The sequence below is a fragment of the Micrasema longulum genome, unplaced genomic scaffold (genome assembly GCF_059751315.1).
Source record: "Micrasema longulum isolate JH-2025_06_02 unplaced genomic scaffold, ASM5975131v1 h1tg000592l, whole genome shotgun sequence".
NCBI lineage: Eukaryota > Metazoa > Arthropoda > Insecta > Trichoptera > Brachycentridae > Micrasema > Micrasema longulum.
Window position 1 is genome coordinate 106,878 of NW_028277788.1, and position 144,179 is coordinate 251,056.

At 34.4% G+C, this 144,179-nt stretch overlaps 3 protein-coding genes and 2 long non-coding RNA genes across 7 annotated transcripts in view; 1 reads left to right on the forward strand and 4 right to left on the reverse strand.

Annotated features, from left to right (window-relative positions):
- Positions 1 to 10,651: 10,651 nt before the first annotated feature.
- Positions 10,652 to 23,416, reverse strand: LOC148280339 (Na(+)/H(+) exchange regulatory cofactor NHE-RF2). The gene has a single exon (XM_088228533.1). It carries the CDS (start codon positions 23,279 to 23,281, stop codon positions 22,751 to 22,753), a length of 531 nt encoding a protein of 176 aa, XP_088084659.1. The 5' UTR covers positions 23,282 to 23,416; the 3' UTR covers positions 10,652 to 22,750.
- Positions 23,417 to 30,192: 6,776 nt separating this feature from the next.
- On the forward strand, positions 30,193 to 83,032 carry LOC148280340 (epidermal growth factor receptor kinase substrate 8-like). 2 transcript variants are annotated; one of them, XM_088228536.1, is made up of 18 exons: positions 30,193 to 30,293; positions 44,721 to 44,765; positions 46,292 to 46,481; positions 47,651 to 47,721; positions 48,308 to 48,501; positions 49,855 to 50,014; positions 51,642 to 51,772; positions 54,756 to 55,027; positions 55,962 to 56,127; positions 57,696 to 57,788; positions 58,529 to 58,710; positions 59,885 to 60,009; positions 61,462 to 61,605; positions 62,325 to 62,376; positions 76,604 to 76,717; positions 78,102 to 78,226; positions 79,291 to 79,482; positions 81,022 to 83,032. In XM_088228536.1, exons 3-18 carry the CDS (start codon positions 46,304 to 46,306, stop codon positions 81,088 to 81,090), a joined length of 2,268 nt encoding a protein of 755 aa, XP_088084662.1. In that variant the 5' UTR covers positions 30,193 to 30,293; positions 44,721 to 44,765; positions 46,292 to 46,303; the 3' UTR covers positions 81,091 to 83,032. The 2 variants fall into 2 exon arrangements, with proteins under 2 accessions (XP_088084662.1, XP_088084663.1); XM_088228537.1 differs by having other exon boundaries at positions 76,607 to 76,717.
- LOC148280341 (uncharacterized) lies at positions 64,660 to 65,021 on the reverse strand. The gene is made up of 2 exons (XR_015822638.1): positions 64,885 to 65,021; positions 64,660 to 64,851 (listed from the first exon to the last, which is right to left on the reverse strand). It is a non-coding gene; the product is annotated as an uncharacterized LOC148280341 (long non-coding RNA).
- A 1,691-nt stretch (positions 83,033 to 84,723) lies between the features above and the next one.
- LOC148280342 (uncharacterized) lies at positions 84,724 to 86,388 on the reverse strand. Of its 2 annotated transcripts, none has more exons than XR_015822636.1 (3): positions 86,211 to 86,388; positions 85,450 to 85,873; positions 84,724 to 84,801 (listed from the first exon to the last, which is right to left on the reverse strand). It is a non-coding gene; the product is annotated as an uncharacterized LOC148280342 (long non-coding RNA). The 2 variants fall into 2 exon arrangements; XR_015822637.1 differs by having other exon boundaries at positions 85,450 to 85,896; positions 86,211 to 86,379.
- Positions 86,389 to 109,897: 23,509 nt separating this feature from the next.
- LOC148280343 (uncharacterized) overlaps positions 109,898 to 144,179 on the reverse strand; it is a 116,449-nt gene continuing 82,167 nt past the window's right edge. The window contains 3 exon segments of the mRNA XM_088228534.1: positions 109,898 to 112,479; positions 117,083 to 117,202; positions 118,163 to 118,372. Of these exon segments, the coding sequence (XP_088084660.1) occupies positions 112,013 to 112,479; positions 117,083 to 117,202; positions 118,163 to 118,372 (797 nt within the window). The 3' untranslated portion in view covers positions 109,898 to 112,012.

The following is a 144,179-nucleotide window of genomic DNA, read 5'->3' on the forward strand; positions in this document are numbered from 1 at the left end:
AAAAACCATACCTCAATATAATCATCATTTTAATTATGTTTTTGTACTTTTTTTCTATTGATTTCAATGATAATGTTATTTTGTATATTTGATTATGTATGAATCTAGATTTGTATCATTTATATTTTCATATTTATATCTGATTATTTTTTTTGCATCGTCTTCTTTGGATTTTTTTATTTATTATTTATACCTTGTTTTTCTGGATTGTTATTCTATTGCATCACATGTCATTATAATTTAATTAATTTAATTTTACTATGTATTTTTTATTGTTCATTATTATGGCTCCATATGGGCACAGCCTAAAAAGTCTTGATAAGTTCATTAGTACCTATTAAAACGAGTGTAATTTTGAATGAATAAATAAATAAATAAGTAATTTACAAATATACAAGTACAATTTTATTTAAAATGAAAAAAAAAACAAACAAAATAATACTAGCAATTCAATTGTTATTTTTTAAATTTATGAATAATTCGTTCTAAAAATATATCAATTTTTTTTTTTATCTGTGTTTGTTTCCGAGAAAACAATATTTTAATAGCTACGGGGCTCTACTTTTAAATGGCAGCACAACTCACCAACGACTACTCATGACGTCACGGGCTGAGTAATTTTAAAATTACAAAACTTTAAAAAATCACAGCGATGCACGGTGGTCCCGCGTTCATAGAGGGGCGGTCATAGCCTTTTGCTGTTGTAATAAACATTCAAAGCATATGCTACTGTATTTAAAAAAATACTTTTTCATAAGAATGACTAATTTCAGAAATAAAACAACTCATTTTAATCGAAATATATAGTTTATTAGTTAAATAAAATAGGAAAAAAATGTAAAACAATGATGATTAGTATAAACATATCAAAATTTTATAATTGATTTATATCGGTTTATTTAATAGGTACACAAAAATTACATTTTGACACAAAAATACATTGTGAAAGAGTACAAATATAAAACTTAACGTTCAAAAAAATAACGGTTTATTAAAAATCTAGTGTAGGTGTTGTCATTTTAGATAAATAAAAATGTCAGCACTTAATATTTACAAAACTCTATATTTTCAAAGAAAAATATTAAAAACTATTAGTTGCAGTTTAAAAAAAAATTAAACACATAACCAACTCTTTTGACAAAATAGACTTCTTATTACGAGGCAAATTCCTAAGGCTTGAAATTAAGGGATCTGAAGTAAGAAGAAGGCTATGTAAGAGATCGGTATTAGATAAAGTTTGTGACATTTTTCATGTATTATCGCGCCTATAAAGCTTAATATTTTTGTTGCCTGATCCCGCATTTATTTGTATTTTATTGAGGAGGTTAGTATCTACTTTGTAGTTTAATATTTTATACAGAAATTTTATATCGAAAACAACGCGGCGTTTTATCAGAGAATTAAAATCAAAAAGAGTTAGAAGTTATTTTTTTTTTTTTTTATACCACTGACTATAAAACCAGTTTAATTAATGTGTTTTGAAGTTTGGTTGTTGACCGAACTCTAGGCATGGGTAGAATATATTATAACATGATTGTTGTCAAACTAGACTTAGAAGGATTTGAACTTTCGACCTCTATACATTGCAGCTTTTATCAAATGCGTAGACGAACTAACTACCCCATAGGTTCTTGACTCTTAAAAGACTGTGGTTAAAAAAATATTTGCACGCGGTGACGTAACAACGTGTTACCATAAGCAAAAGACGGAATATTCCAAAGTTCAGACGTTTGAAAAAATAACATGGAGATATACTGTTAAATAATTCCTCTTCTATGATTTATAAAAAAAAAACAAATGTTCAATATAGCCCAGTTATAGCAAAATAAATTTAAATTCTTAATACGCCGGTCATCTTACATGCGTGTGTCCCCCTTCACTGTCAATAACCGATTGATTTTTTTTTCAACTTCACTAAAATCAACACAATGAATTGAAGAAATATGCACGTTCAACTGCTCCACAAATGTACAGCTTACGTTATGTTTTTGTTTTTTCATTGTACGTTTCGTAATATAAATAATATAGATGTACATAAATTAATAATAAACATAAATACATAGTGTTTAAAACTGTCTGAACATTTTGTTATTTATCTCTGTGTATTATGTTGGTCTTTTTTGTTTATTCTCACATGTAAAAATATTTATAAAAAAAGTATATTGTTAAGTGTCCTCGGCACGGGTTACCCCCAGTGAGGTCACATTATTTTTATTATTAATCATAGTTTATAATGGAAAAAAATAAGATTAAATAAATACATAGGCAAAATGGTTAATGTTACACAGTGTGTAAAGTGGCCACTTAAAACATCCGATGACAGGTTATAAGTCCTGTAAATGCCTAGACTTTCATATTCCTTCTGAAATGTTCTCCATCCCTGTTGTCATTTGTTAATCGACTGATTCTGTTTCACACAAACGCCGGCCACAAAACCGCGTCTCTTTCTTCCTTTTTATGAGTTCTGTCTTCACGGTCTCTCTAATACAGGGTGTTCTTTAAACCCTGTCACATCCGAAACCACGATGATCAGTATGAGCAAGAAGATATATTGGCACATTTAAATAAATTTTTAGAACGAATAAAATTTTAAAAAATAAAACAAATGGTTGCTTACTTCTGCAGTAGAGCAACGAGGAGGGGGAAGGGGGGAGTCTGATACACCGCCAACGCGCGACTGCGCCCCCCCCCCCCGCTTCTCCCCTGGAGAAGTAAGCAACCATTTGCTTTTTTAATATTTTATTTTTAAAACTTTTCTTCGTTCTAAATATTTTTTTTAATATGCCAATATGTCTTCTTGCCCATACTGATCATCGTGTTTTCGGATGTGACAGGGTTTAAAGAACACCCTGTATAGATTTATTGCTGAATCGGGAAATACTACTTATTTAAAAACATTTTTGGAATAATAAAAGTCCAGTCCTGATCACAAAATAGGAACTTATGAAAAGCAGAAAAATAGACTTGAATGAATTACAAATGCAACTCCCATATAGAAAAAAAAAAATGTAAATATATATATATATTAGAGTTGAATAATGAGATTTTCTTCTTTTTCACGTGTCTTGTCAGATCCCTCTGACTTTGACGACCACTTGGGAGAGAGCATCCTTGTCCCGAGCAGTGCGATTTTTATAATTTTTTTAATATTTGGACCCCTGTATTTAATAGTCTTTGTGTCATGTAAAAGGCTAAGGTACTCGGAAAAAATCGTTTTTGTTTGTCTTGGAAATGGAATGTTCGATCACCGATTTTAGTTTATTACCTTATAAGTCCATGCAAAGTCCAAGAACAATTATTCTATCTTTCCTGCATTCTGCTTCAAGATTGTGGCGCTGTAAGCTAAAAAATGACACTGAAATAACAGATGTTCTATATTCTGTGAAGAAATATCATCGCATGGACAATAGTCATCATTCCTTAATTTAAACCTTTATAGGTAACTTCTCATAGCTCCGTGTCCGGTAAAAATTTGGGTCGTTTCGAAAGTACTTTGGTGATGACGACGGAAGTTTGCTGCATCAGCCGGCGTTGGGTTTAGGGATTTTACCTGTAGAAGAAGTGCGGTAATGATCCTCCCAACGCTGCTGCGTATTTTGTTTTATACAGCAAAATCAAGGGGAAATTCTGAAAAGAAAGGTGCCGTTTTTTTTACAAGTTGCGGCTTTTGCTCGTTCATCTGCTCTATCATTTCCTATGATACCAGCATGTCCAGCATATTTGAATAATCATCCCTCTGATTTTTAGATGCTTAATTTTATTCTACAATTAATGGATTTACCGACTGAGTATCAGTTATAGCTTGAACGCCCGAACGACAATCTGATAATATTTTTGCAATAACCCACCTCAGCAGTGCGAATCAGCTCCTCCACTATCCTAATCCTGGCCCATTTTGAAGACAGCAAAGCTGTTTTATTTTGACCCAGAGGTGTCGCTCGATTATCCCATTCATGACAAGGTGAAGTATGACATATTTGTACGTCTCAACATGCCAAAATATAAATAAATAATATTTAGTTGTTACAGTATGGAAATAGCACGTCGGTAAGGTGGCGTGTTTTTGTTATTTTGTTTGAACAGGTGTTTTTATTTTTTTTTATTCCAAGAAGATGTGTTTTAGCTTTGTTTTGCTTTGAATTTGATTAAATACAAGAATAGTGTCGTGTTGAGTTTCCGTGGTCGACTCGCATACTGATCAGTTGTCCGATGGTCGATCTCCACTCTACCATATTTTTACTGTGAAAAATGAGGGTCACTGCTATATAAGCTCCTGACGTCACTGCGACCTATGAGATCAATTGAACGTAGTTATTCAGAAAGCAGCCAGTCCTTAATTTTGAAAAATAGATATTGGTGTTATCAGATTTCCTCCCTGGGGAGTTATTCATATTTTAATTTATTTTAACTGAGAGGAAAAACATTTTTGAGAAGGGAATATGGAAGCCTAGGCATTTACAGGGCTTATGACCCGTCATTGGCCTGAGGCTTATGACTTGTCATTTCCTCTCTGTTGAAACAAATTTAAACATGAATAACTCCCTAGGGAGAATCCAGCCAGTCTACAAGCATTTGGACATATTCAAACATTGTTGAATCACTACCTGGTAAAAGAAGAAGTAAAAAAAAATTGAATTGTTTTCAGGCGTTGCCTAGTAGGTGATTTGGTTCAGTCGGATGAATCTCACCCACGTGATAAAGGTTTCAGCTCTTTTACTTCACAAAAGTCAACAGATGGAAGAGTTGAGGAATTGTGGATGTTGAAACATGGGCAGAATGGTGAATGTTACACAGTGTGTAACGTTTGCCACTTAAACTAGCCAATGACGGGTCATCAGCCCTGTAAATGCCTAGGCTTCCATATTCCCTTCTCAAAAATGTTTTCTTTCTCTGTTGAAAGAAATTTACCAGATTTAAAAAAACCTTTTTTTTCACATTAGAGTGAAAAATACAGCCATTTGCAAATGTCAATATTACTAACTAAGCCAGTCAATTAAAACCATAAAAAAACCCGTCTATTGATTAACAAAAATATGTTACGGGTACATAAACAAATAATTATCGAATTCCCTACCATCAAACATTAAACCTGCATTCTACACAACTAATAATAAAGGAACTTTGTTAAAAAATCACAAAGAAAAACTCCATAAATATAATAAATCTGGGATATACCAATTAAATTGTAATGATTGCGATTCAATCTACATTGGAAAAACTAAAAGAAACTTTAATATTAGAGTAAAAGAACACTTAAGATGCTTAAATAATAATAATTTTTCTGAGATCGCAAATGATCTGATAGAAAATAATCAAAACTTCAAAAAAGACACTGGATTAAAAGTACTTCATGTTGAAAATAAAATATAAAAATTAGACAACTTAAAAATCTTAGAAATTAAAAAAGCGATTCATAATAAGAAAAAAACAATTAATAACCAACTAAACAATATTTCTTTTAGTCCTCTCCTGTCTAGCTTCGAAAATATTGACATTAAATTACCACCTTTGTCAGGAAAAAAGACTTATTTTATTGGGTCCACGTGTAGTATTTAGTTGTAAATGATAAAAATAACATAGGAATTAATTCATTAGTTACGTAAACCTTGACGAAGACGCTTGTTTGCTTTGAAACCGGTTGGTGGAGAATAAAAATATATTTAAAAAATTAGTGGTTATACTAAGTTGTTTTATTTATTTTATTGAAATAAATTTCACTTGGCAGAATAACCCCTCGGTAGGCAGAATAACCCCGTTTGACGGTATCTAGATCAATTTTATGATTCACCATTTTGTTCCGCGATATAAGCGATTTTAATTATTTGTAAACGTGGCTTATCTCATTATTTCAACATACCAATATTTCAACGCACTAAATATGGCTTATCTCATTGTTCCTACAAAACGTTATTTCAGCACACTTTATCAGCAAGTTGATAATGCGTTTTGTGTGTACTTAGTTGCTTATGTGGCGTTTTGTAGTCCGTTATTGTTTACAAAGAAATGACAATGTTTCCTGTTATCTTGAAAATATAGAAACACTTAATTGCTGAAATTTAATGTATCGGCTACAAACTGAAAAAACATATTTTTTTCGTCTTCGGGTGCCTTGTCGGGTCTCGCCGACGTTGGCGATCACTACGGCGAAAGCATATTTATTTATTATTTTTTTAATTATTTATTTACAGACATTTGGTTTTTAGGGCCATAGAATTAAGAATAGTCCAGAAGGAGCGTAGAATCATATTTGAATACATCGGACTGTGTCCAATAATTCCTTTTTTATTAATATCCCTACAGAGATGAGGTAGATTTTTTTCAAATTCAGGATTGTGGATATTTGAGAAACCATTCACATCATCATCATCTCATTTAATAACATATATACAAAAATCAAAAAATGTTACCTGTGTCGATATTCGCTAATAAGCGGAATGGTGAATGTTGTAGTACGTAAAGTGGCCACTTAACCCAGCCAATGACAGGTCATAAGCCCTGTAAACGCTCGAATATCCACAATCCTGAATTTGAAAAAATTCTACCTCATCTCTGTAGGGATATTAATAAAAAATATATACCTACTCCCCCTTGGGAGAAATCCAGATTTGTGTATGTACAAAATACACGTACCAAAAATAATGTCCAATAATTCCCTTACTTAGACACACTTTCGCCGCGCGCATACTTGAAGTCACCGAGTAATATTGCCAGATTGCGAAGAATATAACCGTAACACAAATGTAAGGTAAAAAAAAACTATTTGGTAATTTTTCTAAAATTTTATTTTGCACTCGGGAACATTGATTGACACAACAAAGTAGATAAGTAAAGGGTCATTTAAGAGTAATTGAATTAATGAACTTTGAACTTAAATTATAAATCAAATTTTATTTGACATAAAACAAATATTTTTATATCATGTTAAATAATATTTTATGTTTTAAAGATAATGTCGGCCAAATGTCCACCACAGCGTTGTTTAATCATAAGGTCATAAGCCTTGTAGATGCCTAGACTTCTATATTACCTTTTCTTAAATGTTCTTCATCTCTGTTGTAATATGTTAAACTATTCAATGTTTGACTAGATCTATAATTTCTTATATCATATTTTAGGCATTGCTGGAAATATATTTCTCAAAGCTTCAAAAGTTCAGCTTCCTGAAATAATTGGATGGGGGGAAAAGTTGAATTTTTATGAAGTTTAATTTCAACAGTTAGTTTTTATACGGTTTCTAAAAGCTTTATATGATTATTAAAGGCTCCTCCCCGTACAATTATTCCATAAGAGAGAGAAGGCGGTACAAAAGCACGATGAACCATTTTGCTAGTGTTAGGATAAACATAACTGGTTAAACATTTGAAAACATAGGTCAAATATCTCAATTTGTTAGGATTTTTTTTTGTGAACCCTTATAAACATTCATACACATACACACATACATATATACACATATACACATATATATGCACATATACACACATATATATGAACACATACACATACACGCGTTAATAATGCGTCAACCTATAGAGAAGCCCTGTCTCTGTGTTTCATAGAACGCAAGCGATGTTGGTCAGCAACAAATAGGCGGCCATTTTGTTTTGTTTGACAACATGGGCATAACGGTTCTATTGGATGCTTTTGTCGCTGTGCTTGGCTTTGTTTGTAAATAACTTGGATATTTTCGTTATAATAAATTAAAATCGGCTATGGTGAATTGCAGTATGTTTGGTTGCCGTATTAGAAGCGTCAAAGGTGTTAAAGGAGTCTGTTTTCACAGGTAATTGATTTTGAATATTTTCCCACGATTTACATTGATTCTTGGCATTTATTGTCCTTACACGTGTATTATGTTGCTTAAAAACTTTCCTTATATCGACATGTTTACTTCAGTAACCCTTTTTTTTAAAACTAAGGGGATAAATTTGTGAATTTAAGTACCTTTTCTGTTGATAATGACAGTTGATTACGGGCAATATGCCGGGGCCGCACTAGGCATCCATATAAAGCTTAGTTCTTTATCGAGTAAAGGTCGATTAAAATTTTACTCAAAAATAGCAACGGTTAACCTTGAAATTGCATCTTAAATGACGTGTCCAAATTTTAGGCCACTACGACTTGCTGTTTCGGAGATGTGACGGACAAACAAACAAACTCAACACAGGACTTTGGTTCCATGGAGTTAGAATTTATGTCTCAATAAATGTAACATAAGTATATTAAATAAAATAAATAAAAAATAAACACACACATGTATTTCATCATCACTATCACTCCCTTTAACTTCTGTTCAATGTACTTCATAGTCCTAACGCTCCTATATACCTGCGTGAAAAATTTCAATGCTTATCAGTTCATGGTTTACCTCTACGTTCTAATTATCAAGGCACTCTCTCAACACACTTGACACCCACTCATCCACAATTCCTATTTCTTCTCCAACTCAAATAGTGTCCATGCGGCTCGACTGTGGAATCATCTCCCATTCACCATCAGAGATGTTACTACATTATCTCTGTTTAAATCACGTCTGAAGAAACATCTCCTTTCTCTTCCTTAATCTCTCCTCCTTCCCTCTTACCTCTTTTTTTCCTTTTTTTCCCATTGAGTAATAGTTTTTATTTTAGGTAATTTATAAACAAATACGCTTATTTCTATTTTTATATATCTTTAGCTTTTTAATATTTATCTTCTATTGAATATGTTATGTTACTTGAATTATAAAAATAAAACCATAATTTTATTGATTGGTTGGAAGAAATTGCCATTTGGCAATAAGCCCGCCAATGTACAAATAACATTATGTACTAAAAGTAAAATTGATAAATATTTTTAGTTTTATAAAATAAATATAGGCGAATTATAGAAAAATAAATTGGAATAACCCTGCAATAATAAAAACACAGGTACATATTTAAAAATATTTACAATGCAAATTAATATCCATTTAACAATTCTCGACCTTAGAACGGCCCATTGTTTTGCTGCGAACTGTAGATAACTTAATACCCAATAGTCATAGAATTGTTTTCCTACGTTTGGGCTTCTCTATAGCTTGGCGCATTATTACTCTGAGATTATGACACATAGAAGGGGCTGACAATTAAAAAGATATGAAGAATTTTTTAGCAATATAGGGAACATATATATTTTTGTATATATGTTCCTTATGTGTATATTTTAAAACATTTTTAAGGTGATACGAAATCATCGTCATTATCATTCTCTTTCCGCACCTAATGGTGCATAGGGCACTGCATTGGTACGTGAATTGCAGCGTATCTTGATCATTTTCGTTACATGAAGGTAAGATGATCAGTCTTACGCTTCAGGTACCAGTCCAGGGACTATAAAATATTCCGGAGTGAAATAATATCCAGTAAAAAAAATTGCTACTGCTTTTTTGCTCATCCTCATCATTCCCTTTCCGCACCTTTTGGTGCATAGGGCACTGCATTGGTACACCAATCGCAGCGTATCTTGATCATTATTGTTACGTGAAGGTAAGGTGATCAGTCTTGCGCTTCAGGCACCAGTCTAGGGACTATGTAATATTCTAGTGTAAAAACACCCTTTAAAATAATATTTCATATTAACCATGTCGGGAATCGAACCCGAGACCTCTTGCATGGTAGGCAAATGCGCTGACCATACCACCACGTGATCGTCTTTGCTAGTAGCAAAAATAATATTTTTGGATTTGTAAATTTTAATTCCCGCAAAAACGGTCATTGCATCGGCCACGCCCCTTACACGTCACGATTCATGTTCATTTTCAACTTTGTTCCAAACCATTCAAATTTTAATGTCACTGAATCAAATTCAATTATAAACACGTCTCTCCCGCTTGCACTCCCTTCCATGCCATTGTGTCTTACTACTTTCTTTTATAATAATTTTCTATGTATACATATCTGTACTTCAGAGGCAGACGGATGCAAATCCAAACGTCAAACGTTCAACAATACCCTAAAGAATCTATTTTCTCTAAGTGATTCCTAATAATTCATAACATTAATTAGTATTTTCAGTATCTTAGTACATTGGTTCTTTCATTATAAGACTTACATTTCTTTAAAATCAATGGACATGATCATAAACTGGATACGAAAATCGAAATTTAATTTCTGTCTGCCTCCGAGGTACAAATATTATGAAATCACGACGATCAGTATGAGCAAGAAGACATATTGTCACATTAAAATAAATTTTTAGAACAAATAAAATTTACAATAATCAAATATTTAAAAAAACAAATGGTTGCTAACATCTGCAGGGGAGAAACGAGGAGTGGGGAGGGGGGAGTTTGGAATACCGTCGACCGCGCGGCGGCGCCACCTCGCTTCTCCCCTGCAGAAGTACGCAACCATTTGTTTTTTTAAAAATATTTTTTTTTTAAATAATTCGTTCATTCTAATTTTTTTTTTCTATATGCTAATATGTCTTCTTGGCCATACTGATCATCGTGGTTTCGGATGTAACAGGGGTTAAAGAACACCCTGTATATATATATATATATATATAAATAAATAAATTTCGATTTTACTGTAATCGAAAGTAATTCTGTTAACTTCCCATCATAATCGGGGATTTTTTTAATGTTTTGTGATTAAAACGTACCAACTAACGAAATAAAAAAAACGAAATACACATTTTTAAACAATTTTATTTTAATTATACAATTAACAATATTGTAAAATGTAACAAGATGGACGTGTAATATTTATTAACCTGGAATAATCACACTTTAAACTATTTATTTAAATTTAAATTAATACTGTAAATACAAATTACTATACATAATAAAACATGATTCTACGTGATGTTTTTACAACCTTAAAACGTATTATAGAAATCGGCGTTAAATGATGACTCTCTAACATCAGCAAAATGTTAAAACTGATTAGCTTTTAAAATAATCATATTTAAAGTATGTCCAAATGTTTGTAAATAGGAGGCCGGGTTTCAACCCTTACGGTGTTATCCAGATTTTCAAAAGTCAACAGATGGAAATATGAGGATGTTCAATGCAAGGGGATTTTTTTTACACCCCTTCAAAATAAGAGCATTTAATTGTACGCGAAGTTTCCAGATAATGTATGAAAAAATCACAAAAATGGTTTTAATAAAAATGAACTACTTTTAAACGTCACAAGTTCATGTGAACATTAACCAATCAATTACAGCGTTATAATATTTTGAGTTTGTCCAAATATTTGTAACCCTTCTCTAAAATGTTTTCCGTCCCTGTAGCTCAATCACAAATACCTATCGACGTGCTAATAAGCGACGTGATAACAATTTCTCACCATGGTTATTTATCGTATTCGCAATCACAATGGAACATCCTAAGGACGTTTATACGTGGATTATTCCTGTTGCGCAATTACATGTTTGAATTTCACCGGTGTAAATATAAAAAATATTCTAAAACTGTTATTTTTGTTTATTTATTTATTATTTATCACGCTATTTATTGCATTAAGCCGGTGGTTGGCAAGCCAAATGCCAAGAAAAGCAGTCGCCATAGTAATTGTAATTTATTTTCACTTTTTTGTATTAGATACTCCTTACTATTTTGCAAACGCAATATATTGTATTATTTTTTATAGTAAACACCGATTTTTCGCCAGGGAACTGTGTTTATTAACGAGCAAAACAAACCGACACGAGCGTTGACTTAGAGATTACACACGCGTTGACTTATGACTGCGATAACTTAAGCATGTTCATTATTGTTCATTGTGATTGCTCAAATGCTTAGCATGTTTTTAAGCACGTCGATAGTTATTTGTGATTGAGCTACTGTTGTAATTTGTTTATTGTAGCGTTGTGATCGATTTCCGGTTTCCAACTAGCCATTTTTTCAACGTTTAGTGTATTTCAACAGCAAGGGGGTTCTATTTAAAATTTCAGCACAGCTCATCGACGACAACTCGTGACGTCACGGGTGGAGTAATTAAAATATTACAAAACTTTATAAAATCATAGGGCTGATAATACGGAACCAATTTTTTTTATTCTGTTTAAATTGGCTTCGTTTGATAGTTTATTAACATATAAATCAATAATTATAAAAAACACTGAATTTTTCCATTAATATTGTATAGATGTAGACATATTCCCCCGAAATCTTTCGTTTCTGTTGAGATAAATATGATTTAATCCATTCTTAGTCTATAAAAGTTTTGACATACTCAAATATTGTTTTTTTAAACTCAACTATAAGACTTAAAAGTAATATATACATAATATATGATTTACAATTACATTTTTTAATAATACGATAATACAATAATTTAATCATAAAATAATCTACAGATAAAAGGAAATTTAATGTAATTATACTAAGAACATTTATACGATAATGACTATTGTAAAAGACTAATAATTATGATTTAAATTGTATCAATTCTAATGCAAAAATAGATATGTTCAGCTCCTTATATAAGTATATAATATTAACATTTAACTTAAAATTATTTATTGTACACTTTTGTTAATATTTGTAAATTGATTATTGAAATTCAACTGGCACATATAGTAAAAGTATAAAGTCTCCCTCGTGATCTAAAGGTCAGCGCGTTTGCCTACCAAGCAAGGGGTCCGGGATTCAATTCCCGTGAAATAAAAACCACCCTTTATTGGCTGGTTTATGTTTGTCGACTTGTTATTGGTTATATTTTCGCGTAGAATCTCACCTTTATAAATAAACATTTCAGATCTTTCACCTAGGAAAAATGCTACTTCCATGTCAACACACGTATACAGTTATTATTTATTTATTTACTTATAAGTGTTTTATACGGCCTCGAGAGCGGTTCTGAATAGCACCACAGGGCTACATTCTAAGAGCATGCATATATATATAACACATCTGTGTTTATATATATAACACTATCTGATATATTTATGATGATGTAATAACTTATATTTCCATATAAGTTATTAATTTAAAAAATACTTGGTACACTTCCACTTATTTATTTTGACCAATTAGCGCTTTCACCCTCTCATGGGCATGTTAGAGGGTGAAAGTGAAAGGGTGAAAGAGTCTGAAGATGCCCATTAGAGGGTGAAAGCGCTAATTGGTCAAAATAAATAAGTGGAAGTGTACCAAGTATTTTTTAAATAAATAACTTATATGGAAATATAAGTTATTACATCATTACAATGGAATTCCATCAAGAATTGTCAATAACTAATTTGAATGAAATGATATATATATAACACTATCTGATAAAACACATATTTTTTTTAATCAATGATTTTAAAAAGTCATTATTCCGCACCTAATTAATAATCATAGGGCACTGCATATCCTGATAGAGGCGTATTAGTGATCCTTTAATATTTATTAATATACACGAAGGCTTTTGCTTCATCCACCATATTTATTTATTTATTTATTTATTTTATTTTATTTGGGAAATCAACAGTTCTACATACATATTTTTAGTAAACAAAAAGATATAGTGTATAAACTCAGAACTAATAACAGATTTCCACATAGTGTACAAAGTTAGTAAAGAAAATATATTACATATCAAATAAATACATACAATTTATACATATAAAAATGTTATTTTCATGTACTCAATAATCATATAAAATACTAGAGGGAAAAAACAGTAGACTAAAAAGTCGGTACGCGGTTATATACAAATACATTTAAACGCCGTTTTACATGTATTTTTTTTACATGGTTTCGTAATAACACGGTCTAAAAACTAAATTAAATAATAAAAAAAACATTAATTTAATAATACGTAATAGTAATAGGAGCAAAACCAAAGTAAAAACTGTGGCCCGTAATGAGCAACGAATGAATATAGCAATGTCAGGAGCAACTCTGAAAAACGCGAAAGAGTTTGTGTGCCTTGGAAGCAGGATCACCTGGGATGAGAGAACACAAAGAGAAGTCGACTGCCGCATACACCAAGCAAGGCTTGCGTTTAACAAAGAATCAAAGATTTTTGAGTCGAATAATATCAATCTAAAACTCCGCAAGCAACTTGCCAAGACATATGTATGGAGCATATTGATGTACGGTTGTGAGACATGGTGCTTTACCGAAAGAGATAAAAAAAGACAAGAGAAGAAGAATATTAGGAATTTGCTGGAGAGACCACATCACTAATGACGAGGTTCTCAACAGAATCGAAGAAGGTAGGCACCTAATCAAAACCATCTCAGAGGGGCGAGCCCGATGGATCGGCCACATTATGCGCCATGAGGGTCTCCTGCACTACATCATAGAGGGAATGACTGAGGGGACAAATTATAGAGGGCGCCCCCGACGGGAATGTTTGGAGCAAGTGTGCGAAGATTTAAGCTGCGCCTCATATGTCGAGCTGAAGAGGGCTGCAGAAAATAGAGACCAATGGAGGACGAGATGCAGGACTTTGCTGCAAACCAATCCCCAGGATTGAGACTGCGAAGTGGAATAAGTAATATAATTAAACTGTTCGTTATTGGAATACCTACATTAGGGTGAGCCTATTTTTTTCCCCTGAATTTTGAAATAAAGGGGGTCTAAAAAGTTGCCTTTTCGATTACTCGGAATGCCAAAAATATTTTTTTAAAAAATCGATACTACTTTTGAACCTAACTAGAACTTGAAGTTTTCGAAAAAGTCGATTTTTTGTGCTAAACCGGCTGTCGTTTCATATTTAAGTAAGAAAATCAGTCTAATAACATTTTACAATTTGCATTAAACCTTATTAAACAAGCATATAAGGACGTGAGTCGTACTTTGTTTTGTAATAAATGGCTAGCATTGTTTTCATGAGTCATTGTTTTCGTCATTATTTAATAATTTTATATATATTAATATTGGCTAATGCCAGGCGCTGAACGGAATCAGTTCCGTTGAGTGTAAACTTTTTGCATTTCGGTAGTTTTAAAACGTGTTTTTTACGTGTTAAAACGCATTTCATCAATATAGATAATTAACAAAATGTTCAGACAGTGATCAACTTTATACCTCGGTTGAGGGCCAAAAATAGTATGGAATATTTAAAAAAATAATTTTAACGTTCAATGTGATCCAAAATGCAACTTTTTAGACCCCTTTCACTTTGATGCCTAAAAAAATAAAATACTTCACACATCATAGGCCCACTCTAACCTACATCGCTCTTTTACTTAGCGTATAATATAATGATAGTTAATAATTTTATGTAACGATTTTCTAAAGGATTTTGATTGATATTTAAGAAAAAAAAATAGGTGCAATAAATAGTCAATATTTTTTTTTTTTTTAAATCTTGAGTTGATTTTCATCGGATATCCGATAACTATCCAGTATCCGGTCTAATTTTACTATCAGGCCGGATACCGGATAGTACCGCAATATCCGGCGGATACCTAATATTCAATTAGCTGTGATTTTTTTATGAAATCAATGCCACAACATTGATTTGACACACAACTACGACCGTATTAGTGAAAAGGGAAGTCACCCTCATTATTTAAAAATTCACTTTTTTAAATAAAAACGTTTAGTGTTCAGTATACACTCAAGAAAACTAATTTAACCGGCAAATAAAAAATGTTTTTTAATTTATTTTTTTTAATGATAGATATATTATGTGCTTGTAAAAAATAAAGTGCAAGGGTTGAAACAACCCAAAACCATTATAATGAGGAAATTCAGTGCAATAAGAAATTGGATTAAAAAAATGTTTTCCTACGCGCGGTTTACCGCTTTTAAATCAGAGCATTAAATTGTACGACAAAGTTTCTAGAAAATGTACGAAATTTAAAAAAAAAAATAAAAACGCACTACTTTCAACGACGTCACTAGTTCATATGAACCAACCAATGATATGAGAGCTGTAAAGGATATCCGGTTTGCTTACCGTAAACGAACAGATCGGGAGAACTGACAGAAACCTCTGACGTCACACGCGGAGTTATTTCAGAAATATAATACTTTAAAAAAATCATAGCGCTGATAATAAGATACATAAAAACAATAAAAAATTGGCTTAGTTTAATAGTCTATTAACAAATAATAATAAAAACAGTGAACTTCCTCAATAGTGTTTTGATACATTTCCGGTTACCGAGAAGCCGACCCACCAATCAGGAGAACTCACTGTAGATAACTTGAGACGTCCCAGGCGAAGTAATTTCAATTTCACAAAAATTTTAAAAATCGTAAATTTGAAACATTGACTGAATTTGATTGTATATTAACAAATAATAAAAAAAACACTCAACTTCCTCATTCAAAAACAATGGGCCGGCTATCCGGCTCAGGGGCTCGCCGAATATCCGGTATCCGGCCAAACCACTATCTGTTTCATCACTAATTTTTATGCAAGGGAACCTATTGAGCATTGTTCTTTTTTTACGTGGTACTGTGTGGAACGTATCTTCGTGCAAAAAGAGGTTCCAGTGTATTTACTGGCATTAATTTATTGTTATATCATACTTTCTTCACGCAACCTATTTCGTTAACTTTGACGGAAACGCAAAAATCGTTTACTTTTAACTTCTTTTTTATGCAACTGGCCCTGAATTGCGTTGGGAGAATCATAACCGCGCTTCTTCTTCAGGTAAAATCACTATAGTCCTTAAAATATAGCTTGATCAAAATGACAGCTGCCAAACTAATGTCAAGTGATGAGAAATTACTGATCACTGATCATGTACCGATCAAATCGATTTAATCAGTTTTTTCATGCCAACATGAAACTCTGTTTCCGAAAATAAATATAAAATCGCAAAAACAAGCCTATTATAGTGTGTTTAAGACAATCATTCACCAAAAGATAAGACATTCATACTTTTTTTATGAACAACATCAAATTAATAATTTTTTATTCGATCAATTTTCATTGATCAATTTGTCCCATCTCTAACGTTTTTCAAAATGATGTACCTTGTAAGAACGTCGTTAATAATTAGGTTTATTTTTGTTTTTTTTGTTTTAAATTTAATTTTATATATTTATGTTGATTTAAGTGTCAAGCATTCTATTAAAAAAATAAATTAACATGCCTGATACGAATTATTTTTCGTGTGTCAATATAAATCACTCCTTAGACGTTACTACAAAGTTATGTCGTCACTTTTGCTGACAACTGTCATTCTTGTCAAGCTTTATTTTAAGGACTATAAAATGTTTTTTCCAACGCAGCAAACTTCCACCGTCATCACCAAAGTACTTTTAAAACGACCCAAATCAACCAGACACAGAGCTATGAGAAGTTACCTATATAGGTTTAAATGAAGGAATGATGACTATTGTCAATGCGATGATATTTTTTTACAGAGTATCGAACATCTGTTATTTCAGTGCCCATTTTTCAGTTTACAACGAAGCAGAAAGGAGGAAAGATGGAATATCCACACCGTCGTTAAAAGTAGTTATCACGCGCCATTGTTCTTGGACTTTGCAACAATGGTGATTGGACTCATAAAGGTAATAAACTAAAATCGGTGATCGAACACCCCATTTCCACGACAAACAAAACGATTTTTTCCGAGTACCTTAGCCGTGTACATGACACGTAAGACTACTAAATACAGTGGTCCAAATATTAAAAAAATCGCACTGCTCGGGACAAGGATGCTCTCTCTCAAGTGGTCGTCAACGTCAGAGGGATCCGACATGACACGTGAAAAAGAATAACATTTAATTTTTCAACTCTAATATATATATATATATACAATGTATTTTTTTAATTTTTTCTAAATGGGAGTTGCATTTACAATTAATATAAATGGATTTTTCTACTTTTCATAAGTTCCTATTTTGGGATCAGGACTGGACTTTTATTGTCTATACTTGTCGTTAAAAGTAGTTATCACGCGGCATTGTTCTTGGACTTTGCAACAATGGTGATTGGACTCATAAAGGTAATATATCAAAATCAGTGATCGTACATCCCATTTCCAAGATAAACAATAACAATTTTTTCCGAGTACCTTAGCCTTGTACATGACACGTAAGGCTACTAAATACAGGGGTACAAAAAAAGAATTGTGTGAATCCTGTTAGTTTGTACTGAGTCGTGGTCTAGAGCGTCAGGTAATGGTTAGATGAGCTTACTAACCGTGCAAACACAACGGATTTCAAGGTTGCCTAAGTCCACAATATGACTAACTGAACGATGATTTCATAAAAAACAGCTAAATCCACTTTCAAATACGGAATATAATAATTCAACTTCAGCAAACTGATACCAAGGGTTATTTGAAATGAGTCATAAAGCTAAATTAATTACAGACTGACTCATGTGAGAGTAAAAATAGTGTAACTCCTAAAATATATCAATAATAATGTTCCTTAACATATTACAATAGAGATGAAGTACCTACATTTTAGAGATGAGATTATTATATAAGTCGCATTTATAGGGCTTACGACCTTATGCCTTATGGTCTATTGGTCTTTCTCAAAATTCGAAGTAATTTATCCAATTTACCTTGTTCGTGTTTTTTTTAATTTTTCTAGTAATCGAGATAGCAATTCTAATAATGGCTACGCAATGTTTAAGTACTATTTATTGGCCGTAATTATAATGTGACGGGAAATTGGATATAAAACTGTATTCTTACGCGCGGTAAAAAATAGAGAATTCAATCACAAGGTAAAGTTTCTTGAAAATGTATGAAAAAATCAATAAAAACGAACTACTTTGCATCAACTGATGATAAGAGAGTTGCGATAGGTTTCGGTTTACGGTAAGGCAACTGACGAATCAGCAGAACTTATTAACTCTTAAAAGACTGTGGTAAATAATCCCTTTGCGCACGGTGATGTAACATTGTGTTACCACTAGTAAAAGACGGAATATAGACATACTAATCTATCTTTCCTCTTCAAAATTTTAAACAATTTTATCGATAGTCCATATCTCTAGGAGCACATTTCAATCAATTGTCCCGTAAAGTCAACACAAGTTATTTTTTTAAATAATTTATTGCCCAAAAAAAATTATGTTCCAAACTCGTTTATTTTATTAAAGCTGCTCCAAATTTAATTTACTTTGTCCCCATTTAGATATTTTTAATACAAAATTTTGTGACTTCAAAAAAGACTTTTTGAAACACTGTAAAATAAAAGATTTGTCAGTGTGTAATAAGTTTATGTTCCTTTAATTATGTTTATTTTATTATAATATCATAAGTTCTCTCATTATATTTGTGAAAAACTTTAACTGGATGTATGTATATAACAACTGTTGTTTTTCCTTAAATAAAATTATAAATAAAATAAAATACAGTTTAATAATTCCTTTTCCATGATTTATGCGAATAAACATATAGTTCGGCCATGTTATAGCAAAATAAATTAATAATCACAAATACGCCGCTCACGTTACGCGCGTGCATCCCCAATCACTTTTATCAACCGACTGAAGACTGAATCTATTTTAGACAACACCCGCCGCAGAACAGCGTCTCTGCCTTCCTTGATATTAATTCTATATTTGTGCTCTCTCTCGTATAAGGTATCTGTATAGATGTGTTGCTGAATTAGCGGACATTCGTTCTTTGCGTAGCAAGGATAAATATTTTTGTATTAACATTAACATAGTTATACAAATTTTACTTTCCAAATCGGATGTGAAAATATCCATTTGAAGATTACAAAAAATACGAATTCATCATTTTAAAAAATTAGGGAGATATATCAAGGCTTGTGTCCTATGTCGACTAGTGTGACATCACAGCCACACAAGAGTTGAGACGTCGCGCGAAGTAATTTAAAAAATACAAAACTTTAAAAAATCATAGCGCTTTAATAACAAGAAATTGAACAAGAGTTTTTATTAATTTATGGTATCGCTAACGATTAGCTAATAGGCTTTTGCTCAGAACAGTATTATTTAACCCATTTAATGATATTTCTTAATCTGCAAGTACCGGTTATGTAAAGTTATATACATTTGCAGTCATATACAATTGAGGACAGAAGTCCCCGTCAACTTTGTGATATTATATCCGCATTTGGCGTAAAGCGTAAACATTAGCTACGTAATCCAAAATACGTATAATATTATAGAATGAGGATGTTGCATTATGTAAAGAAGCATAGGAGAGGTCTCAGCAAAATGTCCTTACGAGGTTTTCCCACAGCATGAATTATGTCATACCCAAAACCCGTACGTCTTTTGCTCAGAGACATCTCTCATTTATCGCACCGAGAGTGTTCAATATTTTGGAAGAGCGTATTAAGCTCTCAAGGACTGGATTTTCCATAGTGGGAGGGATTTGAGTATGAAACTCCTTGATGATTTTTCCTTGTTATGTATATGTATTTTTAAAAAAAATATGTTTCTGGTCGTATATTTGTGGTGATATACTCATGTGTCCGTGTCACCTAATTGCTAGTCCCATCTCAACACAGGACTTTTAGTCCCATGGAGTTGGGACTTATGTCTCAAATAATGTACAACTATGTTTGTAAATAAATAAATAAATAAGTACACTTGGCAGAATTCAGTATTTAACAGTATGAAGGCTGTCTGAAGATCGAATATTTACCCAGTGAAAACCAAATGGCGCTTACAAAATGCCTGCATAATTAGGACCCAAAACAATCACCATCAGAGCCAAGTTTAATGTTAAATAATCGTTATGTCAAAATGGACACTATGTTTTCAATGCATAAAGATGTATACCGCCAGAGACACAATACTTCAAAATCATTAATGAGTACAGAAGTGAGGGGTTTCACAAGAGCCCTTACAGGGCACAGCAGAATAAATAAACACCTTGCTTAAATAAAACTTCTAGATGTAGGTTCTGCAGTGCAGATGATGGAACACCTATACATATGGCGTGGCGCAGTTGGTTAGGCGACCAACTGTGAAACTGGCGTGCGGGTTCGATTCCCGTCAGTTGTGAGAAAAAATCCAAGAAACCTTTTTTTCTCAATTGGTCTGGGAGTTGTGGTATATTTTTCATTACTTCCGTCCATATCCCCTCTATCCCACCTGCTGACAAGCCTCTAAACAGTCTAAATAGAGGCTTCGCGGGTTATTTCTTTAAAAAAAACTAATTAAGTGTATGTGATGATTTATCTTATATTGGAAGAATCGCAGTATAAGCGTAAACACCAAAAAGAGACTGGTGAAGGCCTTGGTTTTCTCAGTGTTCATGTACGGTGTGGAGTGTTAGACACTGAGGGAATCTGAAAAGAAAAAAAATGAAGCTTTCGAAATATAGTGTTGGCGGCGAATGCTGCAGATTCCGTGAACGGCCAGACGTACGAACGCATCTATACTCCAGGAAATTGACATAGGAGAAAGACTAACATCCATGTGCGAGAAAAGAATCCTATTGTTCTTCGGGCATATTTCCTGGGGGAACTCTGATAGTTTGGAGAAAACTATTCTCCTGGGAAGTGTCGAAGGGGCAAGGTCGCGATGACGTCAACCGACAAGATGGAGCGGCACAGCCACTGAATTATCAGAATCATCACTGACGAATGCCTATAGAAGAGCACAAGGCCGTTCCAGATGGAGAGACTGTCCACAGACGAGCCATGCCTGGAGTCAGGCGTATTCACCACCCTCAGATATGAGGCGCGGATTGAAGAGAGGTGCTTTATATCACAAAAGAAGCCTCATCCTCAGAAGACCATCGGTTAAACCTGAGGATATTAAAGAACTCCTACTTCATACGAGACTTTGAGCCCGATAATTAACAAATCTGGGCTCGGAGGAGATTTAGCAATATGAGAACACTCACCTTCCACTCAGGAGCCAGACTCTTTAAAGACTTGGACCAGGAGGGCGAGTACTCATTTACGGGGACCTGTCATAATCTATTCAGGTCGCAGTGACGTCAGGAGCATATTACTATTACAATAATAAAATACAGAAGTGAAGAAAGAAATTTTGGGTACAAAATTCTTTGTGAATAATAATATTTATGTGCAAGATATCAAAACAATAATTGATATTGTTAGGATATTTTATTACGGAACAAATAATCGAGATACGTTGCGTTTGAAAAAAGAGTACAGTGCCATATGTACCACTAGGAGCGGATAAGTCGATGGACTGTAAGACCTTATTTTCTTTGTGTGTTTATTTAACGTTTTTTTAATATGAAACAATAAATTTTAAAACTTAAAAGCGCCTATAGTAATTAAATATAAATAGTTTCGCCTATTATGTAAAATTCAATTTTCCGTAATGACAGGTAAAAATATTCTCCCTGGGTAAAGTTTGAACAAATCTATTCTTGTTAGGTCAGTAATAAACGTATTTTTTTTTTTAAATTGCAAACTGAATTTCGTTTCTAAACATGAGAACCTCGCTCTTTTGGATAAGTAAAACCGAATGCGATCATTGTTGTAGTTTCATGATATTTAAAAACCTGCGAATGAATAAAAATACTCCGATATTCTTTACAAAGTAAAACTACCTTACATCTAACTAAAACTACATAACTGTGTTGAGTTAAAATGAAATAAAGTTAGATAAAAAATAGCGCATTGATAATGTACAAGATAATTGGCTGATTATTTTCTATCCGGGGCGACATTTCGCAGAACAAATTAATTACCGATTGATAATTGCGTCATAATGTACAAAATGGCGGCAATTTCAAAAGTTATTCAGGTGTTCAGCCGAACGGTCCGCAAATAGTCGCATTAGAATAATCCCAGGGAGGGGCAGACCATTGTTGGCAGGCGGGAGAAGCATCTCGAAGGTCGTCAGAAGACACGGTAACACTTTGCTAACACTACAACAGTTTCACAAGCACAATCACACCGCTACAACTTCTTCATTATCTCGAATTTGTGTTTTAGATCCATTTGCATCTTCTTCGGGTCGACCTTTTTCCGCGCAGCGAGCTGCGCTCTCATCTCAGCGGCTGTCATCCCGAGATTGAGTTTGTTGTTTTGCGGTCCTTTCGGCGTAAATATTTCATGCTGAGCTCCGTTTCCATTCTCGATTGTTTGTTTGCCGTCTTTGTTGTCTTTTTCTGCCGTTTTGTCGAGTCCCGGAACCTTTTCGCTCGTCGCTGGGGTCACCACCAGGAGCTTGGTCTCGTTCGCGTTGGCTTTGATCTTTTGCACGACCTGCTTGTGGACGTCGTCGGCTATGCTGAGCCCGTTGACTTCTAGAATCTTGTCTCCTTGCTTGAGTCCCGCGGCCTCCGCTGGCGAGCCCTCGTCCACCTTCCCGATGTACTGGCCCGGCTTGCCTTGCTCGGCGTGCAAATTGAACCCGTAGCCGTCGAAGGAGTCCACTTTTACTACGTGACAGAGTCGCGGGGTATTCTCCGCTCCATTCGTCGACATGTTTGAAGCGATTAACACACAGCGGCGGACGATCGACTACTGAATAACTGATCTGTACTGAATAAGAATAAAGTTTGAACGCGGAGGTGAGGAAGGACAAATATGCGGCGGAATGGTCGGCGCGGGGAGTATCGGAACCATACACCTGTGTGATTGCGGCCAGTCAGGTGTGCACCGAGTGCTGCCAGACGTGTACATAAAATAATTATTATTTTAAATATTATTTTGTACTAAATGACTAATGACCGAAATTGTCTCGAGGAAGCGAAACCGTGCACACATAATATAATATTTTATGAATTCATAAACCAAAACGTATTTAACAATCAATTAAGCGATGCTTTGGCTATTGTTTCCATTTGATGACTTTACTTTAAAATATTATGATTATTAATTAAAACGTAAACCGTTTTCAATAGTATGGTTTTCAAACAAAAGGGACCTAATTTCTGATATATAAAATTATTTACATGTACACTTTTGACAGCAAAAAAAAGCCCTTAGGGTCTCAGTTGATTGGACCATCGGGCCTCACATAAAATACCACATGTAGTTTTTTTCACCTCTTTGAAACATTTATTTATTTTTGTAGTAAATTTTGCAGTTAATATTTTAAAAAATACATATATATATAGCGCCGTTTTCTTGAGTGTTCAATAAAAGGGTGCTATACATTTTGATTAAAAATAAATAGAATCAAACTATGTAGGCTACCTAACTGGCGGCCTCCGTGGTGTAGTGGTCAAGACGCTTGACTCACGCACGGAAGGTTCCGGGTTCGATTCCCGGTGAGAACACAAAAATTAAAAATGTGATTTTTCTAAAAGCCTGGTTGTTCTATAATGTAATTCACTACTGTAATTAGGCCTCCTGGCCTGTTTTGGTGCAAAAAAAAAAAAAACGCTGAAAATGAAGAAGACCGAGAAAGACGAATTCAATAAATACTTGAAGATGCACAAGTCAAAAGTCGTTGGTATAATCGTCCATTGTGCATGAGAAGATATATAAATCTAGAGTAAGCAAGGTATGTATGCAAAGACAGTGATATGGCGTTCCTTCATCTGTGCCTACAACTGCGGGGACACGGCGTGATGGTTTGCTTATTTGTGTAAATGAATAAGTTTGTTAAAGTAATGAAAGATGATTATTATAAATCAAGTAGGATAAGAGTTTTCATTAGTATAATACTCAAAACATTTTACTGTCCTTTAAAATTTTATTTATTTATTCATATTTGTTTTTATTATAAACTATGATTAATAATAAAAATAATGTGACCTCACTGGAGTTATTCGTGCCGAGGACAATTAACAATATCCTTTTTTTAATAAATATTTTTACATTTGAGAATAAACAGAGAATACTTAATGTACAGAGATAATTAACAAAATGTTCAGACAGTTTTAAACACTACGTATTTATGTTTATAATTAATTTATGTACATCTTTATTATTTATATAACAAAACGCACAATGAAAGAACATAACACATAACATAGGCCATACATTTGTGGAGCAATTGATTCAATATTGGCTTGGGCGAATGAGACAATCCATTTTACTTCTACCTAGCTCCACTATCCTTTTTTTTATAGCCTTTTTGAACATTTTCTCAATACTAATTGTTTTTTTATTTTATTTATTTATTTAATTTTACAATACGCCCAAGGGGCATTTACAAAAAATATACAGGTAAGTGCAAACATAGTAAGTAATAATTTAAAAGATAAACAACGCTTTTTTGTACACATGTAGAAACAATAAAAAGCATACTGCTATGCAAAATAAAAAATGAAACTTTACATAGTAAAAAAGAAAAGAATAAAATCTGGATATAAGAAAAGTAATTGAATTAAAAAGCAAATTGTAAATAACTTGTTAAGAATTTAAACAAAAAAATATTTACATTTACATATACTTATACGTATAAAAAAATGGTATTAACAAATTATTGTTACAAAACAAATAATAAAAATTAGTTTACAGTAAGTATATATAAGATAATAACATAATATCTGGTACACAAAAATATTTGATACATTAATTTCAGAAAAAGATCATAATAAATAATAATACACATCAAAAACAGAGAAAAAATTGTATGAAAAAAAAAAGTTTTATTACGGCATATAAGTGCATTTAAGAACGGTTTAAAATGGATAATTGTCGTATTTAAAATGTCTATATCACAAGTGAATTTGTTGGCTAAGGTTGGTTTTAATAGTGAAAGCAGGTTTTAGATTTTAATTGAAGAATACTACACTTACGGAGAAATGGAGTCAATGTTAAAAATATCAAGTCTACAAAAACGTAGATATAACATTGACTCCAAATTTATGTTTAATTTGCTGAATGGCATAATTGATGTACCTTCGTTACTGGAACAAGTGGCATTCAATGTTCCGATCCATCGGTCACGAAATAATAATGTGCCGTTGCTTGATCAACACAGCACAAACTATGGCTTGCATGCACCAATGTCCCGACTGTGTCGTATTGTAAACTCGAGACAAGATCTGGACTTTTTGGTGTAAGTCTTTATAGTTTTAAAAATTCACTAAGATAGACCGGATCTTGTCTTGAGGTAGTAATTTTTATTTTTTTGTCCTAGCTTTAATTTGATTTATTTATTTTATTTATTATTTTTTTTATTATTAATAAAACACATAATACAAAAATTACATATTATAAAGTTATTAGAAACTCATTTGGGACCGTACATAAGAAAAATCATTTTTTTGACAATACATAATATCATACAAATTAATACATCCGAAATAAAAAGAAAACATTACTGTACAAGAAACATAAAACACCATCTTATATAAACTACATTAATAATTATCACTATCAAAAAGATTTAAGAAATTAAAATTAAATTAAATTAATTGTTATTTGTTTATAAATTTGTATAAACCACTTAATTTTTTTAATTACACTTCGACCGGTTTTGAGGTTACTACCTCATCGTCAGGAATTTAACTAACTTATAATTACACGCGTTGCTATTTATATAATAAAATATTGTATGAAAGAGATAGAAACGTGTGTAGAAATTTTGCATGTCAATAAAAATGGCTTTCGTTTAGATAATTTAAAACGATTAGAAATTAGTAAAGCCATTAATCAAAAACTTCAAATAATAAATAATCAATTAAATTTAACTTCGAGTCCTGTTTTAAAACTATTCCCGTTATGATTTATTTTATCTTCTTTCTCTCTCTTTCTTTCAGTTTTCTATCTCTTTCATACAATATTTTATTATATAAATAGCAACGCGTGTAATTATAAGTGAGTTAAATTCCTGACGATGAGGTAGTAACCTCGAAACCGGTCGAAGTGTAATTAAAAAAATTAAGTGGTTCATACAAATTTATAAACGAATAAGTGTAAAATGTCATACCACAAAGTGAAAAATGTTTTTGATAACAATAATATAAATTAATTGTATTTTGTTTTATTAGTGCATGTACTTATTATAAGAAATTGTATTTACCGTTGTTAGAATGGACTGCATAAGTCCGTCAAATAAATAAATAGTAAAATCCCTTTGTCCGAAAGTTGTATAAGTTTGAATTTGTGAAAGTTGTCTTTGTGTTGAGGATCTGGTGATTATATTATTTGTATGTGATGTATTGAAGGGGTTACGTGTTTCATAGTTTTGAATCCGTAAGTGAATATTGTATTAGCGTATAATTTCTTTGGTGTCATAAGTTCTGATTTGCGGAATATTCCTTCTTTGGTCTGTATCGGGACACTGAGTATTATTATATGATTAATTGTTTGTAAGAAATAGTCACACGACAAATATTATCCCTTAATATTTCAGACAAATAATAAAACAGGGATGACTAGTACACGCCAAAAACGTGTATAGAACAACGAAGATATTAAGGATGTGTAGAAGATATTATTATGTATAAAATATCCCATTTCTACAAAATCCCATGAGTATGAAATGACGGAGGGTTGTAATTTTGTTATGTGGGCCAAGGAATTCCATCTCAAGAAATATTTCAATATTATTAGATTAATTTAGTTTTCTATAATAAAATTTGTTATGTGGTTTTTGTAAAGGTTTTTTACTTCACTAAAATGATATAAGTAGGTATATTATTCATTCGTTTTTTTAATGTTTTTTCAAAAAGTACAGGAGAACTCCATTTATACGAACTCCAGCCATCCAGATTGTCAAACATCCAAATCGTTATTAATAAATAAAAAAAATATTTTTAATAAACATGTATCTTCCTTATTGTCAATTTTTATCATGTTACGTATGATAATTATATATATTTTGTATTTAAATTTATTGCAACAGACAGGGAAAACATTATTGAGAGGGGAATTTAGAAGTCTAGGCATTTACAGGGCTTATGACCTGTCATTGGCTGGTTTAAGTAGACACTTTACACGCTGTGTAACATTCACCATTTTGTCCATGTTTAAACATCCACATTTCCTCAGCTCTTCTATCTGTTGACTTTTGTGAAGTAAAAGGGCTGAAACCTTTATCACGTGGGTGAGATTCATCCGGCTGAACCAAATCACCTACTAGGCAACGCCTGAAAACAATTTTCCAATTTTTATACTTCTTCTTTTACCAGGTAGTTAATTCAACAATGTTTGAGTATTTCCAAATGCCAATGACAGGTCATAAGCCCTGTAAATGCCTAGACTTCCATATTTCCTCCTCAATAATGTTTTCCATCACTGTTGCAGTAAATTAAAAAATGAACAACTACCTAGGGAGGAAATCCAGCCAGTCTGCAAGCATTTGGACATACTCAAACATTGTTGATATATTCTGTAATTTACTTACATAAACGAATCAAAGAAAAATTATGGACTATTAGACAATCAAACTGAGCCAAAAAATAAAAAAATAAAAAATTATGTATCATCATCAGCGCTATGTTTTTTTCAAGGTTTTGTGATTTTGAAATTACTCCGCCTTTAAATTAAATTACTGATTTGCTCTTATTGGTGGGTTTTCTTTCCGGAAACTAGAAATGTATCACAACACTCTGTCATTGGTCGATTTCGGAGAACTAAAGACGTCGTTCAAAGTAGTTAATTTTCATAAATATCGTTTTCATAAATTTTTTCATTCATTTTCGAAAAAGTTTGCACTGCAAATGCTTTAATTTTTACCGCGCGTGTGAAAATATTTTTTATATTAAATTTTTCGTTACACTGAACTTCCTCATTGCTAAAATAAAAAATACCCAGTAGTTAAAGTTATTTATTTGATTTATTTAACAATTTATATTCATAATTAATTTATGTACTTACATATAAGGGCGGGCATATTGCCTCAAGGCAATTTCTTCCTACCTACCCAAATCGTTTAGTTTGAGAAAATTACAAGTACATGGACATGTTGAATCTTACAATTTCACCCAAAAATTCAAAACAAAGATTAACAAAATATAAAAAAAATAACACTATACTATGAAGAGAGGAAAGGGGATAGGAAGGAAAAAAGAAGGATAAAGGAACAATTTAAATATTTAGATAGTGACATTTCAGTCTTGACTAACATTTGTGGGTAGATTATTCCAAAATCAAGCAGCTACTATTGTGAAAGAGGACATATGAATCTTACGATTTTATACAAAATTAAAAACAAAGATTAACAAAATAAAAAATATGAAAAATCGACACCATACTACGAGGAGAGGAGAGGGGGTGGGAAAGAAATAATAAAGATAGAGGAACAACTTAAATATTTAGATAGTGACATTTCAATCTCGACTTAAATGTAAATAAAGAAGGGGCATCTCTAACATTAGTGGGTAGATTATTCCACAATCGAGCAGCTAGTACTGTGAAAGAGGAGGCCAGAAATTATTTTTTATATATTTTTTTAGACTTAAAGACATTTTACAGGAAAATAAGAGAATAAGAAATTGGAAATAAAATATATTTTTTTTATTTGACACTTTATATACATATACAATATATATACATATAAGGGCGGGCATATTGCCTTAAGGCAATTTCTTTCTATCTACCTTTGGGTTTGCCGTTCAGTTTGAGAAAATTACAAATACATGGACATATTGAATCTTACAATTTTATACAAAAATTAAAAACAATGATTAACAAAAATAAATATAGTTAAAAAAAAATTAACACTATACTATGAAGAGAGGAGAGGGGGTGGGAAGGAAAGAAGAAGGATAAAGGAACAATTTAAATATTTAGATAATGACATTTCAATCTTGACTTAAATTTAAATAAAGAAGGGGCGTCTCTGACATTAGTGGGTAGATTATTCCACAATCAAGCGGATACTACTGTGAAAGAGGAGGCAAGAAAGTTAGAGCGATGACAGGGCATTAAAAGGGTTCTCTCGTTACTAGAACGAAGAGATAGTCCGCGTTGTGATAGAGGTTGGAAGAGCTCTCTCAGATAAACAGGCGAAGTGGGATTATTTAAAATATTCTAAAGAAGTGATAGAATGTGAAATAGTTAAAGAAAACCATCTTCTCTGTAATTTCTTTCAGCAACATAAAAAATATCGCCGGCGTATATGTTAATAATATAATAGTAGGTGCGTCTTATAAACGCATTATAAAATAAATAAATAAAGGTGCATAAGCGATTCTTTATTAATTATGTTTGGATTTAAATCCATTACTGAATCAAAGCAAATTCATCGAAACTCTATTTTTTATTTCCAAGTAGGAACTTTTCCGGTCATTTTGCGCAGACTTACCTGACCGCACCTGACAACATTTCCTCAGCTGACAAGTGTTCAATGCGCTGATAAACTCTATTTTCGTCCCGCTCCCACTCGTGAAGCGAGCCTCGCGGGGGAAGAAGACAAAACCGTACACGTATGCATGTGGTTGTGTTAATTGGAACGCGCCAGGTAAGTTTGAAACTTCTCAGAAGTTTAGTTTGAGCTACAAAAATGGCTGCTGGCGCGTTTGGTGTTGTGTGTCCCCGGACTTAATATTTCAAGGAATTTAACCAGGAAACGCCAATTTTCCCAAGAAAACAGGTTAGTTTATAATGTTTTAGTTTCCGCTGTATTTTCGGCGTTGTTTTCTGGATTCTAAGCCGGAAAACTGTCTGTAAAAGTCCCGCAAACCCGCTTGTCAGATTATGGTATACGCGATATGAAAATATTTTGGGTGTGTAAGTTCTGTGGACATTTTTCACATACCTTTGAGGAATTTGCATTCCTTCTGTACAACTTTTTACTTTCCATCTGTTATTGCTGCCCGCGGCCACAAATGCCTTCAACGACGTTATTCGCCTATCGAACTATCGGAATTCGAAATCAATTTGATCAAAATATCTTCGACATGTTTCTTAGAAATTCGGCGATTGTCATATGTTTTTTTCGTCTGTAAACAGGGGATCTAGCTCGCTTTGCGAAATTCGACCTCTCTAAACAGGATTGTTGTCATTTTTGTTTGATTAAAACGGCGAAAAGTGAATTGAAACGCTAGAAAAGTTATAACTTACAGTTATTTTATATTATGGTGTTCGCATAAATTAGACGATTTCTTTCTATAGACGTGTGTAGCTTCCGATGAATCGTCAGACCCGATATGAGTTTCAAATTGATTTAATTATCTAGTCAATCACGTTGTCTTAATTAATTTCTGATTATAATAAAATAATATCAAGTTTTTCATGCGCGAATATGTATGTTATAATTTATATGAATAATTAAAACACCTTGAATTTTAATTCATAATTAGATTTTTAATAATAACGTGTAATATTTATATTATACACGATTAAATTATTATATTTTAGCAATTATTTGGCCTTTAGACATAGAATTAAGAATAGTCCAAAAGGAGCGTAGAATCATATTTGAATACATCGGACTGTGTCCAAAAATCCCCCCACTTAGCCCCACTTTTGACGTGCGCATTCGTGAAGTCACCGCGTAATGTTGCCAGATGGGATAAAATATAATCATAACAATATTATTTAATCGTGAGTATCGGATAAAAAAAGCAATTTGTTAATTTTTCAAAAAAAAATATTATGCACGCGGAAACATTGACACAACAGAGAGATAAGTAAAGGGTCATTTAATAAGAGTAATTGAATTAATGAACTTTGAACTTAATACATAAAATAAATTTTATTTTACATAAAACGGATATTTTTATATCATGTCAAATAATATTTGATGTTTGAAAGATAATGTCGGTCAAATGTCAACTACAGAGTTATTTAATCCGAGGTCCAATTTTCATTAGTTCTCTCATTAGATGAACAAAGTAGGGTAAAAAAATGTACTATCCTGGCAACACTAACGAAACATTCATTTTGTTTTCTTCGACAATCTGACAGATTGAAAAATATTTTAAAAATTATTTTTAAGTAATGTATTTGCTACTTACACATTCATTTTTTGATTACTCATGAAATGTGATCCCACCCTGTTTCTTTAAAATCCCAACAGTATTTCTACACTTTAAAACGACACAACACGGCAGAGTTGAATTCAAATCGGGAGTTGCGTACTGAGCGACGTCTACAAAGTAACTAATGGGTCAAAAGGTAAAACTACTCTTTTAAGAGTAGTTTAGTCGCCTTCTGTTTGATGCGCGTATGCGGCTTCTGGGCTATTCTGAATTCTATGCTTTAAGCATTAACTTACATTGGCATATTAATACATTGACGTTCCCATAGAATTATAATAGTCTAGAAACCGCGTACTGAATTTTGAGGCTAGGTGTCTTGTGTTTTTATATTTGTAAATTGTTTGTAACCTCTCTATATGTAATCTAAATTGCTACATTCATCAGTATGAAGGTTGTCGGGAGATCAAACATTTGCTTAGTGAAAACCAAAAGCCGCCTATATAACGCCTGCATAACACCTATTCTCCTCTACGGATGCGAAACGTGGCACCTCACTAGGACCAAAAACAGCAAAATTCTGAGTTTTAAGAATAGGTGTCTCAGAAGAATCTTGGGTGTGCGGTGGTTTAACTTTGTGAGGAATGAAGTAATAAGAGAACGGACGCAGCAAAATCCGGTGACAACTGTCATCAAGCGGAGGTGATACGGTTGGCTGGGCCATATGCTGCGGATGCCTCCTGTGAGCCTTAACCACGCTTGCCTACTTTACAAGGCATCAGGATCTCGACGTCCTGAACGTCCCCTGCTGACTGTTCGTCGGCAGTTCGTGTCAGAACTACGGGACGCGAACCTGACTTGGGAGGATGCACAGGAGCTGGCAGCCGACAGAGATGCTTGGAAGATCTTTGTGAAGACTATATGCTTCAACTGGGGAGCGGACTTGAAATAATGAAATTAAAATGAGAAACCGTGTACGCGCGCACATCAAACTGAAGCCGTCAAAACTACTTATAAACGAGTAGTTTTTCGTTTTGGCCATTAGTTACCCTGTAGACGTCGCTTAGTACCTAACTGCCGATTTAGATTCAATTACGCCGTGTTGTGTCCTTTTTAAGTGTCAAAATACTGCTGAGATTAAAAGGGAATAGGATGTGATCACATTACATGTGTAAGTAGCGAATTCACAAAAAAACATTTAAGAATACGACAATTTTACCGTCTGTCAGATTGTTAAATAAAACAAGACGGACATTTTGTTAGTATTGTCAAGGTAGTCGAATTTTTTACCCAGCTTTCTATTAATAATCATTAGTTCAATATTCATCATTCCCTTTCCTCACCTAATGGTGCATAGGGCACTGCGTTGGTACACCATTCGCAATGTATCTTGATCATTTTTGCTACACGAAGGTAAGATTATCTGTCTTACGCTTCAGGTACCAGTCCAGGGACTATGAAATACTCTTGTATAAAAACACCTTTTTCGTCAACCATGTCGGGAATCGAACCTGAGACCTCTTGCATGATAGGGAAACGCACTGATCACTACACCACGATGCCGACAATAATACCAATAAACTGTATTAATTTGACTTTATTACTAAATGATTATTTAATGTTTTTTTTTTTACGTTTGTCTAATAAAAGTACCTGTTTTTTATAAAAAAAATATTTTTTATGGTAAAACGTTACATAATATAAAACAAAATTATCTTATTTATATTTGTGTTACGATGATAATATATTATTAGCGGTTTGGCAACATTACGCGGCCACTGCACGCATGCGCGCAGGTGGGATGTCGTGCAGTGCAGGGGGAAAGGCATTTGGCAATTTTTGGACACATTGCGATGTATGCAAACTTGATTCTACGCGCCTTCTGGTAAACGGAAATATCACATACTATGAATACCGATAAAAAGATATGAAATGGATTAAGAATAATTCGTTCTATTTTTGAAATCAATATGGATATTGTGGAGAAATGTTTTCATGCATAAATGTAAAAAAGATATTAAATAAAAATACGTTTCTAGAAAAACGCAACATGTTTGGCTTTGATTGTTGTGAGGTCAAGATTCGTGACAATGTTCTAAACAAATTTGAATGGGCAGGAACAAAAAAACATGAATTGTGACGTACTAGGGGCGTGTCTAATGGAATGATAGTTTTTGCGGTAATTCAAAATTAAAAATTAAAAAAAAATATATGCTTCAAATGATTTGCAAAAATATTTTTTTTACTGGACAGTATTTCATAGACCTTTATTACTTTAAAAATGTTTTTAAAAAAACCTAATTTTTCCCTATTCTATTGACGTGCTCTATAAAGATTTTAAACGAAAACGTACCCACAGTTACCGAGTACCAGGGCTGCATTTAGCAAGAATGTATATAATCCCTCATTTTACAGGATACTCATTTTATGAAAATAAAAATCTGTAACTAAAAAGAGCTTCGCAATTGCGCCGCTAGGCGTAGTTTGACGTTTACAAAAAATAATATTAGTATTTGATTAATCATTTACTAAATATTATTAAATATTTATATACAGGGTGTTCTTTAAACCCTGTCACATCTGAAACCACGATGATCAGTATGGGCGAGACGACATATTAGCATATTAAAAAAATATTTAGAACAAAGAAAATTTAAAAAAATAAAACATTTATAAAACGAATGGCTGCTTACTTCTGCAGGGGAGAAGTGAGGGGAGCGCGGCGCAGTATAAGACTCTCCCCATCCCCCTCCTCGTTTCTCGCCTGCAGAAGTAAGCAACCATTTGCTTTTTTGATATTTAATTTTTCAAAATTTTATTCGTTCTAACAAATTATTTTAATGTGTCGATATGTCTTCTTGCTCATACTGATCATCGTGGTTTTGGATGTGACAGGGTTTAGTGAACACCCTATATAACCACTTACCGACTTTTCTATGTCTACCGGTTTCGAGACGTACCCGCCTCTTCGTAAGGACACCAATTAAACCAACATGCAAAACCCACTATACACCTTCATTATAGTTGTTGCACAAAAATAAAAAACCAACATGACATGCACTTTAACAAGCACATGCATTGATTAGTACAAACATGCACTGATTAGATTATGAAAGTATTTTATGTTTTTTGAAAAATAGTTGAAAAAAATGGGGAGGGGATGGAGGGAGGGGCTTGAGTTTAATAGGTTTAGGGTGACCATTACAATGGAACATCGTTTAAAGGGCTATATTGAAAGGTTATTTGATTATTGATCAAAGGAACATTTTTTTTAAAGCTTTCCTAATGTGAAATATGGTAAGTCTACTTCAGGTGAACTAATTTAACACATGTGTGGCATCGACTATGGACTATGGACCCCACAAATATTATAATCCCCTCTCGCATGTGCAGGGAGTACAATAAGATCCTTAAGTCAATTTAAAAATAATCAATTAGCTTCATCTTCTTGCGGTGCCTTATCACGTGCCCCCGACTTTGGCGATCACCACAGCGAAAGCATCTCGGTCCTGCGCTACGGCCAGGACAACTGCTTGTTAGATGTACTCGCCATAGTGATTCGTGGCAAAAGATGACCAGAGTGGTTTCTCGTTGCCGTCTCTGGTGGATTCTATCGGAGTTACCTTCCCTTAGCTGGTTGGTTTTGGTTTGGAGGCGCCGGAAACTCGCCTTTCACCCTCTCGTTATCTGCTGTGATCACACCGTTATGCAACTGGACATTCGCAGCATTTAATAAAATCTCACCCTCCAAGAAAATGTGACTCACTGTGACCCTACCGACGGTTCAAACTCCTAGGCTATTATTAAGTTATTTTTACAAGAAACCATAGTGTAATTTTTTCTAGGCTTTATGTATTTATTTTATCAATTTTACCTAGTGTTTTATGAAAAGTCTTTTATTATAAATTTTAATAAAACTTTTTTTATTTTTCAAACTGTTTTTTAAATGTTTTTAATTTTATTTTCTTTAAAACAAGTCTCTTTAGCTTCTATTGATTGCTTTTATTGATTGCATGCTGTGAACAAATATAAAGGATGACGGGTCTAGTAATATTGATTTATTTATTTATTAACTGACATTCTCCATGTATACAATTTATAAGGTTTAAATATTACAATAAAAGAATAGTTTAAAACATTTAAAAAAAGAAAAGTAGCATTGACAAACATAAGGGACATCGAGACAAGATCTGGACTATTTTTTTAGTGCTCGTTTAAATCGTTGTAATCTTAAACCAAAAAAGTCCAGATCTTGTCTTGAGTTAACAATACGACAAAGACGGGTCATTGGAGAATTAAGGCCATAGTTTGTTCTATGCTGATCGATGAACAGTACTTCATTGTTTCTCAATCTACAAGTCGGAATATTGAATTTTACTTGTCCCAGTAATGATGGAACATCGATTATACCATTTAGTATGCCGAACATATATATGGAGTCAATATTAGTTCTACGTTTTTGTAGACTAGAAATATTTAACATTGACTCTATTTCAGCATAAGAATAATTATCTCTCTCTAGTCCAAGCATCCACGCTATTTTTCGAAGCAAGCGATGTTGGACTGATTCAATGTGATTTATGCGATTGACATAGAATGGAGACCAGACCACGGAGGCATATTCTAGAAGAGGGTAATATCATAAGTCTTGTACATTAGCTATGTATACAAGTCCAGTTATCTGTTATTGTTCCCTGATAAAGTAAATACATAAATAGGAATAAAATGTCAGGTAAACGCAACACATTCCTTTGAAATTTCATTAAATGAAATCGCACAAAATAAACTTGGCAAATAAAAAATGGCTTTATCTTTTTGTAAGAGATCTGTAAACCAGATTATTGAAGGAATTTACAGATTATCAACCAATTCACCTAAGTCTATTATCTTTATTATGATAGATAAAATAAATATTATTATATTATTACTGATAACATTTTGTGTGTCTTTGTCAATATGGCTTATAGTGTTTGCTAGAGTTAAATAAAATACATTATCATTTTTTATATTTTACAATACCAATATGGGAGATTCATCTGATTGAATTATATCACCTACATACTAGGAGACGCCTAAAATTTTTATTTCAAAATTTTTATACTTCTTCATGGACCATGTGAATTTATCAACAATATTTTGAGTTTGTCCAAATAACAGCCTGTTGTATTGCTGTAAACCATAGCTATCTTCGTAATTGATACTTATAGAATGGTTTTGTTTATATTATTACTCAAGACTAGAAATAACTTATAGGTACTATTTGCACCACTCAATAAATGACACAAATGAGACTTCTTATATTACTGAGACCATCTTGTTATTTATTTTAAAGAAACAAGCAGTGGACAATGATATAATAACACTTAAAAAAAATACAGTTTAAAGACAGACATTAAATTGTGTTACAACAAAAGGATGTGTTTATGTGTATTTCTATGAGAGTAAGTGTAGATGTGTGTTTATGTGTATTTGTGTGGGAGTACGTGTTCAGGTGTGTGTAAGTGTGAGCATCATTAAATAATAAGTGGGATCGTATCGCAGCCAGAAATAATGAGTCATGTAAAATATATCAAAAGATGAAAAAAAAGCATTATAGTTGGAGCAAGAACGATAGAGGAAAGAGTGTTGTGCATAGTTAGTGCTACAGACTGGCGGATGGAATAAATACTTATTTCTTGTCACGCGAAAGGGGACATTAAGATTAATTTTGGAGAGTAGGTTTAACGAGTCTACTTTATTATTTAATAATTTATGTAAATAACATAATTCAGATTCAGTGCGTCTATTTTCAAGGGTAAAAAATCCATTTTGTTTGACAGATTGGCTGTAAGTACAAAGCGTTTAATTGTTTTTATAATCTAGGTTTTATATTTGCGCCACTGAAAATATGACACAAATGCGCATACTTATCTTATTAAATCTAGAGTTTAATAGGCACAAAGTTGTTTATTCATGTTTCAAGTCGTCTGTATGAATCTTACTTTTACAGGATCACCCAAAAAAGAAGATATACATTGATGACAAAGTTCGTGTTGTACCCTCTAGAGAGCATTCAGAATCTGGTCTCAAAATTTCGATACTAGCATCTCGAGATTCTCAATGTGAATCTGAAAACGTCTCGAGACTCGAATGGAAGCCTTTGTTAATTAAAAATGAACGTCAAATGGATTTCAAAGTATGAAATATTAAAAATGTAAATATTTTTAATGACATGGATTTTTGTATTGTTTAATTTGTATTCTCAGTACTACGAACCTTGAATTGATTTCTAGATCCCTAAGTCACTCATGCCTCAAATATTTCTCTGTTTCACCTCCCTATCAGGGATTAGTGTTTCGATAAATATTTATCATGAAAAACATCAATGACATCATTTTCTAATGATGTTATAATTACATTCCATTATACAAATGTTTAGAGCTATTAAACTATTTTGTTGTTTTTAATTAATATTTGCATTCCTATGATTTACTCCCAATATTTTGATATTGTACTAGCAGGTTACATGGTAGGGAATTCGGCCCATCGGGCCTCATTTGAATTATTAGAATCTTGGGCACTGTGAAATTTTACCCTTTTGAGCCTCACTATTTATTTTTTGCTACTCGAAGCTATCTAAATATGATAATGAACCGGGGGTGTAGTGCCGTGGCTAGCGTTGCAGACCCAGGGATCAGAGGTCCGAGCATTGCACCACGCTATACCATTTTGCTCACTCATTTTATAATAAATAAAATAAATAGTTGGGTAAATCATAAAAACACAAATATTTATTCAAAAAAATAATAATCTCTCACTCAGAATTACGCTTCAAAAACCACACAGTTATAATATATTAAATATCCCTATCTTGACTTACGCATGGAAGGTTCCTGGTTTGATTCTTGGTGAGAACACAAAAATTAAATGTGATTAAAGCTAATTTTTCTGCCTGTTTTATTTTTTTAAATTACACCACAAACCAAATGTCTTATTTAGATATAATTTAAAAACAAAATAAAAATATTAAAATAACTGCTTTTAATAATGCCATCTAGCGTCCAATCTGTAAAACGTTATAAATACATAAGCTAAGATTTTTATTATTATTATTTTTAAATTTTTTTATTAATTAAAAAAAAAAACAGTTTTAACAGAACCTATATAAATATTTTATCTGCCATTTAAAACATTAAATTATTTTTTTACACGAGTGTGGGATTCGATCGTTTGGCGTTTCATGTATACAATATTTTTGTCACCCTCGTCACTGGAAGTGTGGCGTCTTATGTAATCCAGTTACTCGGTGGTCGGTTGAGGTGGTAGGGTGGGGTGGTGGATGGTCGGGGGTCTGCGGCTGTTTGCCCACGTTGAGCGGACGTCCAGCGTCCCGTACAGAGAGAGGACAGACGCAATCAATAATTTCTAGAGTAATAATATATAAGATTCATTCTATTTAGGTGTTGTTCTATAACTCCTGTTATACACCTAAATAGAATAAAAATAATATGATACTTTTCTGAAATATGGACGAGGATATTGAAAGGAGGGTTAGTGCCGATAACAGAGTTAATGGTGCCTTAAAGTCTGTCGTAGCAAATAAGTGTCTATCGCAAGAGGCTAAATTAGCAGTTCATAATGGAGTTCTGGTACCAACCCTAATGTATGGAAGCGAAGCATGGAGTTGGAAAAAAAGGGACGAAAGTAGACTGAATGCTGTTGAAATGCGATCCCTCAGGCGAATGTGCGGAAAAACAATGTATGATAGGTGCCCTAATGTCGAAATTAGAGCAGAATGCAAGGCTGAGTTAAGCATTATCGACAAAATTAAGAAAGGTCGTTTGCGATGGTTCGGTCATGTGGAGCGAATGAATGATGAAAGAACGGCTAAAAAGATTTATGATGCGAATGTGTCTGGTTGTAGAAGTCGAGGAAGGCCGAGAAAGACATGGCATGATCAAGTACAACAAATTCTTGAAAGTGGTCATGTGAAAAGTCGGAATAATCGACGTGCGTGCATGAGAAGATGTATGAATGTGAAGGAAGCAAAGGAAGTGTGCCAGGACAGAGTGGTGTGGCGTTCTATCCTCTCTGCCTACCCCTCTGGGGAAATGGCGTGATGGTTAGTTAGTTAGTTAGTTAGTTACTTTTCTGATATTATCGTATTGTGTCCATGTTTACCACGATTTTTTTCAAGTTTTAGTTATTCATCTACAATTATATCAGTGGCTAATTTATGGATAAATTTTAAGGATTCTAGATTAAAGAGTTCAGTTATATTTAATTGCTTAGTTTGTTCAAAGAGCTCTTTAGTTGCTGTTAGATAGGGGAGGTCATATACTAACTTTAATATTTTATTTTGCTGTCTTCGTAGTCTGTTTATGTCATTTTGATTATTATTTTTTATATGATCCATTAATCTCTTATTAATGTATTTTTCAAATATTTTGTTTAATACTATTAAATTTGCAATTGGTCTGTAATTACTTTAAACTATTTTATCACCTTTATATATTGGAGTGATTCTTGCTATTTTTAACTCATCTGGATGGGTACCTTCTTTTATATGCAGATTAAGCAGACTTGTTATTATTGGACTAAGCATGTCTTTATTTAATTTTATCATATCCTGGAGAAGCATTTTTTTCAAAGTTTTTTGCAAATATCTCAGCAACTCCTTGAATGGAGATTTCCAAGTTCGCTTCTTCTGCCCTCATATATATGAATAAATAAAATTGAAAACATATTCATACAATAAAACATAGCTTCTGCCATTTAAATGCGTCATTAATAGTAATGAACATATTACAACAGAGATGAAGAACATTTTAAAGCAGGCAATATAGAAGTCTAGGCATCTACAGGGCTTATGACCTGTCCTTGGCTGGTTTAAGTGGCCACTTAACACACTGAGTAACATTCACCATTCTGCCCATATTTGAACATCTATATTACTTCAATTCTTTCATCTGTTGATGTTTGTGAAGTTAATGATTGAAATGTCACTATCTAAATATTTAAATTGTTCTTTTATCCTTCTTCTTTCCTTCCCATCCCCTCTCCTCTCTTCGTAGTATAGTGTTAATTTTTTAAAAAAATATATTTATTTTTGTTAATCTTTGCTTTTAATTTTTGTAGAAAATTGTAAGATTCAATATATACATGTATTTATAATTTTCTCTAACTGAACGGTTTGGGTAGGTAGGAAGAAATTGCCTTAAGGCAATATGCCCGCCCTTATATGTATATATATTGTATATGTTTATAAAGTGTCAAATAAATAAAGAGCTAAAACCTTTATTTATGCGAGTGAGATTCATCTAATTGAATTATTTCACCCACATACTAGGCATTCAGTCCTTGTCTACAGAAATTTGGACAAACTCAAAATATTGTTGATTAATAGTGATATTCAGCAATCCAGGAGTGCTCTGGTCCGATATCTGCCGAATTACAGAGAGACCACAGACTGTAGTTAGTTTTTATTAATTTTTCATGCATTTTTGAAAAATTTCACTATAAAATTAAAAAACAACAATAAAAATTTATTTTTCATCCAATTTCCCGTAGCTCTGAACTTCCTCATTGCCCCTTCGTTGTTCTCACACCATATTCCTTATTTACCTTTGGTGTACGGTTATACTCCCGAGTGTGCCGTCATATCGAAGTAAATTAGTAATTGAATATCTCGGCTTAACGTGGGTGATAAATAGCATTGGTAAATGACAATTACTGTACAATATATCCACCTACTTTGACTCTTGCGAAATACACTCAACTTATAGAAACACCATTTGGGAATTTGTTGAGAAATACTGCAGGTGTGAGTCACAGCATATTTACTTACGAGTTACTAGTTAACATAACATAAAAGATTTGAGTTTGCAAGTGAAAAGACTCTGTGGAAGTTCATTGTAATCTATTATGGAAATAAAAGATGAGTAATACACCACCACAAATTGGGAATAACCAGTGATAGATTTCATCGCTTTCGCGACATCTTCGTGACTGATATTTTTACTAACATATTACAAGAGAGACGAAGAACATTTAAGAGAAGGTAATATAGACTAATAGTAATATCTTTAACTTCACAAACATCAACAGATGAAAGAATTGAAGGAATATAGATGTTCAAATATGGGCAGAATGGTGAATGTTACACAGTGTGTAAAGTAGCCACTTAAACCAGCCATTGACAGGTCATAAGCCCTGTAGATTCCTGGACTTCTATTTTACCTTCTCTTAAATGTTCTTCATCTCTGTTGTAATATGTTAATATAAACAGCTCCCCAGGGAGTTGAATCCAGTCCTTGTCTACAAAAATTTGGACAAACTCAAAATATTGTTGATAAATTACCTGGTCCATGAAGAAGTATAAAAATTGAAAAAATTATATTTTCAGGTGTTGCCTAGTATATAGGTGAAATAATTCAATTAGATGAATCTCACCCGCATAAATAAAGGTTTTAGCTCTTTAACTTCACAAACATCAACAGATGAAAGAATTGAAGGAATATAGATGTTCAAATATAGGCAGAATGGTGAATGTTACACAGTGTGTAAAGTGGCCACTTAAACCAGCCATTGACAGGTCATAAGTCCTGTAGATGCCTGGACTTCTATATTACCTTCTCTTAAATGTTCTTCATCTCTGTTGTAAAATGTTAATATAAACAGCTCCCCAGGGAGTTGAATCCAGTCCTTGTCTACGAAAATTTGGACAAACTCAAAATATTGTTGATATTTTTATTCTAAAATTCAATGTATTTTTGATGTTTGAAGCACTTGCTTTGTGGAACATTATTATTTAATATATTAAAATAAAATAAAATCACTTTAGGTTGTAAATAAAAACTTAAATATTATTAATAATCAAATAAATCTTAGTAATAGTCCCATTTTAAATATGTTCCCTCTCCCTAAACCCACGCCCACTCTACCCTCACTGTGAAAAATTTATATATGTTATGTTAGTTTGTAATTAACCCCGAAGAAGGCAAATTATAAAAAATATAAGTCGTACATAAAAACAAAGTGATTTTATTTTATTTCAATGTATTTATTCAAAAACAGTAAGGATAGAGAATCAAAAATTATATATATATATTATATTAAGTAGTAATTGAATTGAATTATTTATGTCTGAAAGACTTTTTAAGTGTTACAGGGTAAAAACAAGAGTTTACGTAATGTTATTTTAATGAGTATATATTTATAAATGGTGGTCAAGCGGTCTGATGACTAGGTATTTGAATACAGTTTTTCTGTCACTCTCTCGCAGATGCCTCCCCGAATACTGTGCAAAAAAGAGAACTGCTCATCGGACTGATTATGCCCCTTTTTTAAAAAAAATTTATCAAAAATATATTTTCTGTGATGGCACGTATGTGAAAAAATACTTGTGATATTTGTGTACCGTTTGTTCGAAACGGCTCATAAAATTAAGCGATTTTAAGGGTTTTTGGATGGTCCTACCTTCTATAAAAGATAATTTATTAAATAAAAACAAATTATATAGGCACGCGAATGGTGGGTGTCCATAGTGTGTGTAAAAATCATAGCTCTGGTTCCATAATCCAGGGAATAAATATTTTTGTATGAAGGAATCTTAGATTAGTTAGTTGCACATCCTCTTAAATACATATATTTGAAATAGATCTAAAGCCCTGGATAGTTTTCGACGTTGATATTTGAGTGATATTTTAGAAACTGTTTGTATTTTTTATTTACTATAGATCTGTACACCACCAATATGACATTTTACTGTCTCTTTTACCATCCTTTTCGCATAATGAATTCTCAAAAAAAAACATGGTGGCCTCTGTGGCGTAGTGGTCAAGACATTTAACGTAGGTTCCGGGTTTGATTTCCAGTGAGAACACAAAACTTTAATGTGAGTTTTCTCAATCCGGGTATTCTGTGTTGTAATTCATCACTGTAATTGGGCCTCCTGGCCTGTTGTAGTGCAAAAAAATGTCTATTCTGGCATACATTTCTAGCTTCCTCCCTCATGCATACATCTTGTCACACCTGCCCTTCGGTTCTGCCTGCTTTTGACATGACTAGACTTAAGACTTTGGTTTATCTGATCCTGCCACGTCTTCCTTGGTCGTCCTCGTCCCATATCACCGTTCATCCTCTCCATATATATAAACATAAAAAATTAAAATAAAACAAAACAAACAAAATATATGAATATTGGGAAAAAAATAATACCCCAGGGTTACATATCAATATTGATAATTTGAATAAAAATTAAGTGGACGAAATAAAGTATTTCGGGGTCTATTTGGATAGATATTTGAATTTTAAAAAACATACTCAATATGTAACAAAAAAATATTCATTTATGAGAAGATTACGATATGTAATAGCTATAAAAATTAGCATTCTTATATTTAAAACAATAATGTGTCCACACATAAATTACTTTCTTCCATTTTTTTTATGTCATGAAGGAGAAATTCAAAATATACAAATTCTTCAAAATAAGGCAATGAGGATTATACTCAAAAGAAATATCTATTCTAATGTAGAAAAAATGCACAAAGAAATTGGCTTGCTCACAGTAAAGCAACAAATTAAATATAGTGTGGCAATTTTTATACATAAAATAATTAAGGGGATGAATAAAATAAAAACAATAATAAAATTTAACCAACAATGTCATACATATGAAACAAGGGGTAAAAAAAGATGAGATTACCAATGAGGAGAAAAACAGAATCTCAAAACTCATTGTACAAGGGATGGAAGCTGTACAATGAGTTACCTGAAGAAATAAAGGAAATAGAAAAAAAAAAATATTTTAAATTAATTTGAAAAAATATGTTATTGAGAAATTTTTATAAATAAAATTGTAATATTATTAAAAGTTTATATTGGTTCTTAAGATGTTATGAACTAACTCAATAAAGCATAAATAAATATGTACCTGTTTTATCATTATTTCATCATCCATTCGTTCTACATAACCAAACCATCTCATTCTTATTGTCGTCAATTATACCTGACTCAGATTTACACTCTTGCCTGATTTCATCATTCGTAACCCTTTCATACATTGTTTTCCAATTGTCATCCAATAAACCGATATTTAATTATATTTTTTATTGCAGGCCTTCGCTGAGTTGGCTGAATTTAACACACCAGCAAAGTAATTGGTAAGTTTTTCATTTCTTGAACTTTTTAAATTCATTAAATGATCATGTTCAAACTCCTTTCAGTTCAGTGTCACCACAGTGGCATTTATTTGTAAACAATTTTAAATTAAAATAAAAAAGTAAAGATTTACAATTGTTTTATATTGCAATGTTTGTACATAAATGACCTTTAATTAATACTAGTACAAAAGGAAAAAGAGAAAAGGAGGATAGATTAAGGAAAAAAAAAAAGAGATGTTTCTTCAGACGTGATTTAAACATAGATACTTTTGAAACATCTTTGACGGTGGATGGGAGATGATTCCACAGTCGAGTTGCATGGACACTATATGAGTTAGAGAAGAAAGAGGATTTGTGGATTGTGTAGAACGAAGAGGTGAATCATGAATCGAAAGTGTTGAAATTTTTCATGCAGGTATATAGGTGTGTTTGAGCTAAGAAGTACTGTAAACAGAAGTGAGAGGGAGTTATAATCTCTCGGCTGTCTAATGCCATTTCAGTTGCCTACGATAATCAGAAATGTGGTCATATTTCCTAAGTTCCTAATATGTGGTTCCAGTTGTGTTCAATTTGTTACCAAACAATCTTAGAAATAGCACTACCAAAAGTGACAAGGGCAAAATAAGGACTGGCTATTCGATCAGGAGTTAATATATTAATAAAATGGAATATTTATTAAAATAGAAAATATAAATATGTAATATTGTAATATTGATTTATTTATTTAAATCTTAAAGTAGGGCACACATATCATACATATTGTTATGTGTGTTCTAATAATAACATTGCAAATATATTTAATTTATAAATTGTTTATCACATATGTCTTGACCATTATTTTAAATTTTGATATGTTTTTTTCTTCATAAATATTTTTTTCCATTTCGTAATACTTTTTAATTGCTTTAAATAAAATTGAATTTTGTGACTTTGCCTTTTTCCTAATTCATCCAATTAACCTAATTATCATTAACATAATAAACAATAAAAAACTAAAATATTCATAAAAAACATAACCAATTTATATAGACCAATAGAACGAATTCCATCATCCATTCCAAGATCCACTCATCGATCCGTGTGCAACCCACCTCCACTATCCATTTCTTAATAGCAATTTTATATTGTGAGAACTTACTAATTGTCCTTATGGAAGTAGTAAGTTAGAAGTAATTATTATCATACAACTATGTAGTGTTATCATATGTTTTCATGTAAATGATCTTTTCTGAAAAGCCATAATTGGCTTGGTGAGTCTTGAAAAAAAAATTATTAATTTTTTTTTTTAAAAATTGTAAAAAATGTAATAATTACATGTAAATAATAAATAAATTTAAAGAAGGCTAAAAATTTACCTAATGCATGTATTCAGAAGTCGTTCAAGTTTATCGAGTTGTTCACAGCTCAAATCAGTCACAGAAATATCAGCGTAACCTAGAATGTGTAGTAGTAATGCTTGTACGGGTGCGGATATATGTAATGATGATGATGATATTTCACTAAACCGACAAATGGTTTGATTCCAGATCAGCGTTCCGATGATGGCCATGAAGAACAACGGGGCGAGCTACGGGCGCGAGTCCGTGGGGTCGGGGGGGGCGGGCCGCCCGGCCTACCTGGTAGAGCATCTCGCCACCTTCACCGTCACACGCGAGACCGGCATCCTGTACCCGGCCGACGGCATGCGCAGGCTGCTGCAGCTCGAGAAGTCTAACGGTGAGACAAATGCCCTAAATTGCGCGGATGTGGTCATTGGATCTGGAAATGTCTAGACCACAGGTTTTCAAATTTATTTTACCCATTGCCCCCTTTTCAGGAGAAATTGACTCAATGCCCCCTAAATACAAACATAAAACAGAAAGATATTACTGGGTAATTACTACAACTAGGTAATTTCAAAATCAGCATTCGTGAATTACCCACTTAAAACACATTTTTTTATCTTCCTCCTTGAATGCTACAAATAGACGAATCATCCATTCAAATAATCACAATATGATTTTAATGAATCACGAATATTAGCTCTCAGCCGTATCCTATAACGGTTGTCTCGAGGGTATGGCGGTGGACATGGCTTGGACATGTGCTGTGGATGCATCGGGAGAGTCTTAACCCATAGTTCTTAAAATATGGTTTGATTAGAATGACAGTTGTCAGCAAAAGTGAGGACATAACTTTGTAGTAACGTCTAAGGAGTGATTTATATTGACACACGAAAAATGATTTGTATCTGGCATGTTAATTAATTTTTTTAATACAATGCTTGACATATAAATCAACATAATTAAATAAAATCAGATTTAAAACTAAAAGAAACCTTATTATTAACAACGTTCTTACAAGGTTACGTCCTTTTACAAAAATGTTAGAGATGAGACAAATTGATCAACGTAAATCGATCAAATAAAAAATAATTCATTCGTTGTTCATGAAAAAAAAAATAAAATGTCTTATTTTTTAGTAAATAATTGTCTTAAACACACTATAATAGGCTTGTTTTTTCGTTTTTATATCAATTTTCGGAAACTCATGTTTTGCATGAAAAAACTGATCAAATCGATTTGATCGGTACATGATCAGTGATCAATAACTTCCCAAGCTATATTTTAAGGACGATAAGTTGCCTCTTTTTCACATCTGCAGGCTCGAAGGCAGGATGGCTATCGATTACGATTTTTCGGCTTTATTCGGCGGAACTTAGGGATGCGAGATAACGTGGGAGAAGGCAAGAGTGCTGGTTGCCAATCGGGTCTCCTGGAGATGTCTGATGACGTCCACATGCTCCACTTAGGAGCCTATGTGGAAAAGAAGAGAAAAAGAAATATATAAATCCTGAAATTTGTGTATTTTTAATGACCACTATTTTATTTGACGAAAATTTTCAGGTATTTGGTCCCAGAAAATGCAGCTGTGTTTGGATGGACCGTGGGTTCTTATTATGGACTATGAAAGTGGAGTAAGTAATATTGTATTTCAATTCTAAAATATTATTTGCGTAAACAATGTTTTGAGTACCTATGTCCAAATGTTTGCAGACAGGCTAAATTTCCTCCCTAGGGAGTTATTTTTATTATTTTTTATTAATTCATCCGGCTGAACCAATTCACCTACTAGGCAATGCCTGAAAACAATTATCCAATTTTTGTACTTTTTTTATACCAGTTAGTTAATTTGACAACATTGCCTGGTAGAATCTCACCCACATGATAAAGGTTTCAGCTGCTTTATTTCACGGAAGTCAACAGATGAAAGAGATGAAGAAATGTGGATGTTTGAACATCAGCGGAACGGTGAATGTTACACAGTGTGTAAAATGGCCATTTAAACCCGCTAATGACAGGTCATAAGCCCTGTAAATGCCTGGACTTCCATATTTCCTTTTCAAAAATGTTTTTTCCCTCTGTTATAACAAATTTAGACATCATTTGTTTATTTATTTACAGACTCATCAAGTCCATTTAGTTACAAGCCTATTAAGATTTTACTAATTAGACCAATAATTATTCAACTGAATATTTACTCATGATTGTTGATCTTTTCAGTCTATAATGGAAAGGTTCAGCTGCTCCTCGATCCAAGAGCCTACTGCCTTCACATCCAGCGACCCCATGGAGATGTACAATAACATCCTCGCATTCATAGTCGGCGGTCGAGCTGGTGCTCGCTCCGAAATGCACATCTTCCAGTGCCACGATGTTGGAGCCCAGGATCTGGTTGAAGACCTCAACTCCATCAGGTGAGTTTGAGATAATAGTAATAAAAATAATGATAATTATTTATTGACAACAATTCATATAATCTGCTACATTTTTCTGGTCTGGCTAACAAGGTACAGTGAGTTGCTAATTGAATCGACTGATAATTCGGGATGTTAAATAAAAAAACTGAAACATGACAACTAGACATGTTTCGTTAAAATTATGCTTTTGTATCTCACAAGTTCCGGATTTTTTTTATTCGGCATTTCAAACAAGTACCAAAAAGCGTACACAACAGTCATCATCATCACCATAAGCTCGATAGCCCCGGGTGGGCCTCGGCTGAATCCAGGAGTCTCCTCCACTCTTGCCGGTCTGCTGCCCTTCCTCTCCAGTTCCTCACTTCCAACATTGTCATATCTGCGCTGACGCAGTCCATCCATCGCATTTTGGGCCTTCCTGGTCTTCGTCGTCCTTGTGTCACAGAGAGAGTTAGGCATTTTATGGGGTTTTTGTCGTGCATTCTAATTAAATGGCCAGCCCACCTCAAGCGTCCCACCTTGATGGAGTTGATTACTCGATAAATTTGAACGACTTCAGAATACATGCATAAGGTACATTTTTGGTCTTAGGAAATATGACCACATTTCTGATTATTATAGGCAACTGAAATGGCTCAAAATAAGACAGCGGAGAGACTATCACTCCCTCTCACTTCTGTTCACTGTACTTCATAGTCCTAACACTCCTATATACCTGCGTGAAAAATTTCGACGCTTATCAGTTCATGGTTTACCTCTTCGTTCTAATTCTCAAGGCATTCTCTTAATACCCATCCACAATTCCTCTTTCTTCTCTAACTCATATAGTATCCATGCGGCTCGACCGTGGAATCATCTCCCATCCACCATCAAAGATGTTACTACATTATCTCTGTTTGAGGATTCTTCTTTCGAAAGCTGCAATGGTTCCCTCAATATTCTTTGTCATAACCCAGGTTTCGGAGGTATATGTCAGGATTGGTTTAATCAGAGTTTTGTACAGTATTATTTTAGTATTTTTTCATACTAGTTATGACCGAAGTTGTTTTTGAAGCGTGTAGTAGCAACGGTTGGCAGCCATTATTCTCCTCCTGATTTCTTCCTGTGACTGTGGAACCTAGGTATGTAAAGGACTTGATCACCTCAACTTCGTAGTTTCCCGCTGTGAAGGTATGGGGGATTATGCCGAGGTTTTGAGAAATCATCAATTTCAGCTTTATAAGTCAGCTAACTAATAAAGCTGTCAACTCTCTCAATAGATCAGAGTACGCATCACACATGCGGAAAACTATATAAAGATATATTTCTATTCGCAAAAAACTGATTCAATCTTTCTATTTACTTTTCCAGGGGCGGCAAAGATGGTGAGAGGAAAATTAGCCAGGCCGGGAGCAGGCAGGACAGCCAGTATGACGAAAGGGATGACCCTAACTCCCGAGACTTCGTCATGGAGAGGGAGCGAGACAGGGAGAGGGAAATGGGGGAGAGAGACAGGGGCAGGAGAAATCAGGTTTGTCTTTTACTCAAGAAAATAAGTACGGTGGAACCTCAATACATCAAGCCCTATATTTGATAATCGTCACATTTCAATGTCAACTTTTTTTCTTAATACAGTAAAACCTCATTTTTTTCCATACATTGTCATTCAAATATCCCCCTAATTAACGTTTCTAATAACCCCTGTTAACGTAAAAACGTTGAAAATTTTAACAAACTCATTTGATGTGTCGAAAAACGGCAAGCCGCACGCCGCCGCGTTTGCCCAAAATGGAGAATAAAAGCAACGTAAATAAAAAAAAAGTATAAATTATTGTCTCAAACTAAATTCAAAGTAGGCGCAGTGTAATTGACCTTTTAGTTTGAGTGTTAAATTTTCTTAACGGCTGTTTTGCACTGCATTTTGATGTATTTTTCAAGCAAATACAATCTCACTGACGTTCCAATTTCCAATGTCCTTTAGGGTTAGTTTTTATTTATATCCTTATAGTTTTTTCAACAAAAACCCTTATTAATATTTTACTGAATTGTGACAGGCCGTTGATGCATGCTTAGGAAAAATTAAGTCTACATCAATAAATTACGATGCAGAAAGTTTACAAATGTGGCAATAGAAAAACTGCATTATATTTTAATTAGTATGAATGTACTATTATTTTCTGTGTTTCTTTTTATATCCTATAAGTTTTTTTTTCTCATGTACACGTATATTTAAAATTACATAAATCTAATAAATAAATAATTATAACAGTGTAAGTCACTCTCCAAGCTCAAGAGCGAGTATCTGTTTTTGGAGAGTTAAAGTTATATGATTTACTAGATGCATAAAAGTACATTTGTATTAGAATAAAAAATCATCTACCATTTATGAAAATATATTGATCAATAGTTTTTAAAAAATATTAAAAGTTATAAATAATTTGGAAAGATGGTTTAAACAGTTATCATAAAAGTGTCAAAAAGTTTTGCTGCGATGTAAATGTGACGTGATAGTTAAAATTCTGTGGTGCCATTGTTAACGAAAAGGCGAACTGTAAATGAAAATCGAATTTCATTCAGTTTTGTTATTGGGAAATATTTGAGAAAGGATAGGAATATGGAATGAATACCTACCTTTAATATAATCTGAATGGTCTTCAATATCTGGCACTGGATCACAAAATGAGACTATGTTTTCCACGACGCGCGACGATTTCAACCACTATTTTATCCGATTTTATGCGAAGTCAAAAATGTTGTTTTGTTTTTGTTCTAAATCCGAATCTTCTAATTTTGAATATCTTCTATCTTGATGTTAGGTAGGTACCATAAGGATGGGTCAAAGGAAGGATGGGAACGAAAGGTAATCGGCCAATAAGGAATAATATCGATAAATGCTGTTATTTACTCAACAGCCATAGTAAAAAAAGTGATACCATGTAAATGAAATTTTGATTAGGATCGCCTGTGATTGTTCCACTTGGTTTTAACAGCTCCTAATACACTTCGCTGAGCTGGTCCCACCAAATACAGCGCATGGCCTTAGAGCCGTGAATAATTGCTACTTAGCCCTAAAGTCATCTACAGAAAAACGCCAGAAGCAAAGTTGTACAGCGAATAGTTTTTCTCGGTGAAATGAAACATCTCATTTTGAATTGTAGATTCCCCACTTCTCGCAGTACCGAGAGCCGATCTCAGACTCGGAATTGGCTCCACACGGAAACAACGAAGATGAAGCCTCCAGTACTTCCTCGGACAAAATCTACGAACAGGATATTGCCATACTCAACAGGTAAATAATCATTATGTATTCCTGTAATATTGCCAGGCTTAGTACTAGGGTACTGCCCCTAGTAAGACTGGCAATGATACAATGAATTTTTAACATTGGAAACAAATTTAAAAATCTCCACCAAAAACGGAAAATTAGTCATCGATGCCTAAATAAACTATACATTCAAACCTACCTACCTAAATAATCGCGTAATTCAAAACCGTCTCTAAATCTTGCAAAAACGGATTTCAATTATACTACTTGACACCGCAAACTTAGCATTCTCCATTGAGTTGGTGAAGCATAATTTTCACTTTTTTCAATGTTTTTTGCAAATATCTCAGTAACTCCTTCAATGGAGAGTTCTAAGTTTACTTCTAATACCCCCTCATGGATATGATAAAATGTATCTATGTAATCTTGACCTGTATTTGTGTTGAGTATCGGGGGTTTTTTTTTTTTGTGAACTGTATATGTAAATAATAAATAAATAAAAATAAAATTTATTTATTCTTAAGACGTATTCTGCCACCATATGAAGAAAAGCCGTAGCTACATCAAAGTAAATTCTGAGGAAATTAGTGTTTTGTCAAAAGTGAAGACTTGAACTTGTCGGAGGACAAAGATACTCATTTTTTTCAATTCAATTCATTTATTTTGAATATAACATATACATTACAAAAATACATTCAATACGTACATATTATAAAAAAGAAAAAGAAATACACGAAAGAGACTCATGTCAAAGTAGTAGGAGAATCCTGCTCCGGAAAACCCCTTCGGATACATGGAACAGATCAATATCCAGAGCGATGTTGTTCAGCATAGCGGTAGCCCTTCCAACAGGCATAACCATAGGCAGGTTGGTCCTGAATATCGGAATATGAAACAATCTATGCTGACGCTGTCTTAGGTAATTATCAGGAACATACAAACCAATGCTCATCATAATTTCAGAATTATTGATCATTAACCATATAGATATATATCATACAGGATTACAATTATTTAAAAATAGTGTATTGAAAACTTTTGAATAAAACTCCGGTTGGTCCGTTTTTCTCTTATATCACTCAAATTACATACATTCATATTATTATTATAAATTAAATTTCTCTTTTGAAATTTTGTATTACTTCTAAAATCGCTTTAATGAAATTTTATCGACTTCTCTTGGTTTAAAATCTTCTCCTTATATTGCTTTTTCAAATTTTAAATGATTACTTGCCATACTTGTTATTCCTTCTTTATTTTTTCTTTTTTCTCTGCTGCCATTGGCATGTTTTTATACTTGTTATACTTTTAAACTACTTTTAATTACTTATATTATATATGTTAATAAAATCAATATATTGCTGCTCTTACTATAATGTGTCATTAATTTTGAAGATGTTTTTTAAATTGACCTAAATTTAAATTTACTGTCTTATATTTCACTTAAAGATTCTTCTCATCGTTTCTTTGAATCCCTTAAAATAAATGTGTTTATGTTTTTCCTTTTTTTAAAAAAAAAAATGTTATTACTATTTTATTTTATTTTTACATCTGAGTATGTTTTTCATTCTTTATTTCCATTCTTAATTCTTAATTACTCTTACAAGTTTTCTTCATTTTTAATATTATTTCCATTTGTAAATACTCACTACAAACTACAAACCTTAAAATATATTTTTTTTTCACTTAAATTTAAATTTTTAAACAACTTTCATTTATGTTTTCTTTTTCCTTCTCTTTTTTATACTTTCATAATTAACATTAGATTTAATTGCTTTTTAATATGGAAACTTCACTGGTCCATTAGAATTAGGTCCAATTGTGTAAAATATTAAACTTTGTAACTGTACTGTATGTTTCCTGAATAAAAGAAAATAAAAAAATAAAAAAATAAAAATAAAAAAAAATAAAAAATACCGCGTAACAATCGATAAAAATGTGTAGTCAAATACACATTCCTTCTAGTCTCTAAACTGTTGTAGCCGAGCATACCCCGGAGAAACTCGGTCGGGTAGAGCCAAGGATAATACCCGCGCTCTCTCTTTTGTAACACTGTGTTTCATAGCAAAAATATGTGTTATATTTTTGAGAATTACAATAGAACTCCATTTATGCAAACTCCAGTCATTGCTCCGCGGAGATAGCCTGCATGTCTATCCCGGTGGCGATGTCTCAGAACAATTTTTTTCCTACGAATTGCTGGTGGACAATGGTTGAGTCCTGAGACAGAACAGTATTGTAATGTTCACGTGTAAACGGCGTTTAACATCGTATTTGAATTGAGTCGACAATAAGTTCGTCGCAAATCTTTATATATATAATTCCTCTGTACGTGTGATGTCACCGTACTCCTCCTAAGCGGCTTAACCGATTTACGTGCGGTTTTCAGAGAAATATAGATCTTTGCGCTGTGCGTGTTTGTAGATATTAAAATCTTCAATTGAATATGTAAAAACGAAGTTAGGAGCATAAATGTTTTATTTATCGATCTACCAGGGTTGCATTCGAGGAGAATGCATTTGCAAAAAGATGGAAAGATGTTGTTTTTTTGTGTATAAAAAGAGTTTGTTTTTGAATGTTTACAAACAGCATTTGTTTTTTGTGGATCTCAATCAGATTATTTCCTTAAATTCCTAATAATTTCTACCCATTTATTTATTTTTATTTGATTTTTGGTAACACTAAAATAATATTAAATTCAATACATTTTTAAAAATCGTTTTCCGACATAAGTACACCCTTTTGTTGGTGAGACGACCGGAGTTTGACGTTTGCAAAAAGAATGCAGTATTTGAAAAAATATTTATTTTATGTTTTGGAATTCAACCATAAACAAGTACCTAGGTACCTACTTGAATCCAATATAAACAATTTTTAGTTTTGGGATTCAATCACAAACAAGTACCTAGGTACATACTTATCAATGAAAAGTATTTTGCCAAAGTTCGGGCAGGACAACGTCTGTCGGGTCCGCTAGTAGATACATAAATAATAAATATGTTTCTAGATGCTTCGACGACATAGAGAAGTTCATAGCTCGCTTGCAGCATGTGGCTGCAGCTAGCAGAGAACTGGAGCGCAGAAGGAGGTCCCGGAAATCCAAGAAGTCCGACCCCGGAGACGGGATGTTGTCTCTCCGCACGCGCCCTCCCCCGGAACACGAGTTCTACGACATCTTCCAGAAGTTCAAGCTCTCCTTCAATCTCCTCGCCAAACTGAAGTCCCACATCCACGACCCCAACGCCCCTGAGCTGGTGCATTTTCTCTTCACGCCACTTGGTAAATCTCAATTCCAATCATCATGTACTGACATTGAATGATGTTTTCATGATATTGAATGATGTTTTCATGATATTGAATGATGTTTTCATAATATTGAATGATGTTTTCATGATATTGAATGATATTCCTATGATTTAAAATATCTCCGTGAGATTATAAAACGTCAGACGTAAGATAACAGGATATTCCTGTGGTGTTGAATGTTTTTTATGTAATATTAAGCTTCACATCCAGTCCAAGAACAGTGAAATGAACATTGTAGAGCCACCTTTTCTAGATTTCTTAACCCTTAATTGCATGGTGTATCTAATTTGATACAAACCACAAAAATGACCATAAAATGACCAAAAACAAATAATACAAATGATTTTGTGATGTACCAATTCAATACAAAAGAAGCGCAAAGGTCCAGTGGCTTGTGGATGGATCTGAAATTCACAAAGATGAAACAAGTCATTGGATGGTATATGAATCAACACGGCAATTCTGTAAATTGCCTAAATTCAAATGTCAATGTGCTGTACAACTATATATGGCAAAATATAAAAAATGCTTGTATTAAAGATAAACACATTTTTTTATACCTCATATTTCCATCATGTAGCGTAGCTAATTTGATGCATACCTATTTTTACTAATATTTTCTATCTTGATACTCCTAGGAGTTTAAAAATTCTTTTTCCATCCTTTTTTAGTGTGTGAAATATCATTTTTTATTTAAAAAAAAAACATGCAATGAAAGCCTAAAACCTCACAGTAATAAAAAAAAATTAAGTTCCCACTTGATTTTTTGTTTATCAGAGTAATTATTTAGTCAAAAATATTCGTTCAACGCTCTGGTTCCATTTCACGCACAGGACTGTATACTTATTTCTGTCTGGGCACATAGAAAGATGAAAATGATGTTTACAGTTATGTGTTTTTCCTTCAGCGCTGATAGTGGACGCATCCCACGAGAGTTGCGCTGAGCCACGCTTGGCCTCGCGTGTGGTCCAGCCGCTGCTCACCCGGGAGACCATCAACCTGCTGGGAAACTGTGTAACCTCCAAGGAGACGGAACTCTGGCACTCTCTGGATGACCCCTGGCTGATACCCCGGTGAGCATTCCTTCACTTGCTGTATTATGTTGTAACACGCGAGTTGTATTACCAGTGTTGTAACGCGTGAGTTGTAAAACCCGTGTTGTAACATGTGAGTTGAAAATTTTAAAATTTCTTGTGAAGACTTATTACATATCAGAAAAAAAATATCTTTTGAAAAAATCTCATCACCTGAATAATGTGTCAGTTAATGAAATAATCACATTTATTTATTCTGGAGAATTTATGTATAGCCGTTTTTATGGAAATCACCTCGAGCGTGATTTTTTATTTATACGTACTGTATTCTTAAATATATATTTTTTTTACTGCTTTTTACCTTAGACAGGCATTTTAGGCACCCCGAACAGGCATCCCTTCATTTAGAAATGGGAACCTTACCTGGAATGAACTAAATCATTAACATGTGTACCAATCAGAGTCTGAGGGGTTGATGGAGGCTGTTAGATGGCCAACACATGTTTTAATTTGAATTGTTAATGTACATTTTTAGTTTTTTACTGATTCAATTTTTTAAGATCCTCATGACTTTTTAATTTGTTTTTAATATGGTTTTTTTTATTTAAAAAAAAATGTTTTGTTTACTATACAGGGTGTTCTTTAAACCCTGTCACATACGAAACCACAATGATGAATATGGGCAAGAAGACATATTAGCATATTTAAAAATATATTTGGAACAAAGACAATTTAAAAAAAAAACAAATGGTTGCTTACTTCTGCAGGGGAGAAGTGAGGGGAGTGCGGTGCAGTACCAGATTCCCCCTCCCCCTCCTCGTTTCTCCCCTGCAGAAGTTAGCAACCATTTGCCTTTTTCGATATTTTATTTTTTAAAATTTTAGTCGTTCTAAAAAAATATTTTAATGCGCCAATATGTCTTCTTGCTCATACTGATCATCGTGGTTTCGGATGTGACAGGGTTTAATGAACACCCTGTATACTTACACATTTTTTTTTATTACATCTTTTACTTTATTTTTTTTTCTCTTTCTACTCTATATTTTGCTATGTTTTTCAAATATTTGCTATACACATACATTTTTTTTTACTATGACTTTAAATATGTTTCTTACTATGTATTCTGTTTTTACTTCGCATTTTAATGAGTTTTAAAATATTTAAATACATATATTTTTAATGTTTTTTAATATGTTTTCTCTACATTTATTTCTTTGTTTTCATTATGTTTTGGATTAATTTTTAACTACACTTTTACTATGTTTTTACTACATTTTTTACCTTGTTTTTACTCTATTTTCTAATTTGTTTTTCACATTGTCTAATATCTTTATAACTGTTTCTATATATTGATTACTGTTTTTATTTTCTTAGAACGGGGTAAGATGGTCAAAGCAACTTTGTATAAATTATAATTTTGTGTCTATAGAAAAATCTAGAAAAGAAATAGGCATATTTCGAAACTAAAATAACATTCAGTGTATTTGTTTATCAAATTAAAAAAATATTTATTTTTTAGTGAATTTAAAAAAAAACTTACTGTAATACCCATTGATAGATCATGCAACCAATAAATACAATTTTTCATTAACCGTGTTTAATTTCAGAGACCAATGGAAAACCCCTGTCCCTCCATACCAGCCGGTCTTCATGGATGGATGGTCTCCAGATTTCTTTGTCGTAGATGAGGCACCACAAAGGTAAAATTATTTTAGTGGAAAGACGGCTAAGTATGAGATGCAACTTTTTGAGGCATATTGAGTTATATACATCTCTGGATTCATCTCTTTAGAGAAAATTAGCCGAGTCAAATTATAATTTGTCTACTTTTCTATTTTCAAAGATGGCTAATTGAGATATGTTACTTAACAACAAACTTTACATTAAAAAAAAACGTAACAAACCATCTTTAGAAATGGAGTAATGGCTGATAATTTATGATATGTCAAACACATCTTCTTTTGCCGTCTTTGTTTTAGATGGCAAGATCAAAATATAACATTTCAAACATATCTTGTTTTGTCAACCATTACTCTATTTCTAAAGATATTATGTCGGGTCTGTTAAAAGCTGGCTAAATATGCCATGTCAAACATATCTTGTTCTGTCAACCATTACTCTATTTCTAAAGATAGTATGACATGTCTGTTGAAAACTGACTAAATATGGTATGCCAAACATATCTTTTTTGGCTGTCTTTACTGTTCCTTCATTATTTCAATCAATAATTCATAACATAACGTAAAAGAAAACACATAATTTTATAGAGCAAAAACTTTTGTTTGCCATTTTTTTTAAACTTTTGGTGCTCATTTCTAAATTTGTAAAAAATCAGACACAACTAATGTTAACACCGAATACATGTTTTTTGACCAAGAACAGTTTATTTTGGTGGAATGCAAGCTGTACCCTTACACCTACCTAATCTTCCATTTACCAGACCAGTGCAGCGAAGGTCGGATACCTCCGGACCTTTCCATCATCAGCAGCAGGGCGAGGATAGCCGCGCGGAGGAGTATGGAGAGCCTGCCTTCGCCCGGCGCGGGGGCCGTTTGACCGAGGTGCCTCTGCGGGACTCTGCCTCGCCCCCCGCCCGGCGCCGCGGAGACACTCCCGAAACCGGTACTTGACATAACCATTCTTTCGTACCACTGGTATCATTCTTCATTCTGTGTCTTTGTGGATGAAGAATATAGAAATGAAACCAGCAGTGCGATTCTGAAAGACAGCTCTAGAGGGTAGAGATAGTGTTGCTGGCATGTAATTTTAAAAAAATGATATGATACTTCTAAAACTAGGTTGGTTTATAAAACTGGCCCTAAACTAAATTCACCCAAACTAACGTTTTACCTTTCAGCGTTACAGATCAGCATAATTCTGTCGCTTGGATCCGAAAGGGGCAATGTTTGATTTCATATTTTTCTTACAACCATTTTGTAGAGGGTCGATGTCAATCAAAAAAACTTGTATTTTTGCCGCTGATTTTTGATGATTGACAAAGAGGAGAATATTAGGTATAAGGTGGTTCGATTTTATAACTAACATTGAAGTCCAAGAACAGATGCAGTAGCCTCCTGTAACGAGCGTCTTGAGGATGCGGCGGTGGACCTGGCTTGGACACGTGCTACGCATCCCTCAGGAGAGCGTAAACCCAAGTTGCCTCTTTTTTAAACCTGGGGGCTCGCGCTGTCCTGGAAGGCTGTCGACGACGATCTTTAGACTTTATTTGGCGGAACTAAGGGCCGCTGGATTGACGTGCGAGGAGGCGAGAGTGCTGGCTGGCGATAGGGTTTCATGGAGGCAACTTGTCATGTCCACATGCTCCATTTAGGAGCGGATGTGGAAAAGAAGAAGATATTTAAATATTGTAAGCACACATACATGTGTTAAAATGTTTTTATTAAAATATTAAATCTAACGAAAGATTGTCATCGACGGCCTTCCAAGACGGCGGGAGCTCGCAGGTGTAAGGAAGAGGCAACTTGGGTTTAGGTTCTCTTCAGGCATGCACAGCATGTGTCCAAGCCAGGTCCACCGAGGCATCCTCAAGACGCTCGTTATAGGAGGCTGCTGCTTCCGTTCTTGGACTTTCTATGTTAGTTATGAAATCGAACCATCATATGCCTAGCATTCTCCTAAAGCATTTACTTTCAAAACTCAGAAGTTTCGTGTTTTGAGCCTTGGTAAGATGCCAAGATTCGCTCCCATAAAGGAGTACTGAATTCAATCGAGTAATCGGCATTTCTTTTTTTTTTCTGTTTAAATGTTTAAATTGATTATTTTTGTACAATTCCAGATGACTTGGGAGAGGCGTGGGCTGAGGAGGTGGTGGCTAGGGGCGGGAGGGTAGTAAGGGTCACCTACCCCAGGACCGCCAATAATGACAAGGAGTTGACCGTTGTGAGGGGCGAATATTTGGAGGTAAGATCACCAACTCTAACACTGTACAGTGAGTTCAAATATTTAATTAACCTTTGTCAATAACTTCCCAGATTTAGCAAATCATTTTACATCCGAAAACCACAATTTTAACCAAGTAATGAGAGAAAGAGTAGAAATTTTATATATGGTAAAATTCCAACTATCCGGATTAATGAGTGCCAGACGTTATCACATAAAAACTTACTTAAACATGTCTAGCAATGTTAATTGCTTTGAGGAAGAAACGCGGCGGCCGTCAGTGCCCCGTTTAATTTGTTATTAAAACATCTTCTTTATTTTTTATTTCCTATAACAATCCTGATATTTGGCAATCCGAATGACTAGGATACGGGATAAATGGAGTTTTAGAAAGTGGTCTTCATTTAGACAATCTACAAAAATAAGTACAGTGCGTTTGAATGTGATAGTGCTTGCCGTGAATAAAAATTTCATTTGCGTTAGTGGGGACGCTAGAATATTTTATTTCAAAATATTCTGTCATGCACACATAAGAAAAGTTTATTAAATATTTTATTGGACTGTATAGGACTTATGATCTGCCGCTGTATGTTTAAGTGGCCGCATTTGCAGACATTTTTTTCTCATAGGATACACTCTCTATGGACACATTACTTTCTTTTGTTTTTTTAATATTTCACTTCCGATTTAACCGTAGCTGATGGTTTGAAGTAAATCTTATTTGACTAACATACTGAGACACTTTTGTTGCGGTTTTTTATTGGGACCCAATATCTCCTTTTACCATATATGTACCATACTTTAGTGCTGGGAAGGTGAAATACGGAGACGTGTTGGTATTTCCACAAGTGCTATGAGTTGGCTGGTGAAGATTTGAAGAATCACAGTATAACCATTAACACCAAAAAGAGACTGGTGAAGATCTTGGTTTTCTGTGTTCAGGTACGGTGTGGATTGTTGGACACTGAGAGAATCTGAAAATAAAAAAATCAAAGCTTTCGAAATGTGGTGTTGGCGGCGAATGCTGCAGATTCCGTGGACGGCCAGATGTACGAATGTATCTATACTCCAGGAATTGGACATAGGAGAAAAACTCACATCCATGTGTGAGAAAAGAATCCTACAGTTATTTGGACATATTGCCACGGGGAACTCTGATAGTTTGGAGAAAACTATTCTCCTGGGAAGTGTCAAAGGGGCAAGGTCGCGTGGACATCAACCGACAAGATGGAGCGGCCTAGTCACTGAATTATAACTGACGAATGCCTATAGAAGAGCACAAGACCGTTCCAGATGGAGGGAGACTGTCCACAGACGAGCCATGCCTAGAGTCAGGAGTAATCACCATCCTCAGACATGAGGCACGGATTGAAGAGAGATAGCTAATTATTCTCTACCAATGTCATTTGGACTGGAGGGTAAAGCCAAAATTAAGTTTTAGCACAGTCTTTTAAGAGTTAATTTTATTTGTAGATTTTGGACCACACCCGCAAATGGTGGAAGGCACGGAATCGACGCGGGCAGACAGCCCACGTTCCCCACACCATCGTAGCCCCGCACTCCCCCCAGGACACCTTCAGCAACCCTGTCTACTCCACCAACAACTACAACCACCAGGTAACGTCGCAAGACCAGTCAATGCTCTTTAAAACCATGTGTATTCTTTCAACATTAATTGTCGGTAATAATGTTCTAGTAAGTATGGAGTAAAATGAGATCTGAGTAAAAAGGGAGAAAACATAAAATTGGGAAAGTAAAAACGAGGTTTTATTGTATGTATGAGGTCTGATAAAAAAAACCTTGTGAATGAGTTTTTATAGCAGCTACATCCATTCGAAGTAGTAAGTCCTGTAGTCTGATCCATTGAGATAGTCAGTGTCAAGTTTGAACAAGTTGTAATTTTTCAGTCGGTTTCCATGGCCAAAAGAGTGAGGTCGTATTTATCATTTAGCACTCGTCTCATTTTCAAATTATCATTTTAAATGCTAGATATTCAGATCTTCGGTAAGCTCTCCAATAGCTAATCGTCTGAATGAACCATTTTTGTCACTTTTTGTGCATTTTCGACTATTTTTGAGGTCGAAGGATGTCCCAACCGTTGCTCGTCATACCCCGTACATACAGAAATACCCACTAATCATTTTTATGTCCCTCAATTTTATTTTACCTGCTTTTTACTCAGGTAACTTACATCCTACATTTGAATGCATCAACGTGCCCAGTCAACATATTGTATATTTTTCATCACTCAAGATTTGTACCAATATTAAAATGGTACCGCGTACTGAGACCCAAACTAAAAAATAAAAACATCTAATAAATTTGTTTTGTTCCAGGATGGACGCGCTGGAAGCAATAGTCCTAGAGATAACAGTCCCTCAGCATCAGGTAACGCTCCGTCCCGTTCAGTGGACTGGGTCCGCAAGGAGAGACTTGGCAAAAAGGGGGAATTCAGATACTTCTAGCTTGCTCTTCTAAAACCTCCTATAATATTTTATCCCAAATACCCAAGGAATAAATTATGCCAATAAATTGCATACACAATATTTTGAGTTTGTCAAATATTTGTGAACATAGACTGAATTAATTTCTTACAATTTATATAAGGGAATATGGAAGTCGTTTACTGGGCTTACGACCTGTCAATTAGCTGGTTTTAATGTCCACAAATATTGTATATTAAACCAATTAGTCAAAAAAAAAAAGTGTAAAGATTGAAAAGTATATTCAAGTGTTGCCTAGTAGGTGAAATAATTCAGTCAGATGAATCTCGCCCGCTCAAATAAATGTTTCAGCTCTTCACAAAAATGAACAGATGGAAGAATTGAGGATGTTCGCAAATAAGCCTCCTGGTTCTATGGTCAACTACTACCACACAAGGGGTTTCGTGTTCAATTCCCAGCATGGTCGACATGAAATAATGATTTAAAAAGTGTTTTTACACTAAACTGTTATCAAGGTTTCAGCCGTTTTACTTCACGAATATGAATGTATAGATTATGCTTGATAAATTCTTAGGCATCACGGTGAATTAATTAATATTGATAACGACCTCCCCCAGTCTGAACATTTTTACAAACTCAAAATATTGTCAATAAATGTTATTGTCATAGATAATATCTTGATTCTGCTTATTATAATTTTATTTATTTATACTACAAGTTTACAAAAGAATGTAAACAATTCCACTGCCAGTAATTTTGGCGAGGAGCCGCCTGTGGCCAATCGATTTTCCCCCTCGGGTATTGTCTGATAAAATATTATTCTGGGTTATTTCTGCACTGTGTGATGTATCGTCCTGTATATTGCAATTGTGTTGTTATATGTTAATTTTGAAAGCCACTTCACTGTCATCTAGTTACATATATAATTGTACATTAAAAATGCTTCATCAGAGTCAACATTATTAAAAAGAACATATCGTTGCTGGGCGCGTAATACCTCCGATGTGCCTGAAATGGCTCAAAATTAGACAGCGGGGAGACTATCACTCCCTCTCACTTCTGTTCAATGTACTTCATAGTCCTAACGCTCCTATATACCTGCGTGAAAAATTTCAACGCTTATCAGTTCATGGTTTACTTCTTCGTTCTAATTATCAAAGCACTCTCTTAATACCCATCCACAATTCCTCTTTCTTCTCCAACTCATATAGTGTCCATGCGACTCGACTGTGGAATCATCTCCCATCCACCATCAAAGATGTTACTACAGTATCTCTGTTAAAATCACCTTCTAAAGAAACATCTCCTTTCTCTTCCTTAATCTCTCCTCTTTTCCTCTTTCCTCTTTTTTCCTTTTTCCCATTGAGTAATAGTATTGATTTAAGGTAATTTACAAACAAATATCTTTATTTCTATTTTTATATATCTTTAGCTTTTTAATCTTCATTTTCTATTGAATACGTTTTGTAACTTGAATTATAAAAATAAAACTTTTATTTCATTGGTGGGTTGGAAGAAATTTCAATTTGGCAATAAGCCCGCCAATGTACAAATAACATTATGTATAAAAAAATAAATAAAAAAATCGAAATTACACAGGAGAGTGAAAAAATCAATTTTTAAGCAAGGAAATGAAGGAAAACTCCCGATTTATTTTAAAAACCTGTAAATAATTGTATACTTTTATGAATATATTTTTTTTCGTGTTTGAATAGACACATTTAGAAATGTAATTTTAAATGTTACATTGGAGGTTACTAACAGTAGTTCTTAAAAATAACATATTGGAGGTTTTTGTACTGAAAACATATCGTATTGAATCAATTCAGCTTCTTCTCTGTTTATTTGATAAGGAAAATGAAGGGTGGCTCCAATGTGACAATTGCGCACATTGGAGTTATTAGGGTCCTACTTTTGGGAGACATAAAACATTGGAGGTGATTTTTTCTCAAATATTTTAATTTGAGTGATACATAGGACGTTGGAGATACTACAGAACTATCCAGGCCAAAATGAAATACAAGAATTTTAAAGCATTTTGGAAAAATCGTCACATGGTATTTCGCGCCCAGCACAATATATATTAAAAATATACTTTCAGTAATAGAGTGTTTTCACAAGTTGAAAATAATGTTTAAAATTTTTGTTAAATATTTAGAGCGGATTTTTACAATACTAATGATATAATTATCAATGTATAAAAAAATATTTTTTATTCATTATTTTCGGGTTTAAAAACGGGCACATACAAAACGGCTCGCAGTCGGCGTCACGTCACTTTGACGTCACACGTCATCCCCGCCGAGTGCCCTTCCATCAAAAATTGCGTCCGAGTATGTAGTAATTTTTCGCTTGTTTAAAAACAAATAATTAATTTTAAAATGTGAAAAGACCCCATTATACATACGTATCTAAGTACCTTTGCCAATATAAATTATAAAATTCATCAAACCTTTGCCAAAAATATGCATTTAATATCATTCATTTAATTAAGTCTGTTCCAATGCGAGTGCGTAATTTCTTAGAGAGAAAAAAGTTCACATTTTAATTTGCGTGTACCTAATTGCCTTCATTCAATAAGTTATGGCGAAGTCATACACGTGACTTAATCTCGCCCTTTTTTTACGTGGGAATAAAAAAATTCAAACTTTTATCAAATTTTTATTTTGCTCAATGAGGAAGTCCAGCCCTATGGGAAATCAGATACGAAAAATGTACAGCAAAGCTTCTTGATAATGCATGAAAAAAATATTTTTTAAATACTTCAATAATAATGAACTACTTTGAACGATGTCTCTAGTTCGAACGAATCAATCAATGGTAAGAGAGTTGTGAAAGATTTCCGGTTTACGGTATGTCAACGGACCAATCGACAGAACTGACAGAGAAGAAGCGGAAGAGAACTTGAGACGTCACACGCAGAGTAATTTCAGATAGGCAAATTTAAAACTAATATCGCTGATAATACGTTTTTTTTATTTTTTTTAAGGTATAACCCGCTTAGCCTCTATTTCAAAGGCTTATTAGCAGGTAGGAAAGAGAGGATATGGAAGGAAGCGATGAAAAATACACCACAACACCCAGACCAATTGAGAAAAAATCTTTCGTGGATTTCTTTCTTGCAACTGGCGGGAATCGAACCCGCGACGCCAGTCCCACAGTTAGCCGTCTAACCAACTGCGCCATGGCGCCTGTCTTACAACATAACTTTTTTCGACTTAGTTCAATAGTCTATGAACAAATTTAAAAAATAAAAAAGCGCTGGGCTTCCTTATTTTCTATCAATAGTCTCGTGATTTTTTATTTCGATCTAACAAAAAAAATTAATGCCCTGTTGTGAAAAATGTTCAAGCACATTTTGTAATTAGTCTGCGTGATCCACTGAAACAATAGATTTGCACAATAAATATATATCTATCTTTTCCAAGCTTTGGAGATGATTCAAGAACTTGCAATGATATGCATGCATGTCTGCAATTTGATGTTTTTCCTTAGAAAATGCTTAAATAATTTTTGCTTGGACTAAGAGAGCAATTACAATCGAAAGATAAAGAACTTCATCTTCACAATAGTGAGCGAGCTTTTACAAAGATAAACTATCGACTCTGTATCATCACCATGAAAATGATAATATTGTTGAATGGTTTTTATTTTAAAACAGTAAGCAGAATCACAAAACAATTTTTTTTAGTTTGCGACACTTTTTTATCAAGCTGACACCTATTTTTCATTATAACGTATATTTGAAATTGACCCAACAGAAATATATTTCTCACTATTATGAAATTAGTTTTTATATTTTATTTTTCTCATTGTAAATTATTCATGTCATTTTTATGAAACTAACTTACGTAATAAATCATAATTGATAATAGTAATAATAATTCTACTTTAAAAATAAATACACGGAAGAGTGCATTAGACAAATTGTTGCCAGAAATTAAAAAATGAAAAATACGTAAATAGAAGAGTTAAAAATAGCGCTTATATCAGTTAAATATTTGCAGAAGTATAGATTTAACCCTTGCTCGATAAAAACTCATGTTTCACATAAACATAGGTTTTACAACTTACGTGAGTTTTATGCCTGCGTGGGTTTGTCTGAGTTTTACACTTACATAGGTTTTATTATTTATTCTTGTATGAGTTTTACACACAAATTTAAATACGTACATTCCTGAGAATGAGCTTTACACAATGTGTATTTGAATGTTTTACCCTTATTTGAGTTTTACTTTATTTCAGAATGAATTTTACACACATGTACATGACTAAAAATTTTAACCTTGTACAAGTTTGAATACGTACACCTCTTAGTAGAATGAGTTTTACACTATGTGTGTTAAAATGCTTACCCTTGTGTGAGTATTACTGTCTTTACTCTTATATGAGTTTTACACACATTTATGTTGTTAAAAATTTAAACTTGTTTCTTAGCTTGAGTTTTACGCAATGTGTGTTAAAATGAGTTTAACAAATAATTGAGATAAATTATAAAAAGGTTACCCTTGCGTTAGTTTCACTTAAATTCCCCTGCAATAAGTTTTAGACATAGTTGAATATTTTATTTACCTTTGTGAGTTTCAACATTTACATTCCCTGGCATGAGTTTTACACACACGTAGGTAATTTTTTTTACCCTTGTGTGAGTTTTACCCTAAACATACACGAGTTTTACATTTGAATAGTTTACTCATACTACAATAAAACTACGTGCAGTTATTTTCATAAATTTCTTAGAAGCAGCTAGAAAAGTATCTTTTTCTTTTAATATAAAAATTAATTTTAGAATTTTAAAGGATAGAACATGGATTTAAGAGTCCCCCTAACTAGGATAGCCTGTTCTAAGGAGGACTGTACAGGGTCAATTTTTTTTTTAATAATCCGTCCATATTTTTAGAATAATTATGAGAAAAAAAGCATGTTATAGAAATATGTACCTTTATTTTTTAAATAATGTTCTAATAAGATTTTACAATAAGAAATATGTAAACACATATATTTTTTGAATCTTATACGGAATGCATTTAAGTTTTTTAGTCTTTAAGGATATTTTAACGATACATTAGTAATTGAATTATTTGTCTGTGTCCGAGTGGATGAAGAATACAGTTCTGGGTGGGCAATAGAACCAGAATCCTGGATGCTTTTGACTCGATGGCTGCTCTCAGGTTAAAAACCTGCAGACAGAAATTCCCCTATCATGCTTGAGATCCTGGGTTTGTTCAACAATATTCTTCATGTAAAAGAATATATACAATGTGTTTTTAGTCTGTTAAATATTTTTCAATACTTCAAGTTTAGGTTAGTTGTAATCAACGCAAAAATCATTATTCAAGTTTTTTTTTAAACATTTCATATATATTTTATAGTATAGATAGATATTAATAAAAATTATATAAATCAGAATGTCTTTTATATATTAGATCATTAATTTATTGACATATTATTATGTTTAAAGTCACTTATAGAATATTTAAAGTTAAAAATAGTTCTGCACATGCTTTAACTGTGCCACTTGAGATTTCGTGGGTGTCACTTTCTGCACAATGTGTTTGTCTGGGTTGTTAAGCCGTGTGTCGTTTGCACTCTTTTTCAACATTTTGGATCACATTACAGCGCACATTATCATAGCTGATGTTGATAAGACTCATTGTTTGACTGAATTATGGTCAAAACGCACTCACACTGTGGCGTCCGGTGAGTTTGAGCTTGTTTATTTTCTGCCTAACTTATATTGATGTACTCCAAATACAGCCTTTAGTACATTCAAATCAAAATCTTTACTTCTGTGGTCTGAAGCACGTCTGAAGGAGTGGGACTTAATTAGTAGACTGAAGATGTCGTGTGCATTGCAAAAAACGGTATTTTGGATAAGGAAATAGGTTTTTTTTAATGTATATATATTTTTATATTAAAACTTCTATTCAATGCTGGGATTTCTTCTAATTATAAGACCCTGAAAATGGACTGAGTGCGAAAGTTTAATTCCGTAAAGCATGATGTGAATTTAGTATCTGTGATGACCCGTCTGACTAGGGCCGAGGAATAAATTAATCGGCCCCAGTGGTAGCACACAATTATACAATATTAAAAGTAACCACCCAACCATAACTTGGTGTGGCACTCGCATATGAATAATTAAAATAATTAGGAACTCCACAGTAAAAACTCGATAGAGTGCGAATGACACACACCTCATAATAACAGAGAAAAATCTGTGCATCTTAATGGCCTAAGAAATTTCTATTGGGTGTAAGAATGAGTTTCTTGTTATTGCGTTTGAAAGAATGAAAATACACTTTCATTATTTAGTTACATTTTGCACTGCCGGTCCAATTTTTCCAACAAATCTGAAATGATGCCTCAATGGGTTCCAACGCTTCAAGGTTTGTTTCCATAGACCGTGGATTTAACGTAGCCCCATAGGAATAATCCAACGGCGTCAAATCTCAGGATCGTGGAGGCCAGTTAACAGGACCATTTCTGGAAGTAATGTTGTCCCCAAACTTGTTCATGGTTTTACAAAGAGTCCTGTACATTTGGTGAACTGAACCCTAATTTTTAACGTATATCTCCACGATTTGCAAGCGTTGTTCGAGTGTAGGGCGTTCAATTAATAATTTGAGTATTGTTATAGAGCACAAATGTTAAAAATAACTGTCATCATTAGTTTGACAAATACAGCATTACCAATTGAACGTAGTTATGCAGAAAGCAATGGCTGCATGGACTGTCGTCCACAATTTTGAAAAAAATGAGATATTGATGTAAGCAAGTGCAGTAAAGTCAATTCTGTGTTCTGCTAAGTTTTGCTGTTTAGCCAGACCGCTTTCATACAAAAATCTGTATTAATCACCTTCTGAAAATGGTGTCGATCACACAAAAGGCATTTATCAATTTGCAGAAAACATCCACATCACTAGAAAAATCTTATGGTTTTTTTTTAAAAATCATTAAAACTGTTCAAATACATAATTATATTATTTTGTATTTGACACAGTATCACCCAAAAAAGAAACATATTAATAGCAGTAACCGTGAAAACCTTTGCACCTATTTAAATAGATTTTTGTTTGTAATATAAAAAAAAACTTATGTAATCATTGTTTATCATTTGTTAAAGTCAAAAACATTCCAACTGTTGTGTAGATTTGATAATTCACTCTTTTCACAAAAGTGCTATTATCTCAGTTTCACTTTTATATGGCTGAATGCTTTCTGCATAACTACGTTCAATTGCAAGTTCTAATACAACAAGAAAAAACACTCCTTATTTGTAAATTGTGTCCTGAAGAGGATACGCAATCTGACTTCTTTTCGTACAACGTATTCCCGTATTTTCTCCCTGGATTACAGCACTAGAGCAACGATTTTTTTACACGCTATATATATACATCATTGGCGTGTCCCTATCGTTTTGTTTGTTTCTTATGGGAACTACGACCAAACCCTTAAAAGCGCCTAGTTTTATCTGCCATCTTCGTACGTACGGTATACAAATGATAATATTTTTGAAAATCGCAAAAGGTACCGACCGACACAGAAAACTTAATTCTGATTCTATCTTAAAAAAAAAAACTTCAGTTTTGAGATGCGGATATCGGGAATACAAGACTTCGATTTTGTCAGTTTTAGTTAGGCATAATCAGTCCGGCGTGAATTTGTCTTTTTCGCACAGTATCAGGGAGGCATCTGCGGGAGAGTGACAGAAAAACTATGTTCAAACACCTATTCATTCAAGAGTTCTCCCACCGCATATCCTGTAAAAAAAATAATTTTAAAAATTGAAAAAAAAATGCCTATTTTGAATGAAAAAATAAAGAGTTTAATTAGAATATGCATACTATACTTTTTCAATGCAATTAAATTACTTTTTTGCACATCAATTTTTTTTATGAATGGTTGCTTATCCCGAAACCGGTAGTCTATCTATTTAGTAGTGTGTAAAAATGAGTAGCAATATATTTTTAAGAATAGCATTTTCTGCGTTGAATATTTTAGTGTATTTTCAAATGCTATATTAATTTATTTTCAATGCAATTATTATTTATAATAAGTACCTATTTCTGTCTTGTCAGATAATTATTTTTGTTATTTTATGTGCTATATGATATATTTGGTGTAAAATATATGTTTCTAAAATGTATCTGTGTTTTCTTCACGTGTCTGTTCCACATCGTATTAAAAATGTTTCCCATATCATGTTGAGACGTGTTTGTCCCACATCAGGTTGAAATGGTGGCTGTTCAACATCACATTGAAAACGTATTTTAAATATCATATTGGATAAGTGTTTTCCACAATATTTTTGTGTCTGTTCCATATCATATTGAAAAGGTTCCATCATCATGTTGAAAAAAGTGTTTGTTCCACATCAAACTGAAAATGTGTCTGTCCCACATCTTGAAAAGGCATCAAATTTATAATATCTGCTTATTCGTGTGATGCTTCTATAGTAAAAGGTGAGGATATTAATTTTAAATAAAAGGTAAACATCATACATCATTATTTCATAGTTCACTTTGTCAAAATGAATGATGCCATACTTGGCTTATTTACACCTAGTATGGCTTTGAAATTTCAGTATTTGAGTGAACCATAAGACTGCAAATAAATTAAAAAAAATAAAGTATCCACTCTAATGTGAAATAAAATACATTTTCTTCAGTATAACTAACTTTAGTTGTATGTATTTTTAAAATGCTACATCATATTCTCGGGAGAAAACTCACATCAACAGGACAGGTGTTGCCAAACTGATATTATTACTGAACGCTATTCATACTTACATCTACAAATTTGGAATAATTAGTGAAGAGTTTAGTTGCTTTCTCAAATTAGTATTAACACTTTGTATCCCGGAGCCGTGTAAACACGTGATTAGACATCTACGTGTTGTGTCCCGGTCCTGAGTTTTTACATGATTTACCAGCTGTTCAAAAAAGTGCTTTTTATCGACATCTAGTGACTTTTATTAGTACTTTTTTGCTGCTGGACCACGTGAAAACAAGGGACCGGGACACAACGCGTGGTTATTATAATCACGTGTTTACACGGCTCCGGGATACAAAGCACAAAAAAAGGAGTGAGGCCCTGTATATGTGCGAACATTGCAATGTGGCTCTCCATAAAGGCCAATGTTGGCAAAACTATCATGCATAAATTACTTATTAAATTGTTTCAAATTAAGAATTTGAAGTAAGAATTGATTTAACCTAGTATTTTCATAATTATGACACGTTTAAGAAACCCTTCACAAAGCATGAAATTTCACAAAAATGGGCCGGGCACAGGGTAAATTCTATGTGTATTCGGCCGGTGCTCAAAGTGTTAAGCAATTAATATTATGTCATGTAATACACAAATAGATAAATATTTATTTTTATTTCAAATCTTGATATAAGGCACAATAAACATATTCTTATGTGTGGTCTAATAATAACAATGTACATATATTTAATTTAAAAACCGTTTTCTCATGCCACGAGAGTGGTTTAGAATAGCACTCCTGGATTGCCATGGTGGCTCGGAATCCAAGCTAAACACTACTTGTATTTCTCTACAGTTTAAGTTGAAAAGGAGGCTTCTGAAATCAGTTTCAGGATAATTAAAGAGATTTGATTGAATTTTAAGAATGGAGCTCAAGGAGTCGGTCTAGATAAGGCCTTTGTTTAAACTGTTGGTGTCAGCATATTGAATAGCCTCTCTGATGGCTATGCACGCTGAAAATACGGAAGTGCACGGTGGAAGGCGAAATTGAGAATAGTCTCAGTTTTTATGGAAGAGAAATGCAGACTCGGTACAATTAACGGTATCCAATTTGGATCCATCCGTGGTGTATAAATGACCAGTGTTTCCATTCATCTTTAATGATTGAGTTAAATAAAGAAATAGGATTAGGAGAATTAGTTTTTAATACCTATGAGTGGTAAAATTTGAGGTTTGAAAATGTGATTAGAAAAAGGATAGCTGTAAATTGGACGCATAGGACTTTGGAATATTTTTGGAATAAAAATTTGAAACATCTGATAGATTTTTGTTAGTGCGGGGTAATTTTTGTTTTTCCAGAAAAGATTAATAGGGATTAACAATAGCTTTTCGGTTGATAAAAGAAGCAGGTGATTTGAGACACGAAAGCATTTGACAATCATTCTGTCGGATAGATATTGACGTCTAAAATCAAGGGGAGGATCTAAAGTTTCTAGTTGAAGAGTATTTATTGGGGAAAACCACATAGCTCCAATGACAATTCTCAAACATTCGGATTGAATACTTTGCAGCCAAATATTTGAGGAGAGGATCAAATATTATGCTACCATAGTCCAAGTGGCTTCTTATTAGGGCATTGTAAAAAAGCCTCATAGTAATAGGATGCGATCCCCCCCAGACGCCAGCAAGTGCTTAAAGGGGATTAATTTTAGATTCACACTTAGCAACAACGAAATTAATGTGAGGAATCTAAGAAAGTTTTCTGTCAAAAATTATGCCCAAGAATCGTACTTGATTTGTTATTGGAATATGGAGTCACAAGTAATACAAAATCAGATCAATTTTATTGGATATAGATAGCACTGCGGGTAAAATTTTAGGAGTTTTGTGCTGCATAATGGAAGATTTATTGGGTGATCGGCCTATCATGAGTAAGATCAAAGTCACGGTTGATATCGTTCAAGTCAGTATGCAGTTGTTTTGTAAGTTGATGAATTGTTTTGGTGGCGTTGTTCGGTATTGGGGATGTATTTACTATAATAGATGTAATTAGGACAATTAGACTTGCCAGACTTTGGGAGACATCTTCAGTATCTAATGGGGGAAAGGATTCACGATGATGGAGGGCGCAGCCATTAGGGATCTAAAGGGAGATTGATAAGACAGAGAATTAAGTTTTTCTAGAGTGGATTTGGTAATATTTGGAGACACAGTTGGCCAAGAGAAATTTTCTTTATAAACTGTTTTTCTAAACGACACAGTTTTTTGTGGGGATTGGGGAGTAACTACTTAATTTTTGCGAGTCTTCCAGTTTTGAGAGATTCAGCATAGGATTTTCCTTAGGAAAATCGGAAATGTTAAGTTCCGATATATTTCTTGAAATTATATTTTGTCTTACAAATTCCGGACAAACTTTATTAGTTGCCGTGTGACTACCAGAGCAATTTGCACAAAAACTATTTTCAATCTGGGTCATGCAAGATTCCCCAAGATGTCCATCTCCGCATTTGTAGCAGCGAGGGATCTACAGAGGTTCTAAGAGTAGCCAAAACGGGGGCACTTAAAACATTGAATTGTTGGAAAAATATAATTTTCAACAACTATTTAGGAAAAAAAAGAAAATACCTTTTCAGGAAGAGACTGTCCTTGAAATGTTAGGACTACCGTTTGGGTCAAAACCCATGTTGTAGTCGAAGAATCTGGAGAAAATACCTTTCTCGAAAGCCGTCTACTTTTTATTATTTTACAACATTTGTCTGGTAGTTCAATATTATTTATAATCTCTTTGTGAGTCCATTCAATGAGAATCCCCTGACAAGACCCAAACGAGAAACCATGAAAAATTTAATAAATTTTTTATAGTTAAGTTGATTGGGCATTGGATTATTAACAAAACTATTGGCTGACAAAAAGTTTTTTAATCCAATGGATATTCTATTGCGGCCTATCTTTTTTATCCCCTCTGGTAACATCTGTATACCATTTGCATGAAGCTGTTTTCCTACCTCTATGCAGTTTATGGTGACTATTGAATTTTCCCAAACATTCCTTTGAACATGAACCAGAAATGGTGCATAATCTAGTATAATACGTTTGTTGTATGTAAGATTCTTCCGAATATTCTAAATTTACAATTGCGATGATATGTTTCTTCAAAGTATGTTCAGAATTTAAGTTTGCTGACTTTGAGGGAAGAGCTTCCTAGGGAATCATTTTTTGTTCTTATCATTAGCCGTTTGTTTCTCAGTTTGGATTTTAGAATTGGGGATTTAATCCCGTCATCCAAATCGTTTAAACATGGATTATTTGGAATTTGGATTCCATCAGGGGGATCTGGAGATTTCTCATTTCAATCCAGTTTAAAATGTGTGAATAAAGTTCTTTGCGAATTTATTAAAAAAAAAAAACGAAATATGTAAAAAAAATATACGTAAAGGATATTGATGCACCAAAAGAAAAGATTATCACAGTTTTTAAAACTTAAAAAACACTTAAAATATAAAAAAAACACCAAAAACAGAGAAGCACTTTGACAGTTGTCAGTCACTATTTACGATTATTGTCACTGAAAAAAAAAAAAATTGTCACAAATTATACTCATACAAAAGTTTTTGTTGCCTGAGTTGCCTCATGCGCCGAACCTTATTTATTCCAAAAATTTTAATTTGTCCAAATGTTTGTAGACAAAATACTGGATTTCATCCCCCAGGGAGTAATGAAGATTAACAAATTATATCAGGGATGGAAAACATTTTAGAAAACCGAATAAATTCGATCAGATGAATCTTTTTACAAAAATGAAGATTTCGGCTTTTTAAGTTCACTAAAATCAACAAATAGAAGAATTCAAGAAATATGGATCTTCAAACAATGGCAAAATGGTAAATGTTACATAGTGTGTAAAGAGGCCACTCAAATCAGCCAATGACGGGTCATAAGCCTTGTAAATGCCTAGACTTCCATATCCCTGTTGTAATTTGTAAACCTTATTTACATAGAATTAGGAATAGTCCAGAAGGAGCGTAGAATCATATTTGAATACATCGGACTGTGTCAAAAAATTCCCCTACTTTGCCCCACTTTTGTCACGCGCATTCGTGAAGTCGCCGCGTAATGTTGCCAGATGGGAAAACTATAATCATAACATAAATGTAAGGTTAAAAAAAGCAATTTGTTAATATCTCTAAAATTTTATTGTGCCCGCAGAAACATTGATTGACACAACAGAGTAGATAAGTAAAGGGCTGTTTAATAAGAGTAATTAAATTAATGAACTTTGAACTTAAAATATAAAACAAATTTTCTTTTACATAAAACTAATATTTTTATATCATGTTAAATAATATTTGATGTTTTATCTTTTATCTTTTAATCTTTAAAACATCAAATAGGTTGAATGTCCACCACGTCGTTGTTTAATCCGAGATCCAATTTTTATTAGTTTTCTCATCATATGAGCAAAGAAGGGTAAACAAAGTTACAAACGTGGCAACACTAACGAAATGTCCATTTTGTTTTCTTTGACAATCTGACAGATGGAAAAATAATTCAATTTTTAAGAAATGCATTTGCTACTTACACATGATTTGCTAATTACTCATGAAATGTGATCCCATCCTGTTTCTTAAAGATCCCAGCAGTATTTCTACACTTTAAACCGACACAACAAACTTCAAGCGACTTCTACAAACAAACTAATGGGTCAAAATGTAAAACTACTCTTTTAAGAGTAGTTTAGTCGCCTTCTGTTTGCTTATGTTATGCTTGTTTATTTGTTTGTTTAGTTTGTAAATTAATTTTAATTGACATACTGATATAACACTTTAAAAAAAATAAAAAATATGTAAGTATGTGACAGGGGTACCGAATTGGAAAAACAAAGATAAAAGTAGGCAGATGCTCTCATCATGAGATCTCTCAGGCGAATGTGTGTTAAAACTATGTATGATAGGTGTACTAGTGTCGAGATTCGTGCATTATGTAAAGCTGAGACGAGCGTTACCGACAAAATCAAAAAGTGTGCTGCGTTGGTTTGGACATGTAGAGCAAATGGATGGTAAAAGAACGGCCAAAAGGATTTGATACTAATTGAAACTCATTTAGAATACAATTTGGTTTTCATTCCCCTTTGCCCAGAATTCTTAGGTCTGCCAACAAACATACCAGTCTTGATTTCTTTGATTACAAGTTGTCTTCTTTCATAAAATCACTGAATCAAATTCAATTATAAACACCAATTACAATGAACTTCGGCCAAGAATCTTTACTAACAAACTTTACTTTCCATGATGCAAATAGTAATAATATAAACAATGACTAGGTTAATAGGTGCGTAGATTATGTACTGACCCTTTTTTCCGTTGATATGTTCACATATTATGTCGATGACTTTCTCAGTTTGTGTGTCTAATATGGACCACACAACACAACTATGTTTTTCAATGCATGCTTCCTGTCAGAAGATTCGGATTCGGGATCAGTGCCAAGAATGCCCCCTCCTCCACCGCCGCCCCCTCCGCCACCTGTCCCCGTGCAAGCCAAGAGCGCCCCCACATCTAACTACAACACTTTATGTAAGTAAAAGTAACTTACACACATTGTATATGGATTAATAATATGGTCGCAATGTAGTAAACAAATGCAAGAATCAATACAAAGAACAATGAATAAAATTTCATTTTAATGAATATACTAGAACCACAGATTTATGTAGAACATAAAAATGCTCAATTAAGATAAATTAATTTACACAGAAAAGGTAAAGATGATATTTAAGATGAAAAATAATAAAATAAAGACAAACATTAAATTTTTTTAACAACAATATACATAAAATAAATACAAGAGCATCAAATAATTTAACTTGCGAACAACCTAGGACTAACAAAAAAGAAATAGTTTTGTGTCTACAGCAATAAATTTCTACAATTCACTTTCTAATGACCTAAAAAATATACAAAACAGTTTTTACAGCCCATGTTGCGAGGTGATATGTGATGTTTTTTTATCGACTTTTTATTAAAACTATTGTGTTATTATATATAATATCCCCTCATACAGCACTTTTGCTGATTGGAAATATTTCGTAGAAATAAAATATTCAATGTAATGTAATATGTAAAGTTTAAAAAACCTTGTATTTTGTCATAAATCAATAAATCTAATCTGAATCTAACAATATCATATTGTGTTGAAGACACAAACTTTTCAGGAGAGCTGATTAATTAGAAGAACATAAGTTGTCACAAGGTTTATTCAAATTACTTCATTTATCAGACTGACATGTTTGGGTAGAGAGAATTGACAAAATAAATTGTGTACTCAAAAATTTATCCATAGAATCTGTTCGGACCAATTCACAACCTAATCTATACCTACCTACCCATCCTTCCCATTTCCTAGTGCACTCCATGTAACAATAATTCTGTGTGAGTGCCGGAATAAACATTAAATTATCAGTTCCAGCACTCATCACGCCTCATCATCAGCAGGTTAGTGGAGTGGCGCAACCTTCCTTCCTAACATTCAGTCCACTTACAAATTTTCCTCCTCCTAGGACGAGGTATTCTTCACACCTCGTCCACTCCTCAACAGAATCACTTAAAAGTGCCCTTGAGGTTGTTATATTACAAAAGTGGCGCTATTCAAGCTATCCATAAGAATACACGGTTTAATGGCTAAGACACTTGACTCACGTGCGGAATGTCCTCGGTTTGATTCCCGGTGAGAATGCAAAAACTAGTATGATGTTTCTCAAGCCTGTGCTGTAATCCTCCCCAAATAAATTACGACACTTTTGTTCTACGAAATAGAGTGTAATGGTATCTCTATAAATATAGTCAGTTATTGCTCTGAAGCGTCCACACTCCTTGGAGTGAAATTGTGTAATTTGTAAGGTTATTCTTTATTTTAGACTTAAAATTAATGTATTTGTAAATTTGTAAATCCTTTTCCTAGCTTCTAAGAGCGTAAAGAGTATGGGCGGAGAAGACATGCAAGAGGAACTGAAGATTATCCTTGCAATGAGAGAGAACAGGAGGAAACTTGATATTCTAAAGACTCCAGACCTCTACATCAACCAGGTTTGTAAATACAGTACAGTCCCGATAATCCGAACTAATTGGGACCGGACCGTGTTCAGATTAGCTGATTGTTCGGATTAGCCAAAATAACCGTGATAACGCGATTGGAAACGAAAGAACGAGTCTCTTGTGTTATAATAGTGGCGTATAGTATGAAGATATGGAACCACTCTTCTTTATCAATACAATAATACAGTTCACGGCTAAGAATTATTACATTATTTGACCTACAATACCTAGAGCAACAGGCGACTGCTACACCTGGCGATATAATGTTTATGAGACGGTGATGAAACTTTGCGTCGTCCAATAGACTCTCTTCACTGTGTCGAAAGACAGTCACCGAATTTATGTCTTGTAACAAGTACTATGTATGTAGTTCAGAATACAATTATTTCTGGGGCATGCGCATTATGTCATCTCAAATGTCATCTGCTGCATGCGGTGTATTTACATCAAAATTTTTAATATAACCGCACTGTCTTAACTGCCAAAATTTAGTATGGTAACATTCTAATTGTATTTTCTCACCTTGAATTTTGTCTCTGAATACGGGTATATTAGGGAAGTTATGCATCCATTAATTTTCTACATTAAATTAGAATATTTTCTAAGTAATAAAATAAAGAGTTTATTTATTTTTTATTCATTTTTTTTCCACACAATAAACAATAATCAATAATAAAAATAATGTGACCTCACTAGGGTTACCCGTGCCGAGGACACTTAACAGTACGATTTTACTTTAAAAAAATAATAATTTTACATGTGAGAATATACAAAGAAGACTTAATGTACAGAGATAATCAACAAAATGTTTCGACAGTTTTATATACTAGGTATCTATGTTTATATTTCATTTATGTATAGCTATATCATTTACATTTAAAAACACACAATAAAAGAACATAAACTATACATTTGTGGAGCAGTTGATTCAATATTAGTTTGAGCGAATGAGACAATCCATTTTACTTCTACCCAGCTCCACTATCCTTTTTGAACATTTTCTTATTACTAGTTGTTTTAATGGACAGTTTCATAGAACACTTGTCTTTACACAGGCTTGCACAGCAGCTGAAGTCCAGACTTGGTTAGAAGCCAAGGGCTTCAACGAGGAGGTCAGAAAGAACTTACGTGGCATCACTGGAACAGCACTCTTCAAACTGGAGAAGTCGGAGCTGCAGAAGAGCGCTGGGGAGGCTGAGGGTTGGCGTCTCTATAGCCAGCTCTTGGTACAAAGAAACGTATCAGGGGTAATGACTTCTCAATCATCTGAATCTGTTGCTGCTTTATGTATGGTAGAACTGGTTAAAATGCTTTATTTCTGTTGAAGTTTGTGTTAATGTTACATGTATTTAATATGATAGGGTAAAGGGTGGTTCTGTGGTAAAGGGTCAAATCGCTTTGCATCATTGCAACAGAAGCAATATTAATATTTATATTGCACTGTTAATTCTGTACAGATAATTAGGTAAATATTTAAGGAATACTGATCGAAATTTTAAAAATCCTATGTAAAATAAATGCAGGAACTTACGTAAAAACATGCGCAAACGCCTTTCTTAATATGCTTTGTGGAAATCCTACCATAATCCCAGATCAAATAAGTCAAATAATACTCTAGTTGCGTTAAAACCACTTCAAGGTAATTAAATTTTCACTATAATTCAATCTAACTTTGGGAATATTCCGAAATGCTGTGCCTGTTTACATACAAATTCATATTGCAGTTTCGACACACGCCGGCGGCGGCGTCCTGAAATAATTCTAACAATATATTGATTTATTCGTTAGTTCGGAAAAATATTTAGAGCTAGACGTACGTCAGTTTGAAGTGTAAAATTAAAAAAATATAACACCTGATGTAGGACTGAGTACATACATAAAATACCTAGCATGTTTGTGTGTACCAGATCTAAAAAGAGGCCATAATACCTCTAGAACGAATCCGGCGAGTGAAGAATACAGTTCTGTTTGTGAAATAGAAGCAGAATCCTGGACGTGCTGTTTTCGATTCGATGTCAGGTTCCTTTGTTATCCACGTCTCCATGGCGGGATTGAAGTGAATGTATTCCAGGACATTGCACTGGATACCTCATCCGATTTTGTTACTGAGTTAACGTCCTGTGTGCGATACTGTTAGTTTTGCAGAAAATAATGTATTGTATTTAATACAAAATACTGAGTTGCTTCTTGGGTCGTTGCCCTAGATTTCAGGTAAAATCGTTTGACGCATGCGTGTGTCATCCATCTGCGGATTATGTGCCCCACAACTCTGTTAACTGTCTATTTTACAATACTGATCACTCGGGGCACCGGTCAAAACCAGATAAAAGACACAGAAAATATATTAAACAAATTAAATCACCAAAAATAACATTACATGATTTATTCAATCCTTTTATATTGTTTTATTCGAGTAATATTACATGATTTGCAGTAAGTTGAAATACACTAAGGGTCAAGGTGAAAATTGGTTAAGTGAGTTAAAATATTAAAGTTTGTTAATGATAATTTTTGGTGGAAGCTAATTGTAATTTATTATACAAATCAAAGACGCATGATACTCAAATCCATAAATTTGTGGATTCAAGTGTCTCGTCATTTATTTAAGTAATCAATTATTTTATACATGTTTGTTCTTTTGTTTGATTTTGAATTTGCCTGCTTTACATGTTAATCTTTCGCTTTATGGAGTAAAGATACTAAACCATTTTCATTTCTAATTATAATAATACGCCTAAGGTAATTTATATTTTTACATTATTAATACTTATTTGTAATTATTTCAGTACAAAACCACTACATCCAAGGAGCTGACCGCTATTCTGCAGAAGTTCAGAGAGAAGGCCGACAACTGATTGAGCAATTCGACGCCTATCTGTCGACAGTGTTCTAGATGGTCGTAATAAACCATTTCAGAATTATGATTTATATACATCAGAACATCTTTTTACATGGGAGATACATTCCACGCAGTACTGTATAAAACAAACTTAACCAAGAAAAGAACATTAGTGGACTCTTGCATAAAAATTATTTAGGGATTTAAAAAAAAACTACTGTTTACTATTTATGGTACTTTAACTTTATTAAAAAATACATGACAAGAAAGTAACAGGGGGGTCAAAGCCCCTGTTCCTGTGATGTAAATGGCGTCTTTGTGTACAGGATCTCACTTCCTCTACTTTTATACATCTTATCACGGATGCACCCCGATTATTTCCATTTTTGACATGTCCATTTTCAAGTATTTGTTGGATTTCATAATCATTTCATGTCCGCTCCCTAGTTGGAGCAAATGGTGTCCACAAAGAGCCTCCGTACATCTCTTTCGAATGCCAGCTCCTGTGCGTCCTCCCAAGTCAGGTTCGCATCTTGTAGTTCTGACATGAACTGGCGACGAGCAGTCAGCAGCGGACGTTCAGGACGTCGATGCCTTGTAAAGTGGGCAAGCGTGGTTAGGGTTCTCAGGAGGCATCCGCTGTATATGGCCCAACCAATCAATCGCCTCCGCTTGATGAGTCACCGGAGTTTGCTGCATCAAGATTCTTCTGAGACACCTATTCTCAAAACTCAGAATTTTGCTGTTTTGGGCCCTAGGGAGGTGCCACAATTTGCACCCATAGAGGAGAATAGGTGTTACGCAGGCATTATATAGGCGGCATTTGGTTCACTGAGTAAATATACGATCTCCAGACAGCCTTTATACTGTTAAATATGGCGCCAGCTACTCCTAGTCGCATTCCCAGTTCTTTTTTAAAGCTGCCAATTTTTCCATTAACATGCAGAACACCTTTTTTAAATTTGTCAACAATGTTTATCTCAGCCTTGCTCATAAAGCACAGATCTCAACATTTGTGAACTTATTGTACATATTTTTACTGCACTTTACTTTATTGATTAAATTTTGACAACATTCAGACTACTTTCTTCCTTGTTTTTCCGATTCAAGGATCGGCACCAGGCCTCCATTGTGAACCGCTAATTCTGCGTCCGGCGACAAACATTTATTTGCCAAGGTTGATTTATGTGTTCCTTTCAATATCTTTCTCAGTCTTTCCATAAACATACTTCCCAGATACACAATTTCTTCTACGTGATTCAGAATATCTCTGTTTACAAAGATCTCACATTTAGAATTATTGACATAAAATTTCAAAATTGTCACTGTCAATTTATCAACATTTACCTCGGGAAATCACTTTTCTTGCATACATCGTTAGACTATTGTTACTAAGAATTGCAGGTCCTGTTTGTTGTTAGCAAGAAGCACAGCATCATAAATGACAAAAAATATCTGTCAGTTAAATCACCCATTTTTGCTCCCTATTCTTAAACCTTTCAGTTCTCGCATACAGTTCTTAAAATGTATACGTTGAGTTGCGACGGGGACATTATACTTGTTGGACTCCTTTTAGAATGTCAAACCACAATGTCTATAACCCATTTACCCTTACACATTCTGTGCTGTCCTTATACAGAGATGCAATAGCCCGTATCAGGTTGCCGATAAAACCTTCCACAATTTTATTTACAATGTTTGATTATTTATTTAAAATACTCTTGGATTTAATATTGACAATTAAAACTAGCTCTCTTTAATTGTAGATGAAATTTCATTCTTTACCATAAAAATGTTGAGAATATAAAATAACTGATGTCCAAAACAATAATAAAATAGATGTTTGAGACACCTCTCTTATATTGGTTTTTATAGAATGTGTTAATTTGTTGAATGTTTCCAATATTGTAATTTGTACAAATTTAATTAATGAAGAAATAAAGAAGCATAAACAAAAATAATTTGTTTTCTGTTTATTCTTAAGAGAAAAAAATATGGACCCAACCCTTGACTACAATGCCGTGGCTTGCCACGGCATTGTAGTCCCTTGTAATCCCTTGGGATATGCCGATTTTCGTCAATATATTTCTAATTTCTCGTAAAAAAAAATGAGATATTGAGGTATTTTTATGCAATTCCTGAAATGGTTGTCACAAAATATTTATTTAAAAAAAAAAGTTTTTTACACTAGGATATTTCATAGTACCTACTGGGGACGGGAACACGAAACATGACTGATCATCTTACCTTCATAAAAATGATTAAGGTAATCTGCAGTTGGTGTAGGCACCAATGCAGTACCCCGTGCATCATTAGGTGCGGAAAGGGAAAATAATAAAATGAATGTTTTTTGTCAAAAACAAATTAATGAGCACAAACGATTGCCTTGCACATTAATATGAATAAATGGAAAGGTTAGAGTGAAAAAAACAGTTTACTTGCAGTTTATTCATTAATTATTCTCATTTGCAAAAATATCTAAATAAAAACAATGTTCTTAAAAAAGAATCACTTAATAATGAATTATTCTTCTGCTTAAAAACAAACACAAGAATAACAACTCGGAATGTTTGAAGATGTTGCTAGGATTCACATTTACTTAAAAGTACAGGTAAACTACAAATCAATGGGTCTTATTGCAATCAATTTTAAATCAATTATTCAACCTGCTTATTAATTATATATATATAATACACTCAAGTATTTGTCGCAGATATGTATGTCAGCTACCGCGTATTTGCAGTCATAGCAGAATATTGGTTTCATTTCACTACATGTGTTCTTTCTTTGTAAATTATAAATACTTTCTAGCACTACTTCTTAGCATGAGTTAGCATATGTCTTCTCAGTGAACCTAGTAAAGAGCATTTAAATTGACAATCTGTGCATGAAAATGGTTTCTCACCAGTATGCCTCATTACATGTCTCTTCAAGGATCCCGATAAAGAGCATGTATATTCGCAATGATTACATGCATACGGTTTTTCACCTGTATGAGTTAGCATATGTCTTTTTAAAGATGCGGGTATAGAGCAGGTGTATTTGCAAAACTTGCATGAGTACGGTTTTTCACCAGTGTGTCTAAACATATGTTTCGCCAAGCTCCCGTTTTCAGTACAAGTATAATCACATAGAGCGCACGAATACGGTTTTTCACCAGTGTGAGTTAGCATATGTCTCTTCAAAGACCCTCGAATAGAACACACAAATGAGCATTTGGTACACGAGAACGGTTTCTCACCAGTATGTGTGAGCATATGTATTATTAAACTTCCATTTTCTGAACAGGAGTAATTACATTCTGAGCACGAATACGGTTTCTTGCCATAATGAATCAACACGTGTTTCTTTAGACTTCCATTTTGTGAACATCTGTATTCACATTCTGTACATGAGAATGGTTTTTCTTTTGTATGAGTCAAGACGTGCTTACTTAAATTCATTTTATTTGTGCACGCATATTCACATATTAAACATTTGTACGGTTTATCCTTTTTATGAGTTAGAGAATGCGATTTCAATTCCTTCTTAAACGAACAAGTGTAATCACACTTAGTACAAGCAAATGACTTCACAGCATGCATTTGCATGTGCACTTTATAGCTCCTTTTATACAAGCATGTGTATGTACATTCTGAGCATGAAAACATTTTCTTTTTTGATATGGATGATGAAATTTCGTTTGTTCCTTCTAAATTTGATGGTGTAGTTTCTCTTTTTCCTAAATCTGAAAATAATACTTACATCAAATATCTTAGCAAATACGAAGTTTTTGGAAAAGGAATACGGATGTCAGTCATTTACATGGCGTATTGTCTATGTATGGCTAGTTTAAGAGTAATATTGAGACTCACGATTAAACATTAAAAAAAACAACGAAGAAGAATTAAACATTTAAAATATATTTTTGTGCGAGCATATAAGTTGCGATTCTACGTAGTTAAAACACATATTTTTCTTTTAAAAGACTACTAAAAAATCACACAAACGGTGCTGTGACATCGTGCTACATTACTATATACATAAGGAAGTTAAGATTAAGAACATCATTTTAAAAGTCAAAATGCAGAAACACGATAAAAAAAAAACAAAAAACAAATATTCTATGGTGTTAAAAAATATTGCCGTGTCTCGATTTTAAAATTATTTACGATTTTGAAACGTTTTAGGATTATATAAACATTATAAGGTCACGTCTGGTTGTGGTTATTATTTATAGTCATCGTGTATTTATGTTGATTTTAAATATGCCTCCAATACCAATATTTTAGTATAATACTTTTGATAGATATCAAAGATATGGAATACCTACAATTTGTGGACGAGTATGTTAGATATGTATATTGAAGTTTAAATAATGTACAAAACGTTTTACCTTTTGTTTTGAGAGAGGGTTCCAAACATTCTTTCTTAATACTAGAATTATCAATGTTTACTTTAGTATCAACTATTATTTCGTTGGTTTTATCAAATTTACTGGTTCCTGGTTCATTTTTACATGACACTTCGCTTATATCTATAACTTCTTCATTTTTATCAAAATCACTCTCTACGTCGGTGATCGCTGATTCAAGCTTAACGGTTGCGATATCTGTATTTTCACTTTTATTGCGAGGAATTGCTTCGCCAGTTAAATCATCTTCATCGCAAATTCTTGGTTTATCCTCACCAGTTACAAAATCCTTGCTTCTGTAGATACACGGATCATCTTTTTCGGGATTTAAGGTATTTTCTTCAATATTACTACCGCAGTATTTCACTTTTACACTCATTTTTGCTTGGAGTTTGTGAGTTTTCCCCTGAAAATCTTAACATTGATTATCTGTAAATATAAACATTACTCAGATACAAGCGTGTTAGAAATATATTTCAAATGATAACTTCAGTCAATAAACAAGTTAGAAGATTCGATCACATGAATAAAATACAAAATTACAATTTTTTTGGTAGGTGCATGAATGTCCTACACTAATATAAAAAAAATGTCTGTATGTGTGTACATACTGTTCGTTTACCCAATAAAATAAATAAAATCAAAATAATATGTACACAACAAAAACATATTTGAATCATAGAGTAAAATGAAATATTAGGTACTCCAAACGTCAAACATAAACATAAATAAAGGATATTTACGAGAATTCGATGTTCCAGAACAACTGAAATATTGATAATTCAACTAATAACTGCTGAGAAGGATTCCATTGTTAACAGTTACAAAATTATCTAATATAAAATGGTAGTAACGGAGATAAACTTCTGAAAACTCTTTTGGCATGTTGCAGTCAGTGGCCATTTTCCAATTGGCGTTTCAGAAGAAGCGCATAGACAAGAGATTGTGTAGTAACAACAAGTTAGCATAAATAATAGAAAAAGTTATAGACAAATATTCTAATTCAATATACTCAATACCTATAGTTGGTACCTTATAGTTGGTATACTGATCAACTGCACAATTTTAAAAATCATTTGGTTGAATCTGTAATGTTATACATTATTTCAACAAAATGATTATGAAATCGGAAAATACAAGATTGAAAAGCATCTGTTGCACCATCTTGGTAAAAAAGAACCAGGGCTGGTATTCTAAACGGAATACTGCGCAAAGAGATCGCTCTGTTAGCGTGTACTTTGAACATAAATAGGTACGCGTTTAAAATACGTTTTCTACGCACGATTTTGCGTTCAGAATACAACCAACGGCATTATAAATGATATTGTGCATTGTTGAACAGTACTGTCAATATGTTCCAACAGCACTTGCAAGCATTTAAGAATCAAGCGGTGTTATCACTTTCTGACTTGAAACGGTACATTTGCCATATGGCAGACCTGCCTAAATCATCCCATGAATATGCCGATTGATCATTTAAATAGATTCTTAGATTGATTAGGTTAAGTATTTTTAATGCCAATCTATTGGGGCTTTCATAAGCATGTTGATTGGCTTAAAAAAACTATTTAAACCACCCGTATGATAGGTGATCACAAAACAACTATCTGTCGTATTAGCTTCGGGGAAAAATTAGAAAGATTCTGGTCAAAAATGAAAATAACACGATAGGTAGAAGAAAAGTTCGAAAACAAATAATATGTTCAACCTATGATGTGAAAAAATATAAAAGATTTTAAAAGTTTCATGCTGCCCCCTTTCAAAATGTTTTTTAAGAGCATTATTGAAATATTTTTTAAGTTACATATTAAACAGATTAGAGACCTTGTCAACAATTGTCAAAATACTTAAGCGATCACTGTGACCGGACTAGAGTTGTAAAAATACCGTAGTCTACTAAATCGCTTGGTAGTATACAAATAGCTTACCGTTTCCTACCGTAGTTTTGGTAGTTTATTTTTTAGGTAAAATATATTAAATATTTTGATAAAATAAATACATTTTACTATGAGTTTATTATTCGTGTTTTATTTTGAGCCCCTTGCCGTCTCTTAAGTAGTTTATTAATGAATAACTTCATGTTTCTTTTGCCATGCAAAAATAAGCATTTCGCCAAATTTGAATTATGCAACTGAAGTGACTCATAATGAATTCTTGTTTATCCAGAATGAAGAACTAGAAAATGTTTACATATATGGAAATAGAAGATTCTCTTAGTAACTGTATGAGCACCTATATTTTTTGTATTTGTCCTAATTTTCATGGTTCTTTCAGTTAAATACAACAAGTACCTACACATTTTAAAAGTCATATTGTCCTATTTGTAATATTTTCCTTTAAATTTAATAAAAATATTGTTCAAAATTCAATTAACAGTCTTTTATTTATTTACCTAACGGGGATGAGTTTAGGATGATTCAATTTTACAATATACGAGGCGGGACCCAAAAGTAGCGAGAATCGCACAGTGGTGGGAAGGGAGAGTAGGGATACCCATTTTTTGATCCGATGTTCGTTAAAGACACGTCTTTTGAGTTAGTGTGCAAAGTTCTGTCCCTGTGAGTGTATCAGTTCGTCTGTGGGAGCTTTTTTTAAATGAAACAACTTTTTTCATGTCGCCGAAAACGTGATGGCCGATTGTCGAGAGCAACGCGCGGCTATGAAATTTTGTTTCCTGTTGGAGAAATCGGCCGCAGAAACTAATACTTAAGACTGCTTATGAGGATTCTGCCCAAATAAAACCAGAGTCTACGAGTGGTTTTCACATTTTAAAAATGGAGAAATGTCAATTGAAGGCCAACCCCGTTTAGGACGCCCCTCTAAATCGAGAACTGACGAAAACATCGACAAAATCAATGCTCTCGTTCGTGAAGACAGTCGCCAAACCATTGATCAACTTTGTAAGATGTCTGGAATATCATGGAGTTCAATTCAGAGGTTTTGAAAAGATTGAGGGAATATATCCGGAAGAAAATGGCAGATCTTTGGCACACAAGCGACTGGTTCTTCCATCATGACAAAGCGCCGGCCCACACCGCTCTCTTCGTAAAGCTGTTTTTGACCAAAAACGGCATGACACAAATTGTTCAGCCCCCTTTACTCACCGGATCTTTCAGGGGTTCGGGGTTTTTTACATTTGTAAAGTAATAAAGGTCTATGAAATACTGTCCAGTGAAGAAAATAGTTTCATGCTACTTATTGTTAGTAGAATTAAATATATTTTTAAAATTGTAATTTCGAATTGTCGCAAAAACGGTCATTCTATTGGCCACGCCCCTCATACGACACGATTCGCGTTTATTTTTTCCTGTTCATTAAAATTTGTTTAGAACATTGTCATGAATCTTGACATCACAACTGTCAAGGACAAACATGTTGCGTTTTTCTGGCGACGTATTTTTTTTTTAAAGTTTGTTTTTAAATTTATGATTGAAAACATTGGATTAAGAATAATTAATTGATTTTGAAAATACAATTAATTATTCTTAATCCATTCCATATATTTTTATCGGTATTCGTAGTATGTGATATTTCCCTATTATTTTCCACCGCCATTTTGATGAAGACACTCAAAATGCAATGTTTCTATTTTCAAGATAGTTTAAGTCTATGGTATCAAGCAAAGACAATAATGAGTTTCATAGACAACTTGTATGGAAAAATCAAAAGCAGGGCTCGAAAATAGAAGAAAACATAAAGGTACTTCCACATGCTTGTCAAGCCCGACCACAGACTACAGATATCTAGCCCGACATGCGCAAGCCGCTTCCGCATGCCGACTTCAAACTTTTAAGCAATTAAACAAGTCTCTGTTTTTTTTTTTTTTTAAACTCAGTGAGACAAAATGATGACAGGTGAACTCCCAGAATAATAAAAAGGAAACCATGGGCAAACTAAAGAGGTTTTTGATGGCCACATGAGCCGGCGACATTGCCTTGATAACCGGTAAAACATGGATAAAAAAACAAAAAAATAGTAAGAAGTGGAAACGTTCGGAAGATGCTTTTATCCAGCAGTAGAGAGAACAAGGCTGAAGAAGAAAGTGAATTTATTATTTAAAAAAATTTAGTATTCTAAGGAAATAACTACTCAACTAAACACATATTTCAGATTTTAATTGTTAAGGGCAACGCAATATTTTCTAAATATGAGTTAAATCTTCAGCTACAGCTAATAAGAGATATTAATCTCTAGTGTCTAAATTAATGAGTCAGTGTCTGTGGAAATGAGTAAAAGGTGGTGTTAGTCAATTTACTGAACTCGATTTTTTGTACGAAAATATGAATATTTTAATATGAGAGATCCATAGTAATTGCCAATAACCTATCCCCTTTTCACTTTTATACTAATATGTAAAGATGATATTTTTGATATTTTTCTTTTTCTTCTAAAAATCATTTATATATTTTTTGCCACTTCTTTGTAAAATACATGTCTGTCTTTATTTGTATATGTGTATGTAAAACATGTAAAAGCCTAAAAGTCGTTTGAATAAATAAAATAAATAAAAGCCTTTTTTCAGTTTGGATATAACATAATGAAAAGTGGAAATAGATATTGTTTTAAAATACAAAAAAATATTTAAGCACCAACTATAAAAATCGCATCTGTCCAATAAAACTATGCTATATCTCGCAGCAGTCTCCTGCAATAACTAATTTTCTTTGTTCGCATGTACAGCCAAAAAGAAAGTGAACATTTTGTTAGTATTAGAGTTAGACGGGATACGAAAGAACTTGCGAAACAGAAACACGACCTGCTAAGGGTTTTTTTAAACATTATTGGTTTCAGCTAAAAAAAAAGTATTAGTGATAATTGATATAAATCTGTGTCTTGGATCTAAAAGGACCAATATCGTTAATTAAGACTCATTTACCGTTGGTGATGCATGTGGCGAGAATGATTGGTCTATTGGACAGCCTACCGAGAGAGGTGAATCTTTTTCATGCTAGGATTACCAGTTTTAGACTGTCATTATGTGTATTAGTGACTTATCCGTCTTTGTTTACTATCGTTTTTTTTAATTGTTTGTTGGACCTTAATAATCTATTGTGGTTTTTTAAAAACATGCTTTGCACCTTACAATATAATAAATGTATATTGCAATGCGCAGTAGCGCTGTATTGCACATTTAACTAAATAATCGCAATTTTACAAGATAGTATTTTTTGGTGATTTTGTGGCGTTGTGATGCGTGTGACGTGTTTGATAACAAATATTGATTTTTAAAAAACATAACCTATGAATGAGTATATGAAATAGTTAAATACGTTTTATTTTTAATTGACATCGACCCTCTACAAAATGTTGTTCAGAAAAAAATCTGACATTGATCTTTTAAGATTAATGCCACAAAAATATTGGTCGAAACTAAAACGGATATTATAATATCTCAGGCCATTTATGTATATTTTAGGTCAAACATAAAAATTAACCTAGTTTTTATTTTTGGCATAAGTGTTCCTTCGAACTATCAAAGTACCTACCTCTCCCGTGACCACTTCCCCCTTCCCCACTCAAATGTGTCCCTAAATGTGTCTCATTAAAAATAAAAAAAACGTTTTGAGATCCGGGAAAGCGATTAATAGCAAAAATATTCATCATAAAACTGATCCGTAAAAATGATCACCTTTCCTCCGTGTAACAGATGCTCAATATGCAGTTTTCTATGCACCATCTGATCTGAGTAAGGACATTATGACGATGATCATGAAATGAGTGTCAATACTATACAGCAGGGGCAAACTGTGTATAAAAGCGATTATGCGCAGCTTACCATTATATTTGACTGACCATAATAATGTTTTACTGTAACTTTATTTACAGAAAAACAAATAAATAATGACTATTTATTTTAAATCATTTCCATCGTTTGTATTTTTATCCTAATATTTATATTAATGTTAATAAAGCGCGCCCAGAAACTAGCCGATTATTCCAGCTTATTTTTTCATACAAATAAGTATACTGTATTTTGAATGTCTTAACCCTAGTGCGGGTTTTTTCTGCTAGATTAAACTTGCAGATTACACCAATTATTAGAAGATTCTTGATTTGGAAAACAGTATTTCAAACATTTTTTCTTAAGGGCTATTTTTCTTTGAGATTGTACTTTTGACATAAGACGATAATTACTTTCATGCGTCATTTTGCAGGACATATGCGCTCGACGCGGCCGTTTTAAGCATTATTAATTTTTAGAACAATTCGGCCAGTTGACATTTCTAATATCGACTGAATTCATAGTGCTATTTTTTATTTATTTTTAAATAAGTTTTGTATTAAAGGAATGGATAATATATGTATATATTATAATATATAAAGAAGTTACGTCGCTTAAGTTGATTTAATGGATGAGAGTTGTTGTATCACACAGAACAACAGAAAAATATAAATTTATAGTATATATTACTTACATTATATTATGTACCTCCTATGAAGGTACAAATATATGATATTTTTTTATAGCTTACCTGTAAATAAAATCACCATTCGCCACTGCTATACCGTTGTCGTAAGTGGTTATAAGAATGAGTGTAAAAACTAAAGAGTTGTCTTGAGTGGTTATATAAATGAGTGTAAGAACTAATGGTGCGGTAAGTTGAAGTTAGTTGTTATAGACATGAGTGTAAAAAATATTGCAGAGGTCTTAATTAGACATTTTTTACTTTTTTTTTATTATAAAAAGAAACTTTTTTATATAATACCCAAATATTTCAATTTTGGTGGCCATTTTCGAAGAGTTGTAAATAACTCACTATTAGAAAATGAAAACCAAGTTGGGGTCGAGTGGGGTTCGAACCTCGGACCTCTGATCCGTGAGCCCGCAACACTAGCCACGGGACCACAACGCGATTCATTGAAATGAGTGCAAAAACTATAGGTTAAGTGGTCGTAGAAATTAATGTAAATTTTTTACATTTGTCTTAAATGGTCAAACAAATAAATGTTAACATGTTACAGCAGAGATGAAGAAAATTTTTGAGTAGGTAAAATAGAAGTCTAGGTATCTATAGGGCTTATGAACTGTCATTGGCTGGTTTAAGACTTCTGTATTACCTTCTCTAAAATGTTATTTATCTCTGTTGTAATATATTACTTAATATTAACAGCTTCCTAGGAAGTTGAATCCAGTCCTTGTCGATTCATGTTGTTGTTAAAGTTATCGTCAGTGGTCGCAAAAAACAGTGCAAAACTGTATTTTTGTCGTAAGTAGTGATAGAAATGTCAATCGAAATTCACAACCGTCTCGTCGTCAGGGGAAATGTCAGTTTAATGGAAAAGAAACACGCTGTAGTTTTAATTGAGTATTAGTTTATTTTCTCAATAATAAATACAATTTCTTAGAAAGCTCATGACATGCCATGTGATGAACTCATAATGTCGCATCACATACACTGAAATCTTATGAATAGCACTAATATTAATCAAGTGAAGGTATTCGGAAAATAAACAAACAGTTATATACTAATAACGCAAAAATCTTACGACTTTGCTGGTAAGTATAAACTATATAATCAACAAATTCGTAAATAACATTCTTTAAGATAAGCTATTTAAAAATGGGTATAACATTGGATTAACTATAACGAAAAAACAAAATTGTTTTTTTTATTATGCAAAAAACGGTTTTTTCAGGTAATTTATACATCGAAGTATTTATATTAAGAAACATAGTTTCGTAAAGCTAGGGTTTCCTAGGACAGCGGTGCCCGTATTTTAACGGCCGTAGTAAACGGTGATGCAGTGGACAGCCGTCGTAAAGGTGATTAGAGAGTGGTTTCCTAGGAAAACGGTGTTAAATGGTGTTAATAACAACGTTTTCCCAGAAAACCACACTCTAGTCACCTTTACGACGGCTGTCCACTGCATCACCGTTCACTACGGCCGTTAAAATACGGGCACCGCTGTCCTAGGAAACCCTAGCTTTACATTGGAAATTTTCTTATAATTCATTGACGGATATTTAAAATATTGTAAAAAACATCTTCAGAACAAATTCACATATGGGATAAGTTTTGTTAGAAGATATTATTCTGCGGAATCAAAAGCGAAATAGTATCAGTTTTCATTTTAGGCATTTTACACTGCAGCATGCGCGAGATATCTCGCTAGTGGCGCCTAAAGGGTTAATCAATATAAATAATTTATTTTGACAGATATTTTCTTCATTTCTCCATCTTTAGTTCAGTGGACAAATGACTTGTTTCTGTAGTCTGTGCTGTACTGTTTCAGCTTAGAGCGAATGCACCTAGAGGCGCGATGTAGGGCCGCGTCCACAGTGCGGGCCTAAAGCTTGGGTTTCCTAGGACAGCGGTGCCCGTATCTTAACGGCCGTAGTGAACGGTGATGCGCTGGACAGCCGTCGTAACGGTGATTAGAGAGTGGTTTCCTAGAAAACGTTGTTGATAACACTGTTTTCTTAGGAAACCACTCTCTAATCACCGTTACGACGGCTGTCTACCGCATTATCGTTCACTACGGCCGTTAAGATACGGGCACCGCTGTCCTAGGAAACCCTAGCTTAAGGCGGTGGCGACAGCGGTCGCGTTAATTTCAAACATACGAAAACGTATGAAAAACGCCACACATGGCCATAGTACGAGAATAGATTAATGTTCGAGGCCTAAAAGTCTGAATGAAAACCCGTAGCTCAATCACAAATGACTATCAACGTGCTAGTAAGCGACGTGATAACAATTTCTCACCATGGTTGTTTATCGTATTCGCGACCACAATGCAACATCCGTGAACACCTAATATTAAATGTCAAAATATTTACGTTTCGCGACGTATAATCCTGCTGCGCAATCACATCTTTAAATTTTACCAATGTAAATATGAAAAATATTCCAAAACTGCTATGGTCATTTATTTATTTATTATTTATCATGCTATTCATTGCATTTAGCCAGCGGTTGGCAAGCCAAATGTCAAGAAAAGCAGTCGCCTGTAATTTTCTTTTTGTATTAGATACTCCTTATTTTTTGCAAATGCAATATATAGTTTTATTTTTTATAGTAAACGCCGATTTTTCGCCAGTGAACTGTAATTATTTACGAGGAAAACAAAAAACAAAAAACAAACCCGACACGAGCGATGACTTAGAGATTACACACGCGTTGACTTATGACTGGGATAACTTAAGCATGTTCATTATTGTTCATTGTGATTGCTTAAATTCTCAGCATGTTTTTAAGCACGTCGATATTTATTTATGTTTCAGCTACCGGGGTGGTATTCTGAACGCAAAAGCGCGCATAAAAAACGCTTTTTAACGCGTATTTACGCACTAAATACAAGGAATAACCACATGACGTTATATATCATATAAACGTAGTTAAGTAGAAAGCAGCTAGCCATAGAAATCTACACAACAGTTGGGAGTTTTTTACTTTGACAAATGATAAATAATGCATACATTCGTTTTTTTATAATACAAAACCATAATTTAATGATGTATTTGATTACATCCCCGTTTTTATTCTTTCAACGCATTATTTCTCCCACAATTTTATGTTATTTTTTTTAAGCTTTGAAAGAGTAATCTAGGCATAGCATAAAATTTGAAATCAACATCTTGCGCCTATATTTAAAAATATTTGAAATATATAAAGACTGCTGACTTAATGCATTCTGTCTTAATGCATGCAAGAGGTCTTGAGTTCCATTCCCGACATGGTTGTTGTGAAATATTGATTTAAAAGGGTGTTTTTACACTAGTGCCTTATTCACCATTAGGTGCTGAAAGTAAACAATGTTGATTTGAATCGTTTGATTTTTCTTTTTTAAAGTCTGGCTGACCACTCAACCTAAGATGTGAATTTTGCAGAAACCAGTTAGCCCTAGTAAACTCTGATGTATGTTGTGTAATACATAATTTTATATTTATGTAAGGGTGCTTAAATTATAAAGAATCAATTAATTCGTTTGTTATAATAATTTTAAAAAAAAATTAATTGTGTTTTAAAGGAATTTTTGTGATTTTTTTGTGAAGTCTGGCTGACCACATAACTTAAAATACGCATTTTGCAGAAAACAGCCAGATCTAATATTGAATGATACCTCATTCAAACTTTGAATGTATGAGGCAACATTCTGTATTAAAACAATATTTTTTATTACAGGAGTTTATAAATTAATGAATTTATAAAAAAAATCCTTTACATAGTTTTAAATTTCCGTCAGTTTACGTTTTATTAAAATGATTTTTAATTATGCTTAAATTGTAATATTATCGTTATAAAATTTTCAGAAATCTACTTTCTTTTTTAACCGTTTGATTATTAGATTATTTATTTATTTAGATCGGGTTGTGGTCCTGTGGCTAGTGTCTCGGACTCACGGACCAAAGGTCTGTGGTTCGAATCCCACTCTACCCCAACTTGATTCCATTTTCTAATAGTGAGTTATTTACAACTCGTTGAAAATGGCCCTCAAAATTAAACATTTGGGTAAATCATAAGAACGCATATATTTCTTTTTACTAAAAAAAAATAATTATTTAATATTAAAATTTACCAGTGTCAGCAAGTATAATCATCCCTTAATCAGAACAAATAATAACTGCGTGCGGGTTGTGTTCGCGTGGTAGGGTTGCTGACTCACGGAATTAAAGGTCTGAGGTTCAATCCGAGCTCTGCAATTTGTTCCAATTTTCTAGCAAATATACTAATAACTACTCCAGTGTCACGCTCTGAAAAGCATAAACTTCTTAGAGACGTCGAGAACAAAGAGCACGACCTATAAAAGGACCACGGACGTGGTAATATCGTTCAGCGTACCGTAAAAGCATACATGAGACTTGAATGTAATTTGAGACGAAACTTCCGCGGCACATAATATTACATCATTGCTACTCTGGCAGCGCTGGCAGTGTCCTTCCAAAGTATTTGCTTGTGAACGTATAATTGCTGTCAAGAAGAAATTTGGACAAAGTTAGTAATATTTATTAAGAAATAGACGTTAATTTTTAATTCAAATTTATTTCTGTAATCTCTGTAATTGTGTAATTTTTTTTCGCTCAACATGTCCCAACTAACGCAGAACTACTTTCCCGATATTGCTTATCTCGACATCCGTGCGCCTTCGTGCATAGTTTTTTACCACACATTCGCCTGAGAGATCACATTTCGAAAGCGTTTAACCCACTTTTCCCCTTGTTTTTCCAATTCCACACTTCACTCCCGTTCTGGGTCGGCACCAGGACTCCATTGTGAACGGCTAATTTTGCATCCTGCGACAAACATTTACTGTCGAGATTGATTAAGGTGCATCGTTTACCCTGTTCCCGGCACTCACCCTCCTTTCAATATCTTTCTCAGTCTTTCCATCCCTAGTAAACATACTTCCCAGATACAAATTTATTTACCTGTTGCAATATAACCCCATTCACAGTGATTTTACATTTAGTCGTACTTTCATTTCTTTCAAAAACTATTCACCATGTAATAAACATATTTTGGAAATCAAGGTTTTTTCTTCAGCCATCTGTCAACTGGTGTAAGAGCAACTTACAAAATTCTAAACGCGTATTTTTATGACTATCCCAAACATATTAGTTTTGGGCCATTTTATTGGTCAAAAATGGTTATTTTGAAAATAAAAATCAGGCCTTAGGGAGTGTTCGAACCTCGGACCTCTGATCGGCGAGTCGGCGACGCAACCACAGGACCAAAATAACTAATTAAACATAAAACAGTAGCCTAAAGTTAATATAATATGTTAAATTATCAGAACACGACGGCCAACAGCCTGTTTATCTTAACAATGTTTTCATAATATTTAATAAATTATTTAACATTCGTTAGATGAAAATTGGGTTTCAGACTGATCAAAAATCAGCGAGTTTCATAAAACATCTTACAATACATGTTTATTCAATGTAATTATTATAATTTTAGTGAAATTTGTTTAAATATTATTTATGAAGACCACAGGAATTCGCTCCAAAATAAAAAGCCAGGTGTCAAAGTTAAAACGATTTTTTCTGTATAATGTCGACTACCAACGTAATCAGAAAAATATGTAAACGTGATAAGGGATACCAGCAATTAAAAAATAAGTTTGCCGCTTTTTAATTTCGGTAGGTACGAGAGCAAATAAATCTTAAATTTCGTGTATGTTTGAATATACACCCGGGCTGAAAGGGTCCAACATAATATTCTTCCTTTATAGACATGCTCGGATTTCATCCAAATAGATCGATGTACCTTGGCGGCCTCCGTGGTGTGATGGCCAAGACGCTTGACTCACACGCTGGTTCCGGGTTCGATTCCCGGTAAGAACACAAAAACTACACTGATTAAGCCTGGGTATTCTGTGCTGTAACTCATGACTGTAATTGAGGAACCATGTTGAATTTAATTAATGCCTGTTGACTCTGCTTATGTTATTTGGGCGTCGGTGTTTTTCAATGGGAAAGTTCAGTGGTACAGGAAATTTGATATAAAAATTGTTTTCTTATAAGAGGTAAAAAAATGAGCATTTCATTTATTGTACGGCGAAATTTTTCGAAAAAGTTAATAAAAACAAATTACTTTGAATTATGTCACTAGTTCTTCCGAATCAACCAATGATAAGAGTGTTTTGATAGATTTCCGGCTTCGGAAGCCAACTCACCAACGACAATTAGTGACGTCACGGGCGGAGTAATTTTAAAATTGCAAAACTTAAAAAAATCAATACGATAAATAAAAAAATAAAAAATAATATTTAGGGGTTAGTTTGATACAATCTATTACAAATAATAAAAAAACCACTGAACTTCCTTGTCGTACGCCCTGTTTGTCCGATATAAACCTTTTTTAAATCCTCGGCAACTCAATTTATAAATTGCTTAAAGGGGGTTCCTATCATTTGGGTTAATTAAATGGTCTTTTATTTTATCTTGACTTTTTTTCTTCACATCGCATAGTTTACCCTGAAGATGGCTTCTGCAATGGTAGCCGAAACGTCGAAACGAACCCAACCTAAACAGGATGGCCCAAAAAAGACGATACATATTCATAACAATATTAATCCCAGAGAATCACTCAGAGATCAGTAAATTGAAAGTCACATGTCAATACATTGATGAAAACTTGATCTACGTACATAAAAAAAAGATTTTGAGAGGAACAGAGATTTTCATAGGTTCAACATATGCATACGATTCTACGTACAACAAGATACCTTTTGAAATTCAGGCTTTGTCCACAGCAAACAATTTTAAAATGTCAAGCACAGGATGTTTGGAAAGAGCTACCGAAGAATATTTTCAGGACAAGACGGCTTGGCATTAGATTCGTATTTATTGATTTTAATTTATTTGTTCGTTAGGTTTGATTAACCAATTGTTGAATTGTATTGTATAGTTGTGATTTATTGACGTTTATAAATGATTCAATGAATCCTATGTAATAAATATCCCAAACTAAACTAAACTAACAATGTTCTTGAAAATCTATCACATTGAGAAATGTGTGCAGTCAAATGGTTGAGATAATTTGGCTGTTAACCATAGAAATTATTAAGATGCACTGCATAGAATTAAGAATAGTCCAGAAGGAGCGTAGAATCATATTTGAATACATCGAACTGTGTCCAAAAAACCCCCATTTTACCGCGTTATTTTGCCAGATCACGAAAAATATAATCGAAACACAAATGCAAGATAATTATATTAAAAAAAAAAAACAATTTACTTAAATAATACTTATTTAATAAAAAAGTAATATCTCTTAAATTTTATTGTACACGCGGAAACATTGATTGACACAACAGAGTAGATAAATTAAGGGTCATTTAAAAAGAGTAATTTAATTTATGAACTTTGAACTCTTAACTCTGGTCATGTCAAAAACAGACAGAACCGAAGGGCATGTATGAATGTGGAAGAAGATAGGAATATATGTCAGGACAGACGTGTGTGGTGATCCATTTTCTCTGCCTACCCCTACGGGGAAATGGCGTGATGGTAGTAGTAAGTAGTAACATTGAACTTAAAAAATAAAACCAATTTTATTTTACATAAAACGGATATTTTTATGTCATGTTAAATAATATTTGATGTTTTAAAGATAATGTTGGTCAAATGTCCACGATGGCGTTGTTTGATGAGAGGTCCAAATTTTCTTAGTTCTCTCATTACATGAGCAAAGTAGCGTAAAAAAATTGACTATCCCCTCAACACAAACAAAATGATTTGTTTTCTGTGACAATCTGACAGATGAAAAAATAGTTCAATTTTTAAGGAATGCATTTGCTACTTGCACATGAAATGTGATCCCATCCTGTATCTTTAAGATTCCAGCAATATTTTTTTACTTTAAAACGACCCAACACGGCATAGTTGAATTCAAATCAGGAGTTGCGTACTGAGCGACGTCTACAAAGAAACTAATGGGTCAAAACGTAAAACTACTGCTTTAAGAGTAGTTTAGTCGCCTTCTTTTGATGCGCGTATGCAGTTTCTGGACTATTCGTAATTCGATGATGCACTGTAGCTGTTGAAATAATGCAGTGTCCTATGCACCATGGAATAACATTAACAATATTGACAATACGTTCTACAACAACGCTTCAATGTAAAAAACGTGTATATATATTTATAGATAACTTATTTTGTATATTCAAAATTAGCAAAATATTTCAAAGATCAGACGAAAATGGCAGAAGCGAGAAATATGGACGAAGAGCTTTTCTAAATTAAAAAACATGACCAGCTTACCTTAAAATGGACAGAATATTGACATGTATTTCAATAATTGGCTTCGAAAAATATTTAATGATGTTTCTTGCAAAACTTCCTAATTCATTTTGGTTATTATCAAATCTAATCACAGCTATAAAATAAAATCTCATCGACACTGTGCAACTTTGTCTACCTGGGGTAACTTTATCCATTTGACGCGGTATGTGCTCCACTACAATACTTAGGCTTAAGCGTAAGACTGATCATCTTACCTTTATCTAACAAAAATGAACAAGATACACTGCGATTGGTGTACCAATGCAGTGCCCTATGCACCATTATGTGAGGAAAGGGACGATGATGATGACAATACTTAGGTAAACATATAGTTTACGTTTTATTATTTAAGTACGTTTTTAAATATAAATAATATAGGTGTACAGAGATAATTGAAGTACATGAATAGTTAAGGGGCCGGTGATGTATGAAGTTTTTTATTTTTTTAGACATCAAAGCGAAAGGGGTCTAAAAAGTTGCATTTTGGATAACATTAAATGTAAAAATTTTAAAAAAAATATTCCATACTACTTTTGGTTCTCAACCGAGGTTTGAAGTTTATCACTGTCTGAAAATTTTGTTGATTATTTAGGTTGATAAAATTATTTTTTGTTAGTAAAGAATCACATTACAAATTCGAAAACGTTTTAAAACTATCGAAATGCAAAAAGTTTATACTCCGCGGAACTGATTCCGTTGAGCGCCTGGCTAATATTGAGGAAAACAATGCGACCCGTTTATTACAAAACAATGTGCAACCCTTAGATGCTTATTTAATAAGATTTAATGAACATTATAAAATTTAATTGGACTGTTTTTCTTACTTAATTACGAAATAACATGCGGTTTAGCGCAAAAAATCGACTTTTTCGAAAGCTCTTTCGAAGAAGTATTGAATATTTTTTGTATTCTTTTTAGAGAGTTTTTCAAAAGTTTTTTTTGTAGAGTTTTTCAAAAGGCAAATTTTTAGACCCCTTTCATTTCAAAATTCGAAAAAAAATTATCGACCCATCCTAATGTATTGTGTTTCAACCCTTATACGGTCCCTCAGGTAGCATCATCAAAATTATCAAAATATTATTCTACCGAATTCTTTCGATAATAATTCATCGCTCGACAGTTTAATAATCTTTGATGCATTGGTCAGTTCGCACGTGTGCTTCTTGCTTTTTGGTCGCTTATTTCCAGAAATAACCGCAAAAACCTGGATTTCGTATGTTGGATATTACATGCATACCACCTCCCGACTCCTAACTGTTACTCCTCTACTAACGGATTCCGTGACTTTAAATCAGTGTTATTCAACGTGAAGCAGCTAGAGGAGCGCGATGTCATGCTATAGCTCTCGCAACAGTATTTCATGAAAAAAATTCACAGAAAACTCGAAATATTACAAAACAGTTTTATAAACACTACCATGATACTCATAAGGACATATATAGCGTCGTATTTAGGGGGAGCTCAACCTCAGGAACCTCGGGATTTTTTTTCCACGCTTAAGCTCAGAAAGGTTAACTGTGGGTTGGTGTGTTTGAACATCTTGTAATTTTCTCTCTGCATATTATATTTTCTATGGGCCTTACTTATAAATCGGGTATAAAGTTCAGCTTGAGAATAGTGGTAGAATAACGATGGTATAGCAAAAAGTATTACTTATAAACCTCGAGTTAAACTCGGTTTAAAACAGCGATAGCGACCATAGAAACTTGCCCCTGCACATTATGTGGTATAACGCTGGAATAATCACGTGATTTGTCAAAAGTCATATTTTTCGGTAATCAAAATAGATAGTTAATCAGTTTTTTCCTTTAACTCCTGCGACCTTCTCGAAGCGATTTTAATTATTTGTTTAAATAATATCTGAAATGATATATGTTTGTGTGTGTTTTAATTAATTATGATAAAAAAAGAAACACGAATAAACTATGGAATTCGTTTTTAACTTCTCTTCTTCCTAATTTTGTTTTTTTTTTCTAACGGTTTTCTTCGTGTTTGTTCTCGATTACACTGACAGTAGTCTCGATTTGACTTTGACGTTTGTTTGTGTTGTCATAAAAGTTACTGCGCATGCGCACATGTAAGTGTTGACTGTTTAAAAAAATTACGCATGAATAACCTGTGAATTGTTATTCTAGGTAATAAATATTTTTATAAGTAAGCTTTTTTTATATCGGCTATTTATAGTTACACCGGGTATAGTTATAAATATATTGCTAATCGTCTTCGGCGCATGTTACCCCAGTGACGACACATCATTTTTAATGTTTGATATTGTACGTACCTAATGCAAAAATGGATTAATAAATTCATAAAACAAGCATTGCCAACTGTTTGCAAATTAGACGTAAAATCGGAATGGGAATCGTACTAAGACATTTTTTTTAGCCATGTTTACGATTTGAAAACATTTTTATTTAAAATACTTATTTGATATGCTACTTTGAAATAAAAACAACCGTTCGCTGAAAATTTCATAACCAAACAATATTTTTTTTCCATTCATAATTTTTTAAAAGCTACACATATGATAGGATTCTGTATCAATTTAAATTATAGTTTATTTAAATTACTCAGTTAAATGATTATATTTTTAAATAATATATTCTTTGGTAAGTTGATTATATTGGAATCAGGAAGTTCAGTGCAACGGGAAATTTAATAAATAAAATGTTTTCTTACATGTGCCGAAAATTAGAGCATTTAATTGTACGGCAAAGTAGTACAAGAAAAAAAATCTAGTTTTAAACGTCACAGGTTCTTGTGAACAAAAAACAAATCAATTATAGTGTTGTTATGTGTTGCGATTGATTTCCAGTTTCCGGGTAGTCATTTTTTTAACGTTTAGTGTATTTTGACAGCTAGAGGATTCTACTTTTAAATGTCACGGGCGGAGTAATTTCAAAATTACAAAACTTTAAAAAATCATTGCGATGATAATACGATGCACAGTTTTTTTTTTAATTGTTAGTTTGGTAAAACAATGAACTAATAAAAATAATATTAATCAGAAAGAAAAAAAATTGTAAAGCTTCCGAGTTCTTAATTTATAATTTACCATGTGAGATTTTGGAATGTTTTATTAAAATTAATATAGGTATTACTTAATTAATATAAGATTAGGAAAAGCATATCAGGTTTTCACAAGACTTCTTATAATTTAAATAATCTCGTTTATCCAAGGCAAACTATCCTATATTTTTGACTTTTCATAAAAAAGCATATATAATTGTTAGGATAATGATTTTAAGACTGCATTTTGCATATTTTATTGATAGAAATTCTGAAGTTTTCTCCTTAGCAAAGACGCTTTTTGTGAAGCAAGGAATTACAAAATCTGATTCAATTCAAATTCTTCGATAAATTTAATTCAATGTGAAAGCTTATTTGTGATTTAATTTAGATACAAGACAAAAGAACTATATTAAAACGCCTCGAAAACATACATTTTTTCATATCTTTACATCTGAATAACTCCAAACATTTTTTTTGTGTGATTAAATTAAAATTAGTAACATCGATAGTGATTTTACATACCTATAAATTAATATTTAATATTTTACAGAAACATCTGAATTCATTCCACGTGAATCAGAATTAATTTTCAAAAACAAGTACAATAGTATAGAAAGATTGTTATTATGTATTAATAAAAACATTATTAGAGTTTTTTATGATTTGATATCATTTTGGTTTTAAACACATTTGACACGTGTCATTTTATCTTATTAAACATTAACAGGGAATATTTTATGACACTTTTATTCAACAGAAAACATACAAAATAAATGTCTCGAAATTTCCAAAAAGCTTCAAAGATATCACAATATCATTTAGTGTATTAAAATTTATGTATAACATATAACGAATATTTTGCATATTACGAGCATTGATTAATATAAATGTAAGTAATTTTTTGTGACGTGTTTCTCTGTATTTTAGATTTATATACAGTTATTAAAAAAAAGTAATGCAACAAAATTTAGACCAATTTAACTTTTTTAGTTTACAAGATAGTCAAGAAAGTAAAAATAATTTACAAATAAAATAATCTTAAGACCAAATTTGTGCGTTTACAGATAAACAAACTAAATTCTTTCAAATATTTTCTACAAAACGTCTGCCATTTTTCTTTGCATTCTAGAAAATGGATGATAACATGGTCTGAATTATACATTTTATAATAATCTTGGTATTTGTATTTACACGGTTTTTCAGGGCCAGACCACGAAACTTCAGAGCAACATTCCTCGTGGTAAGCTTTAAAAAAAATCCTAATATTTTTTTTCCAAAGAGTCATTTAAAAAAAAAAAGGATCTCAAAATGTTGTAAATTCTGGGGATTTACTACATTTTGGAAATCCTGAGGGACTGCTTGTCCGAGAAATAAAAGATTTACTTCATTTTGAGATTATAAAAAAAGTTTTTTTTATTTTTTAAAATGACTTTTTGTAAAAAAATTATAAAGATTTTTTTCAAAGCTTACCGTGAGGAATTTTCCTCTGAAGTTTCGCGATCTGGCCCTGAAAAACCGTGTATATTATGACTAAAGCGATCACTTAAAACGTTTCTCCAATATTGGATTATAACATACATATTGTACTCATATAAAATTTATTTGTGAATCAACCGTTCAATGAACTGTATTCTAAACTTTTAGATTTTTATTATTCATTTGTGATTTATAATAGGAACTTCAATTTATTTGTATACTTGTTGAAATTAAAATTATACTCTGAACACTAAATTATAAAATTCTATTGTAATCAGCTTTAAATTATAATAAGTTGAAGATAAAATGTTGTTTTTAAATCACACATCGTCCGTCGGCTTAACTTGTAAAATTAATAAATCCCAGATTTACTTATATTTACAGAAGAGTAAAAACAGTTTTTACTTCGGTAGCGAAGTTTTTTAACACTCCGAATATACAGGTTTTACAAACCATCTATCACCATATAGATTATTTGAAGTCCTAACAGAAAATGCCAAATTGGACCATTTGTGAACTTGCGAGTTTTACAAGTTATGACAATATCGTTTTGGTGTCGTGTTTTTATTGGCTTTTGTTTGTTAAACAAAAAACAAATTTCGCTACATTATTAAACATTGATAATCAGTACAGTGCACTCAAATGTTTAATAACCTTCCCTTTGTTAAGTTAGTGACAGGACGCTTTAAAAAAAAAATCATAAACCCCAAATGGAATTTGCATGTTTACTTGGTTCACCGATAGGCACAAACATATTAACATAGGGTTTTTAAACATTTGAAGGCACTGTATATTTATTGGGTTTCTGGCACAAATTGGTAATATTTTACTAGTTGTCAGAAGGTGAACTGTAAAAGTTAAAAGCTCATCCAAAATCAACAATTCAAATAAAACCGCAAATTCAATATTTTAAAATATTTTTTTTTTTAAATGTATATTGGAAGCACTAACTTTGTGGTTATTCATTATAATAAATAAAAAAACAACTTTTTTTTAAAACAATTATTTTTTATTTTTTCTACCCACCGATTTTAAAGCAAAACAAGCTTCTTTATTAGCTAATGAATCCTTTTTCATTTTAACAGTGGTTACTAAATTTCGAAGCACATGGAGCTAATACGTCAAGTCTTTTTGTCATGTTGTTCTTGTAAGCGAGAAGAGGAATGGATACGATATTTATTTAAAACTAGACAGAAGTAGACTTAAAAAAAACATTGTTTATTTGGATGTTTTTTTTTTTTTTTCATATTTTGGATCGCTTTTTTAATTGGATGCCCAATTTAAAAAAATGCCCGAGTCCAATTTTATCGGTTTTGAGTTGGCAATACTGCCGTGTAGAGCATTTTGTGAACTATACATTTAGCTAATTCATTTTTCAATAAAGAATACCCATATCGAATTTTGTATTTGAAAAATGATTTAAAAAATATTATCTCAATTTCAAAAATCCTAAAAATCTCTTATTCCAAGAGTTTTTTCTCTGAGAAAAAAGCCCTAAGTCCTGACCTCAGGCTTAAGTCCACTTATTTACAAGCAGAACAAGAAAAACTTTACAATACGTATTTTCAATTTTCCGAAATTTTGTCATTTAAAATTTCAGGAACCAAATTACACTTAATTTTAAAATATTTGAGAGCTACAAAAATGGACTTGGGCATTTTTTGAGATTGGGCATCCAATTAAAGATTAATTAGTGGCTACATATGTTTCAATGTAATTTAATTTATTTGGTGATTACTGATAAAATAAAAAAGGATAAGATTCATTAGTTAATATACCCTGATAAAGAAGCTTGTGTAGCTTTGAAACCAGTCAATAGAAGATGTGTTTATTTTATTATTTTTTGTATTTGTAAAATTTGAAATGTTTTTATTTTCTTTTTAAACAAAGATTATTTGATGGTATTTATGAAGATGTCTCATTTTTTGAAGATTTAGAGTTACCATTTCGTACCAGAAACCTCATATTATACTTTACTCTAAGAAAACTGTTTATAATGTGTGATTGAAAAATAGTTTAAGTACTTATATTTAGGCCTAACATTCGGAAGTAATGGATTGGATTATTTTGAAAGGTGGTAAACATATCTTAAAATATTAGCCAATCAAGAGAGAAATATCACTACAACACTTGAATTTATTGTTTCACTAGGAAAATACTGCCTTTTCTGAGAGATTTCGTTTTTTGAGTTTTTTTTTACGCAGATTTTCTTAGTAAACAAACTTTCAGAAGATTATTAAACATACGCAAACGAGGAAATTCAGCCCTACGGAAAATTGGAAATAAAAAATATTTTCTTCTGCTTGGTAAAAATTAGAGCATTAAAATATTATTATGATTAATAATAATACACTAGCAGCTATTATGCTGATGCGTGAATATCAAGTGTACATGCATAGCATAAAGAATAGTCCAGAAGGAGCGTAGAATCATATTTTAATACATCGGACTGTGTCCAATAATTCCCCCACTATGACTTTCGCCGCGCGCATTCGCGAGGTTGTAGCGTAATGTTGCTTGATGGGAAAAAAAATATAACACAAATGTAAAGTTAAAAAAAGCTATATGTTAATTTCTACAAAATTTTATTGTGGACGCAGAAATATTGATTGACACAACAGAGTAGATAAGTAAAGGGTCATTTAATAAGAATAATTGAATTAATGAACTTTAAATTTAAAATATAAAACAAATTTTGTTTTACATAAAACGGATATTTTTATATCATGTTAAATAATATTTGATGTTTTTAAGATAATGTTGGTCAAATGTCCACCACAGAGTTGTTTAATCCGAGATCCAATTTTCATTAATTCTCTCATTAGATGAGCAAAGTAGGGTAAAAAAAAATACTACCCTGGCAACACTAACGAAATTTCCATTTTGTTTCTTCGACAATCTGACAGATAGAAAAATAATGAAATTTTTAAGTAATGCATTTGTTATATACACATTCATTTGCTAATTACACATGAAATGTGATGGCATCATGTTTCTTTAAGATCCTAGCAGTATTTCTACACTTTAAAAGGACACAGCACTGAATAGAAGAATTCTTTGTCACTGGTTCTTATTGATCAACCGACAAGTTGTGAAAGATTTCCAGTTTAGGGCAAGTCAACGAACAAATCGGCAGAACTGACCGAGAAGAAGAGAAAGAGAACTTGAGACGTCACACGCGGAGTAATTTCAGAAACACAAAACATTAAAACAATCATAGCCCTGATAATACGATACATATTGTTTTTTTTGGCTTAGTTTATTAGTATATTAACAAATAAAAAAAATAAAGAAACTCTGAATTTCCTCATTAAAATTCACAGCTTAAAAGCCCAATGTATAGACTTTCATATTTTTTCTGAAAATAGCAGCTTTTCTGTTGTAAAACTTTTCACAAAAATTGTCACTGATAAAACGGTGATTTTTCTCTTTTGATTCGTTAAAATAATGCTAACGATTTGATTTATAAATACAAAATATCTCAATTTCATAGGTTTGACATAGGGCGTTTTTACAGCACAAAATTAAACATTTCATTTATCTCAAATTAATAGCTACTTAAAAATTAAATGTTGAATTCATGATTCATTGATTATTAACAGCTTAAGAGGGTAGTTATTTAATAATATTTGCAGGTAATAATTATTTATTTATAGATCCTCTACCCGCTCAAGCTTGGGCATAAAAATAAAAATCTAATTAATCGTCTTTACAAATACACCGGAATCTTTTTTTTCACGGGAGGTACGTTTCGCGTTGAACAACACTGGAGAGGTTTCCTTACTAAATTATTTACACTTTACTGTGCCTTAATTTCATAAAATATAACAACAAAAAATACTTCCGAAAAACAATAAAAAAATATTGGATCCACTATCGGACAAGAGACATTTCTACGTGAGGTGGAAAATAAAAAACTGGAGCTTATATTTGAAATCAGTATTTTTCCGAAACAGTTTTCCCAAAAGTTAAGCTGTTACTGGGTAAAAAAAATAGTCAGGGTATCAAATAAAGCTATTGTTTTTAAATAACCGTTTAAAGTTGCAACTGTTTCTTAAATCACAGTTTAGAGCAGTTTCATTAGTTACAAGTAACAGTTTAACTAATCGTTGTGAAACTGTTTCAGCTGTTGCGAGTATTAGATTTTATGTCCACGCTTCTCTAAGCCTTTATTTAGAAACAGTTTCACAAAACAGTTTAATTTGTGAAACGGTAACTGTTACTAATAAATAACTGAAACGCCCATTTCTAGTACCTGCCCGTTTATGCGCATTTGATACATCATTTCTAGTTATCCAGAGCCTGTGTAATATTTTCATTCGATTTTAAAAAAGGCATAATTATATTACTGTTACCATTGACATATTAATATACATAGACATGCCCAACGCGTATTTAGTCGTTTTTCGACCGCCAGCCAGGTGTGACGTTTAGAATCAAAACCAAAATTCCTGCTTGTGCCTTGTGATAAATATTGTAAAAAGGATTGTAAAACTTTTCATCGGAAATTATTTGTTCATGAATGATTAACAAAGCTAAAACGATTAATATTTTTACAAATGTATTTTTTTTTATAAACGTCAAACTACGCCTACCGGCACAATTGCGAAGCTCTTCTTAGATACAGGGCCACACTGATAGGAATACGTTTTTTTAAGTATAATAAATGTCCAAGTTTGTAATGAAAATTCTTGATAGAAGTTCATCATTGTAATTTACTGTAGAAATAAAAAAACGAGTGATACTTTAATCCACAAATTTAGAATATCCAACTCATTAGTTAACATTCTGGCATTATTTCAACTCATTTGTTAACCCGAATAATTTTGTCAATGATCCTTAAGACAAAAATAATTTTATTTAATTTACTGTAATATAATTTTTAATTGTCTATCCTTACCTCTGTTCTGTATAAATACACTGAACTCCTTAATAAAGATACCAGTCTCGAAGATGTCGCGAAAGGGGTTAAACCGGTCCAAATTTGTGGATTAAAGTATCACTCGTTTTTTATTTCTATAATTAAATAATAAATGTCAGTTAATGTTATTTTTGAACTCCCAAAAATCCAGTGAAAATAATAAATGGGTTGAAGTTATAAGGAATTTAAGGAAATAATCCGATTGAGATCCACCAAAAACGAATGTTTATAGTTGATTTCGGATGTATTAACTATGTATGATATTATGTATTGTCACAAAAATGTTTTTTTTTTATGTACGGTCCAAAATGAGTTTCTTTAATAACTCCTGGGAGAATAGTATGTACTAAAACAAAAAAAAAGAAACTTTAAATTACAAACTCTTTTATGTACCAAAAATGAGTATCCTCAGATTTTTGGTAGCATGTGCAGGCTCGTTGAATGCAGCCCTGGTAAAGAAAACAAACTAAGTAACTATGCGTATGATTTCATATCAATACTTTTAAAAATATTTTACTGTATAGGGCGCGTCTATATATTAATATGCAAATGACTGTTACACATTGTTAAATTAAGGTAGTTTTCTTCACATTTAAATTCGAAACCGTGTAAAAAAAGGTTCCGATGATGATGATTAATTTAAGACTAAGACATGCACTCTTCGCCTTCTATTTCCATTCGTGTCCAATCCAAATACTATTTTTTTTCCTAACAGCAATCAGTCAATGAAACGCATTTCAATGTAATCGATACAAGCACAACAGACTCTCGAATGCCTCCTTACAAATGCATGTTCTCAGTAAAATGGACGCACAAGAAGCCTAGAAAGCACATTAACACAACATTAAGTATTTGAGGACATCGTAATGTATTTACATGACAGATAGCATCGCCCCATGCTGCGTTGCATCCATTTAAAATGGCGTCAGAGGAACTGGTGATCAAAGGTCAAACTAAAATAAAAAGCTATTTTACATTCAACCTATTGGCAACTTTGACCACCCAGAGATCACAAAAAAACCACAATGATTTATGTTCAAAGCGCAGATCATTATACTTTGATCAGTCATTAAAAAAATCGATATTTCGACAGGCTTATTTCAACGCGTTTTATATACAAACAAACATATATACGACATAACAAAATGGCTGATAATTAAGCTTTTTAAAAATTTGTTATGTTAGCACTTTATAAGCCCAATATTTTTCAGTAGCATTGTCGGTAGCCTTAAAAATTTCAGCATCGGGAATATTAAAACAAAAGTTTAAGGCAATTTTTAGGGCCACAATTTCATTACACCCACCTCAGATTCCTTAGTAACAAAATGTAAGACAGTTGATGAATGTAATATAAATGGGTAAAGTTACCACGAGTGGGCAAAGTTACCACAGCTGACGCCACTGCACCTGTAAATCTTCACTTGAATTAAATATCAATTATTTTTAAAGCAGAAATTAGTATTGGATATTGTCAAAGAATTCAAGGGAAAATGCTGTCATACTCCATTAAATCGTTTTATAATGATTTTTATTGAGTTGTAAAAAAATGAATAATTAATAGTGAATAATTAAAAGCTATAAAAAGACGACTAATATCTAGTTCTTAGCTTTTCTGAGATATTGCCAACTCCTTTCAGCGCGAATACCACACAATTTATTATTTATGATTTGCAAACCTTTCGTTATATTTTTTCAAATCTAAAATGGACAAATCTAGTAAACGATCATATAAATAAAATATTAAATATGTATATTTTTTATGAAATATGAATACCTACAACAAGGACCCAAATCGCATGTCGCCATGAGATAACGCTCATGCATGCATATGTTTTAGGGATGTTGCTAAAAGATTATTTTTTAAATGTTGCGAAGTGCTAAATACACACTATTCGGTTTATTTTGAACTAAAAGGTCCATCAGTACAACACGCGTCAGATTTAAAAAAATCAAATGCACTTAAAACCCGCATAGCAAAATGTGGATTAAAGTCTTTCTGCATGTGTAAGGAAGTTTAGTGTTAAGTGTTCTGCTTTAAAATTAATCAAAATGATTTTAGGAACAGGCCTAAAAGTGACAGTAAATAGATTTTTATTAGCTCCTGCTAGAAGGAAAATTTAACTAAATTTATTGGTTGTTAAATGTCGTACAAGAGCAAAGAGTGGTCCATAGAAGATTGCAAAAATCATGCTCAAAATACACAAAAGATTTGCTCACCATCAGCACCAATTATTATCAAAAACGAGTGATACAAATGATCATTAAAACATCTCCATTATAAATCTGCTCTATCTTACATAATATCTAACAGGCATCTCTTTATAATTGAGTACACTTCGCTTCGGTTTGATTAAAAATGAAAATTCCTACGTTGAAAGCGTTTTATTTTTTCCTAAATTCTGTTCTCAAACGCTATCATTCCCTTCCTTTTTCCCCCAGAACTGGTCAAATCTCGTCCTGGCTTTTTCTAAAACATCGGCAGCAATCGAGGCTTGACTGGTCGGGGAGACCACGGACGTGTCAACTCCGTGGCTCTTTTGCGTCGCCTCCAAAGGCTTGAAGGCTTCGGGAGACTTGACTGTTTTGATCTTAGCCACCTCGAACGACGGGTCTTCGGAAACCGTCTGTCCTCCTGGCAACCGAGCTTCCGCAATCGGAGAAGGATGAGTATCAGAGCTAGAGGATCCTCCGCCGTTAACAATGGGCTTAACTTCTAAGACTTTAGTTTCGTCTATCGGAGTGAGGTTGGGTGGACTTGTGGGGGTTTTTGCGTGTTTGAAATTTGTAACGTTTGGTCTTTGAGACATCTCTACAGTTTTCGGAGGCGTTACGTCTTTACTGGCCGATGGAGGCTGGTGAACTGAGGCCACTTCTGAAAATGTAGCGTGTTCAAGGTAACAATGACAGAGTAACAAAGCGAAACAAAACGAAAACAAAATGTGAACTAATAGTATGGACATTACAGTGCGTTAGAGGGAAAATAACTCCATGCAATCTACGAAAATCTAAACCTATCCACACCACTATTTGAGTGTAATATTTACAAATATGTATCAAACCTGACAGAAATACAAGTACAGTTGCAAAACTATAGCTATCAAGATTAATGAGTGCCAGACGTTATCTGGGATATTCAGAAATATGGATAATTGGATAAACCATTAAATTAAGTGAATGTATTGAAAGAAAATGCAAAGTTTACTCTAAGATCACCTTTTTATTGCTTCGAAATAAAACAGCAATTAAGAATCACATTTAAAACTTACTTAAACATGTCTGGACTTTGCTGGCAAAGTTAATTGCTTTGACAAAAAAACTCGTTTACCCTTTTTATTCGTTTTTATAGCATTTACTAAAAACGAACCGGATTTTTGCAACCCGGACGACTGGAGTTCGGATAAACGGAATTCTGCAGTATTTTAATGCATACCTTATTTACAACGTTAACAATTTGTATATTGATACAATACATTTTTTGTTATTTCGAGCTGTTTTACGTACCACTGAACTCATTTTATGTACAAAGATTTTAAATCTCAAAACACAATTTTGTTAAAAATGTATGCAAATTTTAAGTAAGTTTTATTAATAGGTATGTGATTAGATCGCAAAAAAAATGATAAAGACAGTAAATAAGCATTTGTAAAATACTTTTAATAATAAATGATTTTGATTAAATTGTAAATAAAGTTATCAATAAAACTTCATGGTTTAGTTTTACTTTTTTATTATTTTGACCAACGAGCGCTTTCGCCTAGTTAGGCATCTTCAACCTGTTAAAATGTGTATTCCCCACTCTGTTGCATTTCGCCATGTGTTCTTTTCCCACCTTTTAAATAATAAGTGCTTAATCCCAATTTCGGTCCAAAAACTCCCAAAAATGAACTATTTAGACAACTAGTTGTAAATATTTATGTTTTCTGTCCCCTGTCAAAATACTTTTTATTTGATCTCAATATCTCCAAAATATGTCAGAAATATTATAAAAGCTTTAAACGTTGTAAACAATTTACCAGTCTTGAAGATGTCGACTTAGGCGAAAGCGCTCGTTGGTCAAAATAATAAAAAAGTAAAACTAAACCAAGAAATTTTATTGATAACTTAATTTATAATTTTAACAAAATCATTAATTTTGGAGTTTTATCAAGAAATATCATAAAAAAAACATCTATATTTTTAACAATAATTTATTTATTCTTTGTGTAAATGATCTTAACTTTTTGATTTATAAAAAATTAAAGACGATTAATTTTGTAAAAAATTAACACACATTATCTTAACATTAATTATGGTGTTTGGACAGGTTTGGCGGGAAGGTACAAAATACTATATTGAGTTCAAAAAATCAGAAGGTAAGTATCTTGAAAGCTGTTCAGATTAAATTTTATGACAAGGAAACAAATGGAATTCTTTGAATTAGAAACTAGTAAATTGATTTTATAAGTGAATGAATGTCAACTGGACGCTTTTTCGTTATACTAATCAGTCCTATTATAATAAATTATATTAAGGCATTGACATACTAATACATAGACATAACCTGAGCCTTAAAAAATGACGACGCTTAACTAATGCCCAACGTGTATTTAGTCGTTCTTCGCCAGCTAGGCTTGACGTTTAGAATCGAAACTAAAATACCCACTTGGGTCATAAAAACGAGTAAAAACCTTTCGGATAAACACTGTAAAAAGGATTGCGTAACTTTTATTTAGTAAATATTTGTTCATGAGTGATAAACAAAGCTTAAAACAAATAATTTTCAAAAATAAATATTATTTTTTGTAAACGTCAAACTACGCCTGGCGGTGCAATTTCAAAGCTCTTCTTAACTACAGGGGTGCACTAACAGGAACACGTTTTTAAAATATAATAAACGTGAGTTAATATATTTTTTGAATTCCCCAAAATCCAGTAAAAATAAATAAATGGGTCGAAATTATAGGGAATTTAAAGAAAATACCTCATTGGGATCCATCAAAAAACGAATGTTCATTGTTAACGTTAAAATACACACTTTTTTATGTACCAAAAATAAATATCCTTTAATTTTTGGTAGCATATGCATGCTCGTTGAATGCAGCCCTGGTTTAATAAACAGTATTTGGTAACTATGGGTATGTTTTCGTGTCACTAATTTTGAAATTATTTTACTCTATAGGGCATGTCTACGGATTGTATGTCAATGTATTAAAGATATTTGTTTGTGGAATAATGTTTTTGTTTAAATGATAAAATATCACTAAGCACCAAAGCGGTTAATGCGAGCTCTTGGTCGAATGCGTCGGAAAAAATTACGTACGATAGAGTTTTAAATGGCAAAATTAGAAGAGAATACCGCGGAGACATGTATACTTGCAAATGTTTAAGGGCATCTAAGATGGTTTGGTCGTGTGGAACAGATGGACGATAAAAGACTGGTAAAAATGTATAAATGACAAGTTTGGATGGTAAAGTAGGATGAAAACAACCAAGAAAGACTTGGCACGATCAGATGAATCGAAGCCGTAAATCTGGCAAGATGTTCAAAAGTGGAAGAAGCTAGGATTGCATGTCAAGATAGACACGTTGTGTATAATTCTCGCCGAAAGGCGTGATCACTTTGTTGGTTATTTAAAATCAAATATATTTTTAAAATACCAGTGTCTTTCTTTGAAAAACACGTATAAATTTTGTAGATTGAGTGGAAATAAAAAAACAATTAATTTAAAAATTTAAAAATTACATCACGACCAAATTAGGTAGGTATGATAAAAAAATGTAAGCCTAAATTAGAAATCAAAATACCTAATGGAATTTTCGCACACGCTTCATACAATTTGTTACATATCTAAAAATTATTTTATATAAAATTCTATGTAAATATTATAAGGATTGGTTGTCATACAACTACATTTAGTCTATACTTTTCTAATCTAACATCAAATCAGTAAGTTTATTTAAGTCTAATTATGTACAGCATAAAAATAAAAATAAATAAAATTAAAAATAAAGCCAAATCAAATTCAGGAGTATTTTCTAAATACAGTAAACCCCCAATTGTAATGCTTTTTGTATACATTTTCCATAAAAAGTCACATAAAATTTTAGTCCTTTGAGCCGGATTAAAATGAGTACGATCTTTGTTTGTAGCTGTGGTTTGAAGATTTAAAGGCGTTGCTTCTCCATATATATTCGTATTAAATGGAAAGCAGAGGAATCTGGTAGTGCAAGGATTGATTTATAATTCACGTATTCTTTAACATTGCTTTCTAAAATGGTACCATTTCACGGTAGGAACTAGCTAACATCATAGCAAAGTTAATCGACGTCATGCTCAGATACTCTATATATTGATTTAGGGACAGAGTGGAAGCATTTTTTTAATTTTCAAGCCTCAGATTCATCTTCTTCGAGGACTTTTAAAAAAAAAAATCCTCTACCTATTTGGACTATTTTGTGTTTTCTCCTGAATAAAATGTCCAAAATACAGCTATGTTGTAATGGTATTTAGTACCTTTTTCCTTTCCTATACTTCTTCGTTACCCAAGATATTTTAAAAGTTTTTAAAAAATACCACATTTTGAATGCTTAATTTGATTTTATTTCACCGTGGTAGTTTGGGTGATATTTAAGCTGTTGACGCCATGGAAAATCATTTAGCATCATCCACGAGTCTCTCTTTTAAATGATGTTTCATACTTTGAAAAAGCGGTTTCTCGCATTCTCTGTTCTTAATTTTATGCGATTTCACTGATCATTGAGCTAGCGATGGAAGGTTTACTGTAGCACTAAAATCTAACAAAAGGTAAAAAGTAAAACAAATGTTGAAATAGCAAAAAAATAACAACATGTTCGTGTTGTGAATTAGTGAAGTGTTTGCGAAGATGATCTAATTAAATTATTGCTTCAAAAGCGACTTGCGAAATGCATTAACTCAGTGATGGATTAGTTCGAAGTGTCTGTGGACAAACATTGTTTCCTTATGTCCAAATCTTTAAAGACAGGTACTGAATCAAACCTTCGAGGAATTTCACCAAGATAGATAGGTAGATTGGTGAATGTCAGATAATATTTATCAAATCAAAAACAGATCAAAAAAGACTTTTATATTACCTTCTATTTTTCGAGGTGTTTAAGCATATGAAATTGAGAGATGCGTTGAAAAATTCCATCCATGGTATAGGCGTACTAAATGAATTACAAATCCAAATGCATCATTAATAGTGCGAATATTCGATGAATGTGTTCCAATAGTCTATCTATCTTGGCGTTTTTTATCGTTTTTGCAAATGAGTCGAATTTCTACAAAACAATGAAACTAAACCTGCGTTCAACTGTTTAAACTGCAAAAAAGTAAGAAGTCAAATCTTGCTGCAATTTGGCGATTAGTGCCATTGTTTTTTGTTCAGTTGGATTTTTCGCTTGGTGGGTTTTCTACGCAGTGGCGGTGCTTGGCTGGCTGGCGATAGTAACAGCTTTCGCTTCTGGAGGCGTACCTTGGTGGACCTTGGGGTGAGCGTCGTTTTGCTCCAGTGGGGCGGAGAATGACGCGGAGTGGGTGTCGTCACCACCCCAGCCGCCTCTAAAGTCAGAGCCGGGGCGCCTGATCAAGTCATCTGGAAAGAAATATAGCTGTGTTGACGAAGTCAAGAGCAGTTTCACTCGAGTCGGTTGAAATTCAATTCTTCATTGAACCGTCTGATAAGGAAGGTATCTGTAATGATCACTTCCCTGTATTGGCTTACCTAACAGTTATTTTATTGTAGATTTAAATATATCACCAAGGTGAGAATTTTAAATAATTATCGCAATCTATTGCGATCAGACTTGCATATACTTATTTTTATAATGGTTGAGCAAGATGGACACAATGAGGGTAAATTGATATACTTCACTCTTTACCATTTTCAAATTGGAAGAGAACAAGTTTTTGCACGTCATTTCTAGACGTAGTTACTCTGCACTTGTATGAACTCATTCCAGCTATGCTCCAACTATTTTATACATTCCAGGTAGAAAATTTGTCAAAGCCCTGCCAATTTGACTCATCTACACAGCACGTGACCTTCACTGTCGTCCGTTTTCTTTTTTTTTCTTTCCACGCCAATACTCTTCGAGTTTTAGGAATAGCTGGTATTTACAGGGGAGCTAGATCAGGTGTATTCAACCAATCTTCGTGAATAGCAGTTATTGACACTAATGCCTTGAGTGCTGGAGGATGAATGGTGGTAGGTGCTGGGGTCGGACAAATGTTCTACCAAAAAACCATATAAATGTTGGAGCATTGCTGGAAGAAATGCATACAAGTTCAAGTGTACTACGTCAAAAACAAGAAATAAAAATTTAACTCATCCACTTTGAAATAGGTCAGGGGTCGAGCATATCAATCAGCCCTCGTAGGGTATTTAAAAGGTCTCCAGACTTTCATATCGGCAGTCGATTCATAATATCCTCCTGGGTCAAAACTGTCAGCAGTGGAAATCAGGACTAGAGAACCTGTTGCTTTGTAAAGTAGGCCAGTTTGTTTCTCAATCACAATGGCAATGTTTAAAAAAATCAATGAACTATATTCATACCGCTCTTGACGTTCTGCGTGACGGTGAACGTCTTCCCAGTATCCAGGGGCACTGTCCAGTTGACCGGGTCCGGCGACCTCATGTTCATCTGCTCGGGAGACTTTACCCTCGTTGGTTCCGGTGGTGACTTGACTACCGGGGAGTCGTCCAGCAGCGTCCCGCGGTGGTCCCTGAAGGCGGACCCGGAGCGGAGAGGAATCGCGTCGTCGTCTGAAATCATCCACAGTTATTCGGTCAATATATTAAGAAGCATATTGATTTATTGGTGGAATTGCATTTCGTTTGAAAGATTAGAGAGTTTAGGCGTAGTGTCTCTGTCTGAGTTCTTGGTAGTATTGAATTTTATTATTTAAAATCACACGATCATCCTCAATTTTTTGGTGAAATTACATTTCGTCTGAAAGAATGGTGGATTAAAGTGTCAGTGTCTTCTGAGTTCTTCGTGGAATTGAATTTTTACCGTATGAAATCGTATCTAATTTGGTTGTTTGATTTCGGTATCTTTAGATTTCTTGGTGGAATTACATTTGATTATGAAAAATTGACGACATTACATGTCTATTAATTTTTGGTTGATATATACTTTACTGTCTGAAATTTCAATAGATTGAAGAACATCTAAGTTCTCTATATTTGCATTTTTTACAGAAATATTTTAATTTCGGGGCCATTTTGAACGAGTCATAACTCCCCATATTCTAATGGGAATCATTCGAACCTCGGACATCTAATCCGTAAGTCCCCAACACTAGCCGCGGAACCACAACCCGACTGTTATTATTATCTTCATCATCACAATTTTTCTATCCACACCCTGTGGTGCATAAAGCGATGTATTGACATTCCAGTTGTAGCTTAAATGTATATTTTTTACATCGAAGGTAAAGTAATCAGTCCTACGGTTTAAGTATCAAACTAGGAACAATAAAGTATTGTAATAAAGAACAACCAGAGGTATATCAATAAACACAAAAAAACGGTTGATGGAAGCCCTGGTATTCTCCGTTTTCCTATATGGGGCTGAAACGTGGACAATGCGTGCATACGAGAGGAAGAGGATCGATGCATTCGAGATATGGTGTTGGAGAAGGCTGCTGCGTGTGCCTTGGACATCCAGAAGGACGAATGCATCGATACTGGAAGAGCTCCATATTACAACTCGTATATCAGCAGTGTGTTTGAGAAGGATACTGTCTTTCTTTGGACATATTGCTAGACCAGAGCCAAACAATCTAGAAAAGGCAATAATGTCTGGCCGAGTTGAAGGTAGGAGAAGCCGGGATAGAATCCTATATAGATGGCCTGACTAAATAAAGGTGGCTACGGGGCTAAAATTCGATGAGTCAGTTCGTCGGGCTGAGGACAAACTGGAGTGGAACAGACTAATCAGAAGTGTTCATGGTGATCACGATCCTCAGCATTGAGGGACCGATTTGGAAGAAGAAGATTTCATTCCTACCCTGTCAGGAATCGAACACATCCTGTGGTCTTGTCCCTTTCCCCTTCTCTATGATTACCGAATGGAGCTTCTCGCTACTATCCGTGGCCCTGTTATAGGTCCTGTCAGATATACAGATCTGGTGGCTTCTAAAAATAATTTTAAGGCTTTTAAAAAGTTTTGTAATCATTTCGGCGAATTGATCATGTCCGATCAATTTAATCCCAGTCAGTGAAGAATTCACTTCCCTCTCTTCTCAATCCAATGAAGAACTTCTGGATTACTTTCTTTCAGCACAAAGATGCTACGGCTACCAGATTTCAGACAGCTCCTTCGGGCAGCTTTTCTCGTTTGACAACGTGGAAATTTTCCGCGTATGTGGGCACCGCCAAGGAGACTTATGTCCTCAGATGCGGCGTGCGGTATGTGGTGGGCAAGCTGTCAGGAATCGAGCGTGGTAGGCGAATGCTATGAGCGGGACTTTTTTTCAGGATTTTTACCTGAAAGCATCCATCGAATCAAAACCACTCGGTCCAGGATTCTGGTTCTATTTTACACACAGAACTGAAGGTATTCTTCATCCGACCAGACAATATTCTTCATGAAAGAAGTAATTTATACAACCGTAATTCTGTATTTTCTCCCTGGATTATGCCACTAGAGCTGTGATTTTTTAACACACCATAGATGTTTACCATTGGCTTGTCGTTTTTTTGTTTGTTGATATTTATTTATTTTATTTTTATTTTATTTTATTCAGAAAACATACAGTCATACATAATAAGTATTAAAAACAACAATTTTTTAACATAAAAAGACCAATTAAGTTTTCATAAATTATACAAAAGATATAAACATTAAATGTGACAAAAAAAATAAATAAATAAGAATTTCAAGTGAGAAAAGAATAATTGTTGACATTTGCGTTTTCCATGGAGGTAATAAATAAAAATACCGAATGTACACTCCGAGCCATCCACGCACACACATGAACGCACATATAAAACATGCACAAACATATACATTACATGCGGCACATATACATAGCACAAACCACTCAAGATGCACATTCAGCAACTTTCCCAAATAATCAACCCCATGAAGAAATTTTCTGTACAAATGCAACGTGCAGTTAAAAATGTCTCCATAAATACTGAGTCCATTATAATTTCTACAGGTACGTCTAATGAATGAATTCGAGGTATAATTGTTTTTACAAGTTGGTACATAAAAAAGAGAATTTTATCTAGTATAGCGAAGAGGACAACGGAAACCAATATTTTGTAAAAGATACGGCGAATCAACTATATTATTGAGAATTTTGAAAAGAAAAATTAAATCACATGTAAAGCGCCTTTTTTGTAGTGATTCTATATTAAAATTGATCAAAGATGCGCCGTAATCATTTTCAATGTTGCCAAAACGATATTCCAGGCTAAGGAGCCTAATAACAAAGTTTTATTTTCATAATAATTTACAACCAAATCAGTTTAGTTTTGGGGTGCGGAAAATGGGACAACGAAACGTTGATTTTGTCGATTTTAATAAGGCATAATCAGTTCGAGGTGCAGTTGTCTTTTCTGCACAGTATCGGGGAGGCATTTACGAGAAAGTGACAGAAAAACAATGTTGAAATACCTATCCATCAAAATGGTCAGTTACAGCACGTACATTTGAGGCTTTCACGGTATATTTGAAACCTTTTATTGTATTTTTATATAAATACGAATGGTTTTATTCCAGCGCGCGCAAGAGTTATGACATAAATCTATCATAGAAAACCTTTTTCGTGTAGCCTTGAAACGTTGTAACAAAAAATAAGAAACTGTGTCAAACATCCACTCCGGAGAAAGAATTAGACATATGATTGATTTACGCAATTACTCTTCTAAAAATAAAAAGGTCGCAGATTTGAGAGAGATCTTTTCAAGGTAAACATTTCCAAGAAACAGTAAAGTTTTATTAAGTAGGTTGAAAAATAATTCTTATTATTAAAAAATCCCAGGTATTGTTTTCATTATGGATAACTTATATAGCGCCATTTTCATAATGCAATACCCCAAGCGTGCTTTACAAAGTGATTATATAAATAAATTAATTTAATTTTAGCTTAATTTTTTTTTGTTAAAAGAAATATTTGCGTTCTTATGATTTACCCAAATATTTAATTTTGTGGGCCATTTTCAACGAGTTGTAAATAACTATTAGAAAATGGGAATCAAGTTAGGGTAGAGTGGGATTCGAACCACGGACCTTTGATCCGTGAGTCCGAGACACTAGCCACAGGACCACAACCCAACCCGACTCAATTTAGAGCAATAACTTTATGCACTTTATGGTTATTTATTAAACAAACAAACCATCACACCATTTCCCCGTAGGGGTAGGCAGAGGATATAACGCCATATCACTCTTATTTTGCATACAGTCCTCGCTTCCTTTACATTCATTCATCTTCTCATGCACGCACGCCGATTATTCCAACTCTTGACACGTCCATCTTCAAGTATTTGATGGGCTTGATCGTGCCATGTATTTCTCGGTCTTCCTTGTTTTCTGCATCCATCAACATTCGCATCGTAGATCCTTTTAGCCGTTCTTTCGCTGTCCATTCGATCTACATGTCCAAACCAACGCAGCACCCCTTTCTTGATTCTGTCAATAATGCATGTTTCAGCCTTACACAGTTCACGGATCTCGACATTTGTGCACCTATCATACATCGTTTTACCACACATTTTCCGGAGGGATGGCATCTCGACAGCATTTAACCTACTTTTATCATAATTTTTCCAATTCCATACTTCGCTCCCATACATTAGAGTTGGCACTAAAACTCCATTGTGAACATAGTTTCAACCTCCTGTGATAAACATTTGTTTGCCTAAGTAGATTTCAGAGCACCGTTCACCCTGTTCCCGGCACTCACCCTGCTTGTAATATCTTTCTCGGTCTTTCCATCCCTAGTAAACATACTTTCCAGGTACACAAAATTTTCTACCTGATTCAGAATATCTCCGTTCACACTGATCTCACATTTAGTTATATTTTCATCCCTTTCAAAAACCATCACTTTCGATTTATCAACATTCATACGCAAATCGCTTTTCTTTCATACATCGCAAACTTTTGTTACCAAAAATTGCAGGTCTTCTTTGCTGCTAGCAAGAAGCACGGCATCATCAAAATATAGAAGACAGTTAACAGGTAAACCACTCATTTTTGCTTCTATTCTTAAATCTTTCAGTTATTTCATACAGTTATCGATGTATATATTGAACAATCATGGTGACATTACACATCCCTTTTGACTATTTTAGGAATGTTAAACCACGATGACCCGTTCACCTTCACATGTGCTGTGCTGTCCTTGTACAGTGACGCAATAGCCCTAGTCGGGTTACCATTCACTCCATACTCCGATAAAACCACAATAAATAAAACAACTTTGTTTTGAAATAAACATTTACTGCTTTCAATTCCCTTATCCCCGACATAACAACCTTAGTATTTGTCTGTCACCCTCAATCTAATTTTCCCAATTCTGACGGCGATAGGGTATGTTAGTTTATTTAAAATGTGGATGCATCTTAGAATGTTAAAAATATCTTAGACCGATATGATAACCAGCAATGTCGTTTCGCGTCTAGATTACTGTAATGGAATATACACAAATCTCTCAAAATATCAAACAAATAAACTTCAATCTGTTTTCAATGCAGCAATCGAGTCTCTAGATGGCGCTAGTTGAGTACAGTCGCAAATAATATTGTATGTCAAAACGAATTTGAAAATGATGTAAATTCTGTTCTGCTTTCTATTTTATCTTTTACATTAAAAAAGAAAAAAATAATTAAAAGGACCGGGTACTGTCGTGGCGTTATTTCTCTAAACTAATCAGTTATTCGGTGTATGTGTTGTAAAAAGACAAATCAGTGGACAAATCAATTAGAATTATAATGCATGTTTTACAAGTGATTTTTGATACTTTGTGAACAAAAATTCATAGTGATTTGTTAAAGAGTGTCTTGGAATACCATATTTCCATCGAAAGAGCTCTGTTTGCAATATTAAAAAGTTTTGCTTGTTTAACTTCGATGTTATTGTGACAATACCGCCAAACCTAAAAGCCATAGTGACATAAATCAGTGGCAAAACTTAACAAATAATAATAGTAATTGTACATACTTATAAAATAATATTGGCTTAAATAAAATATCTAATTTAAGAAAAAAAACACAAAAAAAAGTGATTTCAAAATATATATCCATACATTGTGATATCAAGTGCGGAGATACAAAGGTACGTACTGAATAAATCTATTATGGCTTCTAGTAGACGCTTCAGTACAAGCTCTAGTACTGGTGAGTTAAATATGAACTCTCTCTCTAACAATGATCGTCTAAAGGATGCCAAAAATCAGCAAAAAAAAATTAAAGATCTCTTAGCAAACAACATACTTAGTAAAGATCAACGGGGCGCTCTTATTGTTGCTGTTAATAACATTATGGATCATCTTATTTCGCTGGTACAATCAACGCCAGAAAAAACGGATGTGCTTTCAAATGTTATTGAATCCATAAAAACACTCTCCAACGAAATCCAGGATTTAAAAACATTTAAATTTACTGACGATAGAATAAAACCTTTCAAAGGTCAAAAAGACATCTCGACAAAAAAAAATCTATATAATATAATGTTGACTCCTCAATCCGACGAATCAGCTGATGCACTTCTGAAAAAAATATATAAGAAGATAAAAATAAGGAATTTGGGAATAAGTGTAGACGAAGTAAAAAAGGTTTCTAGAAATAGAATACTTATAAAATGCGATAAAAAAGAGGATGCAAATAGGTTAAAAACATGCTTAGAAAGTGAATTCAAAGACGTTAATGTCGACGAACTGAAAAAGAGAAAACCAACTGTCATCCTAAAGGGAATACATCATGAATATGATAAAGAAGAGTTCCTGGTAGACATAATAGCGCAAAATTCCGAAATAAATATTATAAGTCAAGAAAAACCAGTTGAGGACTTATTTCGCATTAAAAAAATTACAAAAAATAATTTTAACGATACATCTAATTATATTGTGGAAGTAGACCCGAAAATAAGAAGAGCGATGATAAGGACTAATAAAGTGAATATTGGGTATCAAAAAGTCGCAGTTGAAGACGCTAACATCTTGATGCAGTGTTATCATTGTTTACGTTGGGGACACAGCGCGGGACGGTGCTTACTCGCGGACAAGGAAAAGGTGAGCTGTACATACTGCGGAGGGCCACATACGCATCAACATTGTGAAAATAAAGAACATGCTCCCAAGTGTAAAAATTGTATTAATAACAATACTAGGTTTAAGCTGACATTTCCGACGGATCACAGGGCCAACGATAAGATACACTGTAAATATTATGCTAAAATGTTGCACCTTGCCGAACAAAATATTGAATATTAAAATGAGTCATATATCGTTTTTTATGTGTGATTGCTTGTATGCACATATACGCAGTAAGCTCAAAATGCATTTAATAACTAAATGTAATAATGTAAATATTTTACTAGAACGCTACAAACCATTCTATAGATTATTAAGTGTATATTTTATTTTGTTTCCTTATTTGTATATAATGTATTTGATATGTAAATATTTAAATACGAATGTTATTGGTGCAATGATGTGTGATGAAAAAATACTTAAATTTTACTACATTCATGACAATATATTATCTAGTATTGTTTACATTTTAATCCGTGAACTGGTTTCACGCCTCATTTTTTATTTTTACTTTAGTGAACATACTCGTACGCGTAAATATTTTTATATGAATTTGGTAGATATGCAACTAAATCAACGGATATTTATATACAATTTAATGAGACTTATATTTTATAATAAAAATAAATCTCTTCAACAAGTACTAGTTTTAAAAATTTTCATATACGTGCTTATAATGCACGGTGTTGTGTTTTCTAATTGTATAGGTATACTACTTGTAACATATATACTCTCTTTTATTGATTGTTTTACATTTTTAAGAATAGTATATGGTTATTCCATTGAAATATTAAAACTAAGGAAATATTTACTAAATTATATTTATTGCATTGAATATTATGACACGGCTAAAACTTGTATATATTATTTCATTTATAAATTTGTTGATATGACAATTTTTTTAACATATAATAGTCATACATCACTATTATATTTACCTCATCGGTTGTTTTTGAACCATATTATGTTACCTGCTTTTGTATACAATATTATGTTTTTTTATTCACTACAACTGTCACAAGTATATTTCTATATTTTATTTAGGCTTAAAAAGCTTCTTAAACACTGTGAACATATTTATATTTTGATAGATTGTATTATATTGAAAGGGAATATCATGCCATGAGTCTTGAATTTATAGATTACGAGAGCGACGTCGAATATATAAGAGTTAGCAAACTAGAGGATTTCATTGAATTAATTAATTGTAATAAGCGTTTAAATAATAAAATTACTTGTGTCCAGTTAAATATTCGCTCAATATGTAAATATTGGGATATATTCTATGCATATTTCAAGAACTGCTTACATTTTATTGATGTTCTAATGCTATGTGAAACTTCGATCAAGGAACATGAAACCTGTTTTTATAATATATCAGAGTATAATTCTTTCAATTTTTGCAGAACTAATAAGCAGGGTGGCGGAATAATGCTATATATTAGTAAGAGGTTAAATTTTAATAAAAAAACATTACAAACCACTTTTTTCGAAAATGTATTTGGGACTTTGACTTTACCTAATAAAAGCAATGTACATATCCTGGCAATATATAGACCCCCAAATCTAAACAAACAGGGGTTCTTAAATGAAATCTCACTATTCCTCAAAGATAGTATAAATATAAATGAAAACTTATTGTTCTTAGGAGATATTAATTTAAATCTTTTGAATGAATTTGATCCGATGACTATCTCATATGAAAACATAATGACTGATAACTTTTTAGTAAAATGTATTTCCGACGTCACAAGGGAAGCGATAGTTAGAAATGGAATTACTATCTCATGTATAGACCACATATACTTGAGATATATTCCAAAAAAGGAAGGTGGTATGCGGCGAGAGGCGTTCTCCGCAAACATACGTGCCTGTGTATGCGAATACATGATAGCTGATCATTATACGACAGCGATTAGTTTTCAATTTGCCGCAAATAATAACTATCTAAATGCTGCCAAAAGTAAACCAACGTACATACTTTCACAGAAGTGTGTAGATAGACACATTACAAAATATGACTGGCATGCCCTCCTAGGGGAAAATGATGTCAACGCATTATACAATAAAATTAGTGAGAATTTTGCGAATATATATAAGGATAGTTTAGTTTTAGTTTCATATAAGAATAAAACCAGACCTCGCGCTGTTAAAGATTGGATGAATGGTGAAATATTGAATGATATAAAGTTTAGAGACGTATTATTTAAGAAATGGAAAAGCTCTCCTGGCAATAAATATTACGAAAAGGAATATAAAAGGTTACGAAACAATCTAAATAAAAAAATTAACAAATTTAAGATCGCACATTACAATATGAAATTTCAAAATTGTTTCAATGATGTTAAAAAGACATGGGACGAATGTAACCGAATATTGGGCAGAAAATCTAAAACAAACTGTGATGAAGTTATTAAAAGGTACTTTGTTAACAATGATGATAACGTTGAAAAGGTCTCGAATGATTTTGCCGAGTATTTCTCTGAAAATGTGTCTCAAATGTTACACATCTGTGACAAGAAAATTGATAAATCAATATCTGAAGAGCTCCCCCACAGTCTATACTTACCTCAAGCTAAACTATTTGAAATCGTTAATATCATAAGGCTAATGAAAAACTCGAAAGCACCAGGAGCTGATCTAATCAGAATGGTTGATATTAAAAAACATATTGATATTCTAGGACCGATTGTAACGCATTTAATAAATAAAATTATATCTCAGGGCGAAATTCCATTGAAATTAAAATGCAGTATAATTAGACCAATATACAAAGGAGGTGATCATTCATTATTAGGAAATTATAGACCTATTAGTATTCTACCTGCTCTTGAAAAGATCTTTGAAAAATATGTATTATTAAAATTAACAAAATATCTCGAACTTTTTGGAATAATTGATATTAACCAACACGGTTTTCAAAAAAAGAAGAGTACTGAAACTCTTCTCCAAAGTTTTGCTAATTATGTTAATAATGAACTAAATAATAGAAAACATGTATTAATATTGTTTATTGATTTTTCTAAGGCTTTTGATACTATAGATCATTGTAAACTATTAAAATGTTTAAATATAATCGGAATAAGAGGACCATTACTTAACCTCTTCAAAAACTACCTAACTAATAGAACAATGTCCGTAAGTATCGATAGTGCACAAAGCAGTAATAGAAATATCAAAGCAGGTGTCCCCCAGGGTTCCATATTAGGACCCATATTGTATATAATATATGTATCATTCATTAAAAATATTTTTTCACATGTTAAACACTTTGTTTATGCAGACGATACTGCTCTAGTTGTTTCGCATAGTGATATTAATAAATGTACTGAAATGTTGCAGGATGACTTTAATATTTTACAAATTTGGTGTCATGATGCGGGTCTTTTAATAAATGCCAAAAAAAGTCAATTAATGCATGTTAGATCGCCACACGCCAAAACAAATATGTTACCTATTGTAAAAACTCATAATTTTGAATGCCTTCATAACTCTACCTTTGATAGAGCTTGCTTATGCGATAGATTAAAAATTGTGAATGAATATGTTTATTTGGGTTTAACTATTGATAACTTTTTTAAGTGGAATATTCATGTTATGAAAACATGCAAACGGTTAAGATCTGTAGTTAGTCAACTACACAAATTAAAGTTTTTAGTTCCTCTCTCCACACTAAGATTAGTATATTTGTCTCTGGGAGAATCTATAATAAGATACGGGATCACTGCTTGGGGACATTCTTGTTCAACAAACATTAAATATGTACAAAATGTTCAAAATGCACTTGTCAAATTGATTGCACCCAATTATGTATACAATCAGAGGAATAATACCCCATTTATGTATGATAAATTAAATGTTTTACCAGTTAAGGGTATTTTATGGAGCAAAATTATTATCCAACAGATGTTCAGCTCGATATATAAAAATAAATTAGAACACAGCTATCTAACAAGATTTACATCTGTTGATGGCCTAGTAGTACCAAAATTTAAAAATAAATATGGACAACGTACGTTGGATTATATTGTTCCAAAAGTATTTAATTTGTTGCCACTTGACATGAAAACATGTCATAGTAAAAATAAAATTAAGTTTCTATTACGTAAGTGGTTAGTAGATAAAACGTTCCTATATTGATTTATTATTTATGTAGTATTTATGTAATACATTTTTTAAATTTTTTAATATTCTTTACTTATTATTATTTTTTTACATATATACATTTTTTGAAAAAAAAAAAAAAATTTATCCCTCATTAATTACATTTTTGTTATTTTCTTGGGTTAACCTTTTCTTTTCTTTTATTACTTTCTTACTTTCTTATTTCATTTACAAATGTAAAATGTTAGATCTTAATTTTAATATGTACTTTTAATTTTCTTACTATTTTTTTATATTTTTTTTTTTTTTTTTTTTTTTTTCTGTAGATATGAATTGAAATTCTAGATTTACTTTACCTTGTTTAATTTATTTTCTTATCTTGTTTTGATTACATTTATGAGCACACACTATTTATATATGTGTCTATTATTTTTTTTTCTTTCTTATATTTAAAATATATTTAAGTAAATTACTATTCTTTAATTTTAATTGTATTATTTTACTCTATTTTCTTACTTAAAAAAAAATAAAAAAAAATCTTTAAACTATTTTTATGTTTATTATTTTATACGTATACGGTATTATGTCTGTACTCTTCTTATTTGATTATTAATTAAAACTAATGTCTGAGCACCCGATGACAAACTATTATTGAATAGTTTATCGGGACAAAATATATCTTAATACTTTGTTTTCTTTATAATGTATTATAATGTAATAATATGTATATTTTATTGAATAAAGACTCTAAAAAAAAAAAAAAAAGGCTTATTACGGGAGTAAAAAATATTCTCACGTCTTACAACATCTTTGAGATTTGTCCTGGTTAAAAAGCGCAGAGAGAATAAAATACAAGCTTTGCTGGACAGTATTCAAATCCCTTCATGAAATGGCTCCGAAATTCCTATCGGACCTTTATATTCGGGAAAATACATATCAAAGAAAATCTATTTTTAGGTCAGAATTTGATTCAGGAAGAGGAAAACTTGTCGAAATCCGGCGCTCCCCAAGCACTAGATTTGGAGATCGTGCTTTTGCCACCGCCGGCCCCTCTGCCTGCAACCAATGGCCTTCAAACTTACGAATCATCGACAGTCCCAGTTAGTTCAGATCCCAACTAAAATCCCACTTCTTTAGACTATCATACCCTCAATTTTAAATCTGGAAATATAATATATCACTTTAGTTTAGTTAGAATGTAAGTTAAGGTATGCAATTGTAAAGCGCCCTTGAGGTGATTTTTGACAAAAATGGCGCTATATATCAGCCAAATATTATTATTATTATTATTGATGAAGTATTACGTAGAGCTAATACGAATAGAGAAGTCATCACCGCTGTCACGCTCCGTAAGATATTTTGGCCATGTGCTGCTCTCTATATATATATATGCTCTCTAAATATGCCACACTTCAGCTTGTCATAAAGGGGATGATCGAAGGATGTTGAGGGGTCGGAAAGAAACAGCTTTCCTGGCTTCGAAACATCCGAGCATGGACCAGGGTTAGAACTGTGGAGGAGCTGTTTCGCACTGTTCGGGATAGGGAAGCTTTCTCCCGAGTGGTCGTCAACGTCGGACGGACCCGACATGACACATGAAGAAGATTAAAATGTTGGTTTTAATTTATTTTTGTAAATACATCATATTGGGCCTAACTCAATTTCATAGAACAAAACAACCGATTTCCTTCGAGTACCTATTAGAAAACTCCAAAATTGATGTAGTTAAGTCCATCAGAGGTGTAGGAGTTGTTTTGGACTATAAACTGACAAACAACGAGCATATAGATAAAACAGTAAATAAATCACTGAAATTACTTGGCTTCATTAACAGAATATCCTCTGATTTTACTAATGTTCGTACAATCAAAACTCTTTATTGCTCAACTGTTCGCCCTCTTCTAGAATATGCCTCCGTGGTCTGGTCTCCATTCTATGTCGATCGCATAAATCACATTGAATCAGTCCAACATCGCTTGCTTCGAAAAATAGCGTGGATGCTCGGACTAGAGAGAGATAATTATTCTTATGCTGAAATAGAGTCAATGTTAAATATTTCTAGTCTACAAAAACGTAGAACTAATAATGACTCCATATATATGTTCGGCATACTAAATGGTATAATCGAAATTCAATATTCCGACTCGTAGATTGAGAAACAATGAAGTACTGTTTATCCATCAGCATAGAACAAACTATGGCCTTAATTCTCCAATGACCCGTCTTTATCGTATTGTTAACTCAAGGGAAGATATGGACTTTTTTGGTTTAAGTTTACAACGATTTAAACGAGCACTAAATAAATAGTCCAGATCTTGTCTCGATGTCCCTTATGTTTGTCAATGCTTCTTTTCTTTTTTTGATGTTTTAAACTACATATCTTTTTATTGTTATATTTAAACCCTATAAATTGTATACATGGACAATGTCCGTTAATAAATAAATAAACTCATAAACTTGGTATAAAGTTACGCCTAGGCAAAGTGGCAGAATACGAATGGGAATACCATTCTTATTCTACGACTATGCCAAGGCGTAACTTTGCACCAGATTTATAAGTAAGGCATAAGAAAAATAACGACTTTTATATATACTCTGTTTAACCTATTGTAAAATTAGTATATTGTAAAAAAAACAAAAAAGTATTGTAATAAAATCATAAAAAAAGGTTTATAGTTATACCATCTGAAAACTTGTATTAGTTTGACGATGTTGCTAGAGGAAAGAAGCCGGTAATTGGTCCACAAAACTGTCACTGTACTTTACAAAAGCATGAATAGACTTTCTATTTTATTAAATTAATTTGTCTTATTTTTAAAATCACAATGCATTTCCACCAAGAAATAAATGTACCACGAATATTTTTTTAATTATTTGTACCAAACAGTGCCGTAAAAAATCACGAAAATGTATCAAAATAGTTATTCTAAAAAGTATTCTGTGAAAGTTAATTTTGAGTATTATTTACTTTTTTCTCAGTGTGTGAAATAAAACCAGAAACCCGAAAGTGTATTTTCTATGACTCTGCTCGATTGCGTTTTAAAGATTTTTACCCGAGTAAACATCGAATCGAAAGCACTCGTTCAGGGGTGCTATTCTGAATCTTCTCGCGGGGTAGAGAATGGTAAATTTGTGGATTTCTATTTTTTGCATGAGACTAAGTACACTTTGTTTCCTCGTGCCTCGTGATGTACTGGTCAACGCGTCTGCCAGTCAAGCGAGGTCTCCGGTTCGATTCCCGACATGTGTGATGTGAAACATTTATTTAAAACGGTGTTTTAACACTAGAATATTACATAGTCCCTGGACAGGCACCTGGAAATCGAACCCGAGACCCCTTGCATGGTAGGCAAAATGCGCTGACTACTACACCACGAGGCCGACTTGGGAAGACGCACACGAGCTGGCAGCCGATAAAGATGCATGGAGGCTCTTTCTAGACACCATATGCTCCAACTAGGAGCGGACATGGAATGAAAATGATGATTGCTAACTAAGGAAATCATCATGTTTGGTTTCATGTTATTGTATTTATTTGACGTGTCATCAGTGTGGCCATATACACGGGTTTTCAGGGCCAGACCGCGAAACTTTAGAGGAGCATTCCTCATGGTAAGCTTCAAAAAAATCCAAATAAAGATTTTCCAAAAAAGTCATCAAAAAAAATATATATGATCTCAAAATGTAGTAAATCCTTAATTTATCAGACAAACAGTCCCTCTACAAACCCCTGCCCCTCTCCTACCCAGCCGCTTCGCTTGTCCGCATCTTGTGCGTATCGCTTCGTTGGTCAAATACGGTTTTTTTTTTGGTAAGAAGTGGTAGGGTTTTGTGGATGGAATGCTCGTCCAAGAAATTAAAAATTAACTCCAATTGAGATTATAAAAAAAAAAATTTTGAAATAACTTTTTGGAAAAATTTGGTTAGGATTTTTTTTAAGGCTTACCGTGATGAATGTTTCTCTGAAGTTTCGCGGTCTGGCCCTGAAAAACCGTGTATGTAGCAAAGTGTAGTCGCATGCAAAAATCCCCAAATTTATTTCTTCTCTACCCCCATGAGAAGATTCAGAATAGCACCTCAGGATTCTAATTCTATTTCCCCCACAAAATTGTAAATTATCAATAATATGTGACACGGAAAACAATATTTTCAGTCCATCCAAATATTTCTAGACAAATACGAGACCCCTCTTGAATTTGGATATTATTTTTCCAAACATAGGAATAAAAGAATCATAAGAAATACAGTCATACTCACCTTGTTGAAATACAATGATAAAATTATTTGATTAAGGCATAAAATGACAAAGCGGAACATGCAAGCTAAATGATTTTTTCTACACAAGTTTAAATTACACTACAGAAGAATTATTAGTAAAAGTACAGAAATTCACAGAACATTGAATCAATATTAGGTATCATTTATTTAATTATTAATTATTTACAGTTAATAAACGTATTTTTCATCATCATGTGCCGACTTGATAGAAATCAAATCTATACAGTTATTTTTAGCACAACCGAATAATAAGCATTACCACTTTCTTAATGAAATATTATTAGCATTAACATGTTACAAAATTTAAAAAAAGGATTAAATTAATTTTCAACACCAGTTTGTACAACTTACATAATTTTTAATTTTATAGCTATTAATAATGAATATTAGTTTGTATTTAATTCATATATTATTGTTCGTTTTCATCGGGATCGTTCAAGTTGTTTAACGATTATTTAACCACGTCGGTAAACCTTTAATTAAGCAACTGAAGAGAGCTATTGTAATTTTTTGTACAAGTCACTCAATTTGTTTTTTATAATCAGCTTAATTTCTTATTTCATTATATTTGTTATTATATTTCTTTTAAGATAGGAACTTTTTATAATAATTATTGTTCAATGTTCTGTGCTACAAACTAATGATTTATATATTCTTTTCTATAACATACGTATTTATTGATTAGCTAAAACGTTTAAATTTGTCTTTATATAATTATATTAGTTGCCTAAATAATTAAATAATTTTTTTTTAGTAAAATAAAAAATAAAATAAAAACGCCATTTTTTTTAAAACTTTGTCGGTCATTTAAGCAAATGTAAATAGCTAAAAAAAGATAAGTTTTAAAAATAAATAGTTTATTTTAAAAGGAAATAACTGTTTTTATTTAAATATATGACGTTGCTGATATTTTCAACACAAAGCATAGTTTATATAAATCAACTCAATCATTTCAAAGATGGTGAACGGTAATTTACATTTTTAGATTGTTCTTTCTATATTTACTTTTGTGTACCATATTAACGTGTGTAACGTACGCGTTACCACGATGAAAGTTTCGCCGGTTCGTCACCCGCGTCTGCCGCAGTCAAGCTTCCCGGCGTAAGTGGGAAGCCGCCCTCCCAGACAGAGCCAAAGACAAAGTCGGAAGGTAGGAGCACAGCTGCGCCGACCGCAAGTCAACCTCAATAGCCCTGAAAAGGACTTTCCACCCGGTCCAAGTGGTGCAGAGAGGCGAAGGCAGTCAGCAGGCAGAGCGGAGCGAAGAGCGAAGTGCAGGAAGGCGAACAGGACGGAGAACGGAATAAAACACGTGTGAACTGTTCAGAGTTAGGAACTCAACTGATTTAATATTTCTAATTGACCGCCTTATAAAGCGGTGCGCGTCGGGCTCCGTGAGTCGGCCATCCCACCCGCGCCGGCTGCCTCGGAGTGGTGGGGGTAATCTTTCCCCGCCACTCGCTACATGCCGCCGGCCGCAGGTGGCGTAAATACGGGCGCTCAATGCCCGTACGGGCCATTTCGTCGGCAGCCGCGACGCGCGCAACATGACATTTACATAATATATTTTTGTACATTTTATTCATTTTAACCTAGCTATTTTTCCCCGGTAATACTGAGGCCAGGCTCGAAAGTGACCATTTTATCTTTATTGAGAGCCCAGCCATCAGTTCTATACATTTACCGGGGATCCTTTCTAATTATTGTATTATTTTAATTTATTCGATTTTACGCGTCCGGAACACTCCCCCCGTGCAGCTAGTCTGTACTATTTTCCTGCTGGGCGCGTTGTTCCTCTTCCTTCATTAGTACGGCGATCTTCACCGCTGGTCTGGTGTAGGTGCCGTTGGTGGTCCGCACCTCGACGACTCGTACTTGTCCGTCAGCTGCTGGTTCTGCACGGGTGACTCTGCCGCGAGGCCAAGAATTCCGCGGCAGATTTGGGTCCATGATGAGCGCGAGGTCCCCGACCTGTATTGGAGGCGCGGGCTCGCGCCATTTCTTCCTGTGCGCCAAGGTGGGAAGATACTCCTTCAGCCATCGGCGCCAAAACATGTCGGCCATTTTCTGGGCGATCCTCCATTGCTTATGAAGGCAGGCCCCTTCTTCCTTTTTGTTATAATATGCCAGAGTTGGCTGTGTATTGGCTGACCCGAGCAAGAAGTGGTTCGGGGTCAGCGGTGCTTCGTCGTTGGGCTTGGTTGACACATGCGTGAGCGGGTGATTGTTCACGGTGTACTCTGCTTCAGCCAATATGGTTTTGAGGGTCTCCTCTCTTGGAGCCTGCTCGTTGAGGGTTGCGTGGAGGGCTCGTTTTACAGATCTCACGAGTCTTTCCCACGCTCCCCCCATATGAGGTGATGAGGGCGGAATGAATTTCCACTCAATTTTGCGAACTGTAAGTTCGGCGAGCATTCTGGGGTCCGCCAGGAGCTCGTCTACGGCCTGTTTCAGCTCTTTGTCCGCTCCCCTGAAGTTGGTAGCGTTGTCCGAGTATAACGCGTGTGGGCAGCCTCTGCGGGCGGCCATCCTTCTTATGGCCATTATGGCGGAGTCGCTTTCGAGGGACGACGCTAGCTCCAGGTGGATCGCGCGTGTGGTGAGGCAGGTGAACAGTGCCCCATAGCGCTTTTCTTTTCTTCGGCCGTTGGTGATCATCATCGGCCCGAAGAAGTCAAGCCCGCAGTGCGTGAACGGCGGCGTCCTGAAGGCCAGTCGGGCCTCAGGCAGTTGCCCCATCAGCGGGGGTTGGGGCCGGCTGCGCAGCATTTTACACAGCGGGCACCATCGTGTTATCTTCCTCACAGCCCCGCGGAGTCGCAGGATGAGGTAGCTGGCTCTCAGGTCGGCGATCGTCCTCTCGACTCCCGGGTGGCCACCCTTCCGGTGGCTGTGCGTGATCAGCAGCCGGGTGTATGTACAGGTCCCGTCCATGATAGGCGGCGCGCTGCAGTCCTCTGCGAAGCTGTGTGCCGCTTGGATGCGCGTTCCCATCCGGATGACTCCCTCTTCGTCTAAGAAGGGTGCCGCTGCATGGAGGCGGCTGTGCGGCGGGATAGGCGCCTTTCGTCTCAGGAGCTCCAGCTCTTCTCCGAAAGCCGTCTCCTGGGACCGCTTCAGCAGCATGATTTCTGCGGCCCGTGTTTCTGAGGCGTGAAGTTCAAAGGTCCCCCCTGGGGACGGTAGGGACTCGTGGCGGCGGCATCGTGCGATGAATCGCAGCACCCATGCCGTCGCCCTGACGAGTCGGGTCCACGACGAGAAGCGCTGCACCTGGGGTAGGGCCTCCGTCCGTCTGATGTGGCCCACGAAGTGGCGGGGTTGTTTCCGCTCCAGCGTCTTCTCGTCCGGTTGTTGTAGTAACTTCTTCTCTTTCGGCCAGTCGGCTTCCCCTTTTCTCAGGAAGCCGGGGCCTCCGAACCATAGTCCCGACCTCGCAAGGTCGGGTGGGCCCTTGTCGCGGGTCCCTATGTCGGCTGGGTTGTCCTTGGTGGGGACCCATTTCCAGTCCCGTACGTCTGTGAGCTCGTCAATCTCGCCCAGCCTGTTTGCGACGAACGTGCTGTACCGCAGTGGGTCGGTTCGCAGCCAACACAGGACCGTGCTCGAGTCCGTCCAGAACACGGTTTGGGTGATGAGAGCTCGACTCTCTTTTTTTATGGTGGCGGCCATCCTTGCCGCTAGTAGCGCTGCCTGGAGTTCTAGTCTAGGCACTGACAGAGGCTTTAGGGGGGCCACCTTGCACTTCGCCATTGCGAAACTTGTGGTGTCGGCCCCCACAAAGTATGCCACTGTGCAGCATGCCTGCTCTGACGCGTCGCAGAACACGTGCAGTGTCACGGGTTCTTTCTGCCCTTGCAGCGAGCATCTCGGTATTGTACAGCCGTTCGCTGCCAGCAGGTCGCGCCATTCCAACCACTTTTCGGCGTGGTCCGGTTGCAGCGGTTGGTCCCAACCTGTGTTTGTCCTCCAGATGGCTTGCAGCAATATCTTCGCCCGTATCGTGAGGCACGCAATGAAGCCTACTGGGTCGAAGATACTCATGGCGGCGCTCAACATGCCGCGCTTGGTGGGTCGCTCCGGGATGGCTGCACTTTCGGCTCCGTGCCGAAATATAAATAGGTCGCTCTTGGGATCCCATACGATCCCGAGGACCCGCTCCGTCATTACTTCTTCCCCTATGGTGACTGCTGTATTGGCCCGGTCGTCGGCCTTTACTTCTTCCAGGACATCTGGTTTGTTTGAAGCCCACCCGGTGAGCCGGAACCCGCCATTGCCGAGTACGAGGGTAACATCTCGTACCAGGCTTGCAGCTGTTTCTTCGCTGTCTGTGGCGTCTAGGTAGTCATCCATGTACATATTGTGCTCGATCGCCTCTGCTGCGGCGGGAAATTCTTTCGCGTGTGCTCGTGCGACTGTGTTTCGCACGAATTGCGCGCTGCTGGGTGAGCACTTCGCTCCAAACATCATGGACGCGAAGACAAACGTGTCGGGCTCCTGCCCGTCCTGCGTCCGCCATAGGAACCGCTGCGATTGCTGGTCGGCTTCCCGGATTCTTATCCGCAGGAACATCTCCCGTATGTCGGCCGCGATGGCTACTCGTCCCTCTCTGAAGCGGATCACGTTTCCGAGGAGGGATGAAAGCAGGTCAGGTCCCGTCAGTAGATGGTCGTTCAACGCCGTCCTCTGGAACTGGGCGGCGGCGTCGAACACGACCCTTATCTTGCCAGGCTTGTTGGGGTTTGTCACCGCGAAGTGGGGCAGGTACCATTTGCGCGAATGGTGGGCGTCTACCTCCTCGCGGCTTAGTTTGACGGCGTATCCCTTTTCAATGTAGTCCGCCATCTTGGCGCGATATGCGATCGCCAGTATCGGATCCTTCCGTAGTTTATTTTCCAGGGAGTGCAGCCGCTTCATGGCTGCTTGCCGGTTGCAGGGCAAAGAATCCCCGTCTTTCGCCCACAGTAAACCGGTCTCCCATCGTCCGGATGGTAGTTGTGTGGTTGAGCTGCTCATGAGCTCCGCCGCTCGCACATCTGCGGCGCGGCAACGTTCCAGGGTGGTTACACCTAGCGAGTCAACGGCGAAGCTCTTCTTTACCAGTTCCGCTAAGTCCCTTTCACCCTGGCCGTCTGGGGGTAATTCAAAGGCGGGGTGCACAGCCCCGCCGTAGGTGACGGCTCCTAGGGCCGTCTCGATGGTTAGCCGCCCGTCCTCTTGTAGGACTGGCGGGCCTGTAGATACCATTAGGGTGGCGTAATCAAGACCGATTAACATCTTCGGCTTGATGCCTGGCCCGTGTGTCTTGGTGCTCTTTCGGTTGCGGTGCGGCAGATCCATGACCCGCACCGTCTGTGCCTGGACACCAAATTCTTTGTTTCCTTTAACGAGGATTACGGATACACGCTGTGACTGTAGCGTGTCCGTGTTCCCACTGGCACCGATGAGTCTCAACTCCTCGCAGGCCCCGGTGGCGCCCACTGCACGGGCGACATCCTCCTCGAGGAGAGTTACCGATGAACCCTCGTCTAGTAGTGCGTGGATCTCCATTGACCCACGCGGGCCCTTCAAGGTTACTGGCACTACCTTGAAGGTCACTGGGACTTCCGTCCGCCTTGTCAATAAGACTTGCTCGTTCGGCGTACTGTCCACTCTCTCGCGGTGTAGCGACCGATGATGCCGCCCGTGGCACTCGTCGCACTTCGCCGCTTCACAGGTGGTCGTTTTGTGTCCCGGTTCCAGGCATCCGTAGCACACGAACTTGGCACGCACAATTGTCCACCTCTCCTCTACCGTTTTCCGGAGAAACTTCCGGCATTGTCCGAATGCGTGTCCACTCATGTCGCAGAACAGGCATTTTTTGTCCTGAGTGAGAAACACGTGCCTTTCTTGGGTACGCCTTTTCTCCACTCGGGCGGGTTCCGTGCTGATCCCGATGCAACCCGCATTCGGTATTGCACCGGTCAGTCTCGCTAGCCACAGTGCCAGATCCCTGGGGGTAGCTTTTCTCACGGTATCCGCTCGTGACATAATCCACATCATCCTCTCGACTCGTGGCAGCTTCTGAGTCATCTCGGACAGAAGCTTCGGGGAGGAGAGGTGGCTTCCATCGAGGCCCTCTACGGTCGATACGACGTTTCTTATCGCGACCGCGTAGTCCGTCAGGGCCTCCAGGGATGCGTTGTCGGCCAGTTTAGGGAGTTTTCTTATCCGCTCCAGTACTCTGTCCACGACGATCTCCGGGTGTCCAAAGGCGGCCTCTAACATCTTCACAATGTCCGGCACATTTCGGGGATCTACCAGCAAAGACGACACTGTGGCCTTGGCCCGTCCTGTGAGGGCTCGTTGCAGACGGAGAATGTTCTCCGCGTTTGTAAGGGAGCACATCTGTGTCGATTGATCAAATTGCGCCTTAAATATTCGCCATTCTAGCGGGTCGCCGGAGAATTGCGGTAGATCCCTAGCGCCGGTTTGCCTCGCCATGAACGTGTGCCACTCCGGCGGCTGTCTGTATTTCGTCACAGGCTCGCCGGTGGCACCCGGCGGCATGTATTCCGTGGGTAGCCCCTGTTGTACCCACGCGCTCACCGGGTCACGAAACTCGTAGCCCCCCAGTGGTATAGTACGTGCCGCTACGGGCTCGCCTGGCCCGGCGGCGTAGCGTACGTCGGCGTCCTCCCTTCGGCTGTGTGCAGGTGGCGCCTCATTGTCCCGATGCCGCTCATTGTAGCGGCCTTGTAGATGTGCGTTTGTCGCTCCGGCGTAGGCCGGCTCAGCGGCGTAGCGTGTGTTGGCGGGCTCCTTCATCCTGGAGTCCGTCTCTGCGACCGGGTGCCTCCGTGGCACCCCGTCTCTCACCCGGCCGCTGTCGTAGTGGCTCGGCGGAAATGTGTACGCCGCTCCGGTGTCCTCCGGATCAGCGGCGTAGCGTGTGTTGGCGGCCTCCTTCGTCCTGGAGTCCGCCTCTGCGACCGGGTGCCTCCGTGGCACCCCGTCTCTCACCCGGCCGCTGTCGTAGTGGCTCGGCGGAAGTGTGTACGCCGCTCCGGTGTCCTCCGGATCAGCGGCGTAGCGTGCGGTGGCGGCCTCCCTTGCTCTGAAGGCTGCTTCCGTGTCGGCGACAGGGCGCTTCCATGCGGCCCCGTCTCTCACCCGGCCGCTGTCGTAGTGGCTCGGTGGATGGATGTACGCCGCTCCGGTGTCCTCCGGATCAGCGGCGTAGCGTGTGGTGTGGCGTGCGGCGGCGGCCTCCCTTGTGCTGAAGGCTGCTTCCGCGTCGGTGACAGGGCGCTTCCAAGCGGCCCCGTCTCTCGCCCGGCTGCTGTCGTAGTGGCTCGGCTGCTGGATGTACGCCGCTCCGGTATCCTCCGGATCAGCGGCGTAGCGTGCGGCGTGGCGTGCGGCGGCAGCCTCCCTCGTACTGAGGGCTGCGTCGGTCCTAGACGCGTCTGACGTCAGCGGCAGCGGCTTGTGAGCCGGTTCCGACGTCCCGTGCGATGTGAGGTCCCTCTCGATGGTGGGCGTGAGGGGGGTTGCCATGTCTCGTCTGGCGTCCTCTCTCGCGTTGGCGGCCTTCAGCGCGGCGATGATCTCGTTGAGGCTGCTCACCTGCCTCTCGTGATGCGCCTCGCGTTCCTCCATCTGTCGGCGAAATGTCGCCGATGAGATGGACCGCTCCGAGGGTGCGGATCCCTCGTCCGAGTCCTTTTGTTCCTCCAGAAGTCCTTGATGAGGCTCCTCCTGGCAGTCGTGTGAAGGCCCTGGCTGGGGCTCCTCCTGATGTGCTCGTACAGACCCCGGTTGGGGCTCCTGAAGCTCCTCTTCGTGCTCCGTGCCGGCGTCTCGACGCGTTCCCGAACGCGTCGACACAGGCGATCTGTTGACCGGCATGCTGTAGGTGTGTTGTAGACTGGAGACCACTGGCGACGATCCTTAGCTCCGAAGGACCAAATGTAACGTACGCGTTACCACGATGAAAGTTTCGCCGGTTCGTCACCCGCGTCTGCCGCAGTCAAGCTTCCCGGCGTAAGTGGGAAGCCGCCCTCCCAGACAGAGCCAAAGACAAAGTCGGAAGGTAGGAGCACAGCTGCGCCGACCGCAAGTCAACCTCAATAGCCCTGAAAAGGACTTTCCACCCGGTCCAAGTGGTGCAGAGAGGCGAAGGCAGTCAGCAGGCAGAGCGGAGCGAAGAGCGAAGTGCAGGAAGGCGAACAGGACGGAGAACGGAATAAAACACGTGTGAACTGTTCAGAGTTAGGAACTCAACTGATTTAATATTTCTAATTGACCGCCTTATAAAGCGGTGCGCGTCGGGCTCCGTGAGTCGGCCATCCCACCCGCGCCGGCTGCCTCGGAGTGGTGGGGGTAATCTTTCCCCGCCACTCGCTACATGCCGCCGGCCGCAGGTGGCGTAAATACGGGCGCTCAATGCCCGTACGGGCCATTTCGTCGGCAGCCGCGACGCGCGCAACTTGACATTTACATAATATATTTTTGTACATTTTATTCATTTTAACCTAGCTATTTTTCCCCGGTAATACTGAGGCCAGGCTCGAAAGTGACCATTTTATCTTTATTGAGAGCCCAGCCATCAGTTCTATACATTTACCGGGGATCCTTTCTAATTATTGTATTATTTTAATTTATTCGATTTTACGCGTCCGGAACAACGTGTATAATCATTTTTTTAATTACTTTAACTGTTATTGTTATTATTATTTTTTTGAAATTTTTTTTGAGACAAAAGAATTTTATTTTATTTAATATACTTATATTTTGTACATCTTAAAGAAAAGGATATAAAAATTATTTTCCTTTTAAATTTTATCTGCACACATTGTTTAATTATTTTTAAAAAATATATTTTTTTAAATTTATTTTTTTATATCTAAATACGTTCTTTATACGAAACTGCTGTGTTAAGGTATTTATGTAACATAAATACTTTTCAATTTGATTTTTATGATTTTCACATTATATTAAAGTGTTTAATTCTTTTAAATGTAATATGATTCTTTGTAAGGTAAAAGGCGCTGCGTGCCGTGTATATTAATAAATTAATAAATAATAGTATTTTATTTTACTAAGATGTAAAGCTTGTATTTCATTTTGGGTAGAAAATACAGGAGCGAAGTAGGGTAGTCAAAAACGTATTATTTAAATTGTATTATTAATTTGGTAAGGTGTGTTTAATCCAAACGTGCTTTTTTCAAACAAAATGTACAAAAACATAAAAAATTAAAATCACGATCACGGTGTAGCTAAAATTTTGAACACTACGTGATTTTTAAAACCAATTCCAACCGCCGTTCGGCGGTCCTACCAACCTATTAAGATTCCAACTTTGTATTTATTTTTCCTTTTCGGCGAAGCGTTTTGATAAGGCTTTCTCTCGTTGAGTGCTGCCCCTTCCATGGACGGAGTGTATTTATTAGCCTGATTTAGCGCCAACCCTACAGTAGAAACAGTGTGGAATAGCCAACATTGTAGTATTATAAAGCGGGAGACAGTTACAATGGGTTGGGTCAGGTAGTTCCTACAGTAGGTACAGTGCGGAATAGCCAATATTATAAGTGGGAGACAGTTGCAGTGGGTTGGATCAGGTAGTTCGTAAAGTAGAACAGTGTGGAATAGCCGACATTGTAAGCGGGAGACAGTTTTACTGGGTTGGGTCAGGTAGGGCAGACGGTAGAAACGGTGTTGAATAGCCAACATTGTAGTATTACAAAGCGGGAGACAGTTACAATGGGTTGGGTCAGGTAGTTCATACAGTAGAAATAGTGTGGAATAGCCAACATTGTAAGCGGGAGACAGTTTCACTAGGTTGGGTCAGGTAGTGCATACGGTAGAAACGGTGTGGAATAGCCAACATTATAGTATTATAAGGCGAGGGACAGTTACAATGGGATGGGTTTGGTAGTTTATACAGTAGAAATAGTGTGGAATAGCCAACATTGTAAGCGGGAGACAGTTTCATTCGATTGGGTCAGGTATTTCGTACAGTAGAAACAGTGTGGAATAGTCAACATTGTAGTATTTTTTTTTTTTTTACTATTTTATTTTTTTGCACCATATAGGCCAGGAGGCCCAATTTCAGTGGTGAATTACATCACAGAACACTCAGGCTTGAGAAAAATCACATTTAATTTTTGTGTTCTCTCCGGGAATCGAACCCGGAACCTTCCGTGTGTGAGTCAAGCGTCTTGTCCACTACACCACGGAGGCCGCCATAAAGCGGGAGACAGTAACAATGGGTTGGGTCAGGTATTTCATGCAGTAGAAACAGTGTGGAATAGCCAACTTTGTAGAACTATAAAGCGGAAGACAATTACAATAGGTTGGGTCAGGTAGTTCGTACAGTAGAAAGTGTGGAATAGCCAACATTGTAAACTGGAGACAGTTAAATTGGGTTGGGTCAGGTAGTTCGTATAGTAAAAACAGTATAGAATAGTCAGCGAGAGACAGTTGCAGCAGGTTAGGTCAAGTATTTCGTACAATAGAAACAGTGTGAAATAGCTAATATTGTAGTATTGTAAAGCGGGGGACAGTTAAAATGGGTTGGGGCAAGTAGTTTTAACATTGTTAGTTGGAAATAGTTACAGTGGATGGGGTCAGGTTGTTCGTACAGTAAAAACAGTATGGAAAAGCCAACTTGTAGCACTATAAAGCGGGAGACAATTACAATAGGTTGGGTCAGGTAGTTCGTACAGTAGAAAGTGTGGAATAGCTAACATTGTAAACTGGAGACAGTTACACTGGGTTGGGTCAGGTAGTTCGTATAGTAAAAGCAGTATAGAATAGTCAGCGGGAGACAGTTGCAGCAGTTTAGGTCAAGTACATATTTCGTACAATAGAAACAGTATGAAATAGCTAATAATGTAGTATTGTAAAGCGGGGAACAGTTACAGTAGGTTGGGTCA

What these genes read in the sequence shown, in the direction of transcription:
- LOC148280339 (XM_088228533.1), bottom strand. Translation starts at nt 23,281, where the DNA reads ATGTCGACGAATGGAGCGGAGAATACCCCGCGACTCTGTCACGTAGTA.
- LOC148280340 (XM_088228536.1), top strand. Translation starts at nt 46,304, where the DNA reads ATGATGGCCATGAAGAACAACGGGGCGAGCTACGGGCGCGAGTCCGTG. An exon ending in GTAGATGAGGCACCACAAAG is followed by an intron (nt 57,789 to 58,528) that starts GTAAAATTATTT and finishes TCCATTTACCAG; the next exon opens with ACCAGTGCAGCGAAGGTCGG. An exon ending in CGGAGACACTCCCGAAACCG is followed by an intron (nt 58,711 to 59,884) that starts GTACTTGACATA and finishes GTACAATTCCAG; the next exon opens with ATGACTTGGGAGAGGCGTGG.